This window comes from Sturnira hondurensis, unplaced genomic scaffold, assembly GCF_014824575.4.
Source record: "Sturnira hondurensis isolate 20B ecotype Veracruz unplaced genomic scaffold, ASM1482457v3 Scaffold0023817, whole genome shotgun sequence".
Taxonomy (NCBI): domain Eukaryota; kingdom Metazoa; phylum Chordata; class Mammalia; order Chiroptera; family Phyllostomidae; genus Sturnira; species Sturnira hondurensis.
Genome location: NW_028096448.1, coordinates 6,811,604 through 6,955,782, shown reverse-complemented (window position 1 = coordinate 6,955,782; position 144,179 = coordinate 6,811,604). Strand labels below are relative to the sequence as shown.

The window sequence follows — 144,179 nt, the reverse complement described above, 5'->3', positions numbered from 1 at the left end:
GTAAGCTTTTACATTTGTACAAACCTCAAAAATTGTGAAATAAGGCCCCAAGTTACTGAACATGACCAGAGTGGGAGATCATGTCAGGTTATAAATCACTTCAGAAATATATTGATGTAAAATAAACTTAGTGGGTTTAATTTTTTTAATTTTATTTATTTACTTTTAGAGAGAGGGGAAGGGAAGGAAAAAGAGAGGGTGAGAAAAATGAATGTGCAAGAGAAACATGGATCTGTTGCCTCTCACTCTCCCCCAATGGGGGACCTGGCCCTCAACCCAGACATATGCCCCTGACTGGGAATCGAACCTGCAGTCTCTCAGTTTTCAGGCCAGCACTCAGTCTACTGAGCCATACCAGCCAGGGCCTTAGCAGGTTTCAAAAAGTTATTTTCCAACCTAGAGCTAAGTCTCAGTCCCACAGACACTGTACAAACTTCAATTCAGTATGGCTTCAGCACTGAACCAAGCAGCTCTGTCTGCTCAGAGCTGTTTGCAACTAACTTGAATTATTATCATTAAAGAGCTCCTCACAATTTCTGAACCCAAAACACAGTGCAGAGCATTGTTCATTCATCTACATTATATTTTTTAAAAAACAGATTTATTTTGAAAATAAAGAGCTACTTAAAGCCCCAAGTCATTAAATCAGAAACTAAATGGCAAGTTATGGTGGTGAAATATGAGCTCAGAAAGAACTGAAGAGACAGAATCATTAAGGTTTAATTTTCTAACTACCCAAGTTAACCAAGGCAATCTTTAATTGGAGGCATTTTTCTTTCTTTCAAGAAAACTCTTTCATCTGTACAATTTTAAGGAGTTAGGCTAGAGAAATGATTCTTAACCAGAAAACCACACCAGGTCACCTAGGAAACTTTTCCAAACACACCTACCCACCACACCCCAAACCTACTAAATCAGAAGGCATTATGTATATTTTTAAAATGTTCCACACAAGCATTCTGTTATATACCTTTACTTTTTAAATTCTAATCTCTGAAGGCCCTTCTGGTTCTAAGTGCTATGTTAATAAATGGAGCCCATGAGAAGAGAGTTCCACAAGCGGGAACGACTTATTGATTGCATGGTGGCATCGTAGGGGAAGAACCGCACGTGCTCTCCATCTGTAGTGCAGCTGTCCAGACGGCTTTACTATCAGACTTGCACTTTACACATAGTCTCGTGTAGAGAAGGAAGGTGACTATGCACGGGCTCAAGTTCAACTTACTGCTTCTTCATTAGTAGCTGAGTAACTAAACCTGCTACTAGTTACTAGACTTACATCTTTTGAGCCTCCATTTCATTATGGATAAAACAGAATAAAAGTCCCTCTGTCACCTGCTCACAGTGCCTCCTTCGAACCCTGACATAAAGTAGGAATGCATTTACATCGGGGTAAATGTTACTTTCAAACTTACCCTACTGGCCCCTCATTTCTCTAAAGATAAGCCTTTTCCTGTGTTTTAAAAGGCTGTTCTCATTTTAGAACCAATAAAACATTCTGATTTAAAAAGAGAACTGTGAAGTCTTAATTATTTATGCCAGTGATGTCACAGATAGAGGAAACAGTATACTCAATAATCCATTTATTTAGTACTATTTCCTAAGCCACACACCTCACTTCAGTCATTTCTTATCTCCAGGATAAATCCTCCGCTTTTCTAAATACAGCAGGTCCTGGAATAACACCTTTCAACACTATTTCATTGTAATGTTGATGAATTGCCATAGGAACTTAACTCTTGTTTATACCAACCACCTATAGTAAAATTGGTTTCTTCTTTTCAAAAGATTTACTTCATTTATTTTTAAAGAAAGGGGAAGGGAGGGAGAAAGGGAAAGAAACATCAATCAATGTGTGGTTGCCTCTCGCACACCCCCAAATGGGTGCCTGGCGCACAACCCAAGCAGGCATGTGCCCTGACTGGGAATCAAACCAGTGACCCTTTTGTTCATAGGCTGCCACTCAATCCACTGAGCTACACCAGCCAGGGTAAAACTGGTTTCTTTAAGTTGCAGAACCTCTGGAGACTGTTAAGTGAGGACTGACTTGTATAAGGCCCCGAGCAAGTCTCTTGACCTTGTGAGCCTTTGTTGTATAAAGTAGGAATGCTACTGTCTTCAGCACTTCACCACCTGCTTCATGGGTTGTTGTGAGATCCAAATGAGAATGTACATCAAATTTATTTAATGCATGTTTAATATTATGCAAATATAAAGTGGGGTGACTATATAGAAACTCTTGGCCTTTCACCATGCTTCTCAGATGTGACAAATTTGACTCCCTTTACTCTCATTTTTTTCTTCATTCCCATATTATGAGATAGTAAAAACAAAAACATAAACAACCAAATGTGAAGAACGTATATTTACCTGATAAATAAGTTGAACTGTAATGACAACATCAGTAATGATTCCAGCCTCAATAACAGATGTCCTATTTGCGTGTCATCTATGCATTTCACTTTAGTAAATCATATATTCAGGTTTTTCTCCTACAACCTCCAGTTATAATTAAATACATGTATTTAGGACTTTATATTTTAAATTTTTTCCAATAATTAGAAAACAATAAGAAAAATAAATAGCAAAGGTGAAATATTCTGAAATCAGTAAATTTTAATATAGGGGGCTATTTAACATAGGGGGCTGGGGCTAAGCATAACAGAATAACTAGAGATAACAGAGAATACTGTGGCCCCAAAACCCCTAATATATTTTAAGATTTGCCGATTCAGGCTTGGTTGGTTTGGGGATACCTCCTTAGATGCTGTATCACCTGACACTTCATGCCATACATCTATTTTTTCATTAAATAATATATTTTCACAATAATCTTGCAAAATCCTTTAAAACGGAAGGTGCATAAAACCACATTAGACAGATAATACATTGCCAACAGAGGGTGCGGTGCCACAGTCTCGAATGAAGCCTCTACAAAACCTCTTCAGGAACTTATCACTTCTGTTGAATCGGAGTTGACTTTCGCCATATACCAGCAATGACGGTCATTCAGCTCAATTAATGTTTGTGCCTAAAGCTGAGCTCCCCAGTCTAGCAACAGACCCAGGCTCCACAACTCCTCCTTTCAACCAATGATTTTACAAATTCTGATTCTGGCATTCACCAACGAATATAATCACACATTTAACTTAATTTACTGCTGTTAGTAATTTCTATTTTCACTTATGCTTCACAAAATTTTACTTATGTGCATGTTGAGTAATTTTGATAAATGCATATTTTATATTTTGGAAGTATAACATATTATGACTAAGCTTATATGAAAATGTTAAAAACTGAATTATGTTTTCCGGTAAATTTGTCACTTTATAGTCACTAAGTAATTGAATTAAAAAATAATAATTAAACACATCAACCAAATTAAAACTATGATGGTTAATTTGCTTACAGTTATTCAACAAGCCAGGAATAATATCTAGGAATAAAGTACAAAACCTACAACTAAATTTAACAATAAGTATACAGTATCTATTTTTTTAGTGTTCAATTTCAGTACAACAGCGATTTGCAAGTTTTTCATCTCATGGCACACAAACTAATTACTAAAATTTCGTGCACACCAAAATTATATATATATTTTTGCCAATCTAACAAAAAAGTAGGAATAATTTTAATTCATTCATACCAGGCAGCTATTGTTGTGTTGACAACTGTCATTTTTTTATTTGACAATCTAAGGAAAAAGAGGTCAGTGCCCCTGACTAAACAATCAGGTATTGCATGTTTTAAAAATTCGGTGGCACAACAGTTGAAAATCATTGTAGTAGGACATTAAGAAGAAGTCTCAAATAAATTATGAGTATGATCCATAGAAAGATTCCCTATCATGAGTATGTAAATTCCCTCCAAATTAATCTATACATCCACTGTACTTCCAATAAAAAATAAAATTGGGGGGTGGAAAAGTTACAAAATGAATTTATGGACTTCTAGTCAGTCAATAAAGAACGCTGAGCTGACGTGGGAAGCCCACTCCATTCCCACCCCTTGCTACCCTGTCCTACACCCTGCTCTGCTAACAATTAAGCTCTATGCAAACTATAAGAAATTATTTTTTTAAGTACATCTGGGATGAAAGCAAGAAAGGGAAATCTCCCAGAAACACAAAAGAAACTCTAACCCCACAATGGTGATTAGGAATTGAAGACCTAGTAGGAACCTAAGAATAGGATATTCACCTCGGAGGGTGGGTGGAGTTTGTCCACCAGGTGGAGCTGGAAATAAGCACCTTACAAAGTCAGGAGAGGGGGTGGACAAGAAAACGCCACCCTCTCAGAAGGGATGTAGCACAAAAGCGTGCCACTGGCTCTGGGCTAGAGATGCAAAAGGAGACACCGTGAGAAATTAGAGACTGAAGTCTGTTCAAGGCACAGGAAGGAGTTCAAATGTACTCTAACTACACAGGACTGGAAACCAGATCCCAAACTGTAGAAACATGCAGACCTCAACAAATGAAATTGAAAACTGCCTCACAGGAACTCCGCCACTGCCTAGGATATGTGAAACTCAAATGATAGGCCCATGAGCAAGCAAATTGCCATGAGAAAGATGAAATTAGCGGGTGAATCAAAAAAGACAATTTACTCCACCAAAAGCACAGCAAATAGAGCATTCTAAGAATTTTAATGTTTGTTTGACAAAAAAGATGAAATAGAACATATATATCAAGACTAAGACACTATAAAAGAACAAGGAGATTTCAGAAAGAACCCCTTTTGCTTCATGATATTGCCTGAGTATAGCATTAGGCACACATATAAATAGCTTCCGGTGGAGAATTTCTTCGAACCAAGTAAAATAAAGGACAACCATATTAAATGTTTTTAAGGAAAACTGCACACATATATACATACGGGTATATTCATCCTTCTTTTCCAATTTGTTTTCTAAACCTTTGCTTATAGAACTTCATGTATTTGTATATAGCAGTGGTGGGAGATGGGTTTATTTCCAATTAGTCTAGTTGCAGGCTCCTCAAAGGTATAATATGTCAAGTTTTCTGTCATTGTAATATTTTTAAGAACAATAGAATTAAAATATTGTTAATGAAAAACAGAACAATTTAATATATTGTATTTTGTTGTTTAAAATTTTCTTCTCATCTTCCGTGGGCGAAGAGTCTAGTTCGCCGTGTCACTGATGTCGGGCTTGGCTGCTGGCTGCCAGTTACAAGCAGAGGCTTTAGGAAGCATTCCAAGTCTCAGGCAGCCCTCTTGCACACCACCCAAACCTCAGGTCCCAGACAGGGGCTGCTCTCTTCCTGTTCAATAAACTTGACCCATCGCCTGGAGCAGAGACACTGCACCCAATCTGCAGCCACTGATATGCAATGTGAGGAAGAGATACCCAAGCCACTGAGGTCTCATGTTGTTTGTTACACTCTATTATCAGAGCAAAAGCTCATCAATGAAACCAGCTGAAGAAAGAATTAGTGAAACTACAGATAAATCTGAAGGAAGCCCAAGACACAGTATGAAGAAACCAATTTATTGGGAAATACATGCAGTTAAGAGACATGAGGATAGAATAAAACTTCCAGCATATGCTTTAATAACTCTGAGAATACAGAATCACAAAAATGGGTAATGTATTAGTTTTCTGTAGTCCTGATAACTTACCACTAATTTAGCAGCTTCTTTAGGGTCCTTCTAAAGGGTCCGAGTCACATGGCTCTCCCACAACATGGCAGCTTGCTTCTTCAACACCTGCAGCTGAATGTCTCTCCAGTCTTATGTAATGTAACATCATCATGGGAATAACTTATCCCATCATCTTCACAGGATCCAGCCAACTCAAGGGGAGGGAATTTACAGGGGTGTACACCAGGGGGCAGAATCTTGGGGACATCCCATAATTTAGCCTACCAGAAGGAAAAAGCACTGTGGGGGCAACTTTGCCCACAAAGTCCGCCATCCACCATGGATGAAAGTGAAACTACCAAGACATGATCTGCTTGGGGAGGAAAGGTGGCTGATCCCTCAAAGGGGAAGGGCCCAGAGCCCCTTCCTCAAAGGGCTTTTATTGGGTTCATTTGCACAAGAATACAGGTAAGGATAAAACAATAGGTAGCATTCAAAGAAGTATGAGGGCTTATTCTCAGTCAGGGTCAGATAGCTAAAGAGCCATAAAAGTTTGAGGAACAAACTTCTTGCTTGGACCCTTATCATTTAAATGAGAGAATTCTAAACAAAGCAGGTTTCACAGGATTTTACACATTCTTTCTTAAACTTGATCACCTGGACCCCCACCCCCTTCCTGCTCTAGCCAGCAAAGGGCTGCACTGCCTTCCCCATCATAGGTTTTCAGGCTTAAGTGGATTAGAGCCAGAAACTGCTCCTCCCAGAGGACATGGGGACTCGGGCTATGTCAGAATAGCAGGGGGAAGAGGGTCCATCACTCCCTCTTTGTTGCAGCACCCCCCCCAAGTCCTTCCAAGATGGCCTCCCAAAAGATCATGCCTGGCTTAGGCTGCCCCACCTCTGAGGGGTCATACCCATCTCTGACTAACCATCCATGCATTGGGGGCAGGGGAGGAAGCAGAGACAAGCTTTGTCTCCTTGTGGCTCGCATTCTGGAGGCCGCTGATTCGGTCTTAGCCATGGGGGTCAGTTACAACTCCTGCAACCAGGCAGAGCGGTTCCCAACCAAGCACAGTTGGGAGGTATGCCCCAGGTCACACCACTTCTGTCACTTTGGCTCTCACCACTACTCTAACGGAAGTCCACACGGTATTTTTAGCAGGGCACTAGAGCAACACAGCATCGTCCTCAGCATCCTAAGGGCACAGCAGGGTTTCCTCTAGGGCCACAGAAGACTGACTGGAGAGCTCATGTCAGGTCATCCCCTTTAGTCCATCTTTCAGGTCAATCTAATATCCTACCCCTGGATCCAAAATTCCACTTCTATGGAATTAACTGCACTTGTTCTCTGTCAATGTACATCCCTTATGGGTGTCTCACATGTATTTTTCAAGTTGTCTTTTCAACTTCCAGGAACACTTTAATGGAGACATTATTTAGATAGTCCCCTTGTCACTACTTTACTATTAAAAGACTTTGATTGAATGAACATTGAAAATTCAAGGAAGATAATATGGAAGCTAATAATTTAAAGCCCTTTTAAAATTCCCCAAAGCTGAAAAGAGAAATCATTAGCATTCTGTTTATTCTAGAGTTTATGGGCTTATAGGCATCATCTTTATTGTTTACAGGAACACACATACTTTTTTTTAATTGATCAGTGACAGAATACAAATGGTAAACAATTAATCTTAACTGTTTTCACTTCTGTGATTCTCTGGAAACAGAAGGGGAAAAATGTCCTCTGTGCTTATTATACAAAGGCAATATCTCAGCTCATTTCTCCAGCTGTGGAGCAGATTGCAAACCTCGTTTTAAAATTACCTAATGTATATCTTCATTGATTAATTAAATTCTGCTAGCATCATTTTAAGATATGAAAATAGTTATCATGACATTTCTGTGAATAGAATAAATTTAATTCCTGTAATAACCAGCTCTGCCCTTCCCTCCTACCCTCTGGTCAATTACATGTGAAAATGATGTATCACTGAACTACATACATATGATTATATCACTGAAAAACTACAGATGGTTTTACAGGTATGGCCCATATAATGGACAAGCAGGACCTATGGGCTCTAATCAGAAATATACTTTATATGTTTCCTCCATTGCCTCTTTATGTTCATTGTATGGGGCTGGTTCTTCCCTATCCTTGAATAAAATTCAGAGCAGTTGTCATGACCTTTCCAGTCACTCTTAAATAATACAAACACTTGCAAGTCACTCTAAGTCTAGAACTCAGTCACAGTTCTGTAATTAATGTGTTCAATCTCACATAGCCCTCAAACTTTTTCAACTTCATGTAAAGTTAAACTTCTCCCCTCCTGCAGCTATGGCCTGCTGAGCACTGGCCACTGATACTGGGGAGGGTGGACAGGGACAGATTCTTCTCTGTAGCCAAACTGCTAAGGTAGGTTACCCCACTTCCTGATACAAAAACAGGGATGAGGTGGGAGGAAGAAAAGGCAGCAGCAATATTCTTGCATGGCTAATACATATATAATGACCTAATGCTGGTGATCTATGAACTTCATGGGCATTTAAATGTTACATTTTCTCTTGAGCCAAGGGTGGGGTGGCAATAAGGAGAACAGGGGGTAGAGAGGTGGAGAGCCTCCACTCCACCCTCATCACTGGGGTTCTTTCCCCTACAGATCCCTTTTCACAGATGGTTACTTAAGGCTCTTTCCTCAGTTTACCCTGCTGGGGTCCAGGTCACCCTTCACATGTGACCTGAGATGACCTCTGGCTAGTTCATTTTCCAGTGTGGTCTGTTTGGTCCTTGGGGAATGAACCTGCATTCTGTGCTATCCAACGCTGGAACAATATAGCTATATCTTTTTTGATCTGCCACTAGAGGATCTAGCCAGCCAGTCTCTTATCCTTTGGAATTCTCAAGCATGAATCTCTGATCCATTGTGCCTCTGAATTTGTAGGGCATACACATCTGACACTCCAAAAGGTCTGCATGACACCCCTTCCTCCAGACTTGAGATGAGGGACAAGTACCTCATACCCCTCTCTCACGGTGGCCAGGAGGGGGCACTCAAATCCACCACAAACTCTAACTAAACACTGTCTTCTAATCATTATTTTCTTGGTCTCTGCAACCTGTTTTATCAGCTGGGGGTGGCAGATGAGCTAACTGCAAACAATGCTAAACTGGTTCTCCTTTCTCTTATACTTCTTTTCCAGTCCGCACTGTGCAATTACACCTGACTCTGGAACATGGCTTCTGTTATGTCCAGACGCACCTAAAACTGAAAACCAAGAGGGTTCCATTTTAATGTCCTGTTACATATGTACTCATAGTTCTACCAATTGGTTCATTTTTATTTTTTCTAGTAGAAAATATACAGATTCGGTTGGTTCACAAACTCCTCCAAGGGTTTGAACTCCTAAGGGTTAAATAACTGCAGAAACTGGGGTTTAAACAACAACCAAGAGGGATGAAATGGCAATGGCTGAGGTGGGGTGTTGACCTCCGATGGGGGCCTAGTTAGAGACATACAGGAGCAAGGGTCAAAGACACAGTCAAAACTCCCAACCCATAAAACCTACTGCACACTGAAGAGTCCATGAGTGTTAATTCTTCCAGCCCGGCTCCTCCTCTGTGACAGCACCACCTAGCACAGTCACCCTGGGAATTATCTCAGATTCCTTCCCTTCTCTCACCTGCCAGATCCAATCAGTCCTACGAATGCTATTTGTAAAATGTCCTTCTTATCTAGCCCCTCCTCCTATCTCCTCTGCCATTGTTTTCACTTAGGTCACTATTTCTTACCTATGTATTTAAGATGGGAGAGGAAAACATACATGCTAATGGGAAAGCGTCCATAGAGAAGGAGATTGGAAATATTTGGGAGAGAAGACATCCAGTGAAACCGGACCATTAAAGGAGGAGAGATGGAAACTTAAACCCAGGAAGAAAGATAAAGCTTTGACAGGAAAACAAAAGCTTTACTATCTGACACTGACTTTCTCATAAAGCTAAATTTATTCAGTTTTTTAATGCCAATACTTTCTTCCTTTTCTGAAACAAGTTAAAATGAGATGGTAGTATTTTTATTTTATTATTTTTAATATTTTATTTATTTATTTTTAGAGGAATAGGGGTAAGAAAGGGAGAGAAACATCAATGTGTGATTACCTCTCACATGCCCCTCAGTGGGGACCTTGCCTACAACCCAGGCATGTGCCCCAACGGGGAATCGAACCTGCGATCCTTTGGTTTGCAGGCCCCTGCCCAACCCACTGAGCCACACCAGCCAAGGTAGATAGTAGTATTTTTAATGTCCTTATTTGAAAAAAAATTAAACTTGGCAAATTTTCAGTCCCTGATTTTTTCTGAAGTGTTGCTATTTCTTCCAGTCCAAATGCATTTCTGCAATCTTGAATATCTATCTACCTACTGACTTATCTCTCTCCTCTCCTATCTTTTCCCTTTTTCCTAAGGGAAAAACTTTTTTATTGGCCGTTTACACTTTCCAATCTTCCTTACTCTCATTAATCATTCCACTGCAACCTTCCTTCTTGCTGTATATTTCTTCTGAAACCACCTGTGGCTGATGTCACACCAGTCTAACTGCCAAACACAATGATAATGTCTCTGTCCTCATGACAAAAATAAGAATTCCCTTCATCTTAAATTTCTAAATTCCCTTTGATTGTCTATGTCACTCTCTCCTGATCTTTGTCTCCACTCTGGCCACTCCTTCTCAGTCTCCTTGTATTGGCTTTTCCTGTGTCTTGAGGGTTTCATTGTTGAAGGCCTGGCTCCACATTCTCCAAAGACCATCTCATCTATGCCTTCTACCAGCTGTGTTCTGACAATTCCTACAGAATTATATTATGAAATCGTGTCATTCTATGTGGTCAATATGACCTTTTCCAAGTGAAGGAAGGGAGGGTAAGAAAACTAAAGTAATTTGCAAAGTTTCCATTATTGGTAGTAAGGAACTCATTTAACCCCAAACTTGCTGAATCCAAAGGCCACGGCCCTCTGACTCTAAAGCAACAGTGTTAGGGACAAAATAAGGTAATGTATAAAAGTATGTGAAAACTGAGATAAAGGTTTCTGGGATAAACTGAGATAAATTTAATTAATTTCTGGCATTGTATAATAAAGAACATTTTGTAAAGAGCCAAAGTTCTCCTCTTTAGTACCATCTGCTACTCGCACTCCTCCTTCTCTCTGAAGTAGTTAAGTAAACCACAGCACATTTTAACTTCTTCCTTCTCCATTCACTGACCACGGATTCAGCCAAGGGTCCATGCCTCCGTATGTCTTAACTCCTGCTTTTGTACTAATAGGGATTACTTCTCCAAGGTAGAGCAGACAAACAAAGAATACAATGTATATGAAGACACTATATTTCAAAAGGAGACACTTCTAATGAATTACCATAGGTGGTAATTATTTCTACCAAACTAAAGTTGCTGCACAGTAGCAACTTTTATATATTTTCTATTTAGTGGACTCAACAAAAAGCAAAAGAACTTCATCACTATGAAGTTAAAGTAGGTAATCATAAAACAGGAAGAATCTGAGATTAGGAAGAGCAACTTAGATACTAAAAAAAATAGCATTTCCAGACTTCTGCCAAGATGGAGGCATAGGTGGAAACACTGTGCCTTCTCCCACAACCAAGTTTGAGTACAACAAAGGTTTGGAGAACAAAGACACAGCCAAAGAACAGAAAATTGAATTATACGGAAGTCTGACAACAACGAACCGGTTCAACCGGAATGGTAAGAGGGGCGGAGCCAGCAGCGAAGCAGGGTTGGGCAGGAAAGATCCCCAGACCTAGGCGGGCAAGAAGCCCAGACCCAGTGGGGGGGGGGGGGCGAGGGGGGGCCAGACTGACCGCGGTTGCACCTTTGAGCACAGTGAGACGGACCACGCAGGCCCCAGGGGGCGAACCCAGTGGTGGAGGGCTGACGGCGGTGGCACACTCACGTGCAGTGGGATGAAACACGCGGCCCCAGTGACGGTGGCAGCTGCGGCACCTGTGGGGGCTGCGGCGGGAGGCAGCAGACAAGACCGCCATTGTTCCTCTTTGGTCCCGCCCCCACGTACAGCGTCACAACCCAGCGACTGAGTTGCCCTGCTCTGGTGAACACCTAGGGCTCCGATCCTGCTATGTAACAGGCACAAACAGCCCAAAAGATGGCTCAAGAAGAACTCAGAGTCCCAGAGCCAATAACTCTAAGTGACCAAGAGATTGCCAGCCTCTCAGAAGCACAGTTCAAGACACTGTTCATCAGGATGCTCACAGAACTGGTTGATTATAGTCACAAATTAGAGGAACATATGAAAGCTAAACTAATTGAAATGAAGGGAGATGTCCAGGAATCCAATAGCGATGGAAAGGAAACTGGGACTCAAATCAGTGGAATGGACCAGAAGGAAGAACAAAACATCCCACCAAAAAGGAATGAAGAAATGAGAATTCAAAAAAATGAGGAGAGGCTTAGGAACCTCAAGGACATCTTTAAATGATCCAACATCCGAATTATAGGAGTACTGGAAGGGGGAAAGAAACAGCCACGAGTGGAAAACGTATTTGAACAAATAATAAAGGAGAACTTCCCCAGTCTGGCAAAGGAAATAGACTTCTAGGAAATCCAGGAAGCTCAGAGAGTCCCAAAGAAGTTGGACCCAAGAGGAACACACCAAGGCACATCATAATTACATTAGCCAAGATGAAAATGAAGGAGAGAATCCTAGAAGCAGCAAGAGATAAGGGGACAGTCACCTACAAAGGAGTACCCATCAGACTGCCAGAGGATTTCTCAAAAGAGACCTTACAGGCAAGAAGGGGCTGGAAAGAAGTATTCCAAGTCATGAAATCCAAAGACCTACAGCCAAGATTGCTTTATCCAGCAAAACTTTCATTTAGAATGGAAGGACAGATAAAGTGCTTCTCAGATAAGGTCAAGTTCAAGGAGTTCATCATCACCAAGGCCTTATTATATGAAATGCTAAAGGGACTTATATAAGAGAAAGAAGATGAAAAATATGAACAGTGAAAGGACAGCAAACTCACAGTTATTAACAACCACACCTAAAACAAAAGCAAACCAAGAGGACAGCTAGATCAGGAGTAGAACCATAGAAATGAAGAACACATGGAGGGTTAGCAACAGGGGAGTAGGAGGAGGAGAAGGGGGGGAGAAGGTACAGAAAATAGCATAGACAGTAGGTAGAAAATAGATAGGGGGGAGGGCAAGAATAGTGGGGGAAATATAGAATCTAAAGAACTTGAGACACGTGGTTATAAACTAAGGGGGGAAGAATGGTGGGGGAGGGAGTGTTCGGGTGGAGGGGAATGAAGGGGGGGAATAGAACAACTGTAATGGTATAATCAATAAAATATGTTAAAAAAATAGCATTTCCAAATAAAAAGTTGCAGTGGAGGTAGTAATATGTTAGAAATGACTAAAAATCTGATCAAAGTAGATGATAAGCTTGAGAAATTCTGCTAATATTCACAGAAAAGGCAAAAAGATTAAATTTATTAAATAAAAGATGGTATGGGAGATGAACACACAAATGTATGCATAATTGCAAAACAAAAAGTATCAATGAAAAATATTCAGAAAAAATAATTGAATATTAAGATATAAAAAGATTTGTCTTCATATCACAACTGCTCAAAGTGCCAGGAAAAATTAATAAAACAGATTATCACCATGATATAGTCTGGTTTAAAAAAATGGAGAAAAGAAAACAATGTTTTAATCATCAAGACAGAAAAACAGATTGCCTACAAAACTAACTTTGTTTCTGCAACCCTAATGCTAGAATCCAGTCAAGCAGTATCTAGAGTATTGAGGTAAAGACTGTGACCCAAGCATTTTCTATAAAGCAAGAAAAGCAGAAAAGTATTCTCATCTCTACTGGCTTCCTGAAAACAGTTTCTTAAAAACATTCTCAGAGCTGGCGGCACTCTGCTCACTGGCCACACATTCCAGCCCACCGAGGATGTGGAGCACCTGAGGTTGGGGGGGCAAGTCCTCACCAAAATGCCTTCTCAGATGGAACGCATAAACAGTGATGCTCACCATTCACAAATTTGCTAGGGATAAGAGGTACTGAACAAAGGAAGACCTAATGGTACTCATGGAAAAAGAGTTCCCTGGATCTTTGGAAAATCAAAAAGACCCTCTGGCCTTACACAAAATAATGAAGGACCTGGACCAGTGCCAAGAGGGCAGAGCAGGCTCCCCAGAGCTTCTTTCCGCTAATTGCTGGGCTTCCCGTGGCGTGCAATGGCTGTTTTGTAGTACACTGAAGCAAAGGGAAGGAGCAGGCCGCTGAGCAGCTACTTCCCCCTGGATCAAGAGTTGGTTCTCCCAATGAGTCACTTAAGAAATCTCTGCCCCACAGCTTCCCCCTGCACAAGGACTTCATGAGCAGATTGGGACCCTTAGAAAATGGACAAATAAAATCCCAACCCCCCTTCGACAAGAGAAGGAAAGCCAATTAAAGCCAAATAAGCTCCTGATTTTTATATTGCTTGCATCCTCTTGCCCTCAATACACAAATTTCTTTAAAAAACACTCTCAGCTACACAAAACCTCTGAAAAAAGTTACTTGAATATATATTTAAAAGTGTTGTGATATGAACTTAAGGACAGAGGAACTGCAAGATAATATACTGCAATAATATTAAGTTGTTTTGCTGGTATAAGCAAAACAACTTGAACAGAGTTAAGTATAAATAAACTGGGTCAATATGGGCATAAACCTTACATACAATGTCAAAAGTAATTCTTTAAATAGAATATAAATTATTTCATCATTTATTATTAATAATAAATTTGACTTTAATAATCCTAGATTAAACCAAGAAACTAGAAAATAAAGGAGCTAGAGAGAGAGAGAGGTAGTAAAAGCGTTAAATTTCTCATCTTACAGTAGGAAAGGTAGTAAATACCATTGCTTCCTGGTATTCGTTACGGAAATCAAGCATATCTACACAGACACACACACAACCCTTAAGGGAGCAATAGCTGGATTTTCAAGATATAATCCACACCTTTCAATCTATCAGAAGAAACAGGAGCAAATAAAATATAGTCCAGATAGCTAAGAAAAATGTTCAGTAGCATAGACAATTCTTATGACATTGTTAAGGGGTTTTTTGTTTTTAAAGATTTTATTTATTTATGTATTTTAGAGAGGGGAAGGACAGGAGAAAGAGAAGGAGAGAAACATCAATGTGTGTTTGCCTCTCACACTCCCCCTACCGGGAAGGCCTTCATAACCCAGGCAAGTGCCCTGACTGGGAATTGAACTGGCTACCCTTTGACTCTCAGGTTGCCACTCAATCCACTGAGCCACACCAGCTAGGGCAGTTTTTTAAAAACAAAAAGAATGCACAGAAAAAAATCTTCATTCTATAACAACATTCATACATGTAAATGCCCAAATGCATAGTTAAAAACTGGAAAAGTTATGCTAAAATGCCAGATGTTGTTGGATGGTAAGATTAGAGGTGATTCTGATACTTTTCTTTATACACCTCTGTATTTTCCAAAACCAAAATATAAAATTATTCAATTGTCACACATGCTCTTTAATCTTTTTCATAAACCTACTTATAAACTTAAATATATTTAAGTACAAATTAAAATATGATAGTCCAAATAGTGTTACCTCTTTCTAGTCACATGGTTTCTCAGAAAACATTTAAATAGTGATAAAGTCCTGAAGTATACCGATAGCAAGTATGATTCTTTTAATATTTTTTAAAATGCCTGTTGATTTTAGAGGGAGGGAGGGAAACAGACTGAGAGAGAGAGGGAAACACTGATGTGAGAGAGAAACATCATTTGTTTAGCTCCCATATGCATCCCGACCAAGGATGGAACCCACAACCTAGGTACTGTGTGCCTGACTGTGAATGGAACTCCCAAGGTTCCAACCAACTGAGCCACACCAGCCAGGGCAAGTTGAGAATATGATATTTTTTAAACACAGACTAATTGAATATTATGGAAAAAATATTAAGTTATGATCATTGGAAATGTTTTTCTTAAATTTGTTTTCAATTACAGTTTTCATTCAATGTTGTTTTGTATTAGTTTCAGGTGTACCACATAGTGATTAGACAATCATATACTTTACCAAGTGTTCCCCGTGATATTTCCAGTACCCAACTGTCATTCCAATATTATGGAGTGTATTTCCTGTGCTACACTTTACATCCCCGTGACTATTTTGTAACTTCTCAGTCCCTTCACCTTTTTTATCCAGTCCCCAATCCCTCCCCCGCCCCTGCCCCCAGCAACCATCAGCCTATCTCTGTATCTATGAGTCTGCTTTGTTCATTTACAAAGCAGAATTTCACAGGGCACTACTACCCTCTCCAGGGGCAGACGGGTGTGAGGAAGCGTGTGGCAAACACTCTCTGAGCTGCTCACAACAGCATTCCCAACCTGCAGACTGGGAAGGTGGACTTTGCCAATGTGTGGCCAATTGTCCAATTGTTGTACACACTAGACCTGGCAGTGGAGCCTTTCAAAGAGTTTATGACAATTTTCTATGAACCAACTAATTCAGAGAATAACCTCTGCCTTCAGGGATGGGGAAGGAACTGCAACGGAAGAATGGCAGTGAAAGAGGAAGAAAGCCCTCTGCAGGTAGAAGGACTGTTTCTTGGGGTAGAAGCTTCAAGATTAGACTTTAAGGAAACAATTCTTCACTTTTTGATGTAAGGCTCAATGTTAATCCCAAGCCAAAAGAAGCTGATTAAAATGTATAAATTCATGACACGAAAGGGAAAACATTCACCGCCACAGAGTTATATTTGTGACAGATTCAGTAATATTTTTCATAGGGCAATGATTCTCTACCCTATCTCTACCCATGATTCTCTACCCATTTTTAGTGAATATTTTGAAGTTATCCCTTTACTATCTTGAAATGAAATTCATAGCAAATATAGCCTAATTACACACATACTTTCTAAACCAAACAAATATAACATCCTAACTATAATATAAAGGAAACATAAAAGAAACTAAATTTAATAAAGTAACACACATTTTAACTTGCACTTGCTCTGGCAGGGTGACGCTACAATACAGTTTCTAAAAAGTCTTGAATGAATCGGTACCATACATCGGAGAAGCACTTATAGAGACCAATGGAGAATGTGTCAAATTAGTCATAATAGAGATGTCTTGTGGATCATCAAAATGTCATGGCATTATACAGAAAAAATATTTTTAAAGACATCCCTGTTATGGTTTAAATATATTTAATCATTAAATCAATGTCAGAATGTTGAGCTCCACACACTGAATGCACTTAAACTGAAATATAAACACTTATGAAGACTTTATAAAGTCCTTTCAGAATCAGGCAATTTGTCAGATACCCCAAAATAAGTATACTGTCATCTATAGATTCAATCAACAGCTTGCGCTAGTTAGGGAAGCAGTGTGAGGTGCTGAAAGTGATATGAGTCCTTGGTCACGATGCTCAACTTCTCTGAATCATAGATCTATGTGAAGGGGATAATAATGGCTACCTATCGGGGCTTTAAGGAGTTTATGGTTTCCTTTTTTTTTGTTCTCACCAGAGGACACGTCCATCGATTTCAGAGAGGGGGTAAGGGAAGGAGAGAGAGAGAAAAACATTGATGTAGGAGAAAAACTTAAATCAGTTGCCTCTTGTACGTGCCCCTGAACCCACAACCTATGCATGTGCCCTAACCAGGAATCAAACCGGCAACCTTTTGGTTTACAGGGCAACACTCCAACCAACTGAGCCACACTGGCCAGGCCTCTGTGTACTTCCTTAAGATTAGATGCAATTTTTTTGGTGCCTACATATCAGAATAAATTCTTTTACAACTGGTACCAAAAGAAAACTGTCTCAACACTGGGATCATGAGCAAAAAGATCTTTTACTGCAGAGGATCTTGAAAGACAGAAGCATCGGGTGGGACTTCGGAAATCAAGCCTTAACTCAGTTGGGTGTTGAGGAATAGAAACTCCAGTGATTGTTGGCATTATTTCAGATTAAAATCTCTGGGAAGGGGTCTAAAGGCCAACCATTCCTGAAGGATTTGCTGGTCTAGTAGACTATGCTTTTCACAAGCCTCACCACCTTCCTCTTCTGTTGATACTCATCCAGTGCACTCCTTTTCTTCTGTCAGCTACTTGAAGAAGTCCCCCCACCCCTGCCTACTGTAATGAAAAACCCAGGATGCTAGTTTAGAATAGTTCACCACCTTCATGAATGGCCCGTACTGCCTTTAACACCACACTTCAAGTTTCACTGGAAATCTAGCTGAGATTTGCAACATATTTTGCTGCCATTTCCACATTATTGAACTTGTACACAAATCCATTTAAAGTGAGCAAAATCTGCATTACTCCAAGAACTGGAAAGAGTATATAACTCCATTTAAAATGAGCAAAATCCACATTACTACAAGAACTGGAAAGAATATAAAATTTAATGGGTATTGTCAAAGTATGGATTGTGACTATGAGTGCTTCCATATTGATCTATAGAAACAAAGGATTAGAATCTAGATGACCTCTAAAGTGCCTTTTGATTTTTTTTAAATATTTTATTTATTTATCTTTAGAGGGGAAGGGAAGGAGAGAGGAAGGAAACATCAATGTATGATTGCTTCTCGTGCATCCCCTGCAGGGAACTGGCCTGCAACCCAAGCATGTGCCCTGACTGGGAAGCGAATCTCGATCGTCTGGTTCGCAGGCCCGTGCTCAATCCACTGAGCTACACCAGCCAGGGCTAAGTGCCTTTTGATTTTAATGCTCTATGACTATTATTCCTACATAGTTGAATCATTGGGAAATTAACATAGCAATTAAATAAAGCAATTTGTGATCTAGGCCACACTACAACTATTTTCTTCATAACCAAAGGTTATTTCTTAGAATGCTGAGCTAAAAATGTAACTACATTCTGCAACCAATGCAAACATGTTCTAATTGATGGGAAGGAAAAAATTCAATCCAGAGACCCAGCAACTCCTCTGTGAGCTGGCGTGGCAGGGAGAATGTGGGGTCAGTGAAGCATCAAGTTACAGACCAAATTAAAGGTCTGGAGGAGAGTGGCAGCGTCTAATCATCCACTGTCTGAAGCTGCCAGCATTGGATCTACCACCCTTACCCAATCACAAAGGACTGCTCTACATATCCTAAGCCCACAGACTACGGGCTTCAAACGTGTTTTATTAAAAAGACCTTCAGTTCCAAATAGATCTTTATGGGATTATTTCCTTGAAGTTTTTAGTTCTGTCATATTAAAATTTCCATTAAAAAGTAATCAAAATTTCTAACGCTGATAGTGTTCTGCCATGAAGAAAAATATTGTGGGGTTTTATGCCTATTAAAAACATGTGTTACATATATGTACATAATTATGTAAGTCTCAGTCCCAGTACACACACACACACACACACAAACCTTAGAAAAAAGTAATAATAGTTTTGCCTAAGCCAACAAAATTCATGCTATAATTTGTATTCTGTGCATAACTCCCCTCATTAAGCCAATGATTTGAAAAGGTCAGCAACCAATGAACATTTCTGCATATTTTGTGGCACATGTGACAAACATCAGATCTATACAGATGAATTAAGGTCACTTTTAAAGTTCAAACCACATTTTCTGGACCTGGTTAGCTGAATTGTGTGCATCTGCACTACTTTTCCTAAGGGAAAGTTAATTTCATAAAGAAGAAAAAGTTTGCCAGGAAAACAACCACATTGGCTCAATATCCAGACAGTGACTCTTAAACTTAAAGTTCAAAATGCTTTACAGAAAGTCTCCTACTTGTACTTAAAATCCCTGAAAGCAGGTACCAAATGCCACCCCCATTTCATAACAAGCATCTCATTTTATGTATGGCTTAATATTTTACCCACTATATGGTATTTTTCAAAGTTAGTCCTTCACTTCAATTTTCCAAAAGACAAATAAAAATCTTTATTTTCTCAGAGGTAGTTACACTCTGAGAGTGTACTTAGAATGGTTCAGGTACATATACAGATATACATAAAAAGCAAATGTACAGATGTACGTCTATGACAAAGTGCAAGATGGAGAAACAGTTATTTGTGTAAATTCAAATGCAATATAATTTACAGACAGCCAATTCATGCTAGAAGAGCTTGATTTAAAAAATTAGGAATGTAAGTGAACAGGATCCAAATTAATTTGGATCATTCCTCCTTCTACTCCTAGAGATAATAGTCCATTTGGTCTCTAGCCTTAAAGTAACCAATATGCCAGTGGTCACTGACATAAAGTCAACCAACCAATAGAAGCATGTGAAAGAAGATTCCCGTCAGCATAGGCCTCACTCTTTCTAATAGCCAAAGTACTTGTGAAGGAATTCTTACATGTTTAAGATTGATGTTTAAAAGCTAACTAATGAGGGCTCTTAGAAGTGGTATTTCTCTCCGCCCTATATCTGAGTTTCAAATGAACTTGAACACCCCCTTCCTGAAACTCTCATCTCTGATCTAATGGCTCCCCACCAAATTCACCAACGTAAAGGGAAGCAGCTTTCACTCCGTTTTTCCCCCCTCTATACACACTACTATTTCCAGGTGAGGTTTACACACAGTCGGGGGTCCCCTCCTATGCGGATCCTACGGATGTTTTCAAGTGATTGTAAAGAGAGAGCGCATCTCAATCACGTAGAGTGCTTTCAAATACACCGAAACCCACGCACACACACACATTTCAGCGCTGGACTAAGAGCTATTGCTCTAAGCTAAAGTTGTAGCACCACAGTCAACGAGAAAACCTTAGAAACATCACACTATTTGATTTTCAGTAAATTAATTGCCAAAGACCTTCAACTTATTGTTTGGTGCAGATACAAAAGATAAGACGTTACACCTACCTTGACCAAAGGTGAATCTCCCCCCAAAGTTAGGATGGTAACAGAAGGCGGGGACAGGTATGTTTTGGAAGGGGAGGAGCGGTGATAGTTGAACCTGGAAATCGTTGAAGACTGGGGAGAGGGGGGCGGAAGCGGGTGCTGGTGTTTACGCCCCACACCTGGTGTAAGACCGTCCGCCCGCTCCCCGCCAGCCCTGGGGTTTGGGGAGCTGCCCAGGAGAAGAGGAGCGAGAGCAGGGAGGAGACGGGGGTCCTAAGCGCTGCTAAGTAAAAGCGGGGATGGCGAGGGTCGCGAGTTTCTGCGGGAAACCGCCCTGGACTCCTGGGCGCCGAGGAGACCCGGGAGGGGCGAAGGAGGCCGAACCCCACCTGGTACCCTAGCCGGCCGCGCTGGGAGAAGGCTGCACCCCGCGCCCCTCCTTACCTTGAGCGTGAGGTCGGTGTGAGGACCTGGGGACCCGGGAGCGCAGGGCTCCGGCGCTCGGGGTCTGCTGTCAGCTCGGCCCGGCAGCCGCTCCGGCTCTCCAAGGCTTTCGGGTCTCTTGCAGCCAGCCTCTGAACGTGTCTGGGCCCCCTGCTCCGGCCCTGCCCCTGCAGCCGGACTCCTATCTCCTCCCGCGGCCTTTCGCCGCGCTCCCTTCTCCCCCTGCTGGAGAGCCGTGGCCTCTCTCCGAGCCTGCCCTCCGCCTGCGCGTACACGCACACACCTCCCCCCGAGAGGCACTCTCTAAGCAAGGAAGCAGAGACTCAGGTCTTTGAAATTCTGGGGCCGGGCAATTTCAGAAAATCCTTTTAAAAATCTTGATACGCCCAATGAGGTTCAAGGTAGGCACCACTTCCATTTATCCCCGCCTCCGTCAGCATTCGTCTTAACCACAGCATCACTTAACACTTGACATTCATGTAGATTGTGCTCTGAGAATCTCCTGCCAGTCATTTTAATTTTTCACAATAACTCCCTCTGTTTTGTTGTCTTTAAAACGAACACGTCCCCAGTGTTTACACTAGGTTGCCAGGACGTTAGACTGGCCTCAGGGGGGAAACATGTTCAGCTGTACAAGATAGGACAAGTCTCTTTCGCCAGCATTGTCGATACCTGCCACCTGTCAGAGCTCGCAGTGGGGGCCAGAACAGTTCATGACACCGGGCTTTGGTTACTGAGCATGCTCTGAGTCTCCGTTCTCAGGAAAGACGCAGCTCCGAAGCCGAATTTCTGGAAAGGGACAGGTGGACGTACTCAGAGTTCTAATGACGAGCGAACTGCCAATGGGCAAAGCATACTGAGTAACTTAAACATAATGATGCAAGAGGATCCGTGAAAACGTTGCTGTTATCACTAATATGCAGGAGTTGGGGTGGCATAAGCCCTACTGGGAATGTGAAAGATGGCCAGTTAAATGGCATTCCATTCATTCATTCACCTGTCCATATACTATATACTTATGGAGTAGGTTAGAGACATAAAGGATGTTAGGGATTAACATGGGAAGCAACCGATTTACTACACAGCCCTGGTTATGCAAATACCTGTTAAAGATTAATCAGACAACCCCTAATCTTAAGGTTGGGGAGCGGGAAGAATACTTACTAGAATTGTCAGGTTTCTCTATTGGGCAGGAAGTGGGTATTAGAAGATAAACTCATCAAACAAGTTATTGCAAGAACCAGCTTAGATGACATAGAAAGAGGAGTAAAGGGAGGTTAGCACAAAGACTCCAGCCTTCTTATTCATTCTGCCAATAGTTATTGAATGTTTGTTAGTTCGAGACACCACTAGGTGTTAATCAGAAAGTCAACATCCTCAACCTCACCAAGCTGAGTAGGGGGATAGACAAGCAAGCAGGCTGCTAAAACTAGATGCTCAGAGGGAGGGCAGCACGCATGGAAGGCAGTGTACACAAAGCCCAGAGGAAGTGACCCTTACACTGAGACCTGGAGAATGAGTGTAACTTGGCCTGGAACAGGAGGCTAGGAGGAGAAGGAGTTTTCCAGCAGGGGATATAGCATAGAGACAAAGCTAAAAGTAAGAAGGAACATGTCAATTCAAAAAATTCAAAGAAGCTCATTATGGCTGGAAGATTTTTTCTTGGGGATGGCAGTGGGAGTGGCTGGAAGGAAGAATAGAGAGACAAGGCTACAGAGGTAAGCAGAAGCCAAATCACGGAGAGCTTTCTAGGACATGTTTTCAAAATTGCACTTTATTCCAAAGACACTGGGAAAACATTGAAATATTATAGGCAAGGTAATGGTGAGATCAGGCTTTCGCCTGAGAAGGATTACTGGTTCCAGGAGCAGTCCTTCTCAAAGGAGGATGGGGTTAGGGATGCAAGGGAATCAGGGAAAAGAGCTCTAGAAGCTGCATAATATCAGTGAATGCCAGAGTATAGACCCTACCACCTCTGTGAAATCGTTCAATCCTATGACAAGTCCCTAGAGAGATAAACTTTTACTGAAGGAAGGTGGATGGAGGAGAGTCAATGGTGGTAACCAACTGGAAAATAATAGAAGCAAATGGAAATAAGAGATAGAAAATTGTTTGTTTGGGGTTTTTTAATGAAATATTTTATTTACACAGTAACTCTATGTCATACAGTTCAAGGATAAAGAGAATGTCGATTTGTAACTTAGTGGACTAAGTTAATAGAAAAGTTGACACATAGGAATTAATCTGATATATATCTCTCTCAACTTCCTACTATGTAACAGCATGCTCCTACCACAGCTCCCCCCTCCTTTTGAGAGTTATTTTATTCTTACCATCTTTCACTTCTCCCACCTAATTTTTAATGACCTTCTTCAGTCTGAATCCATCTGTTCATGCTACTTCTTTGAGGCCATGTTTTCTAGATTCACTTAGTTCTAGACATCTATGACTGCCCCTGGGAGCTGAATTACTTTGTTGTAACTATGTGGGCTGTATTCAGAAGAGCTCATGAGAACAGTGAGCGCCTAGGCAAGTGTACTCTGAGGTACCAGGGGCTCCCTGCTGGACCCTCGCACCTGGCTCTGAGACAAATGCACAAAAGTGAAAGCAAGGGGGAAGGGCTGGACAAGCTTAGGAAAGCAGAGCCAAAGGAAGACAGCCCCACATTTTACCCCTAGATCATGCTCTTCACTATTCTTTTGTTGCTGTTTTAAGATCATTTGCTGCCTCTGTCTCACTCAGTTCAGTTCTATTTGCCTCAATTTCTTTAAATTTATTTCTATTTCTCTTCTCTTATTTTAAATCTCTCATCACTTTTTCCTACTTTCCTTTCTTCCTTTATTCATTGATTCATTCCACAAATATTTCTGTATCTAGTATCAGATACAGAAATAAATATAAATACTTCATATCTATACAGTACTGTTATGTCACTAGGATAAGTGCTGTATATACAAAGATCGCCAAGGCAAGGTCCTTACCCTTGAATTCATAGTGGATGCATGAACTCTACAGTTGCATGTGAAGAAATGCAATCAAGATAACTTAGGGGGAGGATTATTTAATAGGTAACAGGGCTGCCACCTGGAAGCCCAAGAAAAGGATACAGACACTCTTCCTCAACAATCTGGAACTGGAAATTAAATTCAATCCTGAATCTCTGTTCTTCCCTAATTCTAATTCACTTTCATCTTCAATCTATCTCAATCTCAAGTTCACAGGGAGGAGACTAACTTGCCTTATCTGATTCAGATGCCTAGTCAAGGACAGAGTGTCCCGGTCATGACATAAAAACAAGAGCTCTCCATGTCATTCCACAGATGGTGGCTCACATTGGATTGGGGATGGGGATGGACGGTATTTCAGGAAGTTGGGAGGAAGGCAGCTCTTCAGGAAGAGTATTCTAGACAGACATGTTTTCTTAAAAAGTAGACATGTCAATGAGTAATTATAATTTTGTAAATACTATAATAAAGATATGAACAAAGTAAGTAAAGGAACACAGTGCAAGGGGCAGGAGTCTCAACTTCAGAGTCACAAGGAATGCTTCATGGAGAAGGCAATGGTTGGAGTTCTTTAAAAATTAATCCACATTTGCCAGGCAAACATACTAGCTAGGCTATATGATTTGCAAGACTATTCCCTGTATGATGGCCTAGTTTTTCAGTAATGACAAAGCTTCAGGGAGAGACCAATAAGAAGGCTATTACAACAGTTAAGGAGAGAGGTGATATGGCCTGAAAGATAGGAGATATTTATGAGAGACACAGGTTTAGAATTGAGAAGATTTGGTGTGGGGTTGTGAAGAAGGAGACACCAAAGATGACTTCAAATATTCAAGCTTGAACAACAAGGAGGACAAAGTAATTACATAAATCAGTAAAAAGAGGAAAGATTTGCTAAAGAAGAGCATGAGCTTAGTTTTTTATGTTGAATTTCAGATATTGGTGGGATACTGAGTGAAGAAACCTAATAGGCATTTGACAAGAATACGATATGCAAGGAGGAAGTAAATTGTTAAATATACTGATTTAGATTTTTTAAAATCTAGAGGTCATTGATCCCATGGGTGTGCATGAGATCACCCAGGGAAGGCATGTGTAAGGAAAGAACCAAAGGCATAGGTGGATCTCTGAAAAACAGCAACATTTGCAAGGCCGAAAGACAGAGACAGGATAGCCGATGGAGAGGATGATGGACCAAGAGAAAGGAATGTCATGCAAGTCAAGAAAAAACTTTTTGAAAGAAGGGGATGGTAAATCTTGCCAAATGCTGCAAAGAAACTAAGTAATATTATAGGAATATGCAAAAGAAGCCTTTAAATTTCATAGGAGATCATTGCTGGACTTTATGGGACCAATTTTAGTGGAACACTATAAAAAGAGAGTGATTGCTTTCTATCAGTGTTTACAAATCTCAGCACTAATAATATTTGGAACCAGATAATTCTTTGTTGTGGGAGATGTCCTGTGAATTACAGTGTTTATCAGCATCCTCTACCCACTAGATTCCAGTAGCACCTTGCCCAAGTCGGAACAAATGAAAATTTCTCCAGATAGTATTAAATGTCCCTGGGGGGCAAAATGCACCCCCGCACTTGAAAACCACTGCATTAGAGAAGTACATGGGAGACACACACACACACACACACACATATTTAGGATGTAGCACCACCTTTTACATTTTTTCTTTCTTTTCCTAATTTGCAAGCATCTGTTTCTTCCAAATTTAATTTTTTAAACCCAAGTTGCCTATGGAACAAATATCTAACCAAACCTTCCCTAGTTTACTTAAAGGATAAATTATAAGAATAAATATTTTATTTCTAAAAATCTAGATTCAAAGTAATATTTATTAAAATATTTTAGAGTTAGACATATTTTTTTCCTAGAGTGGCAGAAAGAATATTACTAGTCATTATCCAGGGCGTGGTATTGGGACAGGTGAGAGGATAGGAGAACAAAGGGCACGCAAGAAGGAAACCTCTGGAGGTGATGGGTATGTTCCTTATCTAGATTGTGGCCATGGTTCCATGCTGTATACATATGTCAGACTTATCAGATAGTATGTTTTCATTGCATGCATTTTATGTCATGCTAATCACACCTCAATGAACTATAAAACAAAACAAAAAAAAAAGGAAAAAAGGGTTGACTGTATGAATAGAAAATTCTATCCAATGTTAGTGGAGAGTTAACTGAGACTGCTAAACGTGGGTATGATCTAGACACTCTATTTTCTAAGATAATATCCCATTCTGATAATCTTGTAAATATGTTGAGGACTTCTAGCCAAATAGTAGTAGAAAACAGTTACTGCCTTAGATGTTCTGATTCAGCCAACAGTGATGGCAATAAATATAATCTAAGCACTGACAGTCCATAAGCAGAAAAGCCCCCTTCTACAGAGATTATCTTATTATATTTTACAAACGACACCTGGCTGGTGTGGCTCAGTGGATTGAGTGTCAGTCAGCAAACCAAAAGGTTGCCCACTAGATCCTTGGTAAGGGCACATGCCTGGATTGCAGTCCAGGTCCCCAGTTGGGGCCATGTGAGAGGCAACTGATGTTTCTTTCTCATACTGATGCTTCTCTCCCTCTCTTTCCCCCTCCCTTTCCTTCTCTCTAACATAAAAATAAAATAAGAAGCAATACCAGATCTCTATCCCTCTCTAATTGGTAATATTTTATCCTTTGTTATTCAACTTTTATAAGTTTTACCACCATTTCCCTTTCTCCTATTGCTCAACTTAAATAGTCCTCCCTGGCCATTGTCAGATAGAATAAATATCCAGTTTACCAACCAACTGGATAGTTCTGTATTCACATAGTTTCAAACCTAATCTCAAATTACTAAATTGTGTACTTTGGCTAATTCTTTCTACCAAAATAGAGTATGATATCTTGTTTTTACAAGAACCAAATGTGTCACTATATTTATATTTATGACCAGGTTTAAAGAAGAATCTGCCCTCAGCTTATTCAAGCCATATACATTTACTGAGTTGGTATTGCTGGAAGGTCTTTAAATAGCAGTCAGACAACAGACTCAAGCCACTGTCTAAGAACCAAAAGGAGATGCATTTCAATTAAACCAATATGTTTAAGGCATGTACGGTTAGGCACTGTGCCGAGTACTGGGAGAAAATAGCATGCACTTTGCCTCTATCCATGAAGCTTATATAATCTGGGAGGGATAGATATGTCTGTGAAAGGGTTAGATATGTGTAAAAGAAAGGCAGATATAGGTGTTCATATAAAAACTCAAGGGAAATGAGAAAAACATTAAGAATCCGGTTTTAGCATAGGGTGGGGCAAAAGTAGATTTACAATTGTGAGTGTGGGAAATAAAGTTTGTTTATTATTTATTTTTGTATTATTTATGAACTACTATAAACCTACTTTTGCCCCATCCTGTATTTCAAAAATAAAACTAACATATTTCTAGGTACATTCCCTGTTCACCCCAGTTGTACCTCATCTGGTTGCAATTAATAGCCCTTTCTGTGCAGAGACAGAAATGCTCACCAACTACTCCACATGTGCCCCCTATTGCTTGGAGTCTTTGCAGTTAGAGAACTGATGTGACCACTGGGGAATGAGCAGAATCACAGAAGAGCAGGAATGAGTTCTTCTGCAGACTTGCCCTACCACCATGAACACCAAGGACTTGTGTTGAGATACTGGATCTATCAGAACAAAGTAGCCTAGAGATATAAACCACGTGGATGGAAGTCCTGGGGAGTTGCCAACAGGCAACTTTACAGCGTAAAAAATAAACTTTGGCTGTTTAAAAAACAAAACAAAAAATTGTTGAATTGCTGTTAAAAAATCTTTTGCTGAAATAACCTGTCCTACCCTAATATACCATCTCAATAAAAAATGTTCTGAATCATAATAAGAGTTTAATACGAGTTGGTTTGCATTCATTTGGCAAATACCACTGACCACTTACTATGTGTCTGGCACTGCTTCAGGTGCTGAGAATATCGTGATGCATAGGAGAGTTCCCTGCAGCTCTAAGGAACTCACTGTTTTACTGGGGAAGACAATGACATTTTCAGGTAGTGATAAATGTAACAAAGAAATAATGATCTTACCTCATGATAATGCCCCACTTTCACAAAGTCTCACCTCTCTCATGTCCCTATTTCCCTCCCTACTCAACTCAGATTCTATGTACCATCATGTTTATTGCTCTGCCCATATCCTTACCTCACTTACCCTTCTCTCCTGTCTTCATATTTGCCTGGCAAAATCCTAATCTGATTAAACCCAAATCTTTGCCATCTTCACATCTACTCCTGAGTAGCTGAATTTGGCTGGAGAAAAACAATAACCCTGACTGATCTCACTTTGACTTCATGGCCACTATTCTCACTTGGCCCTCCTTACGGCTTCCTGGCAACCATTTGATATCCCCTAACCTATCCATCTCCCTTTCTCCTAATGAACTAGCTCACATTTCCTTTCTCCTGAAACTGCCAACACTCCTCTCCCACACTCACTCATTGTCAGTGAATTTGCTCCTGATTTCACTGAGAAACTTAGTGAAGTAAGGACTTCTACAACTCCCACTACATCTGCCAGCCTCCACCCAGTGCCGGTACCCGTATCCTCCATGTTTCCTCTAGTTACTGTGTAGAAACTCAGAACAACTCCTCCACTTACGCACTATATTCTGTCCTGTCTCATCTCCTGTGGTAAACATGGAAATGTGCAACCCAGATCCCCCATCAAGGAAGAACCTGCTGCGCGGTTGCCCAGGGCTGCCTAGAGTCAGCAGCCTCCATCTGCCAGCTCTGTCAGGGTCTGCCACAGCTGTGGGGTTGCCTCACCTGAGGCCAAGCCCTTCCTAAGGCAGCTTGCATGCAGTGACTGAGCAAGACTGGAGTATAAAAGCCAGCCAGGCAGGACAGTCGGAATTGCAGTACTCACTTCAAAGCTCCCCCCAGGGCAGGCTGAGGCTTTGTCAGGTCTGATTCACAGTTGGACTTCTTCCTCTGTCCAACCCCATTTCCTATCCTCTTTCTTTCACAGGTACAAATCCCTAATAAATATCTGGCACCTCAAATTCTGCTTTGGCATCTGCTTGTTTACCGAGAACCCAACCTGACACACCTACCACCACCACCGTAGGTTGCTTGTCTGCAGCCATTTCTACCCACCATCTTTCATCAATTTTCCCCTCTCAACTGATTGATTCCCATCATCCTATAAACATACAGTAATATATTCCTTCCTCAAAGCCAAACTCCCTTTGAGCTATCTGTTCTTTTTCTGCTCCCCTGAACATCAAAATTCCTGAAAAGAGTGTCTGAATCCATTCCTTGCCTACATTTCTCTTCTTCATATTCACCACCCACAGAAATAGCTGTTGTCAGTCTCGGATAACTCATCATTGTCATGTCAATAGTCAACTCTCAGTTCTCATCTCACCTGAACTTTTAGCAGCTTCTGACCCTGTTAATCACCTTCTCCCTCTTAGACACTTGTTATTCATTTGGCTTCTAAGACCCAACTTCCACTTGATTCTCTTCCCACTTCACTGGCTACAGTTGCTCCTACTCCTCTCTTTTGCTGGTTCTTCCTCTCCTGATTCTCTAAGCATTGAAGAGCTCCAAGGTATAATTCTTATCTATACCAGTGTTCACTCTTATAGCAATCTCATCCAGTTTCAGAATTTTAGATACTATGTACATATTGACAACTGTGAAATTTATACCTTGAGCTAGAGCTTCTTCTTCTGAATGCCAGACTTTCACATCCAGCTGACTATTCTGGATCTCCATTTAAAGGCTAACAGTAATCTCACACTTTACATATCTGAAACAAAAGAGCTGGTTCCTTTCTTCATTACCCATCCCTGCATCACTCCCCCCACCCCCCTGCATCCCGCAAAGCCCTGCATCCCCTCCCCAATTCCTGAGGTCTTCCTCATCTCAGCAAATAGCTACTGGGTTCTTCTGGTTATTGAACCAAAAATCCAAAGTCATTATTAACTTCTCTCTCATGCTCCACATTCCATACTTCACAGAATTCTTCAGGATATGTCTAGTCTTCACTGGTCTACTTTACTTAATATCTCTTTTCAAATAGCATCTATTAACAAGATCTTCCTTAATTATCAAATATGTAAAATAAAATCCCATCCACCCTACTGGCACTTACTATTTTCTTTACCCTGCTTTAGTTTACAACATATTCACTTGTTTATTGGTTCATTGTCTCCACTAGAATGTAAGCTAGAAAATGGCAGGGACTTAGTCCTGCCTTCTAGCTTCCTAGTGATGAGCAGAGAGTAGGTAGGTGCTCAATACATGTTTTGAATGAATTAATGAATGAATGAAAAACAATGGGAAAGGAACAGTGATAGTACTGAGGGAGAAGCACTTAAACATAGAGCTAAATGATGTGAAGGTGGAAATCATCTGAAGATTCTGAGTGAAAAGCAGTCCCAGCAGAAAAAAGTAAGTAAAAAGTTGAGAGGTAGGAATGAGCTTGGCTTTGTGGGGGAAACTGAAGGCTTGTGTGGCTGAAACGGCTGAGTTGGAGAGATGAGATCAAGATTGTCAGCAACTGAACTACATAGGACCTTATAAACCACTGTATTCTGAATTTTATTCCAAGTATGAGGAAAGCCATTGCAGAGTTTTAAGCACAGAGTACCCAGTCTGATTAAAACACCGCCACCTTGGCTGCTGCGACTGGCTGTGTGAAAACCCAAGCACAAGGACAGGATTTGAATGACACCAGTGAAATGGGAAATGGTATAAAATTTGAGGGCAGAAGTGATAAGATTTGCTTGTTTTCAGTAGGTGCACAGAAAAGGAGAGGATTCAAAGAACATGTCCAACTTTTGCCCTCCAACCGAGTCCCTTCAGGAAAATGTTTTTATTTGGATGGTTCATACTTCTGTTAAGTTGGGCGGCTAGTGGTTTAGGAGTTTGGAAAAATGAAGGGAATCACCTATAGAAGGACAATATTGGGGGGGAGGAGCAGATATTGCTCTGGTTTTTGAAATGTTGAGTTTGAAATGTATCTGCAGAGCTGGTTTAAAACCCTGGGAGAACTCTGGACTGGGCAATACCGTATTCCCTCTATTATACCGCACATATGCACACACATTCACAACTTCCTCCTACATTTACACGTCTGAAAATCTATTTGTGTTCGATGACGTGAACTTCCGACGTGACAGGCTCCTGTTCCTGACGGTGCGCCCCACAGGCGATGGGTCCTCAGAAACACAGCAGACTCGGGAGTCATCACTAGTACCTAAAAGGGATCCACCATTTCTGTGAAATACTGTAGACAGCGACTCCGCGATTTGTAAACTTCTCCACCACCACTGACCAGCCCCGTCCCAGGCCCCGAGACTGCGCTTCCTCTTTTCCGGGTAGGAGCGGTGGACACAATCGCTCCGCAGGCCCCCTAGCTTCCTTTTCGTCCGGCTCCTCCCGGGACACCGCCAGCCCGCCAGACGCCGCCCGGTGCGGGTAGGAGCGCTCGGCCCCTCCGCCCGCCGCGGGACGACCCCTCGCAGCCCCGCCCCACTCCACCCGGCCACCCGGGTTTCCCGCGGAGGCGCCTCGCCAGCCCCCTCCTCCCCGACCCGCGCGCGCCAACTCCCAGCTCGCGGTCCTGATTGGCCACCGCATTCCCGCTTTCTTGCCCGAACCGCCATTTTGAAAATCTTGTTGATTCTGGGGAGCTGAGAGCGCGGTGCGAACGTCACGCCAGACAGCGTCCCGCGCGCCTTCTCTTCGGCGCCCGCCGCAGCATTCCGGAGCCTCTTTGTGCCCGGCGCGCCAGGCTCGGGGCGGCCAGGACCAGCGGTGAGGGGCGCTCCGGGGCCGGGAGGCCGTGGGGCGCTCGCTGCAGGGCCCGCCCGCTCCGCCGCGGCCATTTGGACCGCGGCCTGGGGCGGGGGAAGGGATACGGCGCGGCCGGGTGGTGGGAGGGGCCGCTCGGCCCTTAGCGAATTCCCGCTTCGGGGGTTCCGGGGCTTCGGAGTGAGCCGGAGGCAAGCTGCCCGGGGGAGGGAGCTTCGCTGTTCCCGCTGCGGAGGAGCAACTTTGAGGTCGGGTTTCCCGCGGTCCCTGCTTCCTGGGGCTGAGGAGGGTCGGAGTAGTGGCGGGGGCTGCCCCATCCTTCCCGCCTGGGGCGAAGAGAACGAGACGCCTGGCTTTCTCCCGTCGCAGGTGGACAGCATGTCCTCCTCGGGCCCTGCTGCGGAGGGAGAGGAGACAACTGACCATCCTGCGTCCGAGAAAGAACCCGAAATTTCCGGCCAGAGAGAGGAAAGTGAGGACGAGGACGAGGACGAGGACGAGGACGAAGAAAAGGGTGGGAAGCCCTGTCCCCTAAGTGATGGATCTTAGAGAAAACAGTTTCCTTGCTCTTTTTGCGCTTAGAGGCACTAAATGGGATTGATTTTCAGCAGGAATGCAAAGTTTGTGTTTTTGTGTTGAGCAGTAGGAGAGAATTAACTTTGGGAATTCCAATGTTTAAAAAATAATACTCGTAAGCGTTCTTACTACATTAGAGTGCAGTTGACTTCTCACCTTCAATATACTTTCATAACATTTCATCAGTTGACAGGAAGTTTGTAAGTTTCAGATCTGTTTTTAAAACTCTTACCTTTTGTAGGTAATGTTTTATGTTAATCTTTTGATTTAAGCACACATCTTTTACTTTTTGAGGTAATTGTAATGCTTTCTATAAAACGACACACTGAGTTATTGTTAGTCCTGGAAATACTTTGTCTACTAAACTTAAGCAGAGGTCCTTTTAAAAGGTGTAGGGGAGTAACCTTCATGGGGGAAACACCGGTGAAAGCTAGTGCTACTTGAGAAAGTCTGTAGTTAAATATGAAAGCAGTGAGCTATGAAATAAAGAGTTCACTGCTTTTTCGGTTTTGGTGTTGAGGGCGAGCATTTTTAACCATTTGACTGGAGACGTGAAACAGAAGCAGCTTGCAAAATTAAGGGATGGTACTGTATCCTTTTCTCCGAAGCAGAGGAGGCAGTGCCATTTTGAAATGGGCCAGCTTCCTAGGATGTTTCTGACCACTTAAAGATCCGTATCAGAGGTGCATTCTTTGATGATACTAGCCCAGTCTAGGTTTGCTTACAACTCAGCCAAACTTGGGAAGACGTTTGAAGTTTTTTTCCTCACAGCAGATTTAACAGTTAATTTCTTTTAAGCCAAAATCAGCCCACGGCCAGCATTTTATAAATACTATTTCGGTTGAGATTACACTGAATGGTATGCCTTTTGTTTGTTTCAAGTGGTAGGTGCTTTAAGAAGGGAGCATGACCACATGCACAAAAATGCTTAGAAAAGTTATTTTTAAATTGTCATTTATACAATAACAAGACTGGCTGCAATATCGACTAGTCTAAGACTTTCAAAACGCACTTTTTCTTCCAGGCATTTGTTGTTAATTTTTTCAGCCTTTTTAAAAGATAGGGTTTGGATACCACAGAGATGGTGAATTTCAACATGAAAATCATTAAAAAAAATTCTCAAGCAGTTTGTAGTTGTTCCAATTTATATTTTCCCTCATTCTAAAATTCTGAACCTATTTAGCCCTGAAAACTTAAGTCTACTACTTAGGCATAAAAGAAACAAGGCAGTGAATTCTTTGCCAAATAGGGGATGGAACTGATTTATCTTGGTTTTCTTGGCAGAGGTTGGGGGATGTCTAGTAAAAGATGACTCCTAGATTTCTACCTGTGGCAGCTGGGTCAATAATATTACTGTTTTCTAAAAGATAGAGTTCATGAAGGTAAGTGAATTTGGAAATGATTATAACTTCTGTTTTGGATGCATTGGGTTAGGTACCCACAGGACATGAATGGAGCTGTCCAATTGGCAGCTTTGTTGAAACTCAGATTGGGGGAAACTCTGAACTACAGATAGACCAAGAAAATTATTAGCTGATAGGTGGTAATCTAACTCAAGTAAATGGTTTAAATCACTCAGGGAAAGGAAGCCACCAGGATGCTTTTGAGTGCTTTCTCTTCTGTACACCATTGCCAAAATATACCTGCTATAATCCCTTTCTCCTAATTCTTTCTGGGCAGACCCTTACATCTCCAAATCTTAGCTGTCCTTCAAAGCCACCTCCAATGTTTTGATCCTTTTTCCCTAATCCAAAGGTAATTACCCTTACCTCAACTTTCAGAACTCTTATTTGTGTCTTTAGGAAAGGCATTTTATCTACTTTGGAGTACAATATTTGTATCTCATTACCCCCCAGGTAAAATCTAAGAGATAGTCAATGTCTTAATCACCTACTCAATCCCCCTTAGTATCTTGTGAAGCTTTGCACAAAACAAGCATTCAGTTAAATGATTGAAAGGATCTCCAATGGTACTATTCATTGTGCTGTTATTTGTCTGACTTCATCTCATAAACTGGGTAAAGTGGTTTTAGAAAATTAGGCTTAGTGTTTTAAGTATATTTTCTAGCTTTTTGAAAAAAGCAGTCTGGACTAAACAATTTAATATTTTAATGATTTATTATCATAATTGTGAATATAATTTATTATACTACAAAGCAACACAAATGCCCTCCCAGTTGATTGCAGTAAATGTAAACTTTTAGAATTTTATCCTATCCATAGTAACTCCAGGCTGCCTTTCCTCACTTAAGGTCCTTGTCCCCACCCCCGCCCCCCACCCCCCACCCCCGTCAGCCTACTAAATTACTGCTTATCTCTATATGGCTTTTGAAGCTCTTATAATCTTAATTCTTAACCATTTTTGAAGTACAGTGAATTGAATTCTAATTAATAGAATTACATCTAATCAAAGAATAAGCTAAGTGAGGGCTTTGGTGATTTTTCACAAACTGGACTTTCATAGCAATAATTGTAGTTGGATAAAAGTTTGTTTGCTTTTTGATTTTTAAAAAAACTTAGATTCCTGTGAAGTTGCCAGGTAAGTATACTGCTCTAAAAAAAAATTTGATGTTGCTATTGACTGATCAAGTATTTTCGTATCTGTTATGTTAATTTTCTTCTCAAAAATTGGCTGAGGAGAAGGGTAAGGTATTAGGTTTCTATGGTTATTTTCTACATGTTTATTCAGTAAAAATATATTTAAGCTTTTTGTCATTTAAGAAGTATTAAATTAATTTCTAGAAAAGAGTCTCATTGTGGAAGGCAAGAGGGAAAAGAAAAAAGTTGAGAGGTTGACAATGCAAGTCTCTTCTTTACAAAGAGAGCCATTTACAATTGCACAAGGTAAGTTTATTCTATGTTCTTTCATTTTATGGTGAAGATGCCTAAAATATACAAAATGATGTTCAGTAGTGCTTAGTTTTTAACTAAGTAGTTTACCATTGTATTATTGTTATTTTAATTTGCCCTATTAGAGCAAAAGTTAAGTAAATTATGCTCTAAAAGTAATTTTCATTAAATTAATTTTGTATAAACATGTAATGGTATTTAACTTCAATTATTACGATATTTTTTGCTAGGAAAGGGGCAGAAACTTTGTGAAATTGAAAGGATACATTTCTTTCTGAGTAAGAAGAAAACAGATGAACTTAGAAATCTACATAAACTGCTTTACAACAGACCAGGCACAGTAAGACCTTTTTTATAGCTTCAGTGTCTTATCAAAAGATATGTAGCTTGGTATTAACAATTAGGATTGCAATATCCAGGGATCTTTTTTACTGAAGTTATTTTTATGCCAAACTGAAATGTCAGATTGTGATGATTTTAGTGAATTTTTAATTGTTTAAGAAGTTATATTTTGGGGCTTTTTTAGTCATTCAGAATAAATGATATAGTATAATTGTATATTACTTTGAGCAAATATCTGATAAATTAAGTGATACTTCCTTGCCATTAGGTTTGTTAAAATACATCAGTGTTTTATTTACTGAATTATTTTACAGTAGTCTCCCCTGACCTGTGTGGGATACATTTTATGAACCTTATGCATACTATAACCTTTGTTATAGGTAGGTGTAGGAAAAAAACAATTTTTAAATTAGGCACAGTATGAGATTAACCATAAGCAGTATTGAAATAGAGCAATTATAACAATATACTATAATAAAAGCTATGTGAATGTAGTCGATCTCAAAACATCTTATTATACTATATGATACTCATCTTTTCACTTAAAGGAAGCACTTTATGGCTTCTCTTGGCATATCTGAATCGCCAGCATCACTTCTCTTGTGCTTTGTGGCCATTATTAAGTAGAATGAAGGTTACTTGAACAAAAGTACTGAGATACCACCACAGTTCATCCAAGCTGGCTACTAACTGACTAATGGGCAAGAAGAAGTCCAAGATATGACTCTGTCTGGTGTACCATGCTGTTTACTCTACTTGCCCGTTAGTCACTTAGTATGAGGTCTTAGTTGGTTATGAGATTGACTCTCAGTGTCGCAGTGCTTTTGTTCATGTAACATCTATTTTACTTAATAATGGTCCCAAAGCCATTCACATACTTTTATTTATTTTTATTTTTTATTTTTAAGATTTTATTTATTTATTTATCTTTAGAGGGGAAGGAGAGAGGGAGAGAAACATCAATGTATGGTTGCCTTTTGTGCGTCCCCTGCTGGGAGTTGGCCTGCAGGGAACTCGCCTGCAACCCAGGCATGTGCCCTGACTGGGAATCGAACCGCGATCCTCTGGTTCGCAGGCCTGCGCTCAATCCACTGAGCTACACCAGCCAGGGCCCATTCACATACTTTTAGTAGAGTATATTATAATTGTTCTATTTTATTTATTGGGTATTATTATTAATCACTAAGCCTAATTTATATACTAAACTTTATGATAGGTATGTATATACATAGGAAAAAAATGTAGGCATCCCAGTGAAATGCCTTGAGATTTCATCAAGCTACTTAGAATTGTCTGCAAAATTCTAAGACAGTAGGTTCTGTTCCCTTGTTAGAGCACATACCTAGGTTATGGGTTCGGTCCCCTGTTGGGGTGCGAATGAGAGGCAACCAGTTGATGTTTCTTTCTCACTTCAATGTTTTTTCCTTCTCTTTGAAATCAATAAGCATGTCTTCCAGTGAGGATAAAAAGGAAAGAAAAATAGCATACAAAACTTACAAGTTTTTATTTCCAGAATTATAATATTTTCAGACCACAGTATCCATGCATCAAGGGCTACTGTACTGCACACACAACTTCAGTATTCCACGTAATCGAAGCTTTGCTTTGGGACTGTACATGGGCAAAAGTAAATTTTGACATTGTTAAGTTAGAATATCTGAGGCATGGTATAATTTATTTGTATGCATGTTATCTCATTTGGAGGTGCTCTGTTCTTTTCAAAGAGTAGAATCATTGACTTTGCTATTACTTGTAACTTTTTATTACTGAGGGAAAGGATATGTTTTTAGGTAGTAACTTTCCACATCCCCTGGTACTGTCAGGTAACATTAAGCTGTGGTTTTATGATTACTGGTAAAATTTGCTTGATGAAAATTCATTCAAATTGTCAAAAAATAAAGTTTGTAAGCCTGTTATAATGTTAATAATTTTAGTAGTAAATACAGTTTTTAATTTTAAGAAATGTTAGATAGGAAAATAAAGATGTTAGCTTTGAATTTTTTCGTGTGTACATTACTAAGTAATAAGTAGAATTAATAAGAGAAACATTTTCAGGTGTCCTCATTAAAGAAGAATGTGGGTCAGTTCAGTGGCTTTCCATTTGAAAAAGGAAGTAGCGAATATAAAAAGAAAGAAGAAATGTTGAAAAAGTAAGCTATTTTTATAAATACCTTATTTTGATCAATATGCTTTAAATTTTAACTTTAAACATTTACCGTGACCACCCATACATTTTTAGTAGAATGCTGACTTTTTGCTTTAAATGCCAGCACTTGCCTTGTCTTCATAACTATTAACTTGGTATATTCATTACTTTCCAGTAGATAGTGGCTGTCAAGATTATTGAAAACTCAAGACATTTCTGTTCCTTAGAAGAATGATATACATAGGGAAATGGTTCACAGTGCAGTTTTCAGAAGGTCTGAAGGGAATATAATGAAAACTCTCTCACTTCTGTCCTGTCAGCCACTCTGTTCCTCTACTTAGAGGTACCATTTAAGTACCTGTGGTACTTAAGCTTTTGAAGATAATTAATTTGATAGAAATAGTATCCTTTCCCATATTGCAAGCAAGATGATATACTAGAGCTTTTGTTGATTAAATTCTCTGTGGTTTAAGGCCTCTATATAGTAAAGATTATTGTGCATTTTTTCACTGAAGCATAGTAGGAATGCTGAGGTTGGGGAGTGCAGTATTTAGTCACAATCAGCGGACAGAAGAATGATCAAGTTCATGAATGTTACAAAATTGAAAACTTTGTATTATTTTCTAGCAATTAATTTAGGTATTCTTTTAATACTTTTAGAATTTAATTGGTAAATGGTGTTTTCAATTTTTAAATAATCTTATTTGGTTGTATTTGTATACTAATCAAAGTTATTGGGGTACTTCTGAGATTCAGAGGAACATTGAGTACTCTTTTAATGTTTGTAGCCTAGATAGTTTGGTTAACTATTGCATTTATATTGGGGGAATATTTATAAACTTCAAAACATAATCACCTTTTGTTTTCTTTTTCAGATTTAGAAATGCCATGCTAAAAAGCATCTGTGAGGTTCTTGATTTGGAGAGATCAGGTGTAAATAGTGAACTGGTGAAGAGGATCTTGAATTTCTTAATGCATCCAAAGCCTTCTGGCAAAGTGAGGACCATTTTGTATTATTGTAGTAACAAATCAGTTATTTATAGCCTCTCTGTAGTTTCTCTTTTCTATGGAACAATTTAGTTAGCATTGCTGTCAACATTCAGTAAAATTTTCTACATGCAAAGACTATATATGCATTCCATTGACCTATCTTCAAGAGTGTTATGATAGAAATAACAGAAGGCATATGGATATGTTCTCCCTCATCAGGTATAAAGGATATAAGATTAAGAAAAATAGTTATTAATTAAATATCAGGTGGGCCAGAAGTACAAACTAACTATCCAGAGTTATGTATCTAGAAGGCATGGGAAGAACAGAAACAGATTGAGTTGAGGATGAGGTGTTGGGCTGGTATGCAGTCTGTAATCAGGTCTTAAAAGATAAGGTGGGGGTTTATTAGACTGAATGTTTTCTAGATGCTGGAATACAGTTATGTAAAAGTGACATACAGCTGACTCTTAATACGTTTCTTGGATTTGGTTTTGAGAATCCTCTGCAGAATCCAGGACTTGGACAGAGATGTAAAATTTCCTTATTGTTCACCCTACTCTTCTTAAAATCTAGATTAGGTTTGCCCTAATTGTTTAATAGTAACAAATAACATCATTGACTTAAAGTGTCTGTTGAAATGCTACTTACGTGATCTTGCATTTTCAGTTTTAAGTCTGTCAGCAAGTATTTTCATATTCTTCCTCATTTGGAAAGGAAAGAAATTGTGAAGTCATCTAGAGGGCCTAGGGATTCAGGGGAACACTGTCATCAGCAAGGGAAGAGGGCCTAAAGGTTGGAAGCCAGAAAATAACTCTGGGCTTTGTTTTTGTCTGTTCTTGGTCCTGTTTATCAGTATCTGGACAAGGACAGATAAGTAATATTTGCATCAGATAGCTACAGACCTAAGGGTTACAGTGATTTTTCAAGGAGGTTTCCAATTGGCTTACTTAAAAACGAGGTATTATCAAGTTATTATCTTTGTTTTTTTATTCTTTCACTATGGCTAAACCTTTGCTGCTTCAGAATTTTATTCCACAAGTTGAACACTTTCCCCTGAAGCAATTACTAAGTTTCCAAAGTCACGAAGGATATTTTTATATTCTTTTCCTGATTTTCAAATGTGTTGGTTTGAGAACTCTACTACCCTCTTAAAAATGAATGAGGACTCTAAGAACTTTTGTTTACATGGACTATTTTGTTACATTCTGTAATCTAAGTTCAAACTAAAAAACTTCTCATCAGAATGCCCATTACATGGAAACAAAAGTAATATTTTGTATGAAATCTGTTCATGTCTGACTTAAGATAGCTATATTCTCATTTGCTTCTGCATTTTAATTTGTTGTGATGCATTACTTTGCTTGAAGTATATCAAGAAAACCTAGCCTCTCAAAGTTGTGTAGCATATTTTGCCTTGTATAATATGCACTTTTTGCCCAAAATTTTTGAAAGAAATGTAAGGATGCGTATTATCCATGGGCACAATGATTATATGCCATGGGCATAATAATCCTGTGTCTAATGTACACAAAATGTGGGTATGCATTATACACAGCAAAATACGTTAGTTAGAAAAAGGAGTATTTTAAAAACATTTTAAAAAATTGTGGGTATTCTCCTTTAATATAACATCAAAACTTCTCAATGGTAGTTTCTTAAAGGTTAGTTGTAATGTGGCATGTGATATCATGTTAATGAACTTGGACCTTTTACCTGTATGTATGATTTTTTAATATGCATTCATCATTTGGGAAATGTTGGTTCCCTAAATTATGTGTATCTTCCAAATATTGGCACATTCATTTTATTAAACACTGTTGGTGAATCACATTCATTAATACAACCATCATCTCACCTGAAAAATCTTTAGGTATTGCAAGGCTGTTGGGTTCATGGTAGTAGAAATTAATTTTCAAAATTCTAATTTTCCCTTGAATTTTGAAATTTATCTTTGGTAATAAATAGGCAGTTATTTTCCTTGATCTGACAAGATTATGCCCTTCATTTTTGAGAATATGTCCGTCAAATACCTAAGTCCAAATAGGCATAGTTTTTCAATTATTATTTTTAACAGTATTCCATGAAAAAAGTAGCTGGCTTAGGTCACATCTCAGTAGCGCAAGTGTATTTCCTTGAGAAAACCAGTGAAATTCAGTTTGTACAGAAGTACTTCATGTTTGTTGTACCTCCCATTTTGTTAGGTATTCTAAGGACATGTACCCCAAAGTTTGCATTTAATATAGTTAATATTTACTGCTTCATCAAAAAAGTGAAACACCTTTTTTTCTCTGCTAGTGTGTGATGGTGAGGAATATAATGACTACTACTAGCACATTGTGCTGCCCTGCTTTGATTAGTAAGAACACTAAGGTGCCAGCAGTTTTGCCTACCTTTGCTTTTATATAATCAGTGTAAATGTCAGCACTGTGAAAGAGCAAATAAATGTCTTGGTATTATGAAAATAGTTTTGACCTGGTAGGTTTCTGAAAAGTTCTCAGGAAACCCCAGGGTCCATGAACCACACTTTGAGAATGACTGTTTTATCCTTCCTTATAGAACCTTAACTTTTCATATTATATTCTGATTACTACTTAATTGAATGGTATCTTAAGCTGTTTTCTATGCTACCATGTACTTCATCTCTTAAGGAAACACTACACTCATTAGTACTAATTTTTTCTCCTGTATAATCTTAATATTGTTGAATTGATGTTGTTTTACTGTTCTTTTGTGTTTCCACTTTGATTATTTGTTAATCAGATTTTGTTTACGAAATGGGATGGTACTGAGACCCTGGATTCATATTAATAGATTAAACTAACTTTAAAACAAATGCAGGAAAGTTCTAAAGCACTTATATGTCACTATTTTTTTAAGTAAAAACTTATTTATTTTTGGAAGCTGCATTTTCTTGATTGGCTACTTGAATGGTTTAAAAGCTTTTATTTTTCTGTGTAGAATTTATTTAGTACCCATTCCAGCCCTCATATTACTAATTTCATGTACTGATTATATTCTCACTACCTGAGCATTTGGTTTCTGAGCTGAGGAAAATGAGGGTTGTCATATTTTTCTAAAAATATTTGAACCCTGGATTTCATATGTGCAAGTGAGTAGTGCAAGTTTAGACAGTGAGAGTTACCTTTTCTCCAAACAGGGATATCAAAGACTTTAAATGCATTTGTTTTCTGATAGTGGTAATAGTTCATGTAACAAGGATATCTGTATTCATTCAAGAAAGTTTCTTTACAAAATCTCTCTGGCAAATATCTTTGGTCCACTAACTTAAAATTTCTGGAGTAAATTAGATTGGCTATTTCCCAGTCTGTTCTGAAAAGTATAGGTAGGTTGTTTGGGCAAGTTAGAAGCTATTCTGTAGATTGTAGATTGCCTGAGAATACTACGTTACATAAGTAGCCACTTTTTCTTAATTGTGCGGGTGACAGACAATAACCTCTACAACTGGAAATTCTTGAAAGAAGGGACCTTTGGTTCTTCTAGTTTCATAGAAAGTATTGCCTAAAGTTATCACTAACATTCGTACAATTGTGCATCTTAAGGTTATATCATGGGATTTTTCTTAATAGTCCTGTTGACTGCAGAAAATAATATAGGCAAAAATAAAAATACTCATAATTTTAGAAATAAGTAATTTTAACTCCTTAGTGTATATCTTTTTAGATTCTTTATGTAGGATTATTTTATGGTTTTCAGTTTTAGAAGTTAGCAAATTCTCCCCAAAGAAAGCATTTAAAAATTAAATTTATTGTTTTACATAATCGTTTTCCTCACATGATGTACTCTGCTTTTTAAATGTGTTTTAATCATCAAAGAACAATGTATTTGTTTTATGGTCCTTAGTTTCATAATTAACATACTTAGTACTTACTGCATGTTTCCAATCATCAGTAAGAATATAATGCTGGCATGGAAAGCAGAGCTCAGAGGTAATATGAATATAAAGCTATATAGCTCATAAAATTCAGAATATGTACAGTGAGATTTTATTTACTTTATGGATGGTTGTTCCCAACCCTTTGGAGGATCTCCCTAAAACAAGAACCTTTTCTGGCAGTGGCTAATGTTTATAGAAGTGAAATAAGTTATAGGTCTAATTCAGAATCTCTCAGTAACGTGTAAACAACTGTCTGAGCTTAACACAGTATATACCTGGGCTTCTAGTCCCATGTCAAAACATAGAATGTATATTTAAACATTTGCGAGGTGTCTCTTGCCTAGGTGTTTAGAATACAAGTGAAAGGGTAGTTGAGACAAAAAGATTAATGACACATTAAGTTAAAAATGAATTATTCTCGACTGGCTGGTATAGCTCAGTGGATTGAGCGCAGGCCTGCGAACCAGAGGATATCGGTTCGATTCCCAGTCAGGGCACATGCCTGAGTTGCAGGCCAGTTCCCTGCAGGCCAACTCCCAGCAGGGGACGCATGAAAGGCAACCATACATTGATGTTTCTCTCCCTCTCTCCTTCCCCTCTAAAGATAAATAAATAAATAAAATCTTTAAAAAATGAATTTATTCTCTAAAGCAGCTAAGCTTGGAAATCTCTTGAGATAAGAACAAGAAAAATTGAGTTGAAGTAGGTCTCATAAACAGTTGATTGACTTCATTGGGACTTTATTTTATGCAGCCACTGCCAAAATCTAAAAAAACTTCTAGCAAAGGCAGCAAAAAGGAACGGAACAGTTCTGGAATGTCAAGGAAAGCAAAGCGAACCAAGTGTCCTGAAATTCTGTCAGATGAGTCTAGCAGTGATGAAGATGAAAAGAAAAACAAGGAAGAGTCTTCAGAGGATGAAGATAAGGAAAGTGAAGAGGAGGTAAAACTTGTTTTTTTCTCTCATTTCTTTTCCTGGGCAGAGTTAAATATTCCTGCTATATCATAGCCAGAAAACAGATTGTAGGAACTATTAATACCATATTGGTTGTTTTTAATTCTGAAGACCTGTAAATAGTCGTATAAACCCTTTCTTTCCCCTAATAAGCTTTTAGTTTTATTGCTGTGCCAGAGTGTAAAAGTTGGAAGATTGAGGTTTGTGTGGACTGGATTTGAGCTGGGTGTTGACTAGAGTAGGTTGAATGGGATGGGAAGGGAAGGGAAGGGACTGGGAGAGGGGTCTATATCCTGAACAGGAACACAAAGGAACAGATTTTTTAAGAATTTCTTCATAGTGTATTAATATAGTATGGTGATCTTGAACCATTTTATTCTGTTTTACACAAAAAGCAAGGGGTTTAAGGACCACCATTTTCTTCCCTCAATTTGTTGGGGGTTAATTAATGGGAATAAGAGCATTCAAAATTTAATTGGTGGGCAAGTTTTGTATCACTTAGGAATGCCTGCCATTTTCCTTTATTTGCAAATCTTTGTTAAATGTTGAATATTTAATTTTTAAAGGGAAACTTCAGGAAGGGGAAGAACTGCTGAACCATTTAAAGGGTTAACTTTATACCCTTTCCTTGTTGTGAGTCTTCAGTTGAGTAGGTGGTGAATGGGTACAAGGAAATGATTTCCTGTTGTGAATAGTGGTTTGGTAGATAGACTCTATTAAATTTGCTTTATTGCCCTTCATTGGTCAGAACTTGTTGTATAAGTTGGGTAATGTACTTTTTGAACTTGATTAATGTGAGTTGACATTTTGGGCCAAAATGTCAAGACTCTTCATTGAGGGTGGCTGTCTTGTGCTGTGTATAATGTTTGCCCACTAGATGCCAGTAGCACACTTCCCCAGCCTCCATTTGTGAAAACCAAAGATGTCTCCAAACATTGCCAAATGTGTCCTGGGGGACAAAATCCCCTCCAGGTGGTAACCTCTAGAGTAGAAGGAATAAAGATGTAGTGAGCTCTGGTTTTATATGTACAAGTATGTATTTTGTGTATATTTGTCCTTAGGTATTTAAATCCATGCATGTTTTAATGTCAGATTTTTATAAAGACTTTAGTAAAGCTAAGTTTGAAATGCTTCAAAATTGAAAGACTATTACAAATCTAGAAGGTATTTCATAAATATTTTAATATATTTTTGGTGTGAAAGAAAGATGAGTACTTCAAGGACTGTGGGTTTTGTTTTGTTTTTAAATTTTAGTTATTTCTAGAGAGATGGGAAGGGAGGGAGGAAGAGAGGAAGAGAAACATCCATCAGCTGCCTCTCACATACCCGCAACCAGGGTCCTGCCAGCAATCCAGGCATGTGCCCTTACTGGGGATTGAACTGGCAACCTTTTAGTTCTCAGGCCAGTGCTCAACTCACTGAGCCACACCAATCAGGGCTGAGCACTAAGGTTTTTATGGAATAGATTTTAAGACCATATGGGAGGAAAACATGTTTGTTCATACGTGAATATGCAGTAGTAGTATTTGTGTAGTAATAGTATTATTTCTCATTCAACAAAATTTTGGTTATCTACTGTGAGTAGTCACCATACTTCCTTTAAAACCCCTTTAAAGGCAGATTTTAAAGCATGGAGAGTTGTCATAGAATATAAGCATCTGATTTTTTTCATAGAGGCAATATGCTTATGAGCATGGGCTTTGGAAACTCTGAATTCAAGTCCAGCTGTTCCTTTGTATGGCTTTGGGCAAGTTACTTAAACTCTGTAACATCAGATTTCCTGCTGTAAAATGGGGATAATAGCAGCCTCAAATAGTTGTACTAAGTGACTTTATATAAAGCACTTAGAACAGTGCTTGGTGTAAGTACTAAGTATTAACTGCTATTCTTAGTATTTGACTGACCTTTTATCATACATAGGATTTCTAAATCTAATTTTCCTATCATTACTGAAGTGCAGGAAGATTGAATTTAGAAAGATGGTTCGTTTTCTGACTTGCTTTCCAGATTATTGCTTTATTGTTAGAAGTAGAAGTAGTAGAAGTCTGTGAATATAGATATTCCCTGATTTATAACCATATTGGTTACTGGTTAATTGATCACAAGTGAAACTGTTTCACTGTATATCACAGTCTGTCTTTCTACAGTGCCATAAATGAGCTTTTGGTAGAAACCCAGATCAAATGATGAAAATACATAGAGGAAAAAAGCAAACAGAAAAATGCTTTTATGGACATTAAATATATAAAGTCACACAATATAAAGCTGTATTATGTACTCTATTTTCTGCTTCAGTTTTTCTGCTTGGGCTGTTATAGACTGACTTCATAAAATACAATGCCAGCAAAATCCGGTCTGAGGAATAACTCTACATCCCCCAAATAAATCTCCTTCCAATCAGTATAGGTATTTTTTATAGCTTTAAAGGCTTTCAAATTTAGGGCTCGCCTTCTTCAAAAACTTGATTGCTGATTCCATTTCTGTGAAAAGCTGTGATTGCCTTTGGAAGGAAAGTAAGTGCCAGCAGGAGGAACAGTATTTCTGTGATAACTGTTTTTGCTTCCATTTTTTGAGGTCTTGGTTAAGTGAAACCTTGTTAGGGACTTCATAAATGGAGGTATTTGGGTCATGACCATGGAAGGACCTCTTTTCTGAGAGACCAGAAAAAAGAATTGCAGACTGATTGGAAAAAAGGTAGATTGCCTGTAGGTGGAATTTTTTGCAGATTTTTTTTGTAGAAAATTACTAAGGTAGTATTATTTATTCTGTTTATTTCCTGGAGTAAATTTTTCTTTCATAAATAAAAACACACCTCTACTAAGATCAGTTTCATATTCTATTTCAAGTTCTTGGAGTAAATAGAAACTTTACATAAATGAAGATGAAGTTTTCCGCTTTTTTAAAAGTCTTTTATGCCCTGACTGGTGTAGCTCAGTGGATTGAGCACGGGCCTGCGAACCAGAGGATTGTGGTTCGATCCCCAGTCAGGGCACATGCCTGGGTTGCAGGTCAGTTCCCAGCAGGGGACGCATGAGAGGCAACCATGCATTGATATTTCTCTCCCTCTCTCCTTCCCTTCCCCTCTAAAGGTAAATAAATAAAAGTAAAATTAAAAAAAAGTCTTTTATAATCATATGTCACATTAACATGTCAGCCAATAATTGCTAAGATATTTTGTTCAAAGTGCTCTATACCTATACAGTGATCCCTCACTGAATATTTTAGGCAAAAATAATTAAAATCATAAATATTATATAAATACCTATATCCCGCAAAATGCTGTGATGTAGTGAAAATGCCATTATACAGAATTAGATAATATTTTTTAGAAAAATCTGCGATACAGTGAATCCACAATAAGTGAACCTAAGGGACTATACTGTATCTGTTCTGTAGTACGTAGTGAATGGTTCACAACAGTTTTTAATTCTCTTTGGAATTAAATAAGGTGCTTTTTCTGAGAATTATTTGGGTAATAATTGTTTCATAAAAGAGCTGTTTTACGGGAGGGGTGCAAAGAAAAAAAAGAGCTGTTTTAAACTTGTTTATCATCTCGGCTCTTGGACATTTGCAGGAGAGCAATTTGGAACCAGGAGGAAACTGGTAGATGAAGTTAGAAAAATGACAGGTTTAGTTATTTGCTGTAAACTTACTCTGAAAATGAACTGGTACCCATATTGGGTTAGCATCTTTAGGGGAATTGTGCTAAAATGAACTAATGAGTAGTGAGGTTAAATCATATTCAGATATGCCATTTACAGAAATTAAACTCAAGCACAGACAAATTACTGGAGAGTACAGAGGAAAGAAGGAAGAAACAGTGCTTCCTAGGTTGGAGGAAATGAGTCTAATAATTATTTTAGACCCTTAAAGCATTCTTAACTTTCTTTCATTTTATCCTGTAGTTTTGTTTTCTATTGTTTTTATAACCTCTTACCTTTAGAAAACATAAAACTGGATTTTTACTTTGTGAGTATTGAAAGTGTATCTGAATGTTGTAATAGAAATGAGGAAAGTCTTCAGTTGTAAATACTTAAAAACCTCACTAATAATAATGTCCACAACAGAAGTTCCTTGTTTCATGGCATGAAGTCCATAGACGGGCAGTATAGCATCTCAAGGAAAAAGGTATCGAGAATTTGGGTACCATTTTCCTTCCTGAGCCATCATCTTTATATATGGCATTTAACGTGTGATCACAAAATGGTTGTTTTACCTTTAGGCATTGTTTCCCCATTCCAGGTAGGAAGGAACAAAGGGCTTTCTTCTAGTAATATTTTCCCCTCCTCCTCCCCATGCACAGGACAGCATGCCTTTTACCAGAGGTCTCCATGTTTATCTCATTGGCCAGGACTTTGATTCATGGTCACCGTAGTTCAGGGGTGTAAAACTCATTTTCACCGCAGGCCACATCAGCCTCTCGGTTGCCTTCAACGGACCGAATATAATTTTAGGACTATAAATATAACTACTCCTTAACAGTTAAGTGAGAGCTTGGCGCTGCTGCCAGGTAGAAACAAGGTGGAGAGCCGGATTTGGCCCACAGGCCTTGTGTTCACCTTTGTGCCTTTGTTGAATGGAAAGCTGTGAGACCCAGGTGTTAGCTTTCCTGCTTCTATAGGATGAAGATAGATAAAAAGAGGACTGTTGAGTGAGCCATTCTACAAGGTTTGCCAAATGAAAAATACTTGCGTCTTAATTTCTGGTAAACATATATTTAGACCATTTGAAAAATTAGGTGGTGGTAGGAGGGTGAATGTGAAAAAGTTTTGTTAACCTTAATTATGTTCTAAACAAAGATAACTCCCATCTAATGATTTAATCAAAGCGATTACAAAAAATAAACTATTAAACCTTTTGTTGGAAGGCAAAGTTGAATAATCACCATAAAAAATCTACTTAGACTTGTTTTCATATTCTTTTGTGAAATATAATGAGACTTGCACACTCTTTACTCTTGGCACTCTTGGGTTCTCAGCCAAGTTGTTATAAGAATAGTGTATTTTAAGCTAATTTTTATTTTGTTCATCTGTTCACCCAGTACAACCTTTCTGCTGTGAGGACAGGATTCTGGCTCTGTGACAGGTGTCTTTTTTGGAGACCCTCCTTCAAAGAGCCCTGCTGCCTATAAAAAAGATAGGTAAGCCTTCTCTCCCAAGACTTTTTTTTTTTTGCCTTCCTTTAAAAAGTGCTTGTGTCATTCATTCCTCTGATTTTTATACCTTCATGGTTATCAGAGACATGGAAAATCCCCTTCAAATTTTTAAAAAATTATTTAAAAAAATTTAAATTATAGAACACTGTACTATCTAAAATGAATGGCAGCTGTCAATTTTTACCTGTCTTCCTTTAGCACATAAAAACTACCTACAGTACTGGTTGGTCTTGATTAAACTGCCCACAGCATATTTAAAAATAGTAAGCCAGAATCTTAAAAATAAATTCATGACAATTTGGAAACTAGCCTTTTCTTTTTGTTTTAAACTTACCTAGTTTTTTCCCCATACATTTTGTTAAAAGACAAGTTTTGGGAATATACAAAATGCTGTTGGAGTTACAGAAGATACTTTCTACCCAAAATACCATTTGAGTGATACTTAATATTATAGAATTTCAAAAAAAAGAATCTCTCTACTGATGAACTAAAGCTTGGGGAGAAATGGAAGATGTGACCTTGGGAATAGAAAGGAAAGTTGGACATGTGAACAGAGATGGGGAACAGGAAAGTACAGGGTAGCATTGACAAACTCTTGTGGTTGGTTGTGTCCAGAAGTAGAGGAATATGAGGTGAAGTTAGAGTAATGTACTTTGAAGCCAGACTGAGAACCCATGAGGTTGGACATTATTATGTGAACAGTAAAACCTTTGGGGATAGATTCATTATTCTCACTTATTCAAACAATTGTCTTATTTTGCCTGAGCACTTTGTTTTGTGGGGGAAAAAAGAGCGATACGGCCTCTGCCTTCCAGAAACTGATAGTCTACGTGTGAAAACGTACCACTTGTTCAGTAAGCATTTATTTATAGGTGTGTACAGGAGGAGAAACTGTTGAGATTCATGTACTTCCAGGTTTTGCATTTCATTTAGTTTTGACTCCATGAAAGAGTATATATCCACATTTTTGTACTTGGAGGATACAATAAAAATATAGTGGTTTTAAAAAATGTTTTCTCTGTATTACTCTTTCCAGAGCTTCTAATTCATGTACTTTTGGCTTCAGAATTCTCTATGTAGGACTACTGACTTAGACCCAAATTTGATTTTAAGGAATAGCTTTAGGAAACTTAATAATGAGTATACATCTACTTATGCTTATAAAAACTTAAAACTAAAAGCTATTGATGTAAACTTTATAATCTGAGAAATTATCCTATTGATTGCTGTAGCTGGTTCCTGTCCTTTCCTTATATATCTCCAATGATTCATACACTAGACCAGGAGTTGATAAATGGTGGCCTATATACCACATTAAGCCTAGGGACTAGTTTTTACAGCCTGCAAGCTGAGAATGGTTTTTCTACTTTTAAAATATTTGGAAAAAGCCAAAAAATTAAGCATAAGCAACAATGACCATACGTAGCCAGGAAAACCTAAAACATTCACTATCTGATAATTTATAGAAAAGATTTGATGACAGATGTAGACCATAAATCTACCTCTCACCTTATATGATTCGTAGTGAGGATAGTAAGCTCCGGGGCTCTTCAAAATACAGGTGCGAAGGCCGCACTCATGATGACTTGGTCTAATCTTTATTTCTTTATTTTTAATATATTTTATTGATTATGCTATTACAGTGTCCCATTTCCCCCCCTTCACTCCCCTCCACCCAGCACTGCTTCTGCCACCCGTATTCCTCCCCTTTAGTTCATGTCCATGTGTCATTCTTAAAGTTCTTTTGCTTCTACATTTCTCACACTATTCTTGCCCTCCCCGTTTTCTACCTATCATCTTTGCTACTTATTCTCTATACCTTTTCCCTCTCTCTCCTCCTCCCACTCCCCTGTTGCTAACCCTCCATGTGATCTCCATTTCTGTGGTTCTGGACCTGTTCTATTTTGTTTTTGTTTTAGGTGTGGTTAATAGTTGTGAGTTTGCTGTCATTTTACTATACATGTTTTTTATCTTCTTTTTCTTATATAAGTCCCTTTAGCATTTTATATATAATAAGGGCTTGGTGATGATGAACTCCTTTAACTTGACCTTATCTGAGAAGCACTTTATCTGCCCTTCCATTCTAAATGAAAGCTTTGCTAGATAGAGCAATCTTGGCTATAGGTCTTTGGATTTCATGACTTGGAATACTTCTTTCCAGCTCCTTCTTGCCTGCAAGGTCTCTTTTGAGAAATCAGTTGACAGTCTGATGGGAGCTCCTTTGTAGGTAACTGTCTCCTTATCTCTTGCTGCTTCTAGGATTCTCTTCTTCATTTTAATCTTGCCTAATGTAATTATGATGTGCCTTGGTGTGTTCTTCCTTGGGTCCACCTTCTTTGGGACTCTCTGAGCTTCCTGAACTTCCTGAACTTCCTGGAAGTCTATTTCCTTTGCCAGATTGGGGAAGTTCTCCTTTATTTTATTGTTCGTTCAGATAAGTTTTCCACTTGTTGTTCTTCCTCTTCCCCTTCTGGTACCCCTATAATTCAGATGTTGGAACATTTGAAGATGTCCTGGAGGGAGGTTCCTAAGCTTCTCCTCATTTTTTTGAATTCTTGTTTCTTCATTCTTTTCTGTTTGGTGATTTCTTTCTTCCTTCTGGTCCACTCCATTTATTTGAGTCCCAGTTTTCTTCCCACCACTATTGGTTCCCTTTGCATTTTCCTTTATTTCATTTAGTGTAGCCTTCATTTTTTCATCTACTTGGCGACCAAATTCAACCAATTCTGTGAGCATCTTGATCACCAGTGCTTTGAACTGTGTGTCTGATAGGTTGGCTATCTCTTCATCACTTAGTTGTATTATTTCTGGAGCTTAGATCTGTTGTTCCGTTTGGGCCTTTTTTTTTTGTCTTGTGTGTGTGTGTGTGTGTGTTTGTCTTGTCTTGTCGCACCTGTTGTGTAGTGAGGGTCAGAGGCAACCCAGGGCAGGGTAACCCAGCTGCTGGCTTGTGACGCTGTATGTGGGGGAGGGGTCAGAGAGGGAACAATGGCACTTGCTCTGCTCTCTGCCAGATTTCAGTCCCTTCCTCCGCTTCCCTCAAGCAAACCAGGCCTTTCTGGTGCTGATTCCCATGTGTGTGTGCTTGTGTATGTTCTAGGACCCTGTGGGTCTCTCCAACAAACTCTCCTGTGAGGCTGGGAGTCTCTCCCAGCACCTCAACCCCCACAAATATTTTCAATCAGTGTTTTGAGGCTTTATTTCCCCTTGCCTGGAGCCTTGGGTTGCTCCATCTGTCTTGCTCCCCAGTTTCACCTAGTTTATCTGAGCTTGAATGTGGGACCACTCTGTCTGACAGCTGTCTTGCCTGCCTCGCCCATCCACAATCTACCACCTCACTGAGTTTGCCCACTGCCATCCTGCGCCTGGGGTCTGCCAGCCACCACCTTTTTTGCTGCGCCTCTTTCTACCCTGCTGCCTGACTTTGCCCCTCCTACCAGTCTGGATAATGTGACTATTTTAACTCTTTGGTGTTTGGACTTCCATACAGTTCAGTTTTCTGACAGTTCTGGTTGTTATTTTGTTTCTAAATTGTTGTCTTTATTTTGATTGTGCGAGGAGGCACAATGTATCTACCTACGCCTCCATCTTGGCTGGAAGTCTTTATTTTTTTCTTGAATGTACACTCTATATAGCTAAGTTGTGCCAGAAGGCAGTGATATTAAAAATGAAGTTTGGCTAACTGCTTTTAATATTGTACAAAAACATGTTTATTTTAGTAAGCAGAGTGTTTCTAATGAAGCAGAAATTTGGGGTTGGAATAGATCGTTAAAGATTACCTAGTTTCCACAGGTCTTTTCCCATCTTAATTTTCAAAGTAATTGGGTAGGAAGTGCCAGTTTTAAGCTGGGCACTGGAGATCAAGTAACAAGACAGGGTCTCTACCCTTACACAGTTCATTTTACTTGGTAGGAGGGGAGAGGTCAAAGATTAGGAGAAAAAAGTACAGTAAAGTATAACTTAGCTAAAAAGGAGCTGTGGACAAGGTAATGTGGAAGATCAGAAGATAGAAGTATTTACCTCTTACAAGGAGAATGTGGGGAGCAAAGATTCAGATAGGGAAACTTCACAGGAGGTGACAATTTGATCTGAATCTTGAAGGATAAGCAGGAGAAATTGGCAAAGCAGAAGAAAGGTATTGGGAGAATACCATTTAAATCTAAAATTGGATCATACCAATTTTAGATTTAAAAACAGTGTTTTTTAAAGTAGGGGCCCATACAGAGTTTGGGGTTAAACTCAAAGACAGCCCTATACAGAGTTTGGTTGGCCTTTGTTGCTATTCTGTATTCTCTGTCAACATTTTTTTTTATTCTTTGTCATCATTAATAACATTTGTATGTAATGGGAAAAAAGTTTAACAATATGACATAAAAGTTACAGTATCACTGGCTTATTCCTGTAATTTAGTTCATTAGTTTCAACTCTGGCTTAAAGAAATATATAGGTAGACTAGTCATTTCTATAAGCAACTGATAAAATAGGAGGCACATTAGATTTAAGCAGAGATCTGGGATTTTAGTAGCTATAAGGCATTGGCTTACTTAATAATGAGAAACAGTTTGTCTTTGAGGTTTGTTTTTTGTTTTGTTCTCGTAGGTTATAAGATAATGGATATGAAAGCAGTGGTATACAAATTCATTTTTTTTCCTTTTAATTATATTTTTAACCACATCCTGGGTTCAGAATAAACCAGATCCTACAAATGATATAAAAGTGAACATGACAAGAAATTAAGTGGCTGCTTTATGTCAAACATTTTTGCAGTTGCTGGGGGTGCATAGGAGTAAGTAAGATAGTCGTGTGTTTTTTTCTGAAGGCAGTTGTCAGATACAGCCTTAAGAAACTTGTAATGTAGTGGGAAAACTATGTAAATAGCTACAGTCTAATAACAGTGCATATATTAAATGTGTATTTTCTCTGCTGCCTTATATGAATTTATGCATTTGATCCTCACAAATTCTTCAGCTGTAGCCATAGTTCATCAAATCTACAATGCATATAAGGTATCATTTTAATGTAAATTATAAAATGTACCCCAGTATCAGAGATACAAGGGTGGGAAAAGGGTATTAAATTTAGCCTAGTCTGGTCTAACCTTCATATTTTACAGATGAGGAAAGAGGCACAGGGAAGGATAATTTGCCTGAGAATGCAGAATTAGTCAGTGGAGGAGTTTGGACTTAAACCAGGAAGTTTGGCTCTAAAACCTGTGTTCTAATTCACTGCTTCACAATACCTGCCATAAAGTAGGTATAAATGAATTATAAGCCAAGTACTGTGGAACTATGGATTAATCAGATTGGTGGTATTATGAAAGATTTAGAGGAAGTGATTGATTGTTAAATTGGATTTAGAACCCTGAGTAAGATTTGCCTAAGGAGTGGGAAGAGAAATGAAAGTAATGAAGTTTTTTGAAAGTTCACGTAAAACTTAGGTGAGCGTGGTTTTACTTTCCTTCTCAGCTCTCCAGGGCCTCTTTCCATTACCTCTAAAATTCCAGATTATCCATGCTTGCTTTATCTGCCAAAAATTCTCCATAGTTACCTATTCCTTCTATACCTAATAACTTATTTTTAGGCTAGCTTTTGTGGTCATTTATTATTTGCAAGACCAAAGCATATGATATGAGTTAATCAGTTAGTTATCTGATTACCTCTCTGCTAGACACAAAACCTTTAGGTATAAGTATCTACCCAGTTTAGTTATTACACTTTGTAGCTTCTCATTCCCATACCAACATTTATCTAAAAAGATACTTTACTGAATTCTTACCTTTAATTTGTTACACAGTAATTTGTAACTTACTACTAAAGATAAGTGAAATTCATTAAATAACAATTTATTACAGGGGTTTGGATGTTGGGTTCAGTCTTATTTATCAGATCATAATGAAATAAGTGATGAATACTGGTTAGTTAACACAAGTGTCATTGAGTCTAGCTTCTTTTTATTCTATTTATTCTATAAATCTGCCTTGCTTTAAAAAGAACAAACTTTGTCCAGACTGGTGTAGCTCAGTGGATTGAGCACGGGCCTGTGAACCTGAGGATTGCAGTTCAATTCCCAGTCAGGGCACATGCCTGGGTTGCAGGCCAGTTCCCGGCAGGGGACCCCCGAGAGGCAACCATACATTGATATTTCTCTCCCTCTCTCCTTCTCTTCTCTTCTAAAGATAAATAAATAAAATCTTTTTTAAAAAAAGAACAAACTTTAAGTTATTGGAGGAAATTACATTTCCATAGTAAAAGAATTTCTTTACAAAAGAAAGCGCTCAAAATAGTAATAATAGCTAATAGTTACTCAGTATTTTCTATGTGCCAGGCACCATTAAAAGTACTTTTGCATATTAATGCATCTACTGCCCATAAAACCATAAGTACTTTTATTTTCCCTTTTTGTAAGTGAGGAACCTAGAGCTCAGAGATGTTCTAAGGTTAGAATTTGAAATCTGGAAGTTTACCTCCAGAGTCCACACTTATTCTGTATTTCTATAGTGCTTGTAATAGCATTTTTAGTCTTCTTGTTAATAGGTAATACACTAATGGTCTATTTAAAAACCTGTAGAACAGCCTTGGCTGGTGTGGCTCAGGGAATTGAGTGCCGGCATGTGAACCAAAGGGTCACCGGTTCTATTCCCAGTCAGGACACATGCCTGGGTTGCAGGCCAGGTCCCCAGCAGTGGGGCGTGCAAGAGGCAATCACACATAGATGTTTGTCTCCCTCCCTGGAGGGAGGGATATTTTCTCCCTCCTTCCCCCTCCCTGCTCTCTAAAATAAGTAAATAAAATCTTTTTAAAAAAGAACTAAAAATTTACTTATTTTTAGAGAGGTCAAAGGGAAGGAGAAGGAGGGAAACATCTATGTGTGGTTGCCTCTTGTGCGCCTCCCTGCTGGGGACCTGGCCTGCAGCCCAGGCATGTGCCCTGACTGGGATCGAACTGGTGACCCTTTGGTTCACAGGCCAACACATATCCATTGGGCCACATCAGCCCGGGCATGTACCTTTTAAAATTTTATGACAGACTTATACTCTGGCCTTAAGGCTGTGTAAGTATTTAGCTTATCCGATTCTAAAGATCTAATTTGAATGAGGGTAAAGTAGTAACGTTTATAAAGTTACTCCTTGCTCCACCTCTCCAACCCTTTCTGGAATGAGTTTCTTGTAAAATATTTGAATGTCTTACGGGTCCAGGTTTTATAACCTTTGAGTAATGAGTGATTTTTAATAGTGATGATTTTCTGTATATTAAGTTTATTGACAGAATGTAGAATTTTTAGTATTCCTTTTCAGACACTAGTGTGGTTCTTCATGAATTAGGTAGATGCTTAATAAACTTGAAACTTAAACTTCATCACAGAAAACTGATGAACCATTGACACCTTTCCAGCAACCATTACTATCTGGAACACTTCTGATAATTAGGAAATAAGTAAAAATGCTCTTTAAATGGAAAAACCCAGAGTAAAGTTCATATACTTTTACTTTTAGAAGTATGTCAGCCTCTTGACACCTCATAAGTGAACTTTTTAGTAGTGCTTAAGCTAAATAGGTTAGCAAGTTTCCAGCAGACATTATGTTATTGAGGTAATTCAGGGAGATACTAGGCATAGATAAGGAAGTATGTACAGTGATGGCAGTGGAGCAAGAGAAAAGACAAACACTAAAATCCAGTGAACTGTACTCAGAAATCTCCTGAGCCCATTTGATTTTGGGAACAGATTGATGTAATATACACTTCAACTTTTCTTAAGGCTAAATTCAATACAGTGTCTCTGTCCTTAAAAAAAAAAGGTTGAATTATGATGATAACCAGGACTTTGATGTAAAACATTTGGAGAAACATTCTATTAAAAGTGATTTGCAGTATTTTTGGTATATAAAGATGAGGTTTTAATTTATCTTGGGATATTTGCTTATATAGGATGCTTTTACCTTTGGAAATGTCAGTTAAATGAAGAATTAATATTTTCTAATTTCATAGACCCTAGTTGAGACAAAGTAACTATAAAACAGTTTTGTCATTTTAACCTATCCATATGTGTATTCTTTGCTTTTGTGTTATCAACTATCAGTTAATATTTAAGAACACAGGTTCTGGAGTCAGATCTATTTGAATCTCACGTTATTTCATTAATTATGTGGTTGTGCAGAAAAATAATCTCTCTGAGCTTTAGTTTTTTCATATATTCATAAATAGTAATTGAGCAACTACTGTGCACTTTGCACCATTTTAGGAGTAAAGAATACATCAGTGAACATGGTAAGTCAAAAAACAAAAAATCCCTCTCCTTTGGAACTTACATATGAGTTGGGAGAGACTGACAGTAAACAGAGCGTGTTAAATAGTACCTGTTTTAGAGTTTTTCAAGATTAAGTGGGGTGATACATATAAGTTTTCTGTCTAATAGTGTGGAAGAAATGTGGGCATCTGTTATTTTTAGTGTATTTAATCCTGACTTCACATGACTGGTCTTCTGTTGGCATAGAATTAAATTTGTTGGGTATATTAGTCATCTCAAAAATTGATAAATATCAATACTTTATTGGTGATATTGAATACATTAGTTTTCTCTAATATTGTGAAGGAGTATAGGGGACTAAAGAGATAGCAGTTAATCTCATCATGTATGTACTTTGTTTTCCTTTACAACAGCCACCAAAAAAGGCATCTAAAAGAGAAAAACCTAAACAGAAAGCCACTTCTAAAAGTAAAAAAGCTGTAAAAAATGCTAATGTGAAAAAGGCAGATAGCAGCACCACCAAGAAGAATCAAAACAGTTCCAAAAAAGGTATGTTAGAAATTACACATTTTCAGCAACTTTAAAGATATCACATATGCGGTAACATAGTCTGTAATTGTTTAGAATATAGGTAAACTGAGAAGAACATTGGGGGGGGGAGTAGTATGCCCATTTTTTATGGTTTATAATTTATCAGAATTGACAAATTTCAATGTATGTTTTATAGGTGTAATAATTTATAGTGGTGATTTATACTTTCTAAAATCTAATACAGTACCCTTTGAGAATCTGATGAATACTCATAGAATTTTTCCCAGTCTAACTTGCATGCTAGTTTACTATACAAGAAAAAAATTTTTTTCATGTGTAATTAAATATTTTACTTTTAGAAAGTGAATCTGAGGACAGTTCAGATGATGAACCTTTAATTAAAAAATTGAAGAAACCTCCTACGGATGAAGAGTTAAAGGAAACAGTAAAGAAATTATTGGCCAGTGCTAACTTGGAGGAAGTTACAATGAAGCAGATTTGCAAAAAGGTAATTGGACAGATACTTAGATCACTTTTCTTTTATTTGAAAAATTCTTTCATCCATCCTTCAGTTTGAAGCCAGATTCTTTAATGCGTTCATTCATTGAACACATATTGACTCTGAACTACCACATTCCAGGCACCCTGTTATAGGAGCTGTAATAGCTATATTAAATAAAAGTAAAAATCAAAGCCTCTGTTCTTTGGAGTCATTTCATAAATAGGCAGGAGAATGTATACTGTGAATAAAGTGCTATATTCCAAACTGCACAGGAAACTTCCTTTTCCTGATCTGGAAACCGTTTTGTTGGTGCATCCTTAGATTATGTTAGTTTTACAAAGCAAAATCTCAGGGACCACCTCATTGTCAATGTCACTGTAATAAATGAAGTGTTACAGATTAGGTTCTTAGCTCAGACTCCTGTGAAGTTCTCATGCTGCTCAGGAAATGAAATGACCTAGTCTTGAATATAATTCTATGCCCCACCTCCATATTGGGAGATTTTAGAATCTAGTTTCTTATGGTAAAATGGAATTAAAAATTGCAGTGTATCAAAGATGAACTATCTATACTTTTTAAAGGCATTTGTCTTTTTTTTTTAAAATTCATTAAGCATTTACTGAATCTGTGCTACCATTTAGGCCCTGGGACAGATGTTAGAAGTAGAGCTAGAGAAGATATTACTTCACTTTAGGGGGCTTACAGTCCCGTGGAACTGAAAGATAACCATTCTAGTAGTTAGAGGACAGGGTATGAGAGCCCTGTTGGAAGAGTGGAGGAGGTGCTACTACTGCGTGGTGAACGAAAAGGGCCTCCTTGGGGCTGGGATGGAAGGAAGGGCTCGGGGAAATCTAGAAAATCACCTTGAAAGATATCTTAGAGCATTAGCTGTTCCATTTAATTGAGAAACAGTTGACACATTTATAAAATGACACATAATGACTGTGGGAAATAGTAATTAGTTTAATTTGGCTAAAGACTAGAGTTGGAAGAAGTCGTCATAGAAGTTAGAGAAAATACTAGAGCTTTGCAGTTCTAAACTATACCATATCACAGAGTTTGGTTTTCTTCCTGAAACAGGGAATTGGGAGGTTGGGTAGGTTGTTGAGAGCTATTTGAGATGCCATCTCAATCAGGTTTTTATTTTTTAGAGTCATCCTAGACATAGCAAGGACAGGCTGATAAAGAATGAGGTGAGAGATAAGCAACTCATTCCTTCTCAGAGTCAGAGTTACAAGATTGCCATACCCAAGTCAGAAATCAAGAGAGCCATATCACAGGTGTTTTCATGTGGGTATAAGGCTTTGGTGTATTAATTATAATAGGGAACAGGACAAAAGGTGTACTTTTTGAGGAAAAGATGAGTTTCATTGTAGAAATTTTGAGATGAGGTGCTTGGAACATTTAAGTGGGAGAAATTCTGAACATTAATTCTCCAAGTTCTGAGAGAAACCAAAAAAAGAGTAAACATGGCCTTTAAACAAATGAAAACATGATTAACCTTCCCTAGTAATGAGGAAGATAGAAATTAAAAGGGAATTTTGTTGCTTATTAGCATGACAAATGATGAGGAATTAATACTTTTCATGGTTGGCCAGGATGTAGGGAAACATTCTCAAGATTTTAAGATTAACAGCTTTCAAGAACAATTAGGTAGTATCTTAAAATTTAAATTGCTAATAACCTTTAATCTACCAATTCCATTTCTAGGCAAATGCCCTTTAACCTAACAATTCCATCTCTTAAGTCTCTATCCTAAAGACATAGTCACATCTGCACAAAATGATTGTGGTAATCTTTGGCATGTCTAATATTGAAAAAATGAATACCACTTAAATGGCCTCAATAGGAAAGTGGTTAAACTGGTAACCACATCCTGGTAACCACGTATGTTTGGAATACTGTGTAGCAGTCCAAGAGAACATGCAAAATCCTTACAGCTATTGTCAAAATTTTAAAACAGAATATTACCTCATGTAAATACAGAAAACTGTATTGCTATTTCTACATTTGTATAAAATCATTTTTAAGGAAGGTCTGGAATAATACACAAGCTGATAAATGGTTTCCTTAGAGGGAAGAAATCGACGAGGGCAGAGTAGAGGGAAACTACTTCTGTCCCTTTGAATGGTCTTGTGAGTACACTGTTGTAATTTTATAAAGGGATTATCCATAATATGGAGAGGTCAGGTGAGGAGGACTTGAAGGGTTTATTTGGGCTTGGCAGTTAGGAGATTATAGTTCATCACTGAAGAGCAGTTTTAATGGATGGTAAATGAATAGTGAAGAAGGTGAATGAATTAAAGCTTCTATTTGAAGCATCATTCTTTTTTTTTAAAGATTTTATTTATTTAACTTTAGAGGAGGAGAGAGGGAGAGAAATATCGATGTATGGTTGCCTCTTATGAGTCCCCTGCTGGGAACCGGCCTGCAACCCAGGCATGTGCCCTGACTGGGAATCGAACCGCAATCATGTGGTTCGCAGGCCCGCGCTCAATCCTCTGAGCTACACCAACCAGGGCTGAAGCATCATTCTTTAGAAGTGAAATAATAGCTAGATGGGGGTGAATGTAACTTGGTAAAATATTTTTTAAGAAAGTACAAGCATGTGTTAAGCTAAGGGACAGTGCTGGGAAAGAAGCAGCTGAAGATGCAAGAGAGTTAAGGAACGGCTCTCTGCAGAGGGAAAGAAAATGAGGAGTTGATGAGTCCAGGTACCGATAAACTGGAAGGAAAGTGGTATCAGAAAGTTGAAGGAATGAAAATGCCATAGACAGCAATTGCTGGGGAGGCTTTGACGTTGAATATCACAGACTTAAAATGGGATCAGTTTTTTCAAAATTGTCAAATTTTTCCACAGCAATCAATCATAGCAAAGTTAGACCAGTTGAGGTTTGGAGTTTTGTACAGAATGAACAAGGGGCAAACAATTAGTAAAGTAAATAATTGACTATATTTGTAGGGATTGGCAAACTGCAGCTTGTGGGCCAAATCCATCATTTTATGGTTTTTGTGTTATAACACAGCCATACCCGATCATTTAAGTATTATCTATGGCAGCTTTCATGCTACAGTGGCGTAATTGATGTGACAAAATGTGTCACTTGGAAAAGCCAAAACCATGTCATATTCTGGTCCTTCACAGAAAAGTGTGCTGACTTTGAACTATGTATACCACAGGAGTGAAGTTGACAGGATGCATATGGAGTCAGGACTAGAAGTTACTGAGAAGTAAAGCAGCAAGCATCGAGTTGATACAAGAGGGAAATTTGGAGTAAGATTTTAGGAGTAGAGCACTCCTGAGTCCTCTCAAAGATTTAGCTTTGGGGAGGGGATTGAGCAATGAGTGAAGTGTGAAGTGCACCACAGTTCAAGTTGAATTGTAAGCAGTTGGCTCATACAACAGAAGAAAGTAAGAGTATCTCTAAAAAATACCTAACAGATAATCTGCCAATAGAAAGAATTCGGTCCACTTAGTTAAGATCTGTCTAGATGTTTTCCTTACCCATGTTGTTCATTCAACTGATAGTCCCAGTTTAAAACACTGAGAATGTTTGCATGCTAGTTTATTATCTGCTCTATATACAGTATTATTAAAACTACTCATTTGCAATGGAATTCTCTATGAGTACTGTTAGAATATACATGCAGCTTTTGTATATAATATTTTTTATCCAAAATAGAGCATTGTTGAGTTTTTAAATTTTTAGCATTGTTTTTTCTTTTCACTACAGGTATATGAAAATTACCCTGCTTATGATTTAACTGAAAGAAAAGGTTTCATAAAAACAACTGTGAAAGAGGTAAATGATCCATCATTTCTAAAAGTTTCTAACTTCAATAATTTTGGACATATGAGACAAAAGAAATATATATTAAATATTGCTTATTTTTCAAAATGTATGACTAGCCCTGGCTGGGTAGCTAGCTCAGTCAGTTAGAGTGTTCTGATTCGCCAAGGTTGTGGGTTCCATCCCTGGTCAGGATACATAAAAGAATCAACCAGTGAATGTACAGGAAAATGACACAACCAATCAGTCTCTTTCTTCCTCCCTCTCTCTCTCCCCCCTCACTCCTCCCCCTTCCCTCCCATCCTCCTCCCAGTCCTCTAAAATCAGTAAATTTTAAAAATCATTAAAAATACATGACTGAATATCGCATCTCATCCTCAAATTTCCTCAAAATAGATGGGGAAAGATGTTTCTTTTCATTCCCATTTTAGAGCTTAGAAATAAAGCCTGCACTACAGTGACAGAACCTGACCTCAGGAGAAAAAGAAATGTGGGCTCTGTCTACTGGGCATGTCAGAGGCATTCACACAACTACTTGGGCACATGTTTCTGTCCACAAGTCAAAAGCAGGAGAAAAATTGACACAGCTGTAGTCTATATTGATCTCAACTGATTTCCCGAGGTCACAATAGTAAAATAAAGTTTAAAAATGAAAAAAGGTTTTATAACTTGTTGTGTACCTAATACTGCATGCTAGGGTATGGGAAAATAATGTTTCTCTTTCATTACAGCTAATTTCTTGAGATAGAGGACAGAGACAGATGCCTTGTTCCATGGACTTAAAGATCTGATTTATACCATTATACCAGCAAAGAGAATGTATTTCCTTTTATAAATCCTTGCAAGCATTGTGTTGATAGAATTTTCTGATTTTTTTTTTGTCTTGAGTCTTACGTAAATTTGAGTTTGCCATTTTGAATAGCATTTCTGTGCAGTTTTTAGTTTAAAATTTTGCATGGCAGTTATTGTTCCTGCTTTTATAGTTGTATTTTGTACATTTTGGGTTTCTTTATATAAGGTTCATAGATTCTTGAACTGTTGTAGTTTTCAGTGCAGTTAATATTAGCTTGTTTAGGACATACTTTTAATTCAAGTAGAACAGAAACTATTATAACTGGCACTTATACATGCAGAGACCAGTGCAGTATTTAGTATATGAAATATTTTGAATACAACACATCTGTCAGTGTAAAAAGTCAGTGGCAGTGCATTCATCATATAAAGAATATACAACTTCAGCTGTCCAGATACTAAATTGGAAGTTCTTCCTGCATGTATATATATGTCAATTGGTCAGCATGACAAAAGCAACAGATGTTATTTTTATATTTTCAAAAACAAATTTGTTGTATATAAATTTTTTAAAATTTTCTTTTGTGCAGATCAATTTTTAAACACACATAGGTAGGTATCTGTACAGTTATAAATTGTGATAATGTCATTGTTCAGCCAGATGGTATCACGGAGCAGTAAAAGTCAGACTTCAGAGAAGAAAACACTTGAACAGATAATTCTCTGCTTTGCCTGAAAAGTGCCATCAGTTTGTAGTTTTAGTGTCGACTCTGCAACAGTGTCTGTGGATGTATTTTATATTGACAGCCCAAAATCAGAACTTCAGAAATTTGGAAGAGTGGGATTAAGTACAAGAACATGAGGCTCATTATATATGTCTGATTTTTATTAACTGCTTTTGCCTATATAAAATGCTGGTATTCACAGGAAACCTGGACCTTTCTAATTATGATAAAAAGTACCCAGTGTTAATGCCAGAAGATAATGTGTAGGCAGGAGTGGGTATCTCTGACAAAGCATTTCTCAAAAGTGATAATAGACTTGTTTTTACATCAAAGAAATTTAATGTGTTTGTGGAATTAGAGCTGTTGGTGTTTGGCTAATCAGGAATCTAGGTGATGGACATGTAGACCACACCTGAATGAAACTAATTTGTTTTTTAAATTGTCTTTCTTGGTTTATTAAGTAAATCTTTGAATTTTAAAATAAAACATGCTGCTTATGAGAGAATTAGGTCTTTGATAAACCAGTCGAGTGTTTAAAATAAAAATATGTTTGCATCATAGAACAGAAATAGTAAAAATATGTTGACTGTTAATAGGTATTTTCACAGTTTTGACTTGTTTCTTGATAAAGTTGTTAAAACATTAAAAAAAAGGTACACCTCATACAGATGAGTGGAATAAACTAAATGAGACCTAAGGATTTGCCTTTGATTTTAAATATTTAATTCTTATAAACTTTGTCAATAAAAGTAAACTTTGTCAATAAAAGTAATAAACAATGCTTTTTGTCTCTTGCATTTCATGCCTTAACTGCTGTTTTTATAGCATTTCCCCTCTACATGAGGATTTTAGAACATGGGTTTTTAAATGTATTTAGCCCCATAGCCTATACAGAGCATTTTTCAGTGATAACTGACCACTTTTACTATTCTTGAATAAATACACTACAAAGAAATCGCCTAGGAAAATTAGAAGTGATTCACAAAAGTTCAGTAAGTAAACAGTTATTTACTTTCTGAACATGTACTTGAAAGGAGATAAATAGTAATGCCTAAAAAGGTATAAAGAGGGTTTGGAGGTGAATGCATTGAGTTGGTGGGTGTGAAAGTTCATGATGAAGATATTAACTATTTACTAATACTACAATGCAGACTGTATTTGAAAAACAAGTCTAATTTTTATTAAGTAGTTTTACACAAGTAGCTGTTCACAATCTGCAGTTAAAACATTGTATATTCACAGCTGCTTAATTACAAAATCTTCAGAACAACGAAAAACATATTCAAAGAAACTCAAGAATTTAAAAGAAAAGTACCGAGGTTCCTTAAACAAAACATCAGTTGTAGACACTTGAGGTGAGAAATGAGGATTTTTTTTTAAACACACATCTACCGTACTTTATTAAGTAGGTTTTTCCTTTGTAACACAAGTTGAAGTGCCCAAAGACTAAAGTAACAATTTACTGGGAACCATTTCAAACATACAGTATTTTGCATCTATCACTTAACACATACTATTCTTTAAATGTTTTAATACGTAACACTTTAAAGCGGAATACTTCCCAAGTAGTACCAACAAGTTTGTCTCATCAGATAACTCAAATATCAACATTTCCCTGTGTTAACTCAAACTAACATACTATATTTTTCTTTCATTTGTATCATACTTTGATGGAGAGGGAAGTATGTCTTAAGTTCACCACACATTCTTTGCATATGATACTTTATAAGTTGACTTTAAATTTTAAAAATACCTAATATTTTGAAAAGTGGCTCTAACCCCCTTTTTAAAGCAGACCAATATAACTAAAAAAAAATATTCAAAGACTTCAAAACAAAAGCACTTAATTAAGTTATCTATGTTTTTACCCATAAACAAATTTCTTGGCAAGATAAGCACATCCTGAAGACCCTGAAACCAGTGTCTGTTTTAAATATTTTTTTGGTCATGAGTGAAAACATCTGCCATGTTCTCAGGCTTTTACAATATGGCTTATAAAATATAACATTTACCAAGAGATCACAGTTTTCCAGTGGACCTGCCTATGGAATATTGAAACATAATACTGTGAAAAGTTTTCGTATAGCTGAATCAGTTATTTTAGAGGTTCTTATTCTGACAAGATATTTTTGCTAGTAGTTGCCAAAATTAAGGCTATTTAAAGTGTGCCATCCGCCCAAAGTTGGCTCAAGGAAAAACAGCCCTTATAGTTTACATCTAAAGTATGAAGACCACACTCTACCCCATTTTCAATGGTACAAACCTGTACTGTTTAAGGATTGAAAATTTTTCTTTTGCCAATGAGTACATGGATCTAAAATGTTTTGTCACAAAAAAGATACCTGAATTTAAGTTTCTTTTGAATACCCAATAGAAAGTATAATATAAAATAGTCTAGAAGTTTCATTTATTTTTGCCTGAAGAGTTTGTGCTCTATCCAGAAAGGAAAGATTTCTATCTAAATTTTAACTAAAAGCTCAACATTGGAGCTATATAAAAACCTTAAGGCTCATTGGCAAAGACAGTGATTAAACTGTCAGAAGAAAAATACATGGCTGTATCTGTTTGTTTGTCTTAAGTGATTTCTGCTTAATTGGCTTGGTTTCTTAGTGTGTGAAAACTGACTAGCCAAACAAAAAGTCAATTTTAAAAAATTTCCAACCATTGAAGAATCATATCCCAGGTCTTAGTTTAAGGTTATATTCTGTCTTACTCTGAAATCCAGATTTAGCACTAGTTAGACTTGTGGAAAATGTAATTAAATATAAGTGCTTAGAAAATGATTTTTTGGGCTAATGCTTTCAGTGTGGTAACATGGGTTTACATTATTAGACCACCTTGGAAACATTTCAATGTTGTTATCTAAAGAGGGTTTTGTTGTTTGATTTTATGAACGTGAGGTTTATGTGTTTCAAACTTTCCCACTTGGAATACCAAAGAAAGCTGGGTCCAGGCAAATTCTATTTAAAATGCCGCAATCTTGCTTGCTTCTCGAACACCACTCAAATACGCCCCTGTAACAGTTTGTGGGAAATGTCTGTTCGTTGCCTGTAAAAAATAATTGCATAATATGAGATCATGTATCAGGAATTCAGGTGATATGAAAGGTAATATAAGCTTACCCTTTCTCTGATCGTCCTAATGAAGACCAGTGCCCCTTCTATGTGCTCATGTTAACAGTACTCACCCATCTTAGCCCTTGACCTTTTCTGGTTATCTTCCCTGCTTTGCCAAATGCATTCATTCTACAATTTATTCAGCACTCCTGTAAAGTACTGTTTGGCATTCGTAAGATACTTAAATATGCCAGAATTGAAGTATCTGGAATTACAGTGACTAAGTCATAGGGCTTCTCCTCAGACAAGTAATCTAGCTGTTCAATCAGCAATGAATGAAACAAGCACACAAAGTGAATCACAGTTCACCTGCAATGTGTTTTGCTAGATGGGTAGAACAAAAGGATAGAGCTGAGCCCTGGCTAGTGTAGCTCAGTGGATTGAGCGCGGGCCTGCGAACCACACGATCACGGTTTGATCCCCAGTCAGGGCACATGCCTGGGTTGCAGGCCAGTTCCCAGCCGGGGACCCACAGGAGGCAACCACACATTGATACTTCTTCCCTTTCCCTCTAAAGATAAATGATACTTCTTCCCTTTCCCTCTAAAGTAGGCTTGGGATGTGACTGGGAAAGAGTAGCTGAATGGAGTGAACAGGTCATAGAAAATGGAGGAGAAGAAACAAAGTTCATGTGAACTGCTTTACGTTCTATGTCACCTAAAATGATGGCTGGGGTGGAAGGGAGGTGATGTGGATTCTAGATACGACAAAAACTTCAATAAGCAAATCAGGTCTGCAGGAATACACAATTATAGTAGGACAAAGAGACATTGATCGAGACCACAAAGAAGTGAGTTTTATAAGAAAGTAACAACTAGCAAAGCAGAAAGGTTCTACACTCTGCTCATGACCTAGGGCACAGTAACAGCCGTCTGTTGGAAGCAGGTGACAGCGGTTGCCTGGCACGCAGCCATCATGCTCTGTTCCTACCAAGCTGGCTCTTCATAGGCCAAAGAGTAATCAAAGATTGCTGGGTTTTCATTATTTCCTTTTTAAAAGATTTTATTTAGTTATTTTTAGAAAGGGGGGGAAAGAGAGAGAGAAACATTCATGTGTGATCGGTTGTCTCTTGCATGACCCCAACCAGGGATCTGGCCTCCAACCCAGGCATGTGCCCCACCTGGGACTCAGAACGGCAACCTTTCAGTTCACAGGCCAGCACTCAAACCACTGACCCACACCAGCCAGGGTGCTGCATTTTCAATATTGTCTTTTATGGTCATTTAAAAATTAAGAGAAAAAAGTAAAAACATTAACTCTTTAAAGAAAGCTAGGAGACCCTGGTAATCCCAAACTATAATGTACAAATTATGAAATGAAAGACTGCTGAGAATTCACTTTACCCTGCTAAATCTGGGGAGTAGGACAGGAGGGGGTGATAACAAAAACAAGCCAATTCACTTCAAAGAATCCTTAAAAAATCTCCGTGACTGGGGACATCAGGAACCATGAAGGCAGAGATTGGGCATGAGTAAAAATGCAATTAAAGACTAAAGAGCTTTTGGGTCCCTCACTTGGTTCTCCACTGCCACCCACTCCACCCCTCCAGGGAATCTGAAGGAGAGAGTATGGGTAAGGTGCCAAACAAAATGGGGATTAATTAACATCTTCATAAATACGAAAGGCTTCTGGCTTCCACAAGGCCAGGAACTGAGCTTTTCGCCACACAAATGGCAGCAACTACATGTTCCCACAGAAAAGAGCTATAGACACTGATTGGAGGATTCAACCACTGGGTGGTGAGCTTACCAGAGCTTTCAGTTGGCTTTTTTAAAATGACTCACTCAGAAAAATTAAAAATAAAAACACGTAACTCAAATCTGAGCAGTCAAGGGCTGGTTATTTGGACATGTAAGACATACAGGCTAAAGGAGATAAAAATAGGAACTCTGAGGAGTCATGCAAGAAACAATTACAAAGCAAGAAGAGGAAGCTGCCAAAAAGAGATAGAATGAAGTGCTCATAAAGTAACAGCCAAAATTGTAAGTCATTGTAAAGTTTGGAAAATCTTCCCACCACAAAACTAGAGTAAAAAGGTGAATAATAGCAAAGAAAATAAAGTTAGACAATGTAAGAATTCCAATATATGTAATAGGTGATCAGAAATTTTAAAAAAGTAAAATCTAGGGCTGAAGGACACAAGTTTCTAGAGGTAGGAAATAAAAAAATGGTATAGAAAGGATTGGAAATCAGCAGATCAATTCTCAACAAAAGCAAACTAAGAAGAAAGGCCACTTTGCACCCATTAGGATGGCTGTTATCAAAAACAGTGTTGCTGAGAATGTGCAGAAATTTGAATCTTGTGCCCTGTTGGTGGGAATGGAAAACAGTTGCTATGGAAAACAGTGTTGTAGCTCCTTGAAAATTTAAAAATAGTATCAGTATATGATCCGGCAAGGTCTCTGCTGGGTAAATGCCCAAAAGAAGTAAAAGGTTCTTGAAGAGAGAACTGCACACCCATGTTCACAGCAGCATTGTTCACCATAGCCAAAAGGTGGAAGCAACTCAAAATGTGATGCATACATATAATGGAATATTATTTAGTCTTAAAAAGGAAGGGCATTCTGACACATGCTACAATACAGATGAAACTTGAGGACATTATACTAAGTGAAAGAAGCCAGTCACAAAAGGACAAACACTGAATGATTCTACTTACACGGAGATGTACCTAGACAAATCCATAGTGACGGAAAGTGGTGGCTGCCAGTGGCTGGGGGCAGAGGAGGGTTGTTTAATGGGGATAGAGTTTCAGTTTTGCAGGTTAAAAAAGTCCTGGAGAAGGATGGTGGTGGCTGTACAACAATGTGAATGTATTTCATGTCACTTAACTGTATTAGTTAAGATGTTAAGTTTTGTTATGTGTAGTTTATCACAATTAAAAAAAGAGGAATCTAAAAAATAAAACTCCCAACCCCGGAAAGGTAAGGAGATGTTCCCAGGAAGAGCACTCCACAGTGTCCGAGATGCACCAGTGCGGACAGGAGCAGAGGGACAGGACCCCAGAAAGCTGTGTGACAGCGGACGGACACCTTGGCCAAGGTGAGCAACCTCTACCTAGCTGCATCACAGAAACAAGGACACCAGCCTCACTGTGAAAAAACTGTCACCAAGAGACTAAATGGGCTCCATCTTTAACCTAAAAGGAAGTCAGTAGATAATGTTTAACTTGTTAAATCAGAAAACAATATAAATATTTTAAAAATGCAGATGGAAGATGGCATCCGCTACTCAATTCATCCACTGGCTATGGAACTGGGCCTCTGGGCGAGACTCAGGTGAAGCTGCAGCTGCGTTACCAGGAGATCGCCAAGTGAACTCAGCCTCTTCCCGGACTTCCTGTGGGCTCCAGCCACAAGCCCTCCAACAATTAATAATGCACTCGTGATGGCCACTGGGAAGCCACGCCACCCTCTGTCATCATGTCCTCACAGAAGGCCCTGGAGTCAGGCAAGCCAGCAGAGAGCTCAGCTGTGGCAGCCACTGGGAAGAAGGCAGTGACACCAGCTCCTGCCCTACAGAGGTGGGAGCTTTCCCAGACCAGCCTTACCTGTGACACTGCTCTGGACCCCTCCCAGGAGAATGTGACCTAACTTATGACAAATATATCCTGCTCTCCAAGTAAAAAAAAAAGTAAATTCCAGAAGAAACATCAAAAAGAGTTAAAAATGGTTATGGGAGCTTGAGGAAGATGTTGAGAGAACATCTGCTGTGTGTTGTCAAAAGATTTGAAAGTATTTGATACTGTTTTAAAACTCAAGACATACCACTTTAATTAAAAGAAAGCAATCAAAACAAAATACTTGGGTTCAGGATACACACCTCACCAGCAAAGAAGATGGTTCCTTGTATCTCCTCAGCAATGATGTCATAGGCTTCACCACTCCCACCTGTCTTCACAAAACTGTATGCCATCTGGATCCAGGGGTCTGTGCTCCACCGAGTGACAAAATACTTTGTGGGATCTGGGACTTCCTGTGTCAAGTTGAAGGAATCAAAACAGGATCAAGAAGGGACTTAGATATCCTGCAATCCCAAGTACAAATATGCAGGCCTCCCTTCCACTAGAAATTAAGTTCATTCTCGTAGCATTCTGAAATACCCATTCTTGGCATGTTCCGCTGAACCCCTCATGACTCCACCCTGTATCTGTGCATCTTTCTCTGCTCTGCAACCTCCCTTGAGGCGAGACGCCTCTCCTCACTGTACTGGCACACATTCCCGCCACCTACATGGGGCCATCTCCACCAGCTAAGAGTTGGAGCTTTCCACCTCCCAGAGCCCAGCCTGTGCCAAGAGATGGAGGGAAAGGATCTCTGGGCCACAGGAGGGAAGGGAAGGCTGGAGTTCTTGGACCTCAAGGTGAAATTCTCCACAGGCTCCTCCAGAAAATAGATATCTAAAGATATGTTTCACACTCCCTAAATTTCAAATCCTTCTGTGGCCTAGTCTCTGACAACCACACCATGAAAATTATTTCTGAAGAAGGAAATTATTTCTATAGAAAGGAAAGAACTATGTCCTCCGTTCTAAATAACTAATTTGAAAACAAATTTTAGGACAAAACCCCAAAACTGGGGACCACAGTGAGATATGATTACATCACACAAAATAAGCAATGCCCCTGGATGCCTTTCTCCATGTAACTTTTGAGTTATTTCACTTCTTTCAACTTCTGTTCCTTTATTTGAAAAAGATATAAGCCATGCCATTTATAATTTTGCAGAGACTGTGACATTTAGTAAATTGGCAAATAAAAAGTACCTTGAGCTCCTTGGAGAAAATACAGAAAAGCGACTAGCTGCTGTGTGAAATACAAGAAAATTCTGGACAATGTCTCTTTAAAAGGAAATTTGTCACCAAAGCCTGCCAGGCTTTAGATAAATACAGAGTCTGTAGGAATTGTGTACATCTTTAGAAAAGAAAAGGGGGTATGCGTGATCTGAGGAAAAAGGGAAGGACAACAGCAGTGTAAAAGGAGGGGTGGGGTACTGGTATGGGCTACATTAGTGTCCCCCCTAAAATCCATATGTTGAAGCCCTAATCCTCACTACTTTATAATGTGAATGTTTGAGAAAGAGCCTTCAATGAGGTTAAAATGGGGTTGTTAGGGTGGGCCTTAATCCAGTATGACTAGTATCTTTATAAGAAAAGGAGATAAGGCCCTGGCTGGTGTGGCTCACCAGCTGGACTGAGTGCCAGCCTGTGAACCAAAGGGTCACCAGTTTGATTCTCAGTCAGGGCACATGCCTGGGTTGTAGGTCAGGCCCCAGGTAGGGGGTATGTGAGAGGCAACCACACATTGACAACCCTCCCCTTCCCTCTCTCCCTCCCTTTCCTCTCTCTCTAAAAATAAATCTTTAAAAAAAAAGAAAGAAAGAAAAGGAGATGAGGACACAGACAACACAGAGGGGCGACCATGTTAGGACACAGCCATCTGTAAGGCAAGGAGAGAGGCCTCAAAGAACTTAAAACTGCCAACACCTTGATCTTGGACTTCTAGCTTCCAGAATGGTCAGAAAATAAATTTCCATCATTTAAACCAGCCAGGCTATGGTATTTTTGTTATGGCAGCCCTAGCAAACTAATTCAGGAACTTAGTTGGACAGTTAGATATTGAAAGAAAGGATAATGTGGCCTACTGCCTCGATTCTTTTCACTCCTGGTAATGACGGCCTGCTTTGGGCCCCACCCCACTCTGAAGAGCACACCCAGGTCGGCACGTCCTCCGTTCACCTGCTCCTTGAACAGCTCCCGGAGTGCAGTCATGCACTGCTGCAGCACCTGCTTGTCCTCCAGGTTCTTCAGGGAGGCCACCGCCTCCCCAGCGATCACCGACATCAACACACTGTGTTGTTTCTGGACACACAAAGGGAAAAGCCGTTTACACTTTTTGCTTCGGTACAAAAGTCTCTAAATGCATGGTTCCAAAGAGATGGAATTGTGACCTCAATCTCACAAATTAAATTTCATTATTTCCTATTGTCCCCTACCCTTTCAATCACCAATCCATTTTCCTCATACTCATTATTCATCTGTACATTTTTTATTGTTCCATGTTGAAAGAACTCAGGAAGCAGTGCAAATAGTAAATGCAGAGTTTCCTTGGCTTTTCCCTTTTATAAGAACTTCTTTCAGAAGAAACGTAACAAGACTGAGAAGGGAAGTCTATGGATGAAATAATGGAAAGAACTTTCTCAAATGGTAAAGAAATTTTGCTCTAGGTTCCCATGCGAAACTTTTAAAGATGTTTCTTGGAAAGGAGACAAAAAAAGAAACAACTGGGATTCTTTTGCATGACGTCAGCACTGCCATAGCTTTCAAGTCGCACATTTGCCCACCACTCTTCATTCTCCACCAATCACATCTACCAACACTGAGATGTGCCTTCCCCGGGCCAATCATATCCCACCCTTCATAGCTTCGCTGAGGACCCTTGGAGAGCACTCTTCAGAAATCCCTGATTGCTGTGTTGTGCATCCATCCTAAGAGGAATTCCCTATCAGCTGAAAGTTCTCATAAGTGACAAATCTATTTCTCAGGAAGCAATATTAGTACTTCAAGAAAGTATGGCAGATAATGGAGCTCCCATGCTATAGGAAAATATCCCAGTCCCAGTATCCTCCTAGAATACAAACATATATCTAGATTGTCCACAATGTCCCTTAGTTTCTGAGCTTGACATGTAAAAAATTACCACATCAAATTTTAAACTGCAGTTAAGGAAGTTCAAACCATATTTCACCAATGACTTTACCTGGGGATCCATGTCGTAGAATACAGCAAAAAGCCCTCGCTTGCTGGCAGTAGGAGGAACGTGCCCAAAAAAGTCTGCCCCTTGAACTTTATTGTCCCAAAATCTATAAGGAAATTGCAAGGCAATCTGAAAAGTAAGGGAGAGAAAGATGGTTAAGAATTTCCTGAATCAAAAGTACAGCAATCTCCAAGTAGCAATCTACAGTTCTTAACTAAAACTGTTTTTAAAAAGCAAAAACCAAAAAACCCCACCAAACCCCTCACTACAACCCTGTTCCATTTTCCCATCTCCTTTCTTCTCTCCAGGAGCATCTGAACTTTTATGTCCCTCAGTCCCACACTCCCACCAACAACCTCTAGGCTAACCTGAAAACGCAAAGCTTTCCTGAGATACAGTATCTGAAGCTTATGTCCATAAGATAAGCTCTAACTCCTCAGAGGCCCGCCAGCACCTACTGCAGCGTCTGCTGAAAGGGGCATTAAACACAGAGGAAATAGACATTCTCTCCACTGGGGCCAACTAATAGAGGCAGAGATGGAAAGCAGGAAAGAATTGTTTAATATACCAAGTTCAAATTCTGAATAAGATTTATCTTCCTAAAGTTAAAATTCATAGACCTCAGCCAGCTCTCTTCCTTATATTTTCAGAACATCATTTTGTTTTCTTCAGGAACAATTATTCAAATGAAAAGGAAATCTTCAAATTTTATTTGGGTTCAAGAGTTGCCCACTACTTCTCAGTATTGGGAGCAAAGGAACTCCTGTCATCTGACATCAATCTCTGTAGTTCTGGGGCTTAAGTAATCTCGTCACCTTTTCAATGATGCCTGCACCTAAGCTGTTGATGGCCTTCATCTTCTTGTCTGGCAGTGGTGGGTTAAACTGAATGGCCCCCTTCTGCAGTAAGGCCAGTGGTATAGTGACTAACACCTGTGGGAAATAATTAACAGTTAACACACAAGTAGCAACTGAACCTAATACCACAACAACTCAGTGCGTGCATTTCCAGGACAATCTCAGTGAAGAACATCGCCCCCTACTGCCACTTAGGACACAGCCAACATCCTGTGCTGTTCTGTTCCTCAGAATAAGGGCGGCCGTGGACAGCTGTGCAGACCGTTCACTGCACGAGGTGCCTGGCAGGGCAGAAGCAGCTTCCACGGGAGGGATTTACAAAAAGGTCTCCATGATTTACAATAATCCCAGATTAAGAAGAGTCAACAGGTCCCAATCCTGAAAAACAGTGCTATAAGAAGAATGTTCCTACATATAGAGTCTGGAGAACTTGTTTGTTCCTGGTACCTTATAATGTGTGACCAAGGTAATACCTGCCCTAATAACCTCAAAGGACTGGGGTAACACTTAAAACAAAAACCCTTACAATATACATCAATCTGCTTCATAAATGGTAAAGCACATCACAAGCACTAGGAACTATTACAATTGCTTTAAAGGAGGAAGTAATTTACTGCAGGGTCCAAACGGCTTACAAATTCACTCAGTTAACAGATGAAGTCACAGATGCTAACAAAGCCTTCAAGGATAACTCTTGAAAGTCACATCCAAAAACCAGGCCATCAAAGAAACTTGCCATCTCTCGACACAGTCAGGAAATTCCTGCCTCCAGAACCATGTTACCATTGTCACAATCAGGAGCCAATACTGCTACCAGAATGCCACTTTACAAAACAACCTTCACCAGCAAAACGGGTTCCTCATGCCCTGAGTCTTGACTCCCTTGCAGTTAACGGATCTCTCCTGTCCCTGCTGAAGAACCCGACACCTTGACCATTATGCTTATCAGCAGATGCAGCAGAAATGAAGTAAAAGGCAGACTACACCTTCCAAATCATGCCAGTGCATCTGAGTGACTAACCCATTTCTCACTGAGAGCCTCAGCTGCAAAGGAGTCTGGGCAGGGGTGTGCATGTGACTCTCTGCCATCTACAGTACTGTAACAGGAAGATGGGAGTGGAATGAAGTTGAATGCCAAGCACCAAATCTACCATGGCCTTCATCAAAGATTTAAGTGTATTTGGCTTGAACCCCAAACTCCATGATCACAGGAAGTTCAGAGTTCCTTCCTGGGATTTTGTCATTGTTTACTGCCACAAGAAAATTAGAAAATTTAAAAATAAAAACATGTACTCTATCCTCAATCTCATTATAGAAAACTACCATGCAGGGCTTCCAGCCAAGATGGAGGGGTAGGTAGATACTCTATTCCTCACAAAACCAAAAGGAGGACAACAACTAATTTAAAAACAAAAAACCACCAGAAAATCAAACTGTGTGGGAAGTCCGACAACCAAGGAGTTAAAGAAATATTCATCCAGACTGGTAGGAGGGGCAGAGATGGGCAGCCAAGGCAGAGAGAAGGCATGGCAAGGCAGCAGCTGGTGGACCAGGTAGTCCCACATTCATGTGCAGATAAATTGGGAGGATAACTGGGGAGGGAGACAGACCAGGCAATCCAGGGTTTCAGTGCAGGCCAATAAAGCCCCCAAACCTCTGGCTGTAAAATTCTGTGGGGGTTGTGGAAGCAGGAGAAACTTGCAGTCTCATAGGAGAATCCACTGGAGATACCCACAGGGTCCTAGAATGTACACAAACCCACCCAACCAGGAATCAGCTCTAGGGCAGCATCTGAAAACGCATAATACACTTGTAGGTAGCGGGGGAAGGGACTAAAAGCAGGTCAGAAGCCCAGTAAGTGGCACTGTTCCCTCTCTGACCCTCTCCCCACATACAGCATCACAACATAGCAACATGGGTTGCCCTGGCCTGGGGAATACCTAAGGCTCCACCCCTTACTATGTAACAGGCTCATGGAGACAAAAAAAAAATGGCTCAAATGAAAGAACAGATCAAAGCTCCAGAATCAGATGCAGAGTTGAGAACACTGGTAATCAGGATGCTCACAGAAATGACTGAGTACAGATGCAAAATAAAGATAAAAATGAAGGCTATACAAAGTAAATAAAGAAAAATACAACAGTGAAGGGAAGGGAATGGACTCAAATCAACAATTTGGAACGAAAGGGAGAAATAAACATTCAACCAGAACAGAATGAAGAAAGAATTCAAAATGAGGAGAGGGTTAGGAACCTCTGGGACAACTCTAAATGTTCCAAAACCTGAATCATAGGAATGACAGAAAAAGACAATCAGCAAGAAACTGAACACTTATTTGAAAAAATAATGAAGGAAAACTTCCTCCATCTGGCAAAGGAAATAGACATGCGAGTCCAGGAAGCTCAGAGTGGTAGACCCAAGGAGGAACACACCAAGGTACAGCATAATTACATTACCCAAGATTAAAGAAAAGGAGAGAATCTTAAAAGCAGCAAGAGAAAAGGAGACAGTTACCTACACAGGAGTTCCCATTAGACCCTCAGCTGATTTCTCAAAAGAAACCTTTCAGGCAAGAAGGGGCTGGAAAGAAGTATTCAAAAGTCATGAAAGGCAAGGAACTGTATCCAGCCAAGCTGGATACAAGCCGGAAAGCCAAGATTACTCTATCCAGCCAAGCTACCATTTAGAATGGAAGGGCAGATATACTGCTTCCCAGATAAGGTCCAGTTTAAGCAGTTCATCATCACTGAGCCCTTATTATATGAAATGTTAAAGGGACTTAGCTAAGAAAAAGAAGACCAAAACTATGAACAGTAAAATGACAATTAAATTTACAACTACCAACAACTGAACCTAAAAAACAAAAACAAAAACAAAAACTAAGCAAACAACTAGAACAGGAACAGAACCACAGAAATGGAGATCACATGGAGGGTTATCAGTGGGGAGGGGGAAGGAGGAGAGTGGGGGAAAAGGTACAGGGAATAAGCAGTGTAATTGGTAGGTACAACATAGAAGGGAATCTTCAGAACAGAATAGGAAATGGAGAAGCTGAGGAACTTATATGCATGACCCATGGACATGAACTAAGTGGGGAGATGGTGGACGGAGGGGGGTGCAGGGTGGAGGCAAATAAAGGGGAAAATGGGTCAACTGTAATCGCATAATTAATAAAACATACTTAAAAAGACAACAGCTACCATGTAACAAAAAAATTACTCTTGGATATATAGATAAAAACTACAATATAAGATCTAGAGATTTTTCTTAACAAAAACAGTTTTCAAAACCAACAGCCACAAGATATAAACACTCTGGTAAAGAACTAAAGGTAGATCTCTGTGGAAGCAATGTAAATTGAATTACATTTTGTCAAATGTTTCTCTTTCACCTATAAACCAGGGAAACTTCCAATTCAAACTGTGTGATGTGTGCTGACAACCATAAAAATAAAAATATCTGCTTTCACCATTCAGAGCTGGCTTTGAAACGCAGAGCTGTGCCCCGAAATCTCTGGAGAGCCAGAATACAAAGAAAGGAGTAAACATGGATGGAGGCTCAGGGTCAGCAGAGGGTGACCCAGCAGGGTGAGTCTAATGAGCATGTTATTCCGGATGCCAAAGGCCAAGTTATAAAATATCAGAGAGTGAGCCATTTGCTGACTTGCAATTTTAAAAAGAGGGACTAAAAAATGTTTTCCAGTAGGAAGATCTTTCGAGCTTAGTCTCATTCTCATCTCGGGGCTCACGGCCAAGGACACTGTTGCCCAATGGTTCTCCACTCTGGCTGCATGCTGTAATCTCTTGGAGAGCATTTCAAACACAACCAGACCAATTCAGAAAAAAATCCCTGTGGGGTTTTGCAGCCTTTCTTTTAAAGCACCTTCTGGGTGATTCTAATGTGCAACCAGAACTGAGAACCACTATTAGCCCCCAGTCTATAGGACCACTACCACTACCCAGCTAGTTAAACCCAATACGAGGACCCATCCTCTGGACTCATACACTAGACCGTGTCTTTCCATTTGACATGCAATCCTTTATTTCTGTTTGAATATCAAGGGCTGTGAAATACTTTAAGATCAATGAAAAGTATAAAACATGGCTAGTCTAGGAACTAGTGATAGTTTGTCAGTTATACTTTTTGGTAATCATTTTAGACATTACAACTAAATTTAAATAAACTATGGGGTTTACTAATCCCCTCCTCCCCAAGTAAGCACCTTTATTGTACAACATGACAGAAACCTCAGTGTGATTTCACATATCATGTATATCACAGCACCTTTCACTGTCCAGCTACTAAAGTGGCTTACCAAAAATTCAAATAACATAAAAGTACTTCTGCAGCTTCAAAATGAAAACATAGAGCTTTCTTGATATGAAAATTGGTTCCATGGAAAAGCAAACAACAAAAACAAAAATACCAGTTTGGAACACTCAGTTAAAGTAAAATGGCTCTTTCTTTAATGCAGGACTTCTCAGAGCCTTAGTATGCTCCTATTTAACCCAAAAAGTAGACTGCAGTATACAATACTTTTCAAACTTATGTAGCCAAAGAATTTATTTTCTTGTTCAATTCTCATGACTAATGTAGCATAGAACTCACTCTAAGAAACCCATTCAGATTTCCATCTGCCATGAATCTATATAGTGTTACACTAGTTAAATCGGATTTGCACATCCACCACACATACTAAGTGAACATACATAACTCTCCCAAAACCAAACAAGGTGTTCCACAAAAATACCAAAGGCCAACTTCCTGGTGGAAAAGGCTCTTTTCCCTTATTTCCGGGCCCCTGAAGCACCCAGTGGAAGTCTAGGACTCACCTTTTGTGCTGCGTACCCTGTCCCATCTGCTGTGGCAACTTGTACTTCATCTCCAGTATAATCAATACTCTGTACCTGCTCAAGAAAACAAACTATAAAAAACATGATGGGACCCCATGATCTGGGACCCTCTGCAATTCTGTATGTCAGTTTACATCCCCAAGGCTACAGAAAATCATTTCCTGGCATTCAGAGTTCAAAGCAACAGTTACAGCCTATCTCAAGGAACTATTACTCAGCCATTAAAATTTATAAATACTATGTCAAAATATGGAAAACGTTTATAACATAGTGTAAAGTGTAATATACAGATATTGCCTCTATGGTTACAACAATGTACAATACAAAAGCACAGGGACAAAAATATGAAGGGAAAATTTTGAAGTGAAAATAACTGCTCTGGGTTAGGGATGTTGTGAGCAAATTCAACATTTTAATATTAATGAAAATGCATCTGTGCCATGACTGTTTCCAAACATCAGCAGCTACATAAGTGACATGGGAGATGCTACAACCACATCATAAAAATACTTGGAGACATTGGCTGACCATCACTGTCTCTTTTGTAAACCATATGGCCCAAACTGCACATCCTCTAAAAACAAGGCCAAACCAGAGCCTGCTACAGCTGTCATACTCACTGGAGATTTGAGCCGAATGTCTAGTCCTTCAGCCAGCTTTTCAATGATGACAGAATAGCCGGGAGTGAGGAGAGTGTGGTCACCAGCAAATTGAGCAAAGAACTCATTGTGGTCCCAGGAGCGAGCAGACACCTGGGAAACAACAGGAGAAGTTGGGGACAGACAAGGTGTTCCCACCTCTTGAGTCTGCACCTAAGGGATACGAAAGGACCCCAATGTGGGAAAAAGCCACCTGAGGCCAGAGGGCAGGGCTTCTGTGAACAGGACAAAACATAATGGAAGGAGGAGACACAAAGAGCAACCCAGGTGGATTCCACTGCTGAGGAAGGAAACTGGTTGACAACACACAAGAAAGCTTATTTTAGAACAAAAGGTAGGTATGATTTGGTTGTGAATACCACTCCTTAATATAAATAAAAGGCAAGTTACGTATCAACAACCCTAGAGGAAGAGAATTCCATGAAGTAAAACTGCACTTGATGAACTCCATATAAAAACATGCCAGCTACAGGTCTTCAGCATGGAAAGTCTACGCAGGCTGAAATGCAGCACGATTCTGGAAAGCACTGCCATTCCGACTGCCGTGAAGAATCCAAGGAACACGGAGAGGTCCAAAAGGGGACAATTCAGTCAGGGGCCTCTATTCAAAATATAGAGTATTTAAGGATCAAAATCATAGTTGGTTAAATAGGTTAAGGAAGTGTAAATGTATCATAGCAAGATAAGCAGACCGTAACTGCAAGGATACCCTGCAGGGTTCTAGAGAACAGCCTCCAGGCCCTCCCTGAAGTGCAGGAAGGCTCAGGGCTCTGGACCCCTCCCCAGTTCAGCTCAACAGCCCTCCTGGATTAGGAGCGCACATGGAGCTTCTTCACAGGCATCACTGGAAAAGAGGTTTCTCTTGTTTTTTTAACAAAAAAAAATAATTTTTTTCAAAACCGCCGTGGGGTTAATATGTTCTGAAATCGTGGTTTTCAAACTTTTCAGCAGCAGAACCATTGTTTCCTGTTTATCCAAACCAGCCCAAGTTCAGTGTTGAGATGATATAAAACACACAGAGACACACAAAAACACAAGCATTTTGAAGCACATTTCCCAAAACCTAATCACACCTGATGGAGGTTGCTGCCGCAGGCATACTCCAGGTTGCTGAGGTGGAACTGAAGCACCTGTTCTTCCAGTTCACTGAAGTGGATACCAGATTCCTTAATGAAAGCTTTGTAGATCTCCTCTATCTTTTCTGTAATGGGAATGGGTCAAAGCAGAAAAAAACAGCCTTAGCAGTATTCTTTAATTCCTTATCTTTTGCTTTCAACCTCATTCAACCTGCAAAACCCCAAACTCATGGACTTTCCTAAGCCAACGAAGGGGAAAAAAATCTTAATCATGTTGGCTTCTCTCAGGAAGTAAAAACTTATCTTAACTGAAAACCAAGCTATGTCGCTTCTGTATCTTCACCCGTTTCATTTCTGTGTGGTTGAGAAGTGCTTTCTTCTTTTGCTCAAAACACAGGGAAGCACCCCCTGCCCATGTAAAGACAGACACACCGAGAGAGGACTCCCATTCCTTTCTGGCCATGCCCTTAAAGTCAAGTTTTCATAGCATTTCACTTCAACAGGGAGATCTGTGATACACTGGCTACTGGGTTTATTCCATCCCCCACGAGAATATTCAATTATGGACTACCATCACGTCAGCCCTCTGCCTCAGTACCTTTAATTACTGGTTCTCCGTTGCCTGTGTAATAAATCCCACACCCACAGCCAGATCGTGCCAGCACATTTTTAGCCTTTCCAAACACAGCAACACCACCTGCCGACTCCCAGGCTCTGCTGGTAATCGCCAGCCCCACCGGGCCTGCAACTGCCCCCTGCACTGAAGGCCCACTCCACCCTGCTCCCAGCACAGCAGCGCCCGGACTCCACACGCCTCAGTAATCACACCTTGTTATCAACCCCAGCACTCATCTCCCGCCTCAGCGCTGTGATGCCATTCTGATTACTCGTAGACTCCGTCTGAGGGCATGGGGGGTGCTCACAACTGACACATTATAGGAACCTTAGTCTGGGTCACTTCTTTATAAAATTCTCGGGGAAGACAACCATCCAATGCATACACTGCAGACACAAAGCTTCTACAAAGTACTGTGAACTCGCTCCACTAGCAACAGAACTGCATGTCAGCTAACTTTTGTTTTTTAGACAACTCAAGATTCTCATTAAAAATGTCCACTCTTCTACTAGACTGTAACATGGGGATGTCACAGCACCTCTGGATTTGCACCAGGCTGTTGGCCCTAGACCACTGGGCTTTTTTCTCTTTTTACCACTTTCAGAGCCTTCTTGTAGCAATCCCATTCCTGCCTCCTGTCATTTCTATTTTCCTTTAGGTTTGTTGAAGTTCATGAAGAATCAACATTTCTGGAACAGTATATAAAATTAAGTATAAACAGGTAAGAAAAGTCTAAATGTGGTTTCTATGCAAATACTATTTAAAAGTTTTAGTACATATGCTTTGTGAAATTAATTCTAGCTCCTTAGTATTTACATTTTGTTTTTTTCAGCTAAGTGGTAATAAAATGAGATCAAAGACAGCTGAGATCCTACCAGGATGGATATAACCAACCTCATACAGATGTGTACGCATTATTATTAAAGCTTTTCAAACAACATTAATATGATGAAACTACTTACACAGTAAGTGCTCCTGAACCTCCCTTATTTTTAGGTTAAGGCCAAGACAAAGCAGTATTATTACATTTTTATTTGGTGACAATGGGAGAAGTATAAAGAAAATGCTATCCAGTGATTCCCACACATGTGAGAAACACTAACTAAATTCTGAGAACACCTTGAAAGTCAGCCTCATAACTATCTTCAATTCCAGAAAATTCAACAACTCACTACTTGGTCTGGAACTTTGGAATATAATGAAATAATCCCCGTTGACACCAGTGACTTTCTGAAAATGTTCTGTTAAGGTTTGTCTGTCAACACTCAGGGGATTACAGTGTGGATCAGTCTCAGGTGGTAGAGGGTGGGGAGGGCAGATATAAAACAAGAGACGGATGATCCCTGCTCCTGAGTTGTTTATCCCAAAGAGAGATGGAGTGTCTATGGATATATAGACATAGATGAGGAACATAGGATGAGGGACTAGAATCCCTCACAAAGCAACATGCAGTTGAAGCAAATTAGTATCTTGAAAACTGAGTTCAAATGTTTGTACTTTAAGAGACTCTGACATGCTTCCAAGAACTGTAAGTAAATAAATACATTCAGGTAACAGAATTGTAGGTTAAATGAGTGTCAGCTTAAAAAGCAGTAGTAAAGTAAAGCCTCAGCTGGCCCCATCCTGGAAACGAGTCATGACACACGGCCAAGTTTCCTAAAGGGCTCTGGCTACTACTGTCCATTTAGAACCAAAGCCTAAAGAATCTGACGTAAAATTATTACATTATAATATCAATTATTGCATTCTTAAACAAAATATACTGGAAAAAATCTTAGCCTACTGCTCCAAAAATGGAAAACAAAAGAAATCCTGGCATATAGAAACTCTTATCTAGAAAAGAAATTATGTGGTTCCTATTTATTCACATAGGGCTTGTCATATTTTAGTTAATAGGAAGCTCTCCTGGGATATGGACAATTAAACATTCACCTAGTTTTTGAAACACCCAGTATTGTGTAAAGATTTGTGTGTGTGCATGCACACAGGCACCTAAAGGTCGCTGCAGAAGTCCCGCCCCCTTCGCAAATCATCTGGAGAACTCATCAGTCCACAATGGATGCTCTGAGGGACTATTCTTATTGCACACGCTAACCTCACAGATGAATGATGCCACTGCTGACCAAGCTTAGGTTAGAATGAGACTTGAATGGCACAATCAGAACATCTCCCCATACCTCCTAAAGGAACATCTTGGAGCTGAGACTTATCCTTCCTCCACTCAGAGACAACATCCAAGAGAGCATTAAAATGAAAATCCATGCGCTTGTCAATAGTGGGATCAGTAATTCTTCCACCTTCCTGAATTAAGTCACATCTTTCTCCAAATTTATGCATGCTGATGCCAAGCTTCAAAATAACAAGAATAAGAAGGTGAAAATTTTCCCTGGAAAAAATATGTACAGGTTCTAAGCTGAAATTAAACAGAGCTCTCATGGAGAAAATGGTCTAGTACCTCTCAAAAATGAAGCTAAATCTTCTCCACAGAAAATGGCAGCAAAGAAAGGCAGTGAAAGAATAGCGTGAAATCTGTAAGGCCTTCTTTTATGAGGATGTGAGGGTGCCAGCGGCAGCTTCTATGCTTGCCAAGGCGCCCTCAGCCTCCCACAGCCGGCATTGGCTAACGCCGCGGATGCCGTGCTATGCACTGCCTCTCCGTACTCTTATTCTCTCGTAAAGGAGCACACAAACACACAAACGCTCACAGAAGTTAAACAGAATTTACTGTCATAAAAGATGTACGGAAAAACCTTGGGCCTACCAGGTCTTCAAAGAAACGACACAGGGCTGCCCAATAAAAGACAGGATGCCCAGTTATCTCTGACTCTCTGATAAACGGCAACAAACTGTTTTGAAGTATAAGCATGCATGCGACATTGCATGCAAACCATCCTGTGTAATATCTGGAACATACTTATACTAAAAAAATTACTTGTTATTTATCTGAATTTAACTGGGCATTCTGTATTGTTATTTACTTAATCTGGCAACCCTAAAACTATGAGCTAATCCAGAGGCTTGCAAATAACACGCCAATAAAATTTTTTTTTCTTTTTCCAAGATATTTAAAGTCCTCCAGTACCACCTTCTTGGAAAAGAACTATAATTGTCTTTATTTACTTTTCAGAGGAGAAGAGGCAAGAAATCATTCTGGAGTTGCTCATTATTACTTAGGGGCACATTAATACTACACAGAAGCAAACTGAGAATTTTTTCTTCTCCTTGTCTACAATACACATCCTAAAGACAGAAACGCACTTGTTCACACATGAGTGCTATTGGGTTGTTAATGCAGCCATTGACGATCTGGGCTCCTCTTCCCACCGTGACACCTGTGAAGGACTTATCATCCCACACTCGGCCTCCAATTCTATCTTTGGCTTCCAGCACAGTCACCTAAAAAGACAGACAATTGGGGAGGCTAAATAAAATAGAATAGTCATATCAAACGCACTACTATAAATGTAGAACAATACAGTTCAATAAGCTCCATAGCTGGTTGCTGTTTTTTATTATATTACTAGAGAGACGACTTTGAAAAGAAAGCTGAAGCAGCTGTGAAACCCCGATTCTAACAAGGAGAAAGTAAATAGTCTGCTGCTAAAATCCTCAAATTGTTCCCTGTCAAATGCTATACTGATAACATTTGATGAACTAGCACATGAAATGCACTTGGAAGGCTTTTACTAAATAATATTCCATTATTAAAAAGCACTCACTATTAAAAAATAGGTAAAAGAGGAGGTTTTGTTCTATCAAATATCTATGTATGTAGCAAAATTCCTTTAATACTGCACATATGCCTTAACTTCCCCAAAATATGACTATCACTTAAAAAAATCCTGTTGCCACATGGGCATCATGATGTAAGCAGACTGGTCCCACACGCAGGCTATGTTAGCTCCTTCCTATTTTTCATTCTGGTGGCACAAGAAGCCGCTCTCATGCGGCCGCCCCTGTGACTCAAAGCGCTACTCTGTACCTTCTGGGATTGCAGTAACTGAACATGTGAGTCCTATTCAGTGCAAGACCAGCCATTTCAGTGTCAGCCTATTCAGTGCTTCTAGGGACCCAGAGCCCTTCGAACTGCTCAAGAAAGATCCCTGAGTTACCCATCTCTCAGGCAACTCATTTTCTAGTCATGAGAGGGATGGATGGTCTCTGTGGGGTCTCCCTCATCTCTTGGCAAAAGAAAGGGGAGAGAAATAGAGGTCCTCTGAATACTGTCCTTTCTCAGACCTCTATTCCTATTTTCTTTCACTAGGAAGGCTATAACTCGTGGTTCTGCCCTCCCCACCCGCCACACTTCAGATCAACACAGAACCATCCATTTCTAGTTTCCTTTTAGTGAGAGGAAGGCTCAACATTTAAGACTCTGGATAGTGACAACTTCCCCTGTAACATAATCTGTGGGTTTCACAAGTAGAAAACAAACAAGAAGCTTTGGCCCTAGTATCTACGGCTGAAATAAACAACCAATAAATTAAAACACCTCAAAGCTTAATGTCACTAAGAAAAATGTACAAATGCAAACACACTTCCTATAAATCCAACTCAGATTCATCTGCTTTGTCAGCAACAGAACGTGATTCAAGACTCAGATTCTCCGTTCAATTGAGAAGAAAGCACCTCCCAGGCACAGCTATTGAAAACTTTTCTTCTCCCCGAAACCCCTCCAGCAGAGAAGATACTATGAAAAAAGAAACTATTTTCTTTTAGCCAGATAGAGAAGAGCAAAAGGACTAATTCAATTTTGCCAAATTAATTTTCACATTTGGTTTAAGGGAAAACCAAAGTCCTTGCAAAATAACTTTTTAAAGAGGAGAAATACATCAGATTCAGAAGTCACAGAAATCTAGGGGATGATTAATTTGAATGAGTGTAACACAAATTAGATACTGAACTGCACAAATTTTTTTTAATAGTCTCTATTTTGGCTAATTTTGAACCACTGGAATAAGGCAACATACCAGATAAAAAGAAAAAAAACATCCCACCTTGGAAAAGCAGGCAACCTCAAATATGTACAATACTTTAAAAGGCATGTGATTCTGTCCCAACCATGGATTAACTAGTTCAATCTTGCTTCTAAAACCAAAGATTTTTGTTTCTCCGAGTAAGATTCAAAGGGCTCCTTTATTTTGCATAAGAAAATGTAGCTGGGTATTTCAGAAACTTTTATAAAAGATAGTAAATTTCCAAGTTGCTATCTGTTGTCTCAAACTATTGCAGAAATAACGGATTTCTCTCAGTGTTCCCTCTATTATGCCAACAACACACTGTCAGGAATTTCTGCTTTGATACCAACTTCAAATCTCTTCTGAGTTGCTCATGGAGTGTAAACTCTCCAAAGCTGTAGGAATTTCTCTACTCCTCTACCTTTCTTTTATTAAACCAGTTTCAATTTTTGGACCTTTTCTGGGATTGTAAAGATACAAAGATACCACCATGTATTCAGAATCCTTTGCTAAAATCATGAACTGAATTCTAAGCCTTCGAAAATTAGGACCTGAGGAGCAGTTAACCATCTGTTTTTGCCTCCAGGAGCCAAAAATCTTACCTTAATTCCAAAGTTATGCAGTTGCCTAGCAGCTGCTAATCCTGCTGGACCAGCCCCGACAATGATGACTGATTTCTTAAAAAAAAAAAGATGAAGAAAGCAGTGAAAACAATGTGCTAGTTTAGTTGTCCTGGAAGGTACTAAAAACCAAGCTATGTTGGTTCATCTACATTTCTTTGATGTCCACAGTAGAAAGTTATTTTCCTAAAGTATACTGTAGCACTTTTCTTCCATAATCCCTTCCTCTTTTCTACAGTCCAGGGAAACAATGCCTAATAGTATCCTCTGCAGAGAAACACAGTCTAAAAAGTGTTGCATTACAACTTGTTGGCGATAATGTAACTTCTGATGGTATTAACAACAATGTATTAGCTTTTATCATGACGGACAACTGGCGGTGCTATTTCTAGAGCTAGTCACCTACACTGTGGTAATCTTTAGGAAGAAGGTGCTGGTCGGTGCCGATGCTGAGGACGCCTGTGTTGATGAGGCCTTTTCTCGTCATAAAATGAAGTATCCTCTCCACTTCCTGAACACATCGAATGCGCACGAGACCCCGGACAATGATATGAGGAATACATTTACGAGGAGTAAGAGCTTCCTGTGTTTGGAAGTAAAACCAAACTGTTAAGGCAAATAAACAAAAAGCGACTCTTGGTTCCTCAAAAGGTTAAACACAGAATTACCACATGACCCAGCAATTCCACTACTAGGTACATACCCAAAGGAATTGAAAGCAGATGTTCAAACAAAATGTTCAAAGCAGCACTGTTCGAATAGCCAAAAAAAATGTTCATCAATGACTGAATGGATAAACAAATGTGGTCTATCCATATTTTATTTAGCCATAAAAAGCAGTGAAGTACTGACCCATATGTTTCAACATGCACGAACCTTAAAAACATTATGCTAAGTGAAGAAGCTTGTTACAGAAGGCCACATATTGTCTGATTCCATTTACATGAAATGTCTAGAACAGGCAAGTCTGTAGAGACAGAAAGTAGATCAGTGGCTGCTTGGGAAAGGGAGGAATAGGGAGTCATTGCTTAAGAACTGTGGGGTTTCCTCTTGGGGTAATAAAAAGTTTTTGGAACTAGATACTGGTGATGGTTAAACAGCATTGTATATGTACTCAATGCCACTGGACGATACATTTTAGAATACAATGGTAAATTTTATGTTGCATTTTTACCACAATAAAAAGAAACTCTCAGGGTCATTTAAATCCACCATCCATTGCTATGCTATAACAAGATCAAAGGGAAGCTTCCCTGGTGAAGGGACAGAAGGCAGATACAGCAATTTGTATCTTACCATACACACTTCCCCTTGCTGAGAACGACTGCTACAGGAAGTATGGGGGCAGACCACATCACAAATACAATCCTGGCTCAATAAACCATACAACAAAGGCCATTGTAGAAGCCCAGGCTATTCTGTGTACTGGCAGCAGGAAAAATTGGATTCTTCTCACTGATAAGGGGAGGGAGGACCACTTAGGAACTTGGAGTGTGGGGAAAGACAACACCACCTTTCTCTGCTTGACCCAGCTTTGGCAAGGTAATGGTCCATTTCAAAGACTCCCAAGTAATGGTGGCCTTGGCCTGGGGTGAAGTTAGAAGAGGCACTGGATGTGGGAGCGAGGGGTCCCTACCCCTGGCCTCTCCTTTACTTGACACCAAACCCCAGCCCCACCAGAACCTGAACAAACCCAGGAAGATGACAGCCCCAGAAGAAATTAATAAATCAGAAAAATACTAGGATCAGAAAAGACTGTTTTAAAAACAAACAAACCAAACCTGTATTCCTACCCCCCATGTCCACATTTATTTTCGCCCCTTTCAAGGCTGGTTCTGTATGTTTAAGGCCCCTAACGTTTCGCCAGTCCCAACGGAGAACGAAGATTGTTGGAGGATAACGAGGGGGATAAGAATTCTGCCCTTGGTGGGTTTAATGCAGCCCTCGGTGTTTCGCTTTTTCTCCCGGGGTTGCCACTGGAACTGTTCAAACCAAACCTTGTACCTTACAGTCACGCACTGAAGAGTCCAGAATTCTGAGGACACATGGTCCAAAGTGGTGGTTCTCTGGAAGGACAGACATTGCCCTCATTGGGCAATAGCTGGAATCACTTTTGGTTGTCACACCTGGGGGGGTGTTCTGACATCCAGTGGGTAGAGGCCCAGGATGCAGCCAAACACACTACAAAGCACAGGACAGTCCCTCACACAGACTATTGCCCCTGGAATGTCAGCACTGCTGAGGGGGAGAAAGCCTGGTTGAAAGGTTCCATCCAGAGGTAAAGCAGCTCCTGTCCTTCAAGGGGAGTGTCTGTCTGTGAGCTGATAGCTAATACGCCCCCACTTACTTTGCAGTTAGTGTACCACAGGGCCAGGATGAGGTTCCTCAAGGCGAGGTACATGGTGGGGTCTCGAGAATACTCTGGGAACTCATAGAGCTCATCCAGCTCCATCACGTCTGGCCGCACGCACAGGGCTTTGCCGCACTCGTTGGGCTGGTAGAAAGGCTGGAAGTACCGGTTCATGCCTGGAACTGAGAGAAGCACAAACAGGCAATCTTCCAGCTGTCACTTCCAAATTTGAGTGAATTGAGTAAGATCAACCGGCAAGGACGGCCAAGACAAGCTCCAGGCTGTCCCATTACATTTCTGCGTCCTCCATCCAGTTAGACAACATACGCACATGTGCAAATTAAACAAATAGTTTTCCCATTCTTTTTTCACAAATTTAATTTCCATGGTATGGTCAATTTTTTTAAAGTTGTCATTGTGGTTAAAAAAAAAAACCCACATACCATAAAATTTACCATCTTAACCCTGTTTAAGTATATATATATAGTTCAGTAGTGTTTTAAGTATATTCATATTTTTGTGTAGCATATCTCCAGAAATTTTACAACCCGCAGGACTCAAACTCCATATGGACTGAACACTGACTCTGCATGGAAATATATTTTAAAAGTAACTATTACTGGAATTTGTTTGATTACAGAGTGAACAGGCTCACAGAACTAAACAGCACTCACTAACTCCTGTTAATTCGTGAGGGGTGTGGCTCACAGACTATCAGCGCTGTTTCTTTGAATAGAAATTTCAATATAATAGATACTTGTTTTTACAAAGCCAGAAAATTACTATTTTCTAATATTTTCTAACCTGGTTTTTAGAATTTATGACATCAAGAGCATTTTTCTATGCCATTAAATAGGACGTCAATGGACATATAACATTTTATCATTTAATTATTCCATTAATGCTGGGCACTTAAACTTCATCCAGTTACTCACTATTATAAGCAATGCCACACAAATTTCTTTGCATATAAATCTTTGGACTTCCTTTTATAATTTACTTGGATAATTCAGTTAGGATAAGTTCATAGGGCCAACAGGCATTAACTTAAAGGTTTCTGAGTCACACTGCCAAACTATCTTACATAAATGAACAAACCCACTAATTTGAGTGTCTTAAACACTGGGATTTTTCACCTCTGCTTTGATTTCTACCACAGCTCGATTTTTAGAGGGCCCATGTTATGAGTTATAAGCCTTTAGATAGGGACACAATGTCAAAAATAAAGTGTGTATTTGAACAATAACATTTAAAAATGAAGTTTGTTATTGTTCAGGCACAAGATCTAGATTTCTTGCTTGTACACAAAGAATTCTGATGTGGAATTTAAAAGATAGGATCAACAGCATGCCCGCCCTGCCCTAAAGTTTTGAATTTTTTCAAGAGTGGATAATTTTGCTGAGATTCTCAGTGACATAATTAGAAGAGAAAGAAGACTCAGAGAAAACAAAAAGGCTGCTCATATAGTCCCACGTTCTTCCAGTGTATTAAGAGGTTGCATTATTGTCAACTTATCCAGCTTTCAAATAAATACTCATTAAACTCTGTAGTCACAAATCCTGGACAAATGGTACAGGCTCTCCAATTGCCGAGGGAAGCATTAACTGCGCAATATACACAAATGGTATGACATCCACAGTATCACCAAATCCGTGATATAATGAAGTGCTTGAAACCATACGTTGCACACATTAAAAGTCTTTTCCATTCTCCTCACCCACACATTTCCAGGGAGTCCAGGGACTGAGGGGGAGGGGCAAGCGGGGAGTGCCAGGGCCAGCTCTCACCCAGCACAGAGGGGACTGCCTTGGGGTGCTCCAGCTTCCCCGGGCTGGCTTCGCCGGCTGCGCGGTTCGTGCTGGTGCAGGAGGGGCTCATGCCAACGCAGTCGGGGTAGTAGGCAGAGAGCAGGGGTGCTGCCACGCTGTCTTTCAGCAAAGGAGGTAGAATGAGCATGGAGTACCACCAATGGTTGGAAACTTCCGACACTCTCTGAAACAGGCAGAGCAAGACTGAGAGGGACAATGGCAGACAAGAAACGTACATGCAGATTTAGCCAAGCTCAGACGATTCTTTCCTTGGTATTCATCCTTAACCCTTCCAGTCTCTCTGCCTTCTCCCACTCAACAATCCTATATGCCAGAGTTGCTGGCAATACCTAGAGAGCATGTTTCCAAGGCAGAGTTATTTCAAATGTACAGCAACAGCTTCCTCCTCTCTCCCGCCCCCTCCTCAGCAAGGCTACCAACTCCAGGCCAGTCTTAACGCGGCACCCACTGGCTACATTGCACGCCGAGGTTTAAGTGTGACGTGACATTTTTCTTTCTTTTCAGTATTTATCATCCATCCCCTAACCTTCCTTTTTACTCAGGATCTAAAGATGTGCACTACAACCATCCCAACAGATGCAAAAAAAAAAAAAAAAAAACCTGAACAAGAACAGTTCTTTTCAGTCTTAAATTACGTGATCATATTTCAGAGTAGATTTAACATATGGAATCACTAAATCAAAGCATCCCCAGGATGCTAACTCTTGCAATAAAAATAAAATTTGGCCATCTTCTAAAGCAACACTCCACAAATCAATCCTATTGTTAGAAAGCCTTTTCTAAAAGTGATCTTGAATGTATGCTCTGAGCATTCTAAGAATCTTATGCAGAAGAATCTTGAACTCAGGGCCCCTCTGGTGTTTGTTCTCCAGGCTCCCAGTAATTGCCACTTGCCACCAAGCAGGGGCCAGTATGCAGCCCAGGATGGCTATGAATATGGTCCAACACAAAATACTCACTTAAAACATTGAGGTTTTTTGTGTGATAACATGTTGCAACACATTTAACGTGTGGGCCAAGACAACCCTTCTTTCAGTGTGGCCCAGAGACACCAAAAGGTTGGACACACCTGGATCTAGTTTGGAGACGTGTTTTGTCTGTCCTTCAAATTTCAGAGTCCAATTCTGAGACAAGCAATTTTCCGTCTACTACAAGTCTCAACACTCCCAATAAATCACTCCCAGCTGCTTTCCACATTCATTGTTACATGCCTTGCCCCCTGGGCATTTCAGTGTGCAATTTATTCTCAAGGCTTGTTTTAGGTTTGTCTATCCTTGACCACCTTTATGCTGTACCAAAAAGAAAGGAAGCTTCAGTCCCTTCCCCAGCACACCAGGACTAACGCTAACCCCCCTCTGAACTCAGCCCCAAGGAGAGAGCAAACTGAGTGCTCAGACCCCGACACTCCAAATAGACCACAGAGAGGGCAGAGCGTAGGTGCCTTAAAAAACATGAACCCGAGCTCTTCCACTCTCTTCTGCTTCCCGGGTCTTGCAGCTGTGTTGGTTAACTGCAGCAGGACCCGGGAAGGAGCCCCTGCCATCCTGGTACCTCCCACTAGTCTTTCCTTTCTGTAGAAGTCCACTTGAGGGTGCTCCAACCAGCCCCTGCACTGAAACACCAGGAACTTAAACAGTGGCTAATAAACCAGCATTTGATCTTGCTATTCCAAGTTTGTTCTCTCAACATGCTCACCACTCCGGAACACTGGGCTATAGTTTTGCCCTTTTGCCATCAAAAATTCCACTCTCACCTTGAATACACATACCAAGAAAGAAACTGTACTTGATGTCAGTTTATCAATTTAACAAATACCCACTATACTTGGTTAAATAGTATTCCCCCAGAACCTCAGGATGTGACCTTTCCTGGAAATCTCGTCATACTGAAGTAGAGTGAGCCCTAAATTCAATAGACTATTATCCTTGTAAGAGGCAGAAAGACAGAGACAGGGGTGACACACAGGGAGAGGGTCATGTGATGACAGAGGCAGAGACTGGAGTGATGCGTCTACAAGCCAAGGAATGCCGAGAATCGCAACAGCCCTGACTGGAGTGGCTCAGGGGGTTGGTGTTGTCCTGCAAACTGGAAGTTTGCTGGTTTGATTCCTGGTCAGAGCACATGTCCAGGTTGTGAGCCAGGTTCCTGGTTGGAGGTGGGCGAAAGGCAACCAATTGGTGTTTCTCTTGCACATCAATGTTTCTCTCCCTCTCTCCCTCCTTTCCCCTCTCTCTAAAAGTAAACAGAGTATTTTAAAAAATTATTTGGGGGAAAAATAAGAATTGCTGGTAATACCAGAAGCTGGAAGAAGGATCCTCCTCCCCTAGAGCCTTCAGTGGGAGGATGGCCCTGCTGACCCCTTGATTTTGGACATAGAGCCTCTGGAATGATGAGACAATAAACTCTTGTTGCTTTGAGCCACCCGGTCCTAGTGCTGTGCTACGGCAGCCCTAGGAAACTGACAATCACTCACAATTTAGAAATTTCTTTAAAAGTGACCCTAGAATCCATAGGAACAGAAAAAGGGTGGGTGGGTAATATGGCTGTAAACCTGCTCCTGATCCTTCCTTAATGAAATGCAAAAATAAATAACTGCCACATGAACACTCAGGGACTCCTCCAAACTTTTAAAAATTCATATATCCCAGGAATACAACCTCTGTCCTAAGTTCAAATTCTTCTGCCTGCAAAACGGTCTAAATGTTAGCGGACATATCCATAAGGTACTATGATTATATTCAGGTTATTTTTCCCTTAATTTCTATACTCTCATCCTGTCTACCCTAATCCAGATATTATCTGGGATACTAGTTTACCATGGAAATGCTTTAGGGTACAACTAATTATTAGAAAAGTGTACCTATGTGTCTCACACACCGCTTTTATATAACAGAGTGGTTTTACCATAGATTTGCTAGATGTCAATTCTCCCTTTGCCTAAACATCAACCCCAGTCCCTGAGTTTGACAATTAGAAAAACTGCAGGTTAACAATCTTGAATTACTAAAATGCAAAATAACTCAGAATCTCAGAATTTTAGAAACTCAAGAGCATTAAAAAGTCATTTTCTGAAACAACTATTGGATCTGGTTCTACAACCCCCGGACTTTGCCGGCTCCGGCAACAAAGCTTTGTAAGATAATGAAGCGTGCCAAGGCTTTGCCAGCTGGAGACACTGCTTTTCCTTCCACAGTGGGGACAGGACAAAGTAGTGACACTGAGGTCAGAACACATGGGAACACTCTCATAGCTGAATCTGGGCCAAGGCCATCAAATTATGCGCCTTCTGTTCTATTTTCTTGGAAGGATTCAAAGCAGAGACACGGTCATAAAGTTACCCATGAAAAACATTTAATAAGCCTGATCCCTATAGTAATGCAAGGTAGCAGTTTCTTCCTTTTTATTTCCTTTTAATGTACAGCAATATAACTTTACTTTCCTTTTTAAAGTTGGGGAGGATCACCTATAAGACCGCCATTGCTAGCCCTTTCATACCATTATCATGTTAGGGTAAAAAGCCTCTGACCAGCAAGCAAAGAGAGAGGAACTCACAAAACTGTTAATGTCATTTATGGGTAACACTGAACACTGCAGGTGCACTGAACTCCGATTGAGAACACGCGGAAATACTCACTAGATCTTCTGGGAGGGAACACTGATCTGGGGTCTCAGGCTGCAAAGGAAAACCAGGCATTAATTAGCTTTACTTATAAAATATTATCTTCAGTACCACTTTACCTTCAAGAAGATACCCCTTTTCACCTGTTAGGCTGGCAGAGAGAAAAAATGTGGTGAGGCACTGCGTGAGTGGGAGTGTTGGAAGGACAGGCACTCTCACAAGGAGGCCCTGGGCAGGAATGTGAAGGGGAGACAATTCTGGAGAGCAAACGGACAAAGTATGAAACTTCAATGATCAAAAATCTGGCATTATCTTGTTTAATTGAAGATGTATACACTGTGTGCCCAGCAAATTCTAACCTCTGCTGTATTTTTGAGAAAGGCCCTTGTACATGCCCATCAACAGAAGTAGACAACATTCAAAGGAGGATTCTTTGTGATGGGAAAGAGCTAAATACAACCCAGAAGTAAATCAAGAGTAAAAGGGATATATGAACTGCATCACACGCAGCAGCCGCTATATGGCAGTGAGAACTACCTACAACCACACACTACAACACACATGCGCCTTACAGGCATAATGATGCCAGAAAGCAGTCAGACCCAAAAGAAAACATGCCGTATGATTCCGTCACATAAAATTCAAAAGCAAGAAAAACATCTTTAGTGTTGTAAGTCAGAATAGTAAGTGAGGGAGCCAGGGATGGAGACTGCAAGTGAAAGGGGTTGCTGGGGGATTCTGAGGGGCTGGTAAGTGTTGCATTTCTTTCCTGGAAGCTAGGTAAATGGGGACTTGTGAAAATCCACTGGGCTATGCATTTTGATCTGTGCATCTTCTGTTTATATATTTCGACAAAAAAGTGACCTAAATAAACTGAAGACTGGTATACCACACAGCCTGGCAAACCTGGCCCTTGGAACATATGCTGGAGAAACGCCTGCACATGCGCACTAGAAGAGGCATGCGTGAGTGCTCACAGAAGCACAGTGTGCAACAGCCCAGAATCTAAAACAACCATGGTGAGCATGAACAGGAAAAGAGATACAGAGTGGTACATTCACACAATGTAACGCTATACAGCAGGGGACCTTCATGGCTCAGAGCTCCAAGCATCAATCTGGATACATGTGAAAACATTGAGTGAGAAGAGCAAGTTGCAGAAGAATACAAGCAATATAATTTATAACCCGTGTAAAAATACGCAAAAGTTTACATGCTGTTTAGGGTATTGTAAATATACATATATTTAACAAATAACATATTTGTTTTAACTCTGTAACAAAAAGCAGAGGAATAATAAATGAAAAATTTGGAATACTGTGGGCACACAGGGAATGACAGGGGCGTTGGTAATGCTTTGTTTTTAAAACTGAGTGCTGGACACACGAATGTTCGCTTTAACTCTTTATTCCTTACACACTGATTATAAATCCTCCTTTGTATCTAGAATTTATTTCATATTAGAGCAATGGTATGTTGTCTTTGACACAAAAATTGTATTTCTAGAAATTAATCCCACAAATATACTGAAAATGGCAAAAATATAAAGCTATTAATTGCAGCACTGTCCCTAATGGCAAACATTTAAAAGTCACCTAAATGCTCTCAATCACACTAAATTCATCCTAACACATCCATTCAGTACACTGTTTATTATACAATCTTTAAAGAGAGAGATCTTTAAAGGACCTTTAAGATAGAAGGCAGGTCCTTTGAGATAGATTAAATGACAAAAGCAAGCTCCAAAACAGTATGCTAGTACACCACCATTCTTTTTAATGTTGTTACACAAATAAACCCTTCCAGGCTTTGTCCTTAACAGAATACCAAGCTGGAAACCAAAGGGACTCTAAATCAATGAAACCATTTAAATAAATATTTCGAAACCTCAGATTATTGATGGTAACAGACAGGAGCAGTGGCTAATCAAAGAAGGATTTCGGGGGCGGGGGAGGCGGGCAGAGGTATAAAACGTGTGACACGCTACTTAGAAGCTGGAACTTAAGACGACTGTGAAGACGTCAACTTTAACACGGCTGGAAGGAGAGAAAGGCAATTAACTTTTCAAAAGCTTAAGGAACCTGATACTTCTCAGTCCACCTGGAAAAATGTTCTTGATGGTAAAATACATTCAACCACATGGTGAATCAAATATGAAAGAACTTGGGATAGAAGAAACTGTGGTAAGAGAAATTGTGGGGAGCAGTAAACCCATATAAATACAGAAGCAAGAATAAGCAAGGGAGGGACTGTGGTTATAGGAAATAAATGAGACAGTTACTCTGTCAAGTACGCTAAACTAAAAAACAGAACAACAAAACACTAACAAAAATTGGGAGAGAGGAAAAGGGGACAAGGGATAAAGTGTGACATAATTTACTTTTTCCACTTTCATAGCAGTGTGTCAATTAATATCAAATTAAAACATGCAACTAAAAAAAGGGATTCCAATCTTGCACCATTCTCATCTCCTATCTTCATATCCTTTTATGGAGATTTTAAAAACTACTATTACTGAAGATGAAGAAATAATTATCCAATGTTCAACAATTTCTTATTTCACTTTGGCTTCTTTTTCTGGTTTTAAATTTTGTTGTATTTAACTCAGTCATTTTATATAAAACCAGCCTGTACAATACTAATTCTTAATAGGAAGTTATCAGTCAGGTCTTCTACTTGAAATGCATTCAGAAATATTCTTGAATAAATCTCATTTAATGATGGTTATTTCATGCCGATGACCGCATGAATACTTTTTTGTTAACAACTTTGTTCTTTTCTATATTGCTTGAACTTTTTGGTAATGATATACGTCATTTGTCTAAAACTAAACCCATTCTAAAGAAAACCTTAGACATTCCAAAAACTACTTAACACTGAAAAAAATGAAATTGAAATTTTCTTTGGTGGACAATTACAAGCAGAAAAAAATCAAATAAAAAAACAAACAAAAAAACGGACATGGATAATTTGAACAATTAGCAGAAATGAATTCAAAGCTGCACATTCCATTATTAGCAGGTAAAAAAGAGGAGGGGTTATGTATAACTTCAAATGATAGTTAAACTAAAGCTAGTCAAAGCACAGTATCAAATGATTTTAATATAAACTTTTTCATGTAAAATCACACCTAGTATTTAGTAATATACATCAATAAGAAAATCACCCAAAATATTTTTTATTTCTTTAGAGCAACTGTTCAGAAACTCCACACAGACTTCTGGTCAAGATGGCAGCGAGGTAAACACGGTACTCGCCTCCTTGCACAACCACATCCAAATTACAGTTAAGCTACAGAAAAACCATCACTCAGGATTGACAGAGATCGAGCTGAATGGAAGTCCTACAATTCTGAAATTAAAGAAGAAATCATATCGAGACTGGTAGGAGGGATGGAGACACAGAATGGGCAGGCCACACACCAACGTGTGGCAGATAAAAACTGGGAGGGGTATCTCAGGAACAGAGTGGTGTCAGCTTCACACGTGACTCCCTAGCCCAGGGTTCCGGTGCTGTAAAAACCAGGGGGATTGAGGCTGTGGGAGACATTAACTTCTGGAGTCCCATGCAGTTCCTTCTAAAGGGTCTACACACAGACTTAGACTCACTCCTTCTGAGCTCCAGTGCAAGGAGGGCAGCTTGACAGGCATTAGAGACATATGCAGAGGAACTGAGGTGTCTGGCATCAGGGTAAGAGCTGGAGAGCAGCTTTCTCCCAGACAGAAGTGCTGGCAGAGGCCACTGTTCCATTTCTGAGTGATCCCCCTACATAGCCGCCGGCAGGTGCCAAAGCTGAGACTCCAACAACCTGGCTCCCACTGTGTGCCCCACACTGATGATTTCCCTGAAGCGCCACCCCCACTCACCTTTTGGGCCCACCAAAGCTGTTTCCAGGGGCTTTTCAATAGGAATGGCTTATCTTGGCTCATGCTTCAAATTTTCCTAAGTTCTCTCAAACAAGCAGCCTCTGGCCTCAGTGAGCCCCATATCCCTTACTAAGTAGACCAAGGACTGGCACTAGCAGCAGCTGATCTTGGTTCACAGGTTGGCCTCACCTGGATGTCCCCAAGCCCAGCACAAGTAGCAGCCATCTGCAAATTACTTTGTAGCTTATGCCGGGTGGCGCTAGACAGAACACAGGCAATGGATGACCTTGGCCTGTACCTACTGGGAGGCTTCAGAGCCAGTACGTCAGTGCACAGTTTCAGACTACATTGGAGTACCACCACCTAACCACCTCCACAAGCAATACACTCAAGGGGTGGACTCAGCAGACACCAGAGCCCTGCTGAAGTAAGTCCTGCTCTATGGAGTGGACTCCTCGCACAGCTCCGCCTTGGTTGTAGGTCGGTGGTCAGTGGTCACAGTCAGTCCTTGCAGCTGATCTACCTGAGTAAATGTCTCCCCTTGACATGCAAACAGCAATCAAGGCTCAACTACAGAAAAAGTTTACACAACCCACATGGTGCATGCACCTTGCGTACCTCGCTTAGGTGTTAGGATAGGTTGTAACCACTGGACCCTACAACACCTACTACATTAGGCCACTCTACCAAGCCTGGAAGATATAGCAGCTCTACCTAATGCAAAAAAAAACAAGCACAAGTAGGCAGCCAAAATGAGGAGACAAAGAAACATGTCCAAGTGAAAGAACAGAAGAAAACTCCAGAAAAAAGCTTAACAAAATGGAGACAAGTGATCTACTAGATGCTGAGTTCAAAACACTGGTCATAAGGATGCTCAAGAACTTACCATAAAAAAGATCCATTCAGAAATGGAGGATACACTAACTGATATAAAGAACAATTTATAAGGAATCAACAGTAGAGTGGATGAAGCCAAGAATAAAATCAGCAATTTCCATTATAAAGAAGGAAAAAACAATCAGAGCAGCAAGAAGTAAAAAGAATCCAAAAATGTGAGGATAGTGTAAGGACAACTTCAAGCATGCCAGCATTCACATCACAGGGGTGCTGGAAGGAAAGAGCGAGCCAGAAACTGGACACCTGTTTGAAAAAACTGATGATGGAAAACTTCCCTAACTTGGTGAAAGGAATAAACATGCAAGAAGAAGATCAAAAATATGAACAATAAAATGGCAATAAATGCACATCTACCAACAATTGAATCTAAAAAACAAAGTAAATGAACAAAGCACAACAGAAAAACAGACTCATAGATACAGAGAATGCTTTGAAGCTTGCCAGATGGAAGAGGGGTGGGGAAATGGGCAAGAAGGGTGAAGGGAGTAAGAAGTACAAGTCAGTTGTAACAGAAGCGCCACAGGGATGTAAAGTACAGCACAGTGAACACAGTAGCCAAAGACCATGTGTGCACAACCCATGAACATGGACAACGGTGTGGGAATTGCCTGAGGGAGAGGGAGGGTGCTGGGTAGAAGGGGGCAATGGGCAAAAAACTAGGACAATTGTAACAGCATGTACAATATAATTTTAAAATAAAAAATAGAGTAACAAAAAAAAAGAAATTTCACTGAAATAGGTTGAATGAAAATGGCCTAAAGGCTAATATCTATTAAAATAGTCTGCTATTTCTGACTGCTCTTGGCTGAACTCTCCTTTTAAATATTACAATGAAATGCCACTGAGTCTAGTTTTGACTTGAAAAGTAATCTGGGGCACAGGTGCTAGGTAGGTTCAGTGCAGCCACGACATGGTTTCCACCAGCTTCCCCTCTGCCACACAAGCCCCAGTTCACATCAGTGTGCTCGACCTGGAAAATGAATTACCCACCCCCTCAATGTCATCCCTTCCTATTGTTTTCTATCCCTCGGGGAGGCTTTCTGCTCCCAAGATTGAGCTCAATCTTCAATTAAGGGCTAAACTGAGAGGGTTCAGAACAACACGTTAATGGCCTAGACCTGTGCTTTCCATCCTACACTCCCAAATTACCAACATTAAAAATGAAAACAAAAATATCACCACTGAGCTGACATCAAAAGGAGAATAAGGGAACTACAAAAACAACTTTAAGTTAACAAATTTGACAATGTAGATGAAACAGGCAAATTTCTTGGAAAAAAAAGAATTCTCTAAAACTTGTAGACTAAACCAACTAAATTTTCATGTATCTGTTAAAGAAACTGAATTTGTAATTTTAAAACTTTCTACAAAGAAAACACCCAGATGACTCCCCCAGTGAATTATACCAAAATGAAGAAGAAATAATATCAACATTACTTACACTCTTTAACAAAATAGAGAAGGATATCCTTCCGAATTTGTTTTGTGAGGCCAGCATAACTCAGACAGCAGAACCGATTAAGAACATTACAAGAAAAGAAAATGACAGATAGTATCCATCATGAACACAGATGCAAAAATCCTTAACAAAGTATTAGCAAACTGAATTCAACAATTCATTAAAAGGATGATACATTAAAGACAAATGATATCTTTTTTCCAGAAATGCAACATTATTTCAACATCCCAGAATTGCCACATTCATAGATGAAAGAAGAAATAAAACCACATGACCATCAAAAAAGATGTAAGGAAAGTATGTGACAAAATCCAACATTCATTCATAATGAAAAGTTCCCAGCAGGCTACCAATTGAAAGGAACTTCTCCCATCTGGTAAAAGGCATCTGTGAAAAACTACAGCCAGCATTATATGTGATGATAAAGACATTAAACACACTCCTCCTATATCAGGAGCAAGGCAAGAAGTCTGCTCTCCCACTTCTACTCAACATGGTACTGGTGGTCCTGACCAATGTAATCAGGCACAAGAAAGAAAGAGCAAAAAGACTGAGCTTTTTTTTTTTAAAGAAAAGTCTTTATTCACAGCTGATACAACTATAGAAAACCCAAAGAAATCTACAAAAAAATGTATGAAATTTAGTAAGTTTAATAATTTAACAAAGTCTCTGGGTATAAAAATCAACATATACAAAAAAAAAAGAATTTTTGTACCATTGCAACAAACAATCTGAAAATGAAGTTAAAAATAAATTCTATTTACAATCACAGAAAAAACCCCAAATACCTAAAAATATACTTAACAAAAGCCATTTTCAGTGAAAATTAGAAAACACTGTTGAGAGAAATTAAAGACCCTGAAAAGATGGAGAGAGACACCACGCTCACGGATCAGAACAGGCGCTGGGAAACATTTTCTATAAGGAGCAGGAGAGTAAGTATGAAGTTCCGTGAGTGGTGCGGCCTCCGTCGAAACCACCCCTCCACTGTAGCATGAAAGCAGCCCTAGGTAACACACAATAAATGAGCATGGCTGTGTACCAGTAAACCATTATTTTAAAAAACAGGCTGGGAGCCAGATTTGACCCAGTTTTTTGACCCATGGATTAAAAGACAAAAATGTAAGGATATCAGTTCTTCTTAAAATTATCTATAGATTCAATGCATTACAAAAAAAAGCTCCAGTGGCTTTTTTGTAGATTTTGACAGGCTGTTGTTTTATATGGTAGTATTAAAGACCTAGAATAGCCAAGATAATCTTGAAAAACAAGAACACAGAGGCATTTGTACCACCTGATTTTAAGACTTATTATAATGATACAATAATTAAGCCAGCAGAGAACCGGGTAAGAATAAATAAAGAGATCAGTGGAACAGAGTCCAGAAGTAGACCAACACGTATGGCCAACTGACTTTTGATAACGCAGATAAGATAATATAATGGGGAAAGAAGTTTTTTCAACAAATGGTACTAGACAACTAAATATGTATATTAAAAAAATGGAATCTGGGCCCATACCTCACATCCAAACCAAACATCAACATGAGATAGATTAGTGACCTCAATGTAAAAGCTAAAACTATGAAGCTCCTCAAAGAAAACATTTGAGACTGTATAAACTGAGAAGCAGTCAGAGATTTCTCAGAAAATTCTAAGGATAAAAAAATTAATAAACTAGTCTTCAAATTAAAAAACTTCTCATCAAAAGATATTAGGAAAATGAAAGGGTAAGACAAAAACTGGGAAAAATTTCAAGATCATATCTCATATCCACATCACACAGAAACGCCTACAACACAAACTCAATTTTAAGAAAAGATTTGTACAGATACTATTCCAAAGACAAGGTAGAAATAGCCAATGAGCATATGAAATGACATTAAACATCACTAGTCTTCAGGGAAATAAAAATTAAAACCACAATGACATACCAGTACATGCCCACTAGAATAGCTAACATTTAAAAAAAATAGAAAAAGAATACCATGACCAAATGTTGCAATGTGCTACAACTTTGTAAAACCATTTTGCAGTTTATGAAATGTAACTGTACCACATGACTTATCAATTCCATGTATATACCCTTAAGAAATGAAACCACAGATTCACAAAAAAAAACTTTCACAGAATATTCACTACAGTTTTATTCATAATAGTAAAAAATTTAAAACATCACGAAAGCCCTTCAAAAGGAAAATGGTTAAACAAATCATGGTATATCCATACAATGGAATACTACTCAGCAATAAAAAGCAAACACTACTGACCCATGCAATAACATGGACAAATCTCAAAAACCATTATACTCAGTGAAAGAAACTAAACACAAAAGAGTATATGTTGGCTAATTCAATTTTTATGAAGTTTGAAAGCAAGCAAACCTTTGTTTAGGGCACAGAAATCAGAAAGTAGTAGGGAAGGAAATCACTAGAATTTTTTAGGGTGGTAGAAATATGTATTGAGACTTGGGGTCAAGATGGAGGCATAGGTGAACACAGATCACCTCCTTATACAACCACATCTAAATTATAACTAAAATATAGAACCACCATTACTCAGAACCATCAGAAATCAAGTTGAATGCAACTCTGACAACTATGAAATTAAAGAAATGACATCCATCCAGACTGGTAGGAGGAGTGGAGATGCATAACAGTCTGGTCCCACAGCCATGTGTGGTGGATAAAAATTGGGGAGGGATATCTTAGGAGTTAGGAGTCCCAGCCCCACACCAGGCCCCTCAGCCCAGGGTTCCAGTGCCAGGAAGGTAAGTCCCCATAACTTTCAGCAGCAAAAACCAGCAAGGATTGAGTCAGTAGAAGAAACTTTTGGAGTCCCAAGAAGTCCCCTTAAAGAACCCACATACAGACTTAATCAGATTCATTCAGTCTGAGCTCCAGCACCAGGGTAGCAGCTTAAAAGGCACCAGTGGCATACAGGGAGGAAATGAAGTGTCTGACATCAAGGTGAGAGCTGGGGGACAACTTTCTGCAAGACAGAAAGGCAGGCAGAGGCCATTGTCCCTTTACTGAACCCACCCCCACAGAGCCACGGAGCTGGCAGATGGGTATCATATCTATGATTCCATCAACCTTGGTAACACTGTTTACCACAGGCTGAAGTTCCCATAAGACTATCCCAACTCATGACTCAACTCACTGGCTCACTCAGCTGTTAAAAAGAGATTTTTCCATATGAATGGCTGGTCTTGGCTCACACTTCACAACATCCTAAATCCCATCAAACAAGCAATAGCAAGCCTCAGTAAGCTCCCATCCCCCCTACCTCTAGCTAAGTGGCCCCAGGCCAGGTGCTAGCCAAAGCCAGCTTAAACTCATAGCTTGGCTTTGCCTGGGAATCCCAAGCCCAGCACAAGTAGCAGCCATCTCAGATTGCTTTATAGCTCAGGCAGAGTGGCCCCAGGCAGAACACAGGTGGGAGCTGACCTTGGCCTGAAACATCCAGGAAACCCCACAGCCTGTGTACCCACTGTACAGAGACAGACCATGTCAGAGCACCACCACCCTACCTCCACAGAGGGTAGAGGTTAGTGGTCAGTGGTACTGCTAGTCCTTAGAGCTGAATGGATTGGCTAAATCCCTCCCACTGACTGACTAACAGCAATGAAGGCTCAACTATAACAGGAAGGTATACTCAGCCCACATGAAGGGCTCACCTTGAGTACCCAGCTTGGGTGGTAGGGGAGGCTGTGCCACTGGACCCTACAGGAAACCTACTACATTAGGCTTGGGTACCAAGACAGGGAGTCACAGAAGCTCGACCTAATACACAGAAACAAACACAGTGAGGTTGACCAAATGAAGAGACAAAGAAACATGGCCCAAATGAAAGAACAGATCAAAACTGAAGAAAAAGAACTAAATAAAATGGAGATAGCCATCTATTGGATGCAGAGTTCAAAACACTAGTTATAAGTATGCTCAAGGAACTTAGTGAGGAACTCAAAAGCACAAAAAAGATCCAGTCAGAAATGAAGGATATATTAATTAAAATAAAGAACAATCTACAGGGAAACAATAGCAGAATGGATTAAGCTGGGAATTAAATCTGATTTGGAACATAAGGAAACAGAAAACAACCAATCAGAACAAGGAGGAGGGAAAAAAAGAATGCAAAAAAAAAAAACCAAGGACAGTGTAAGCAGCTTTGGGACATCTTCAAGTGTTCCAATATTTGCATCATAGGAGTGCCAAGAGGAGGAGAAAGAAAGCAAGAAACTGAAACTCTACTTGAAAAATAATGAAAGATAACATTCCTAGTTTGGTGGAGGAAACAGACATACCAGTCCAGGAAGCACAAAGAGTCCCAAACGAGATGCAAAGAGGCCCACTACAAGACACATCATAATTAAAATGCCAAATGTGAAAGATAAAGAGAAAATCTCAAAAGCAGCAAGAGAAAAGCAGTTAGTTATCTACAGGGGAGTCCCTATCATACTGCCAGCTGATTTCTCAAAAGAAACTTTGCAGGCTTGAAGGGACGAGTAAGAAATATTCAAAGTCATGAAAAGCAGGGACCTGGAGCCAAGATTTCTTTACCCAGCAAAGCTATCATTTAAAATTGAAGGGCAGATAGAGTTTCCCAGGCAAGAGAAAACTAAAGGAGCTCATCATCACCAAATCATTATTATATACAATATTAAAGGGATTATTTAAGAAAAAAATCAAAAGTGTGAACAATAAAATGGCAATCAGTACATATCTTTCAACAACTGAATCTAAAAAACAGACTATGAAAATAAGAACAGAGACAGAATCACAGATATGGAGAGCATTTAGAGATAGTTGCCAGATGGGAGGGGGTTGTGGTGGAATGAGTGAAGAGGTGAGGGGATTAAGAAGTACAAATAGGTAGTTACAGAATAGCCACAGAGATGTAAATCACAGTACAGTAAATGGAGTAGCCAAAGAACATATATCCGTGACCCATGGACATGAACAATGGTATAGGGATTTTCTGAGAGATTGAAGGGTTCTGGGTGAAAGGACTAAGGGGGAAAAATTGGGACAACTGTAATAGCATAATCAATAAGTTATTATTTAAGAAAAAAGAAATGTGTATCTTTATTGGGTATTGGTTATACAATGTAGTCTTTTTCCAAAACACAATGAAATACATTTCACATCTGTGCATATAGTGTACTTCAGTTTTAAAAAAAGACACAATTTTCCATCTATTAAAAATACTACCATTCAATAAATGAGAAACACACACCATTATTATTTACTGACAACTAAATTAACCTATCTTTTAATTCAAAAGGAGAACCAACAGAGATCATACCTTAGCAGCAGTATTTGGTTTCATACCACAGCGGTAGGTCTTTGCTATCTGTGGAGTAAGCTGGATTTCCTTGGTGAGTTGCCTCCATTTTCTACACTCAGGTTTTGTACATTGAACCTACATGGAAAGTAACATGTCAAAATCAATCAGTTGACTATTCTTGAGCCTGTGTTTCTCTCTTTCACTACTTACTGCATCATCTTTGCCACACGATTTGACCATCCTTTCAGCACTTCTAAGTACTTACTTTTTCTATCCCTTGCATGACCACCACCCATATAATCCACTTTGACCCAGTCAGCATAATTTCTGATTTAATAATAGCTCAGGCACCAGGAAGTACAAACAAGATCCGACCACTGTTGTTAGAAAGGTTTTTTAGCTCTAACCTAAGGACATAGTTAAATTTAGTTACAATTAGTAATAAACTACGCACACTAAATGTAGTTACACAATGTAGTCTTTTTACAAAGCACAGGTCCTGGAGAGAATCCTGGGACAGCAAAAAGACACTATTAAAAAAAACTGATGATATCCGAATAAAATCTGTACTGTAGTTATTAGTACTGTACTAATGTTAATCTCTTAGTTTGACAAATTATCAGGTGTTTTAGGTAACATTAGGATAACCTGGGTGAAGGATATGTGGGAACTTTCTGTGTTACTCTTGCAACTGTTCTGTAAATTTACAATTATTCCAAAAAAGTTTATTTTTTAAGACAGCATGCTGATACCCATATGCAAAAGAATGAAGTTGGTCCTTTTTTACATATATCCAAAAATCAACTCAAAATGGACCAAACACTATAACATAAAAACTAAAATGATACACTTTAGAAAAAAATAGTCAATCTTCATGACCTCATATTTCACAATGGACTGTTAGATATGATACCAAAAATACATGTGACAAAAGACAAAAATAGATAAACTGAACTGCAAAATTAAAAACTTTTGTGCAGCAAAGGACACTGTCAATAAAGTGAAAAGACAACCTATAGGAGAAAATACTTATCTGATAAGGGTTTAGTATCTAGAATATGTGTACCTACAACACAACTCAAAAACAAAAGACAAACAATCCAACTTAAAAATGGGGAGAGACTTTGAACAGGTATTTCTTCAAAGAAGATACATAAATGGCCAACGGGCACAAAGATGCATCAGTCATTAGGGAAATGTAAATCAAATCCACAATGATATACCCTTTCAGGCCCACTAGGACAGCTAGATAAAAAAAGAGGAGGGAGAAAATAAACTGGTGAGGACATAGAGAAATTCAAGCCTTTATACATTGCTGGTGGGAATGAAAGATGCCACAGCTGTTGCTAAGGAAAACAGTTTGGTAGTCTCTCAAAAAGTTAAACACAGACTGTGACCCAACAATTTTATTTCTAGATGCATACTGAAAAGAATTGAAAACAGGTGCTCAAATAAATATCGGTACATGAATATTCATAGAAGCACTATTTGCAATAACTAAAAGGTGGAAGCAACCCAACTGTCCACGAACAGATGACTGGACACATTAAATTTGGCAAATCCACATACTAGAAAAGTATTCAAAATGGGAATGAAGAATTAATATATGCTATGTCACAGATGAACCTCAGAAACCTTATGCTAAGAAGACAATCATGAAAAGTCACATACACAACTGACTGGGATTTCCAGCTAAAGATGGAGGCATAGGTATACACACTGTGTCTCCTGCACAACCAAAAGAAAAACAACAACAAATTTAAAAACAAAGAACAACCAGAACTGACACAAAATCGAACTGTATGGAAGTCCGACAACCAAGGAATTAAAGAAACATCCATTCAGACCGGTAGGAGGGGCTGAGACCAGCAGCTGGGGTGGAGAGGACTTGCCACAAGGCAGTGGCTGGAGGACCCCTCGAAGTGGTGGATTGTGGAGTGGGACAGGCAAGGCTGCAGCTGGCCTGCAAGGCGGCAGCTAGAAGACTGGCAAGGCGCAGCTGGTGGAGCAGGTAGTCCCACATTCATGTGCAGATAAACTGGGAGGAACACTCCGGGAGTGAAACAGGCCAAATAACCCGGGCCTCCAGCGTGGGGAAATAAAACCTGAAACCACCGATTGAAAACACCTGTGGAGGTTGAGGCTGCGGCGGGAGACACTCCCAGCCTCACAGGAGAGTTCGTGGGAGAGACCCACAGGGGCCTAGAATGTACACAAACTCACCTACCTGGGAATCAGTACCAGAAGGGTCCAATTTGCTTGTGGGAAGTGGGGGAAGTGATAAAATCCAGCAGAGAATAGAGAAAGTGCCATTGTTTCCTCTTGACCCCTCCCCCACATACAGCACCATGCAGAGACGTGGGTTGCCCCGCCCTGCTGAACACTTAAGGCTCTTTCCCTTATGCGTACATAGCAGGTGTGCTGAGACAAAAATAAATGGATCAAATGAAAGATCAAAGGTCCAGAAATAATACAACTAAGTGACAAAGAGGTAGCTAACCTATCAGATGCACAGTTCAAAACACTGGAAATAAAGATGCTCATAGGATTGGTTGAATTTGGTTGCAAATTAGATGAAAAAATGAAAGCAATGCTAAGTGAAATAAAGGGAAATGTACAGGGAACCAACAGTGATGGGAAGGAAACTGGAACCCAAATCAATGGAGTGGACCAGAAGGAAGAAAGAAACATTCAACCACAATAGAAAAACAAAACAAAAATTTTTTTAAATGAGGAGAGGCTTAGGAACCTCCAGGAAATCTTTAAATGTTCCAACATCCAGATTATAGGGGTACCAGAAGGAGAAGAGGAAGACCAAGAAATTGAAAACTTATTTGAAAAAACAATGGAGAACTTCCCAATTTAGCAAAGGAAATAGACTTCCAGGAAGTCCAGGAAGCTCAAAGAGCCCCAAAGAAGGTGGACCCAAGGAGGTACACACCAAGGCACATCATAATTACATTACCCAAGATTAAAATGAAGGAATCTTAGAAGCAGCAAGAGAAAAGACAACAGTTACCTACAAAGAAGTTCCCATAAGATTCTCAGCTGATTTCTCAAAAAAGACCTTGCAGGCAAGAAGGGACTGGAAAGAAGTATTCCAAGTCATGGAAGGCAAGGACCTACATCCACGATTACTCTATCTAACAAAGCTTTCATTTAGAATGGAAGGGCAAATAAAGTGTTTCTCAGATAAGGTCAAGTTCAAGGAGTTCATCATCACCCATACCTTATTATATGAAATGTTAAAGGGATTTATCTAAGAAAGACAAAAATATGAACAGTAAAATGACAGCAAACTCAGTTATTAACAACCACACCTAAAACAAAAACAAAAGCAAACTAAGCAAACAACTAGAACAGGAATAGAACCACAGAAATGGAGAGCACATGAGGGTTATCAACAGGGGAGTTGGAGGGGGAGAAAGGGGGAAAAGGTAGAGAGAATTAGTAGAATAAATGGTAGGTAGAAAATAGACAGGGGGAGGTTAAGAGTAGTATAGGAAAAGGAGAAGCCAAAGAACTTATATGTATGACTCATGGACATGAACTAAAGTGGGAGAATGTGGGTGGAGGAGAAAAGGGGAGGAGACAGGACAACTGTAATAGCATAATCAATAAAATATATTTAAAAAATAAAATAAAAACTACAACTGGCCAATAAAAAAAGAAGTCACATACTTCATGATTCCTTTACATAAAACATCTGAAATACATAAATTCATGAAGACAGAAATCAGATTAATGGTTGCCAGGAACTAGGGGGAGAGAAAAATGAGAGGTAACTGCATAATGGGCACAGGTTTACTCTGTGTGATGACAATGCTTTGGAATTAGATAGAGGTGGTGGTCACACAACACTGTCGTTGTACTAAGTGCCACTGAATTGCATATTTTAAAATGATAATTTTATATCAGGTAAGTTTCACTTCAATAAAAATTTTTAAGTATGCAAGAGAAGCTCAAATTTAGCAAATCATTTATTAAATGCAAGGATATTTACCTAATATATGCAACACTACAATTTATTTTCAAAGAATGGCTAAATAAAAAATAATATAAAGTTAAATTAAAAAGCTAAAAGTTTAACAATAATTACAAAGTATGGTGCTAAACCTTATTAGGATTTGTGTATGAAGCAAAAAATTGTGTTTACAGATACACTTAAATTAACAGAAGAATGATATGGAAGCTTAGCAACGGTTATCATTGGCTGGCAATAAGTCTTCAGTTTCTTCTTTAACTGTCTCTGAATTTCCTACAGAAATAAAAAATGTGATTTGTTTTAATAGACCTAGAACTATACATGTAATAAAGGAAAAATTTCCCCCAAATTGGTATTCTCATCCATTCTTCTTGCCTTACAGAAAATAAAGCATCATCCTCTTTACCCAGTAGGGGAGCTGCTGATCTGCCATGAAAGCTTTGGGACTAGGCTCGGTTTTTCCATTGCTAGTCCATATTTTTTTCCAAGTAGTATATTTGTCATATCCATCTTTATGGCTGAAAAAGAATAAAATAAATATATTTTATTTATTTAATTGGGTTTTGAAAAAGGTGGCAGGTTAGAAAATTTTACATAAAAGGATTTAACTAGCCATATCATAAGGAGGAGGAAGTTATTATGATACCCATAGACGAGGCTGTCAGGAAGGGTGCATCCCTACCAGTTCTTTTTTCAATCCTCACCTGAGGATATAAGTTTTACTGATTTTAGATAGGTAGGGGGAGAGGGAACTGGGGGGAGAGAGAAACATCGATCGGTTGCCTCCTGTGCATGCCCCAGTCAGTGATCAAACCCACAACCTAGGTATGGGTCCTGACCAGGAATCAAATATGCAACCTTTTGGCGTAGCTCCAACCAATGGAGCCACCTGGCCAGGGCTCATATCAGTTTTAATATCCAAAACTGTTAGGGAGAGCTGCTATCAGCTCAAGCTCCTTCCAGTTGTCAGCATCTTCCCCCAAATCTTGGCATTCATCCCCCTACGTACTGTCACGGAATAGTAAAGCAGCTCCTAGAGTTTTCAGATCTTGCAACTAAAGAGAATAACTGACTCATAGCAGATGTTTTTGAACCTGGAGTACACACATTAAGCATGCACACACACAAAATATAGCATGAAGGTCTGGCACAGTTGTAGCTGACACAGGTACAGCTGCAACAGTGGCATAATTCAGTAAGTCTGTGGGCTCAGCCTTAACCATCTGACCCCATTCACTGCCCCCACCCCGACACCCTCCAGTTAGAAAACTTCCAACAATTAGAGAACAGACCTTCTGTAGTAATGGTCAAAGCACTCGTTACAGAAATGCTCCCCACAGGATAGGTGATACCAACGGGAGGTGTAGCCATTCTTGGCACATCTGAAAATAGCAAAAACATGCACCTTTGGTAATGAATAACATGTCTTCTCACTTTTTTTCTCAGTTTGACTCTTTTATTTTACCAAAAATAACAACAATAAAGTCTTCCCTCAGTTTCACAAAGATAAATTTCCCCCTCCCCTCCCTATGCCCTTCATTAAAAAAACAAACAAACAAACAAAAAAAACATGTGTTGAGACCTCCTACGAGCCCATGTGGCATTCTCTCCATTTAGAATCCTAACCCATCAGAAGCTAACAACAGACAGGGGAAGTGAGATGGATAACAGGTGACAGCACATGGTAAGGACCCGGGGACTTAGACCAGAGGACCTAACCTAGCTGGCTGCACATCAGAGGCTGTGAGGCGTAGGAGTTTTATCAAGATTCCCTCGAGCCATGATAGGGTATCTAACAACATAAGGGGTGTCCCCGTGCTTGCTGCAGGATGCACATGGGCGAAGGAGAGAAGTGTGGTCCTCGTAAGAACATCGGGCCCAACACTGAACAGTAAATGAATCTGGCCAGCTGGAATCTGACCCTTTAGCAGGCAATCTGGCAAATACAAGCTGTCCAACGGCCAATAATGTAGGAAAACAATGAACTCTAGTGCCACAATGAACACTAACACCACTACTCTTCATGATTTAAAAAAAAAATAGGATTCGTGTTCCAGGTTTTACTGAATCTTAACCCTTCACTGAAGATTTTTCTCTGGAAGTAAAAGGTCCCACTTGTGTCATCCCAATAAAAATAGCAAGTGCACTTAGCTTCTTAGTGTCAGTGAGACCTGGTTATGTCCACTGAGGGAGAAAAACCTAGGGAAAGTCACCATCTGTTGGCCCACAGGGACCTCCATGGTCCCCTCTACTGTGTCCCCATACTATCTCATGCTCAACCCCCAAGGGAAGTGGGATCTAGGGATGCTGACTGGGCACTGTGCAGAGCTGATACGACTATGTCTACCAAGAGCAGCATATAGGAGGGTGTGGTGTGTACAGAATGCACAGGCGATCTCTCTATTATTAGATGACTTACAGTATCTCCAGCTATCTTTAGTAAAACTATCTTTGAGGATGATGTTCCCACAAAGAACACTCTCACAGGTAGGAATGTGAGGCCAAGACATGTCATCTAAACAGACCTTTCAGAAGTACTTGCAAAGCACACGGGACACGTTGCTGTACAGCCTGCCTTTTCACATTTCCTGTACTTCTTCTCTGACCCGTCTTCATCCTCATCTGTCATCTCCGTTGCTTTTTTCTTGGCCTGAGGAAGAACCAGCTGACGTTAAGATTTCACCAGAATGGCCAAGGGTAATATGGGAGGTTTACTACTAAAATGACTTCAATGTTGGGACAACTTCTAAACATGAAAATCAACAACACCCTGACAGTAGGTTAGGGGCTGATAATACAGCAATTTCTTTGAAACTGTACTGTGCAAATATCAGCACTTTAAAGAGAACTAAAATGCATGCAAGACATTATCCTCTCAGCATTGCATATTTTTAAAAACCTAGAAAAATTCTAGAAAAAGAATTACATCATTTAAAATGTTTCTTTAGGAGGAAAAAACCCTACAGAAGAGATGGCAGTAAGTAACCCATCAACAACACTCAGGCAGCAACAAGCTGACATCAAATTCCTATGAATGACAGCAAGCCAAGCATGATCTGGCCTCAGCTCACATCCTGGAGGCAACCACACAGCTGCAATTCTCTGAACACCCCATGTTGATTCACACCCTATGTCTTCATCTTTGCAATTCCCCCTGCCAGCATGCTTTTGTCTACATTCTATCTCTTTATCACCCTGGACTGTAACTGTTCCAAGGTTACTTTCTCTACTAGACTACAAGTTCCTTGAGGACCAGAATGATATATATATATTTTTTTACTTCTAATTCCTTCAGTCCCAATCAGAACAATTCTATGTGCTCAAAAATAGGTGCACAGAATGAACAAAAGAGTAATACCTGCCTACCGGAACTCCTCAAAGGAAGGCTATCTGGAGAATGATCAAAAGATGCTTTTTTCTTTGTTCTCCCCCGTGGGGTTGCCATTGTATCGGATAACCTGCAAATAAATAAATAAATAAATAAATAATCAAACCATTAAGTATTAACACTTGCTGATACTGTCAACATGCTGAAGCAAAGTATCCACATACTGGCATATCTCAGAGATATTCTGGGTTAGGTATCTCCTAACCCGCGGTAATGGAGTGAATGTGACCACGTTAATGGAGTGAAAATGGCAATGAAGTGAGTTGTAATCTTTTTCTGGTGAGGGTCTTGACTTCAATTGGCAAAAAAAGTTGCAACACCTGTGAAGGCGAGGCATGCCTGTATACAATCTTAATCTTGAAGAAAAGCTTTGAGAGGTTTGTTATCCTATTGTTTCCTATCTGTGAGTTCTAGTAACACCCCTAAGAGCACTTTTAATGGATTAACATGTGTGAAAACTTCCAGGTTTTTAGCTACACTGACTTTGAGAAATCTAGACACCCAGTATGTGGATGATGTTCCTTTAGCGCACTCTTCAATTTCTTAAAACCATTATGTTAGTTGTGAACACATAAACTTTCTATATGTTTTGAAATGTATTATAGTTCTTTAAGGATTAAATACTTTGTCATTTAGTTCTATGGCACTCCAAATACAGATGCATAAAACACTATTAATGTAAAAAGTACTACTGCTTAACAGTAATTGTTAAACACAAAGAAGGCTTTCTGGATCATCTTTATATTTTCAAAAAGACTGTCCAATCTAACAAATCTCTTTATACAAAACATATCCAACATAATTCACAAGTGAACCACAAATAAGACATATAAAACAGATCTGTAAATATATAGTATATATCAATATTGCAGCAAAAATATTTGAATCTAAAGTGGGGTTTAGGAACATAAATATAATCAGCCTAGGTTCATGCAACATTTCACCCTAAAAATGCAAGCATTCTATAAAAAAAGGCATAATTTCTAGAAATTTCATAAAAAATTTGAGTCTAACTGCATACTGGAAAATATGTGTTTAATTGCAATAAAGAATGATGTAAATCAAGAAGTGGTTAAGAGAAAATGAATATATTAGCTATAAAAGCCATTATTAATCTGTGTTGTCAGGGAAAAATATGATTGAGGATTTTTAGGGTAGTACATTTTCACTTTTAATATGATTAACAGTTAGGTACCCTCATCCTTTTTTGAGACTTGCTGTAATTTCTGTATTTTCATGGTTGCTGAATTCTTGGGGCTTAAAATGGGGGAACATTTTTAAGTTAAAGGACAATACTTTTTGTACTTTTAAATATAATTTCAGAAATAATGATCAAAAGTGTCTTTAAAACAAATGAATATACTGAAAATACTTTCCTGGTTCTTCAAATTAATAAGCACACTTCATTTAAATATAATCAATTTGCTTCACGTTCAATATTCCCAGGATTTTTCTGAAGTAGCTTATTCAATAAGATTTTTTAAAAACAAAGTTCAGAAACATATGACACAAAATGACTCCAAGTTGGAATAAAAATTTATAGTGGCACCAAAATTTATAAGGCAAACTACTAGAAGTTTCTTCAGACAACAGAAACAGGAATTTCCCTTTGGGCCACTTAAAATAAGGAAGGACTAGCACCTTACTGCACCCACACTAATAAAATTTTCCAAAATATGGACCCAGTTCAACTGCCTGAATGCTTTGTCGATTACTTTCCCTATCTGAAAGACTATTAATTATTGATGGTCATTTTCTCATGTACGTCCTTAAAAAAACCTTCTCTCCCACTCGCCTTTCTTCTACTAAAATACATTAAAACCAGACAAACAAAACGCAAAAACCTGGGGTTGTGCGTGAGTATCAAGTGATTGCTCTCCCACAAGGACCGGTCTGCGGACTCATGCGCACTCACCCAAGAGAAAGCTGGGCCCTGATCTGGCTAGGTTCCGTATCACCGAACCCCAACTTTCTACAGCTGGGCCTTCCTCTTCCTTCCTGTTTCACCTGCCAGCTGCCAGGCTGTTTTCGACTAACAGCTACCGTAATCCGGCCGCCCGCTCCGGGTTCCCAGTCCCGGAGGAGTTACCCCAGCAACCTGGCCATGCCTATCGTGCTTCAAAGCATTACTACACCTGCAAGGCTGTACGAGCTCCTCACCGCCACACTCCCTGCAGAGCAGAAGAAGCGAGGGAGTTCCTACTCCGGACTGTGGGTTTTCCCCCACGCAGCACACATTCCCCAGGTGACTGGGTTCTAACAGTACCCAGAAGGGAGCCCCAACGTTCCCTGTGCCAGCTGCAGCCGCCTCGCTTTCCGAAAAGCTTTCCTGTCTGCTCCGAAGCCAGAAGAAGCAACAGCCTCTGGTGCTCACCTGAGCGCTGAAAAGGTGCGAGCAGTCGCGGGGAGAAGGCAGCACTGTACAGAAAGGAAATATTGTAGGGGGTTAGGAGAGACCCGCAATACGAAGACGAATCGGGGAATCCCGTCGCCGCAACACCCCAGCCCGGGAATTTCTCTTTCTTAGACAGGGATCCCACCCAGCAGCTCGCTTCCAAACCGGAGACAGAGGTATCAGTCCCTAAGGCATTCGCTCACCTCCCAAACAGGCGAGGGGCACAGCACACGGCAAGAAGGAGGGTCTGCACCCCTGCCAAGCTGCTTTGTGCGAAGCTGTCACCCGAAATCAGCCGCAGCCCCTACAGTAACCCCCGGAGCCGCGTGCGCCTCACCTCTGAGCGCGTGAGAGACTGTGCGCGCCGCCCCCGGCCGCGGGCACCTCTCCGGAGCCGCGCGCCGCGCGCACAAGACTGCAGGATCCGCGCAGCGAACCGCAGCCTTTTCTCGGCCGCCACCGCCGCCACCGCTTCCGCCCCTGTGACGGCGTGACCCGGAGTGGGAGGAGCCGGCGGGAGCGGGGTGGAGTAGGGTCCCCGCCTTCTCCTTCGCCGCTGCACTCGCCCCGCCTTGGCCATTTCCGCCGCTGAGCTAGCACGAGCTCCTAAGGAGGGGGCGGGGTCTGGACGCGCGTGGAGGGTGGAACCAGGGGCAGGAACTGAGGCGGGGCATCCAAGGAGGGGGCTGGTGAGGGGCGAGGACTAAGGCGGGCCACCTGGGGAGGGGCGGGGTCTGGCCCTCGGTGAAGGGGTGGGCCACGGGGGCGGAGCGCGGATGGAGGCGGGGGAAGCGGCCCATTACCTACCCGTCCCCGGTTCGAACTGGGCAGCAAAGCAGCGGGAGGCACGGGAGATACTTTTCCCCGGCCGTAGAGACCGCGCAGGTGATTGGAATGATTTGCGAGGTGTGATCTTGTGATGGGATTCCGGAATCGGGCAGCCTAACAACGGTGAACAGCCGAGTAATTCGCGTCCTGAAATAGAGTTCAGGGAGCAGAGTGCCATCTGGGAATAACCAGGTCGGGCACCGAATGACCTTTGAGACTCCATGGTTAAATGAAACAAAAACATTTATATGTATTAGTGATTGTTAAGAGAAGTGCGTGACAGCGTAGTGCACTAGTCGCCGCGTAGGGGCAGAGAAGGGGGCCACCTGGAGTGCTTTAAATATTGTCTTCCTCCATACTGGTTACAAAGGTGTATGTCTGTGTAAAAATTCACTGAGCCGTACTCTTAAAAAATTTGTGCTCTTCAGGGAAGTTATTCTTAAATTTAGCAAAATTTAAAAATAAATATAAAGCAGAAGCTTTTTTTGAAAAGAAAAGGTGGGGGTTCCACCCGCGGAGGACTTCAGCGACCAAACTGCCGTGTCTTCTATTCCGTGTATGGGTACCAATGCTAGTGAAACTTTCCTTTCTGGTGCTTATAGTTTAACACTTTTATCTTGGTTTAGAATGAAGCTTTTATTTTTCCAGAAGAGGTCATGGGTGAATTAAGAAATTGTTAGAACATCTCAGAAGTGACTAAGTTATATTCGTGGTAAGTTAATTTCAAGTTTGCATGAGACAGATAGAATTGTAGAATACAGGTTGCCCTGCCTCTGTGGTAAAATTATGCTTCCCCTTTGTTTTAAGTAGAGAGGTGCTTAATGAAGTCTTAAGCCCACCATTCCCCAAATTTCAGTTAGATATAAAGATGGGGAGAAGCAACTCTCTTTTGCTTTTCTGTACCCAGTATCATCTGGTACTTCCCCCTAACCTCTTAAGAAAACTGAGTCACCTCCTGACATTATCAAGGCCTTGCAAAAGTAATTTATGAATAAATGTTTGCTGAGACGTGAATTTATATTTACAAATCCTTAAATCTTAAGCACACCAAAGCCAAAGTTTGCAATAAAGGTAATTTTTCCTGGAATACCTGCTTTTTATGCATTGTTTGCTATTCTCGTGGATAAATCATTAAATTAGAAGCACTAGTAACATACTGGTATAATCCAAACTACCATATGGAAAGTTTATGAATAAAAAAGCAAGACAGTGATTAACTTCAGACTGAAAAAGTTGTACGACAAAGGAACATTAATTATAGAACGCTATGTGGCTTGTGAATAGTATTTACCAAGTCACAACAGTGTACTCCACATATTTAATAAAAAATCCACTATGTCTCTATTAAAAGGATAGGAAAAATGAGAAGAGGGTGTGAGTGTGTTTGTGTGTATGTGTGTTGGGAAGTTGAAAGATGGCTAAATGCTTATTTTCTCTACAAGTTACTTAGAAATGAAAAATCAAGAAGATACAAAAATAAGCTTGTTCTTTTGAGATAGAGTTAGATTTGAAGACAAGCTAAAAAAGTTAAAGATGGTTGCCTCTGTTACACAAATGGGAATTGCTATTTTTGTGACTGTGGAAGTCTTTGTATTGTGTGCATTATAACAGTGATTACAAAAATAAGAAGTAAACATTGAAAGAAAACTTTAAAATTAAGAGTAACTGAGATGCTAGAAAAAAATTCTAAGTTTATGGAAGTTATAAAGTGTGAAATTCCTGTTTGCTTTTTCTCCTTTATTTTAGCTTAAATCCTTTTACTCTAATGTTAAGATATAACTCAATTTATTTAAAGATCTTTCCTTACAGGAACTAGTATAAAGGACACATGGACAACAACTAAGGGGGGTGGAAATGGGAGGGAGATGGGGAGCACTGGGGGTGGGGGCTGGGATGGGAGTAAAAGACAGAAAACTGTACTTGAACAACATTTAAATTTAAAAAAAAGATCTTTCCTAATGTGTAATAAGAGGGTGCCCCTACTGTCAAACTCACTGAAAAGTAATTTTTGTATGACTTTTCTGGGATGTTGAAATATATTCTTAAAAGCCATATTGCTGAGGATAATGGTTTTTATTTCATTCCTCGATGGAATTGCAGTGCCCTTAAATGTCAACTTTGCAAGTATTTTCTGCCCAAGTATTGGAGACATCTGCTTGTGAGGCAAAGACATTTACAAAACAATGGATGATACAAAAACTTCACTTACTGTTAAAGAGTATCCCGATGCTGAGGTGCAGAAAAACCGAGTACTAACTCTGGAGGAATGGCAAGAAAAGTGGGTGGACCACAAAATTGCGTTTCATCAAGAACAAGGACACCAGTAAGAAACATTTGATCTATAACAGAGAAATGCTTTATCAGAAACTGACTTTGGAGATAGAAATAACAGTAACATTTGACACATTTTAAGATGCACATTTTTGTTTTTTTCTTATTTCAGCATTTCTGACATCATATTGCATCTGTGGCATGTTCCCTCTTTCTGTGGAGTATAAATAATTGTGTGACTTACAATTGAAAGCACCTTAGATTCATGAATTGGGAAATCCCCTATAGCATCTGTGTATTGGCCACACATGTTTATACGTAGAACAGGTGTTCAAGTGACATTAATGCTTATATATCTTTACACTGAAAAGTGGTGTTGTTTTGACTTTGTTTTCAAACAGTAAGTGTTGTTAAACATTCAAATGTTGAAGTGTTATCTGTATGGTGAAAGAAGGGAAGGTGAAAGAAATTAGCAAATGAGCCAAGCTATTGAGCCACATACTAGTAGCAGTAGTAGGCTTCGAAGCAGCAATAATAAATCATGGGCCAGTACTAAGTAAAGTGATCATGTCAGATGTTCCCTGTTCCAGGCAGCCACCCTCCTTCCCAGGGTACATTATTATTATTATTATTATTATTATTATTATTATTGCACGTGCACACTGAGTGGTAGTTGGGGCATCATCCCAGAATTGTTGTATGGGTTATCCCTGTTATGTGGATGGCCTGAGGAGAGCCACATCCCTACAAAGGAATTAACTACCAAGAATTAACAACTTTTCAGAGCTCCTTCTGAGCCCTGAGTACACATTTAGAGAGCTTACTATAAAATGAGTGTGGAAAAACTCAGTACATCCAAAGACTCTCCTTAGATATACATCTCTCTCACACACACACATACATACATGTATATATTTGGGAGATTAACAAAGAATTTTTAAAACATATCAACCAAGGAACAATTTTTTTATTTTTAATTACCAATCAGGAAAGACCTAGATTTGAGTCAGATTAACCATTCACTAGCTATGTTACTGAGCAAGTTACTTAACCTTTTGTTTCTTCCTATGTCAAGTGGAGATTATAATAAATAATGTTATCTACTGTATAAAGTTGTTGGGAATAGTAAGTGAGATAATGCATGAAAAGTACTTAGCATTATGCAATTGTTGTCCTTTCCTCTGTGCATTGGCTAATTAAAACAAAAACCTTTTTTTGTTTGTTTGTTTCCAGGCTATTAAAGAAGCATTTGGATAATTTCCTTAAAGGAGAGAGTGGACTGAGAGTATTTTTTCCTCTTTGTGGAAAAGCAGTTGAGATGACATGGTATGAGCAGATAAGCATTCATACATTTTCTTGCCTTTTGTGTCTTTCTTTTTGATGTATTTTATTGATTATGCTATTACAGTTGTCCCAATTTTCCCCTTTTACCTCCCTCCACCCAGTATCCCTATTCTCTCCAGGAGTCCCCCCCTTAGTTCATGTCCAAGTTGTTGGTTTAATTCCTGGCTTCATCCTCTCCATTTTTGGTTCCCTGTGGATTTTTCTTTAGTTCACTTAGTATAAACTTTATTTCTTCCCTTATGTTTTTGCTACGATCAGTGAGTTCTTTGAGCATCCTGATAACCAGTATTTTTAACTCTGTATCTGATAGGTTGGTTATCTCCATTTTGTTTAGTTTCTTTTCTGAGGTTTTGTTCTGTTTTTTCATTTGGGCCGTATTTCTTTGTCTCCTCATTTTGGCAGCCTCCTTGTGTTTGTTTCTGTGTATTAGGTAGAGCTGCTTTGACTCCCTGTCTTAGAAAAGACTCCTGTAAATTGTGTGGGGCCGAACCTTAGGTAATTGCTATGGTGGGACCACCCACTTCACTGCTTTGTGGCCCTGGGTTGGGGGAAGGCTTGGAGAGAGGACAATGCCACTGCCTGGCTTCTGGAGGTTTGTCTGGCGTGCATCCCATTTCTAGTCACTTCACCCACTTTCCATATGCGACTGGTGCCCTTATAGCTGTTGCTTTGGTGGTGAATCCCAGAGTGGGTAGCTTTGTATACGTTTTAAGTCCGTGTAGGTCCTTTAAATGGCCCTTCTGAAAATCTGTCATTTTCTTCCACCACCCAACTCCCACTGATTTTTACACTCAGAAGTTATAGGGATTTATCTTCCCAGGGCTAGGACCCTGGGCTCTGGGGTCTGGTCTGGGGCAAAGATCGCTGGCTCCCAAAGTATCCCTCCCAATTTTTATCCACCATGCGTGAGTGTGGGAACTCAGGTTCTGCCACTGCCACCTCTCCGTGCCATACCATGTCTCTGCACCTCTCTGCCCGTCTCCGTGACTCCACTCCCCCACCTGTCTGGATGAATGTGACTTCTTTAAATCCTTCATTGTCGGATTTCCATACAGCTCGATTTTCTGGCAGTTCTGGTTATTTGTTTTGAGATATAGTTGTAATTCTCTCAGTGGTTGCATGAAGAGGCACAGCTTGTCCTCCTACACCTCCATCTTGACCAGAAGTCCACTTTCTTGTCTTGATGGAAGGTGCTTATAGCTGAGATCACGTGTGAAATGGCTTACGTTTTAGTGTGGCCATGAAATTGAGAACATTTAAACCATTTAATTAGACTTTACCCTAACCAACTGACTGAAGTAGAAGAAAGGATTACTTTGAAAACTACCTGTAAGAAAAACACTAATTCATTAAATAGATTGTCTCATTGCCATGCCATGAGTGCTAATAACAATCTAACTGTAGCGGAGATGTTGAGACAAGATTAAGAAATAGAATGATGAGACAACCAATTAAATGTGATTGTTAAATATTTTGGGTTGAAAGTCATTAATAATAAAAAATACCAGAGCTGAACTATTATATATATGCAATTATATATAATACATGTAAGTTATTGTTTTTTAAGTTATTTGAAAATTTTTCATTTATGTAACTAATTTGTATATTGAGGTCTATACAGATATCACATGTGAATAAACTGTGAGTTGAGGCCCAACAGCATTAAAATGAAATGTTTAAGACATTTCCTTAGGTTCTTTTTTAAGGGCAATATATTCCAGTATTATCCAGCTTATACCACTTTATAGTAGGCCATTTCATTTTTCCATGTGTTGAATGGAAATAAAAATTCATGCATCTGGCTTAGACTCTTTTGTTTATATTTTGTAACTTTATTAAGTGTATGAAGAATATAAAAATATTCCATGTATGGTAACTTACAAGCTTCCTAGGGAATATGAAAGATAGGTTATTCATATGCATATTCAAGAACTATGAACAGTTCATGCTCTGACCACATGGAAGTGTGTAGCCCTGAGTGGGTGATAGGTGTAGTTGCATTAGCTCTACCTCTTGTTTTAAAAATGCAAATTTCATTCCAAGTTTATTGATATCATAGGGAATAATTTGAGCATGATGTGAATTTTACGTTTGCTTAGTCTGTAAGAAACATGAGAGGAAAGCAAATGATTTTGCCTGTGGGACTAAGCTGTGTATGAATAGACAAAACAAACACAGGCACACACCTCCAGCCTCTCCCGGGTGCCTCAGTTCACCCCGTGTGCTGTAAGTCACTCCCATCCACAGCCAGAGTTAGGACTTAGATTTGATTTCCAATAATCTTCTGTCCATCACTTCACACTAACTTGAAAGCTGCAGCCCTTCCAACACCCAGCTCTATAAGCAGACATCTGGTGCCATGTTGTAGTACTTATATATCATATAACCATTTAACGTGTAAAAACTTTGACACCATCTTTTAGGTTCCTCTCTTTTTCCTTTTAATGTGCCACTGACAATTTTTTTCTTAAATAATTTTTACCCAATTTATTTCTAAATTTTATTCAATTGTATATTATTGGGAAAATCCTGATTCACAGAGATAAGGTGTGGCAAATGTGTAACAGCTTGTTTAAAACATTATTTTTAAATTAAAGTATAATTCTGGGGGGAAGAGGGGGAAGCAACTGTCTATCAACACTTGTTTTCAGAATGAGACGGGAGCATCCTTCCTTTGCTATGTGCTTTGTGTTTGATGCCATCTTCCTGGGTTAGAACCAGGCAACTCAGCACAAAGCCTTGAGTGTGAATTGCTGGAATCAAAACATCTCTGATCACTTTGTTTCATTTTCTTCTTCTTTTTAAAAATAGGGATGGGAGGGAGGTGGCTGTGCCCCAAAAGGGAGGGTGTCTGCACTAAGGATTTAGAAATGCTTGGAAAGCTGGTAACGTCATCATCAGAAACTGCTTTTAGCTGTACTCCTGACATTATAGATGAGTAACAAAAGGAGGAAACAGATTCCTGAAATTAAGCCATCCTATTTTAATTTGTTACTTTTTCAGTTTCCTATGTGTCTTAAAATTGTTATTGTGGAATCATTTTCTAGCAAAGTATCTTTGTCAAACAGAATATTGGCCTTCTGGGAGCTGAAGTCAGTCAACTTTTTGATGTATTTAAGTGGACTTTGGTGAACGTGTAGTTCTACTGTATATCCTTGCAGATCGTTTTTTTTTTTTTTTTCAAAACACCCAAAGGAGCCTGACTGGTGTGGCTCAGTTGGTTGGGCATCATCCCACAGAGTAAAAGGTCACCTGTTCGATTCCCGGTCAGGGCACATGCCTGGGTTTTAGGGTTCAGTCCTCAGTCAGGGTGTGTGCAAGAGGCAACCAATTGATGTTTCTGTCTCACATTGATGTTTCTCTCTCACATCAGTGTTTTGCTCTGTCTCTTTCTTCCTCCCTTCCACTCTCAAAAAATAAATAAAATCTTTTTTGAAAATAAAATAAATGAATAACAATAAAACACCCAAAGAAAATCCACTCTCCAGATTTTAAAACTCACTTTTGGGGTAAAGAGTTAAGGGTCCAAAGGTTATAACAGTTCTTGAGGTCAGAGGGAGCTAGCCTGGCACCTGGACTCTGCCCCTCCTCAGCTGAGAGATTCCAGCAGGGAACGTACAATACTGCGCAGGGGAGGGGGTCGGGTTGGGTTATTAAGATACAGACCTCTGTACTTTAACAAATGGTGGTGGGGGAGGGGTGCCTGCAGAAAACAAAGTCACTGTTACCTGTTTTGAAGTAAATCTAAAACTTGAAAAAATTGCTCATTCAGTAAAAATGGGGTAGAATTTGATTATCCCTAGCTGCAAGGGGCTGGTTCCACTGAGAAGTGAACAGGGGGAACTCAAAACTTTGAAAACACTGGGGAAAGGGAAAACTGGCTTTAATTGGCAAATGTTCCCGTGGAGCTTTGTTTTTGCTGGGATGTGTTACATTGTGTGTACACATGTGAACCAGAGTCTTCGTGAGTTTATAAAGTTCAGAAAAGATGGCTGATAAAATCTTTGTTTCTGCAATCTTAATAAAAGCCCACTGGAACTCTTAATTAATTAAGGTGTAATCAACATGTATTATGTTAGTTGCAGGTGTACAACATAATGATTTGATGTTTGTAGGTACTGCAAAATAATCACAATAAGTCTTGTTAAGATCCATCATAATGCATAGTTACAAAATTTTTTCTCATGATGAGAATTTTTTAATTCAGTAATTTTTAAATACAGGATAAGGAAAAGTAGGCTTACAGTTGTAAATATGTGAGACACAATTTATTTTTGTCTTATTATGAACAATATTATTTTCCAAACTGCAAACCCACTCTTGCCCCGCCCTGTATGTGTTACAGATTACTGCCCGTAGCCCCCATGCTGTACATCACACCCCCACGACTGCCTTATTTTGTAACTGCCAGCTTGTACTTTTTGCCCCTCTTCACCCATTTTGCCCACCCCCAGTTCCAGCCTCTGGCAGCCATCAATATGTTCTCTGTATCTTCGAGTTTATTTGTTTGGTTGGTTTTTTTTAGATTCCACATATAAATGAGATCAAAAGGTCTTTGTCTTTCTTTTCTAAGTTATTTTGATTAGAATAATACCCTCAAGGTTCATCCTGGTCATCATTAACGGCAACATTCTGTTCTTTTACGGCTGAATGATATCCTGTTACGACAAAGTTTTTAATGTTGTGCCCCAACCCTTATTTTCTCCGGAGCCTCATTTGTTGCATGATTTTTCACAGTGCAGTGATTTTTAGGTTGGCAGACGTTGCATTACAGCAGAACCAACTGTATGTGTTCATTAAATTTTCCATAAAGTCAACACTGGGCCAAGGTATTCTGTGCCACTGGTAGTGTTTTCTCTGGAGTCCAAGAAAATGTGTGAATTCTGTGATTGTAGAGCTTACCTGGAAAGTACTAGTTATTTGTGTATAGTAATTAAATAAATTTCTGCATAGTGTGTACTGTAAGTAGATGAAAATTATAAGATTTTTATAAAAATCGATGCCAGTGTTCTAGAGCCGCATGCTCCAATACCGTGGCTACTGTCCACATGTGTCTATTTGAATTGAAACTAAATCACATTTGCCACATCTCAGATACCCAACAGCCAGTGTGGTTGGTGGCTGCTGGTGTGGACGGCGTGGGTGTAGACACTCCGTCATTGCCGAAGGCTGTAATGGACAGAGCTGATTTAGGGAACTCAAAAAGCATTTCTAATCCATGGGATGCTTTTAAATTAAAAACTCTTCTAATCAAACTCATTTGTAATAAATGAACATTTTAAGGCATCATTTTCCAAACTTTAAAATTTTGGCTAAAGTCATATAAATCAACTTTTTAGAATTCCACATAACATAAAGTTTGAAAATATAGAGATTCACTTTCTGCGGATCTACATATTCTATGAAACCAAAGAACCTGAATTCATATAAATCCTTTAAAGTTAAGAAAAATATATGCTTATTGGGGCATGTCCTTTTATTTGGCACTGTATTTGAAATAAAAATTTAACTATAAATATATGGTTATGCAGGTTCGCCGATCGAGGACACAGTGTAATTGGAGTAGAAATCAGTGAACTTGGGATCCGGGAATTTTTTACAGAGCAGAATCTTTCTTACACAGAAGAGCTAATCGTGGCAATTCCTGGAGCCAAAGTATTCAAGGTTTGTTTTGTTTGGGGTAAATAATTATTTCCATACCCCCACCAAAAGTATTTTTTAGCATGGGTGAGGATACTGGGCAAGTGTATATAAGATTCATCTAGACATTAAATGATGTAAGGAACTAGGACTTAAAAAGATACATGGATAGCTAGGTATAGAAACATACAGGGTCTGACGCAAATAGCACCACATTGTTTATCACAAAATCTTTATTACAGAACCATAAGCGTGTAATTCTGTAACGTAACAATATCACACTTAAGCACACCATATGCCATTGTAGGTGAAATGCTCAAATTAAAACTATAAATTACTACAGCCATATTTTTACTCCTCCAACCACACTGAAGCAGGTGTCACTTCTGCCAGACCCTGTATATAAAACCTGAGGTCAAGGCCTTTCTGGGCTCATGTTTTTGGTTTGGGTTTGTGTAATTTTTTTAAATTTATAAATCAGCATTTCTGAAAACCTGTCTTGCGCCACACCCTGTGGGAAACACTGAAGAAGTAACACAGTTCCTGCCCTAAAGAATCCCTTAGCTTATGAGAGAAAAGAGAAATGCAGAGGAAGCTGTTTGTCATACACAGAGCTAAGTATAATGGCACAGGGTATTAAGGGAACAGACAGGAAAATGAGCTAACCCAGCCTGGGGGAGCTTCCTGAAGCATGGTGACTGGTTGGGCTGGGCCAGGCAGGAGTTCAGGTTCACAGTTTCAGATGCCCTGGGAGGCTGGTACTTCAGTCTGTGCAGCAAGGTTTCAAGTGGTAACATGACACTGCCAGATTTTCTTTTGAGCCAAAAGACCCTTGTGGCCTCCAGGGCTGTAAATTTGAAGGGAAGGAACTTCCTGGCGCAGAGACCAGATGGGAGGCTGTGAGCAGTGGTCTAGGAAAGAGATCTTGAAGGGATATAGGTGCTTAGGGGAGCAGAGGTAGGTTAAAGTAATGTTTAGAATGCCAAGCTGGGAGAATTTAGTGATTAACTGAGAGATCAAGGCGATACTGAGTTCACCTTTCTATCTTAGGTTGAATGGCAGAGATTAAAGCAAGTTGAAAACAAGCAGAGAAAATTAGTTTTGTTCTAGAGATGAGTTTAAGAGACTACAGAACGACAAAGGTGTAGCCGGCAAAAGGTTTTATGTCTCCGAAGCATGGGGCAGCACTTGGGCCAGAAACACTAGATTTGGGAGTCGTCGTCCTATGACCAGAATGATCCAGTGGAACTGCCTCACCAGCTTGGGGTAATAGTGTAGGGATGGTAAAGACCACCCAAACATGGATAAGCAGAGGGGGTCAGCCACTTGTATTTGGCAGGGGCTCAAAGACAGGAGGGAGAGTAGGAAAGCTTTATAGTGAAGAACACAAAGGCTTCAATTATGCCCTGATTGGAGGCTGTTGGCCTGGGAAAAACAGAATGGGGCTAACTAAAGGAGGGCATGCTCTGTGATGGGTTTGGGGTTTATATTTGACTTTCTCTGGTTGGTGTTGAGTAGGAGGAATGAAATTAGGGAGGCTGGCATGCATTTCCCAGAAAGGAAAATGCATGATTGGCTTTCCTGGCTCATTGCCACAGAGCCATTGGGTCCAAGTTCTCTTGTCTTACATGGTCTGGCCGTTGTGTGTTTGTATACTCAGTCCTTTGCAAAATACTGTCTTTTCTAAGTATTGAAATTAATTGATCAAGTCATTACAAAGCTTAATAGTACTTTATTTTACAGCTTTCTCCTACCCTGTTCACAGTCATCTAAGAATCCCAGGAGATTACTCAGCCCAAAGAAGCTAGTCCTGTTTCCAGTCTCCTTGGAGCAATGGTTCTCAGCCCTAGCGGCACATTTGAAATCACCTGTGGATCCTTTTTTCTTTTTTAATTTTTAATTGATTTTTATTTTTCAACTACATTTGACATAGATTATTATATTAGTTTCAGGGGTAAAACCCAGTGATTAGATATTATGTAACTTACTAAGTGATCATCCTAATAAGTCTTGCCATCTGAAACCAAAATAGTTGTTAAAATATCATCGACTGTATTCCCTGTGTTGTACTTTATAATCCCATGACTATTCTGTACTTCTTAACCAATTTTTACTTCTTAATCCCTTCACTATTTTCATCCATCCCCCCCAACCCTCCTCTTGTTTGGCAACTATCAAAATGTTCTCTGTATCTGTGAGTCTGTTTCTGTTCTACTTGTTCATGTACTTTGTTTCTTAGATTCAATTTGTGGTAGATGTGTATTTATTGCCATTTTATTGCTCATATATTTTTTCCTTCTTATTTTGAACATATTCTCACAATTTTATTGTCACATAATAAAACAAAAAATTAAGCTAGAACTGGATCACTTGTCCCTTTCTCTTCTTATCTCCTCCCGGTTCAAAATGCTTGCATCTCTTAATAGCCAGGATTCTCTTAGACCTGCTGTTGCGCTCAACGCATTCAAGCCTCAGCAAAATCTTCTTTGTAATTTTAGCCTTTTTCTGGAAAATCAGCTTAATCTGCCTCTGTAACCACTTTGCTTCCTGTCATAATGCTGCTTCCCCTGTACATACAGAGAATCCTTGCCCTTCTTGTACTGTGTTGCTTTGTAGGGTTGATGCCAGCCATACTTCTTACAGAAAGTCCAGCAGGTTTCGGGAACATTCACCATGTTTTCGAGAGCACTAACAGCATGGAAAGTTTCCCTTCTTCTTAAAGAGCTATTTTTTTTTTAATCTAGGAAACTCTTTATCTATCTTTGAATTCTAAATGATGGCTTTGCTGGGTAGAGTAATCTCAGTTGTAAGTCTTTTCATCAGTTAGGATATTTCTTGCCAATCTCTTCTGGCCTTCAAAGTTTCTTTGAGAAATCAGCTGACATTCTTATGGCAGCTCCCTTGTAGGTAACCAGTTGCTTTTCTAGTGCTGCTTTTAGGATTCTCTCTTTGTCTTTAGCCCTTGGCATTTTAATTATGATGTGCCTTGGTGTGGGCCTCTTTGGGTTCAACTTATCTGAAACTCTCTGTGCTTCCTGTACTTGTGTGTCTGTTTCCTTCACCAGCTTAGGAAAGTTTCCCATTATTATTTTTTTCAAATAGGTTTTCAATTTCTTGCTCTCTCTCTTCCAGCACCCACATTATGCAAATGTTGGAATGTTTTAAGTTGTCCCAAAGGCTTCTTATACTATGCTCACTTTTTGGATTTGTGGTTTTTTTTTTTTTTGCTTCCTTATATTCTAAATTGCTGACTTGATTCTCTGCTTCATCTATTCTACTGTTGATTCCCTGTAAATTATTCTTCATTTCAGTTAGTGTAGCCTTCATTTCTGACTGGTCCTTTTTAATGCTGTTGAGGTTCTCACTAATTTCTTTGAGCATCTTTATAACCAGTGTTTTTAACTTTGCATCTGATAGATTACTTGTCTCCATTTTGTTTAGTTCTTTTTCTGGAGTTTTGTACTGTTTCATTTGGGATATGTTTCTTTGTTTTCTAATTTTGGCTGCCTCCCTGTGTTTTTTTCTATGTATTAGCTAGAGTCACTATGTCTCCCAGGCTTGGTAGCATGGCCTAATGTAATAGGTGTTCTGTAGAGTCCAGTAGTGCAGCCTTCTTGAGCACTCAAGCTGGGCACTTGAGGTGCCCCCCAATGGAGCTGTGTATGCCTTCCTGTTGTAGTTGAGACTTGATAGCTATTGGTTATATCAGTGGGAGAGCTTTACCTCCAGGTTGATCAGCTGCAAAGACTGCCTGTGACCACCGATCTCTGACCAACATGGAGGATCAACCATGACCTCTGACCAACATGGGGAAGGTGCCCACCCCACAGAGCAGGACTTACTTTCACAGGGCTCTGGTGTCTGCTTAGATTACCCTTTAAGCGTGCTGCTTGTGGAGGTGGTTAGGTGGTAGTGTTTCGATGTGGTCTGAAGCTATCCCTGGGTGTGTTGACTATAGGACCTCCAGTGAGGTGCAGGCCAAATTCAGCAGCCACCTGTGTTCTTTCCAGGGTCACTGGGCACGAGCTGCAGAGCAATCTGCTGACAGCTGCTACTTGTGCTGGACTTGAAGGTACACAGACAAGGCCAAGCTATGTACCAAGGCTGGCGGCTGGTAGTGCCTGGCCTGGGGCCACATGGTGAGAGATAGGTGCATGCTGAAAATCAGATGCTACTCATTTGTGACATTTTAGGAAAATTTGAAGCATGAGCCAAGACAGGCCATTCAGATGGAAAAGCCAGTGGAAATAGCTTGGGTGGGCCTGAAAATAGACTGGGGAAGGGTGTCAGGGAATCACCAGGGCAGGGCAAACCCTGAGCCAGGTTGGTGGAGACTCAGCTATGGTGCCTTCCTGCCAGCTCTGTGGGGAAGGGCTCAGAAAAGGAACAATGGCCTCTGCCAGCATTTCTGTCTGGGAGAAAGCTGCCCATACCCAGCTCTCACCCTGATGCTAGACAATTCAGTTTCTTTGTGCATATCTCTGTTATCTTTCAAGCTGCTGCTCCAGCACTGGAGCTCAGAAGGATTGAGTCAGAGTAAGTCCATGTGTAGGCCCTTTAAAGAAGAACTGTCTGGGAATCCAGAAAGCTTCTGTCTCTCTCAGTCTCAATGCCCCCTGGTTCTCACAACCAGATGTTATGGGGACTTCACTTCCTGGCTCTGGAATCCTGGGCTGGGGGACCTGGTATGAAGCTGGGACCTCTCACTTCTCAGGTGAGACCTCTGCCACCGATATATCCCTCCTAGTTTTTATCCATCACACATGGGTATGGAAACAGCCCATTCTTCATCTCTGCCCCTCCCACCAATTTCAGTGTGGCTTCATCTTTAATTCTCTAGTTTTAGGACTTCTGTTCAGCTAGATTTAAGGCATCCTGAATGATGATTATTCTGTAGTTTAATTGTAATTTTGATGTGGTGTAGAAGGAGGTGAGTACCATATTAACCTATGTTGCCATCTTGCCCAGAAGTTCCTCACCTATAGATCTCGCAAAGTTCCCTGAGTCTCTATATCAGAGTCTCTAGGGGGTGGGGCTGGCATCGGTATTATTTAAAGTTCCTCAGTGATTCCAGTCTGCAACCAAAGTTAAAATTCACTATCTGTTCTCCCTGCCTCTAAGCCCAGCCCTCTCTGGGCTGCTCCCAGAGTACCTCCAAACCAGTTGTCAAAGACCTCCCTTCTTCTGTTTGTAAACCTCTGTTGGTGTCTCATTTCAGAATGAAATCTAACAGTTTACGTCCTGATGTGCCTTTGCTAACTTGCCCTTCACCCCACCCCCACCCCACCCCACCCCACCTCTCAGACTTCTCGTATCCCTGGACGTGGTAGAGTCCATGTCTTGGTACTCCTCCAGCCCAACCCCTGTAATCTCAGCAGATGCTTCAACACTCTTTCAAAGGTCGCCTCTTCTTCAGCCTGTCCCCAGGCAGTTCCCTATTTTGTCCTCTGGCGCACAACCAGAACAGTACAGGCCGTTCTGCAGTGCAGTGTTTCTTTGTACCCATGTGCCTCTCCGTTCTACCAGGCCGTCCCCACTGTGGTCAGAGACCATGTCAAATTCACACCCACTCTCTAGAACCAGGGCAATCCTGTCTACGAGGTGCTCAGAATATAAATGCTCATTAGATGAATGAATGAAGAGAGCGGGGATGTCAACCCAACTGCACTTTTCATGAATAACTTCTAACACCTGTGACCTTTCTCTGTCAGCCTGCCTGGTATTGATTGACCTGTGTACTTATCTTTAGCAGAGTCTAAATCAGGACTTTATGAGTTAAATAAGTTAAACATTTTAGTAAGATAATGAAGTTAACCTCTCTATTATTTTGCTCTTTAAGTTGATCAAAAAGAACAGGTTTAAAAAACTGCAGTGCCATTTAAATATTTTTCAGTAAAAAAATTATTTTCAGTAAAATTATACTCTTGATATTTCATTATGCATTCTTTCTTCATCACCTTTGCCCCTCTTTTCTTTCCTTGACTACTCAAGTATCTTCTAATTAAGTAGAATTTTTTTTCTTGAATTTTTTCCTTACAGAGTTCTTCAGGGAACATCTCGTTGTACTGTTGCAACCTTTTTGATCTTCCCAGGTAGGACTGAAGACTACCTGTGCACTTGTAAAAACTTGAGTGCTTGCTAGCAGTGTTGGGGTGAGGGGCATGCCTTTCCTCCCTCCCATCAACTTGTAGTAGCGTCCAAAAAGCCTTGATTCGAGTCTGTTCTGCAGTTATTTTTACTGCAGGTTACATGTCTGACAAAAAATTCAGAGGCCTGCAGTAATTGAACATGTTCTCCCTCCCAATATCTTTGTCCTTGATAACTTCCAAGCTATGGAAAACATTATTATGACCCTAGGCAGGTAAGGAAAAGGAAGCAAGAGCAAAACAAATGTCACCTTCACCTGGTGAAGTACCAGCATGCACCATGGGGAACACTGTGTGTCTTGTTAAGAATTTGATTATTCTGCCCTGACTGTTATGGCTTGGTTGGTTGGGCGCCAGACCACAGCAAAAGGTCACTGGTTTGATTCCCCATTACGGCACATGCCTGGGTTGTGGGCTTGGTCCCCAGTTGGGGCCCATGCGAGAGGCAACCAATCAGTGTTTCTCACATCAATGGTTCTCACCCTCTCTTCCTCCCTCCCTTACCCTCCCTTTAAAAATAAATAAAATCTTTTTTAAATTTTTATTTTTCTTATGTAAAATGTATTTTTTTCTTTTTCTTTCTCATAGAGCAAATATTGGCAAATTTGACAGGATTTGGGATCGAGGATCCTTAGTTGCTGTTAACCCCGGGGATCGTAAACGGTTAGTAATCTGGTTTCTTTATGTTGGCTCACTCTTTCTTTCTTTCTCTCTCTGTTTGTCTTTCTATCTCCCCCCTTTCTCACTCTCTCTCTCTCTTTCCATCTTAATTTAACGCATTGTGCTTGTTCTGGATTCTGGAAAATTAGTTAGAATTTTACTGGTTTGAAGTAGCTTTTTCTATTTGGAATTAGAGGGCCTAGATCCAATATCATATTTTCTAAAAAGTATAGCATTCGGCCATAGGAACCTGGGTACAAGGCTTGTAACACCACAGTTTGGACATCACTTCCAAACTGTGTTGCCTTGGTCAAAGTACTCACCTTCCCTAAGTCTCCTTTACTACTCTGAAAATTGTAACATTTCTTCTAATACCTCCATCACCACACCCACTAATATTACCAGGTGACGCCTATTAGCTGTTTGCCATGTGTTGGGCATTGTTTGAAAACTTTATGTGGATCAACACATTTCACCCACAAAACCCTGTGAGATATATGTTCTCATGATCTCATTGTTCAAATGAGAAAACCAAGGTCAAAGACATGAAGGTACTTGTTCAAAGTTAGACAGCTAATACATGACAGAAAGATTCAGACCAGGAAGTTTGGCTTCGAAGTCCATGGTCATGATCCCCATGTTATACTATCTTACAGGGTTGTAATGGGAAGTAAAAGAAATGATATGTGTAGGAAGGGCCTTGTCAACTCAAAATCACTGTATAAAATTAGCCACTATTAAATTAGAGCTTTTGTAATGATGCTTTTTGGTGACTGTGCTTATTATATCTAGCCTTATTTGGAAATAAAATTGTAATATAAGAGAAAACATACTGAGTAAAATGGGACCACACCTATGTACTTTCCGATTCTAATATTATTCATATACTTACTTGGATTTGGCACATAAATATTGAATTATTTAGTGGTATGGAGACAGGCTCTTAACACATGGCTAAAAATGTTAGAATTCACATTAGAGAAGTTACATTTATATTTTTAAGAATGGTTTCCTAAGTAAGGTTTATTGCCAGATCTAATCTTTTAAAATGACGCCATGCTACATCTTCTTCACGTGCGTATTTCTTTGGTGATAACTTGTGCTCCCGTCTTCCCTTTTCTTTCTCTCATCAATCCTTTATCTCCGTTCTGGAATCCTCACCTTCCTCCTATGCCCAAGGCATCACTCCCAAAGGGAGCCCCCAGCCTTTTGCTTTTCTCTCTTATACTTGCTTCTGTAATGACATGTTAGTTCTCCTGTTACTTTTATTCAGTTATTCAACAAATACATATTAAGCTCCTACAATGCTCTAAATATATCCTATGCCAGATATTGGGGAAATAACTGGACACATCATACATGGTATTTGTTTGTATCATTTTTATATTGCCAACTCTGTTTTTGGCCCAGCCATGCACATCACCTTTCCAGGGTCTGATTGGCAGTTTCTGCGTGACATCGGTGTTCTTCATCCACTCAAAGATTTACCTGAGACCTCTTTGTATCCATAAAACACCATGTCTGTGTACTAAACTCAGTTCTGCTAAATGTTTGACTTTGTAGGTGTCTCCCACTCCCTGAGGAGGCTTACTGTTTTGAGGTTAGTCCCTCCCAGGGCCCTTGGGCTAAAGTCCACAAGGCAGTAGGGAGCAAACTAGAAGTCACAAAGCTTGCTATAGGGCAGAGCATGATCCTGGTGTGCCAAGGGCTAAAGCTCCTCTCTCAGAGCTGAGCAGTCCTCCCATCTCTGTCTCCCTCGCGTCCTCTCTACCTCCCTGTGTGGGTATCCTCTGTCCTCCCAGCCTGACCACTCAGCTTCCTTTGCTTGCTCCATTCTCCCACATATCTGACTTGATCACCACCCTCAGCCTCCTTTGCTCCGCCCACCACACAGCCAATAGCTCCAGCTTTCAGTGCAATGACCACAGCTAACTAGGGGCTCATGGGGTCTCTTGACTCAGTTTCCCAGTGGAGCAATCTGGTCTAACTCATTGTTCTCGACTGGGGCCAGCCCTGGCTCTTGGTCAGTCTACTGGTGGGCCCCATCCAGGCCAGGTCCCCACTCTGAACATTCAGTCAGACATGGCTAAGAAGTGGTGTCACCTGTTCCCCAAGCCACCCACTACAAAGAACTCTTCCAGCAATACTCAGTCTATGCCAAACTAGCAGAACTTAAATTTCATACTACCTTGGATTTTTACTTGTTAGTCTTGTTTCTCTCCAGCTTAATGGAGGGAAAGTGTTGTGTTTTACCCCCTTACACTTGCCCCCACCGTGAGGGCCCACTCACCCACGATGTCTGTTACACTGCAGCATCCATCCCAGGCTCCACAGTAAACCTGCTCAATCCATCTGTGAGAATGGAGTTCAAGCATCTTTCCTGAAGCAGGTGCCCGAGTCATTCTGATGCCAGCCTGGGAAGACATGTCACTGCCCCAGAGCAGGGGGAGGTGTGGTGGCCCTTTGGGAAAAACATGTTCAAAACAGAAGGCTGCTGAGTACCTAGGAGGAAGGAGCCTCTGCCCATATTACTGAGAAGTCTTCTGGTCTGAGTGGCTCATTTTGACTCCCATTTTTATTATTTCCCAGTCGAGGTAGGTGACATAATTTGTTGAACCCACTGCTGACCTTCAGAATGAGAATCGGCCTCACAGGGTTGTTAGGAGAAATAAATGCAGTAGTGCAGATGAAAGTAAATGCTGCCTTTCACCCCCCAGGCTTTGCCTTTGTAGAAAAATCTAACACATACTTTGTTGTGTGTGTTTTTTCAGTTATGCAGATATAATGCTGTCCCTAATGAGAAAAGGGTTTCAGTACCTCTTGAGTGTTGTTTCTTATGATCCAACTAAACATGCAGGTAAAGCCTTTTTGTTTTCCTAGTTGCCTTGTTTTCTGATTTAATTCTATGACATGAATAGCATTGATTTTCTCCTAATTTATCCCATAGGAAGTATACTGCTAGTACATGTACGTGAACATAAATCTAGTTTGGCTAATGGAAATGATAAACATTTTTCTATCTTCCCACTCAACGTATATTTTTCTCATATTCCAATCCCATCTTGTTCATACATAGCTCAAAACAGACAGGAGAGCGGGGGTTGGATGAGGAGGGAGAGACTTGTGCTCTGCTGCAGACCACGCGTGTCGGTGTCGCCGGTGGTGTTGCGGACGGCTGTGCGATGCCCACGGACGCACACACACACATCCTTGCAGGAGGACGGGGGACAGTGGCGTGGGGGGTCAGGGGTGTGCAGGAAAATCCAACTATTGCTGCTTTTTAATTTCTGAAATCTTATAATTTATTGATTCTATGTTTTTTAAACAATCTGTGTCTTGAATTTGTAAAAGTGATATTTTCTTCTGGACACATTTTGATGTGTTTGAACATTAAAGTGTAACATTTGTCACGGCTGAACTTTCATTTTCAGGAAAATTTGAAAACCAAGTATGTAGACTTTTAACTTGTAAAAAGTCCCTTTTTGATTTTTAATTGAGTTTTTTAAAAAGTACTGTGTTTTATGAATCAGCAGAAGCAAAAATCAAGAAAAAAATCCCATTCGATATAGCAAAAACAAAAATAAAATATCTGGGAATAAATCTAACCAAGCAGGTAAAAGACCTGTATGCAGAAAACTATACAACACTGAAGACAGAAATCAAGGAAGACACGAACAAATGGAAACATATACCGTGTTCATGGATTGGAAGAATTAACATCATCAAAATGTCCATACTACCCAAAACAATTTATAGACTCAATGCAATACCTATTAAAACACCAATGACATATTTCACAGACATAGAACAAACATGTCAAAAATTTATATGGAACCATAAATGACCCTGAATAGAAGCCACAATTTTGAGAAAGAAGAACAAAGTAGGAGGGATCACAATACCTGATATCAAACTGTATTACAAGGCCACTGTAATCAAAACAGCCTGGTACTGGCATAAAAACAGGCACATAGACCAATGGAACAGAATAGAGAACCCAGAAATAAACCCAACTCTCTACAGTCAATTAATATTCGACAAAGGGGGCAGTAACATAAAATGGGGTAAAGATAGCCTCTTCAACAAATGGTGCTGGGAGAACTGGACAGCTACATGCAAAAAAATGAAACTCGAGCACCAACTTACACCATACACCAAAATTAATTCAAGGTGGATAAAAGACTTAAATATAAGTTGTGACACCATTAAAGCCTAGAGGAGAACATTGGCAGGAAAATCTCAGATATTTGATGCAGCAACATTTTTACTGATATGTCCCCTAGAGCAAGGAATATAAAGGAAAGAATAAACAAATGGGATCTCATCAAAATAAAAAGCTTCTGCGTAGCTAAAGAAAACAGCATTAAAATAAAAAGTCAACCAACTGTATGGGAAAACATATTTGCCAATGATACCTCAGACAAAGGTTTAATCTCCAAAATGTACAAAGAACTCACACGACTTCACTCTAAGAAGACAACTAACCCAATTAAAAAATGGGGAAAGGACTTGAACAGACACTTCTGCAAGGAGGACATACAGAGGATCCAGAGACACATGAAAAGATGCTCAATATCACTAGCTATCAGAGAGATGCAAATTAAAACTACAATGAGATACCACTTTACACCGGTGAGAATGGCTATCATAAACAAAGCAATAAACAACAAATGTTGGAGAGGGTGTGGGGAAAAGGGGACTCTGGTCCACTGTTGGTGGGATTGCAGACTGGTACAACCATTATGGAAAACAGTATGGAATTTTCTCAGAAAACTAAAATTGGACTTGCCTTTTGACCCAGCAATTCCACTGCTGGGATTGTATCCTAAGAACCCTAAAACACCAATCCCAAAGAACCTATGCACCCCAATGTTCATAGCAGCACAATTTACAATAGCCAAGAGTTGGAAGCAACCTAGGTGCCCGTCAGTAAATGAATGGATCAAAAAACTATGGTACATATACACAATGGAATTTTATGCTGCAGAAAGAAAGGAGGAGTTCCTACCTTTTGCAACAGCATGGATGGAACTGGAAAGCATTATGCTGAGTGAAATAAGCCAGGTGTTGAAGGACAAACACCATATGATCTCACCTTTAGCAGGAAGCTAAACAACAAAACAAACAAGCAAGCAAAATATAACCAAAGACACTGAAATAGAGAACAGGCTGACAGTGACCAGAGGGGAGAGGGGAAGGAATTTCAGGGGAAATAGGGGAGGGATTTAGAGGAACATATATAAAGGATACATGGACAACAACTGAGAAGGGTAGAAATGGGAGGGAGGGGGGAGCAAGGGGGTGTGATGGGATGGGAGTAAAAGACAGAAAACTGTACTTGAAAAATAATTCAATAAAAAAATTGAAAAAAAGTACTGTGTTTTATAAACATTTACATATCTTAATATTTTTTGTTTTAATGAATCTTCTTAAAAATTCATTAAAATATGAGACCTAGTGTTCCCACTGGGACACTCAGATGGAAATAGAAATTGATGGAGACAGACATCAGCTCTGCTAATCTGATTTCAATTTATTCCTGAACAGCAGGCCTGTGGGTAGGGAACACAGCAAGCTCTGTCTGGGGGTGGAGCCCAGAAGAGAGAGCTCTAGCAAGGGTCAGAAGTCTCCTTTGAAGTTAACACCCTCAGGAAAGTGGGAGGGTGTGCAGAATGTGGGTGTGTGCACAAGAGGTAGAAAATCAATACCGCAGAGGACGAAGGAGACCCCAAGGGAATTTGTTAATCAGCTCCATTCTGGTTTCAGTGCTGTCAGACCCCATGACTGCTCAGCCTTCTCTTCTCTGCCAGAGACAGGCACCGACCATCGCTGTCCCCTCCCTGAGTCAGCCTTTGGGCTGAGGTGGTAGAGAGAAACCCGGGGAAGAACTGGTCACATCCCCGCCCATTTGGCTAGTCAAGTTGTACGGAGAATAAGTATGCCTAGGTCACTGGAAATAAGCCAAGAAGTGGGCCCTGAGAATTTGTTTCTCTTTAGAATTAGATCTAACTGTGTTTCTCTTTTACCTAGGCCCACCGTTTTATGTTTCAGATGCTGAAATTGAAAGATTGTTTGGTAAGTTTTGGATGTATGCTGTAACTTTTAAAACAAAGTCAACAGTTAACTGCTCTGAGCTGTTATATAACTATTACTATCTAGAGGAATCAAACTTAAAGGTCAGAAACCATTTTACTGAAGATTATTTTATCTTAGAAAAGGGACGGATCTCTCCCCCACCAGTGGGACTCGGTTGGAATGCTGTGCCATGGACTGAAAGGTCACAGGTTCAGTTCCCATCAGGGCACATACCCAGCTTGTGGGTACAGTCCCTAGTTGGGGTGTGTGCAAGAAGGCAGCCAATAGATGTTTTTCTCTCTCCCTCTCCTCTTCTTCCCCTTCCTCCCTCTCCCCCAGACTCCCCCTCTCTCTTCCTGTCTCTAAAAAAGGAAGGAAAAAAATTTCCTTGGGTAAAGATTTAAAAAAAAGAACAGACCTCTGTAATTATCCTTTTTAGTTAAATGGCATGCTTACATCGAAGCCATTTGAATTCTTCTAGAGAGATGGTATATTTATTTTGGCTCTTAGCAGTTACAAATGATGATAATTCAGAACATTTGCCTCAATGTTTTCCTATCTTTCATTAAAAGAAAAGTCTCCATTTCACAGATTTGAAAATCATTTGATGTGTTTTTAGAAGCACCCCTGATTGCGTTCTTCATAAAGCTGTGCCTTGTCACCCCATCTCCCACTCCAGGCGCGGCGTGCAGCCGTCAGTGCCTGGAACAGGTGGACATGTTCGAGGAGCGGCACAGAAGTTGGGGCATTGACTCCCTTGTTGAAAAGCTGTATCTGCTTACAGAAAAGTGAATGACACACAGTCAAAGTGAGTGGCATCGAGTGTTTGAGCTTTTGAGCAAATGAAAATTACGCTAAGGCATGAAAATATAATGGATGACCTTTGAAAAAAATTGTTCACATAGTATATCACAGAAATGTACATAACTTTCTAGGAGAAAAAACATACTAAAGTATTAAAGTCGCTACCTTTGGAAAGGAGAGTATGATTGGAGTGAAAGATTATACCTGTGTGTTTTACTTACAGATTGCAATAATTTTTTACAACCAGCATATATTACTTCTGTAATTAAAAAATAAGAGAAAGCCCTGACCACTGTGGCTCAGTTGGTTGGGTGTTGTACCACCAAGGGAAGGGTTGCCGGTTCGACTTCCTGCTGGGGCACATGCCTGGGTGGTGGGCTTGGTCCCCAATTGAGGCGCATGAGAGGCAGCCAGTGGGTGATCCTCCCACACATTGGTATTTGTCTCTCTCTCTCTGTCCTTCCCTTCCCCTCTCTCTAAAAATAAAGATAATCTTTTTAAAAACGTTTAAAAAATAGAAATGCAATGTACACAACTTAAATTAATAGAAAAACTGTCATTTTTATGAAATTTAAAAGCATTGAGGAAATGTGAGGCTCTGATAGGGTTCTAGGTAAAAGAACGTAGTCTAAGGAATTGTGTGTAATATTAGCTCTTCCTATAAACCTTCATGCTCTTCTCAAGTCCTTTTCACATTTTTCTCTTTATATAACTTTGTATGTAACAAAATCAAGAAGAAAATTTTAAAATTAATCAAACCAATATATATGCAATAAAATATTGTTCCAAATTTGTAAAAAATAAATTTAAAAAAATGTCCTTTCTGAGTTTGGCAGTTTTTTTTTAAAAAAAATCTCGTTTCAATTGCAGCCTCACGAAGCGCAGCGCACCGGAGGCGGGGCTCAGGGCCGCTCCAGCCCTTCGAGTTCAGACGCGACGCTTCTGGGTGTTTTGTCAGAAACCGTGTTCTGTTAAGTCAGACATTCCTCTCAAACCGCACTAATACCTAAATGATGTAGATTGTGTGGTTTGTGTTAAAAGGATGGCATGTGCTTATTATTAAGAAATAAGTTACTTAATTGTGTGTGTGTGCTGGGTTAAAGGGGGAAGCTTATAGACCCCGTGACTGTTGATGAAAACTGTAGATACTGTTCTTAGAAACATGTCATAAGCAGGACACACTGAGCACTTCCTTAGGGTTCAGAATTGTTGACCTCTCCACCTCTTCTGTCCCCATTCAGGACCTGCTGCCCCAGATGCTGTCTGGCACTGGTCTTATTCTGTATGTTATGATGCTGTTTTTTGGAGTGTCCCCCAGCTCATCATGGTTCTTGCTTCTCTGTGACCTGTCCCCAGTCCATGGTGTGGGCTTCCAGAAGCCGTGACTGTCTGACTCCCTTTGTCACCATTTGGACCCAGAAGGGACCGCTGAACTGAGCTGGGCTGATCTGATTCTCTTCATAGATTTTTAGAATTGGAATGAGAAAAGCAAGTTAGCCACTTAGAGGGGGTGAAACTAACAGGTGAACCCATGAGCAGTGAGGCAGCCACACTATACTCTAAAGATCCAAGAAGAGGAGTATGCTGTCTGCAGAAAGAGAGGCCAAGAGGAGGGCTGGAGAGAGCCCTGGGTATTCTCGGTTTCTGTTTTCATCCTTCCTGAAGCCCTGCTGGCTTGGAGGGAGAACACCTCGTGTTCCCATGATAGAGAACTCTGTTGTCTTTTGTTGGCTGGAGTTAGTCGCTGTAGCTTAGTAGTTAGTCTTTTACATATTATATGGCCTCATTGGGGGAACACTGATCTTTTAAAAAGTCTCACGATGGAAGATATACTATATATAAATTATTTTAGACTTTAAATTATTTAAAATAATGATATTATTTTCCAAATTTCATAGAAATACCTTTTATTCAGCCTGGTAATTTAACTAACAGATCATCTGAGCCTCTGGGCCCTGACACAGTGAGTTATGAAATGCCTTACCCAGCCTGAACAGCAGGCATGCATGCATTAGCATTTGGTGCACTCGTAATGATTTCAGTGTCAGGATGAAAAGAAAGTGTGTCATTGTCTGTTGGGGTGAATGTGGAGAGAAAAACTGTGAAGGAATACAACCAAAGCTTTAATACCTACCTCTGAGGAGCTAGAGATTTGGTTCTCTAAGGGTTAATAGAATAGGGACCACGGAAAGTCCCCTGAAAGTTGTACCTTGTGAGATACACTATCAGGTAGAAGGGGATTCCTGGGAAGAGGAACAAAGCAACAAAAATAAATCTTACCCACAGAGGAGTTCGCCCAAATAATTTTCCCATTCACGACTGTAGTGCATACCTATCATTTTAGTTTAATAACAGGGTGTGAAATACATGTGTACTTATGATGTATATGAATATATGACAATTTTAAAAATATTTTTATTTATTTTTTAGAAAGGGGAAAGGAGGGAGAAAACAGAAACATGAATGTGTGAGAGAAATACCAATCAGTTGCCTATTGTGCACCGCCAGCTGGGAACCTGGCCCACAACCCAGTCATGTGCCCTGACTGGGAATCAAACAGGTGACCATTCTGTTCACAGGCCAGCGTTCAGTCCACTGAGCCATACCAGCCAGGGCGACACACACTCTTTAAAGATCTTTTTTAAAAAGAGTTCTACTAACTACTTTTTAAAATATCAAAATTGTCTTTAACCCATCACTTCTTATCTCATGTGCTTTATTTCTTGTAAAACACTGTATCACAGATTCACTGGAGTGGCTAAGTTGATGGGGTTAGGGTAGGATTCCATATTTATAAATTAAACATTGTCACACTGCTGGTCCGTAGTAATTAATCATGTCCCAGGTTTATTTTTTGTGTGTAGCAGTAACGTGTGAACTGAAAATCTGTTACCCCTGATCACTGGTTATTAATAGAAACTTGTGTCAATCTTGGTGTTCACTCTCAACAGCAAAGAGAAGGAGCATGATGAAGGGATGTAGTTAAGAATCAAATATACCCCAAAGTGTTCTTGTTAATATTTAATAATAATAAAATAACACATTCTCACTGAAAATTTTAGAAGTACAGATAAATCTAAAAAAGAAACACAAAAGCAGCCAAGTCCTATCACCAGAGAAAATTTCCACTAAACCAGCTATGTGTCCTTCTTTTCTGTCTGCTCATGCACGTGTATGTTTTTGCAAATTTGAGATCATAATACGGATACAGTGTTGTCTCTCTCTTCCCTAGTATTTCATCGGTCCTTTCTCATGTCACTATTTATTTATTTATTTATTTATTTATTTATTTATTTATTTGAGAGAGGGGAGGGAGGGGGAAAGAGAAGGAGAGAAACACTGATGGGTTGCCCTGTGCACGCACCCCGTCCAGGACGGAACCCACAACGCAGGTGTGGGCCCTGAGCAGGAGTCAAACCAGAAACCCTTAGCTTTACAGGATGGTAGCCCACCAACTCAGCCACACCGGTCAGGGCCTCACTGTTTTTTAGCAAAAAGGTTCTTTCAAGCTGTTTCATGTTCTGTCATGTGGCATTACCATAATCATTTCATCTCTCTCCTGTTACTTAGAGTCAGCCATTGGGCAAATGTAAGTGGTTCTCATAAAGTGCTGGTTGCAGACTCCTCAGAGTGAGGACAGCCCTGCTCTGAGGAATCTGCGCCCCTAGTGGCAGAGCCTGGGCATTGATCATCACTATACAATGTGGTAAGGCTGCCTTAGGGGACCACACAGGCAGCTGTCAGCTTCTAAGTGGCCACTTAACCTGTCAATAAGTGAGGACAACATTGTTCAGTGAGAACAGGTGGGAAGAGAAGAGAAAAAGACCAAGGATAGTGCCCTGAAATGTTTCAAATTCAAGAAACCTTAAAATCTCCAGGTTCCCCTTTCCAACTATACCCTCTAGCTCATTTTTCTGTAGGCGCCCCAAACATTCAGGCCTGAACCACTATCCCCCTCTCCACCAAACCCCTCACCCTGAGAAGCCAAGCATGTGGATGGGAGTTCCACGGTTAGATAGATGGTCAGAGGGAGCACTGAGGAAACAAGATGCCTTGTGGGAAGGGCAAAGCTAGAGATGTCACCAGGGCCCAGGGCAGAGTCCAAGGAACCACACGGGTACAGAGGTGTCCAACTGGTACACCTCCTGTTGAGGAGGTGTTCTCAAGCTAACCTGAAACACAAAACTGCACTGGCTGGGCAGCTCACCTGGTTAGAGTGTCGTCCCAGAACCCCAAGGTTGCAGGTTCCATCCCCAGTCAGGGCACATACAAGAATCACCCAATGAATGCATGAATGAGTAGAACAACAAATCAATGTTTTCTCTCTCTCCTTCCCTCCCTCCCTCTTTTTCTCTCTCCTTCTCTAAAAATTAATTTAAAAAAGAAAAAATAGAAAAGAAACTCAAAACTGACCAACCCAGGAAGGATTTGGTTTAGCAGAGGAAGCAGGTTTTTTACTCTTTGGACTCTAAGCCCATGCTAAATAACCTACTGTCTTTGCTCTTTCACTTTTGAGAAGCTGCACCTGTCCTCCCTAATTGAGATGACTTCATTCTGTGTGCCT

At 39.8% G+C, this 144,179-nt stretch overlaps 3 protein-coding genes and 3 pseudogenes across 9 annotated transcripts; 4 read left to right on the top strand and 2 right to left on the bottom strand.

Annotated features, from left to right (window-relative positions):
- Positions 1-13,634: 13,634 nt before the first annotated feature.
- LOC118981220 (protein S100-A10-like) lies at positions 13,635-14,098 on the top strand (annotated as a pseudogene).
- Positions 14,099-31,634: 17,536 nt separating this feature from the next.
- On the top strand, positions 31,635-64,015 carry DEK (DEK proto-oncogene). 2 transcript variants are annotated; one of them, XM_037037881.1, is made up of 11 exons: positions 31,635-31,770; positions 32,137-32,281; positions 35,085-35,186; positions 35,423-35,532; positions 37,590-37,684; positions 38,556-38,676; positions 43,322-43,510; positions 57,335-57,470; positions 57,812-57,960; positions 61,689-61,757; positions 62,477-64,015. In XM_037037881.1, the coding sequence occupies exons 2-11, from the start codon at positions 32,146-32,148 to the stop codon at positions 62,486-62,488; spliced, it is 1,119 nt and encodes a 372-aa protein (XP_036893776.1). In that variant the 5' UTR covers positions 31,635-31,770; positions 32,137-32,145; the 3' UTR covers positions 62,489-64,015. The 2 variants fall into 2 exon arrangements, with proteins under 2 accessions (XP_036893776.1, XP_036893777.1); XM_037037882.1 differs by lacking the exon at positions 31,635-31,770 and adding an exon at positions 31,906-32,015.
- A 626-nt stretch (positions 64,016-64,641) lies between these two features.
- KDM1B (lysine demethylase 1B) lies at positions 64,642-116,340 on the bottom strand. Of its 6 annotated transcripts, none has more exons than XM_037037995.1 (22): positions 116,185-116,340; positions 115,827-115,870; positions 113,423-113,522; positions 112,590-112,714; positions 111,357-111,446; positions 110,471-110,582; positions 106,098-106,214; positions 94,585-94,623; positions 90,909-91,113; positions 89,119-89,303; positions 87,178-87,354; positions 86,754-86,828; positions 84,452-84,589; positions 83,371-83,542; positions 80,575-80,702; positions 79,463-79,594; positions 78,822-78,896; positions 73,948-74,064; positions 73,136-73,261; positions 72,115-72,237; positions 70,201-70,353; positions 64,642-66,310 (listed from the first exon to the last, which is right to left on the bottom strand). In XM_037037995.1, the coding sequence occupies exons 3-22, from the start codon at positions 113,507-113,509 to the stop codon at positions 66,227-66,229; spliced, it is 2,460 nt and encodes an 819-aa protein (XP_036893890.1). In that variant the 5' UTR covers positions 113,510-113,522; positions 115,827-115,870; positions 116,185-116,340; the 3' UTR covers positions 64,642-66,226. The 6 variants fall into 6 exon arrangements, with proteins under 6 accessions (XP_036893890.1, XP_036893891.1, XP_036893893.1 ...); XM_037037996.1 differs by lacking the exon at positions 116,185-116,340 and adding an exon at positions 116,051-116,157; XM_037037998.1 differs by lacking the exon at positions 115,827-115,870.
- On the top strand, positions 69,307-69,934 carry LOC118981270 (NADH dehydrogenase [ubiquinone] 1 alpha subcomplex subunit 7-like; annotated as a pseudogene).
- A 299-nt stretch (positions 116,341-116,639) lies between the features above and the next one.
- On the top strand, positions 116,640-139,747 carry TPMT (thiopurine S-methyltransferase). The gene is made up of 10 exons (XM_037038003.1): positions 116,640-116,732; positions 117,302-117,387; positions 118,776-118,998; positions 120,180-120,272; positions 125,822-125,954; positions 131,970-132,022; positions 132,665-132,739; positions 135,508-135,593; positions 138,767-138,811; positions 139,491-139,747. Exons 3-10 carry the CDS (start codon positions 118,859-118,861, stop codon positions 139,601-139,603), a joined length of 738 nt encoding a protein of 245 aa, XP_036893898.1. The 5' UTR covers positions 116,640-116,732; positions 117,302-117,387; positions 118,776-118,858; the 3' UTR covers positions 139,604-139,747.
- Positions 128,265-128,628, bottom strand: LOC118981271 (60S ribosomal protein L36a-like; annotated as a pseudogene).
- Positions 139,748-144,179: the final 4,432 nt, after the last annotated feature.

Coding starts and splice junctions, on each gene's coding strand:
- DEK (XM_037037881.1), top strand. CDS start 32,146: ATGTCCTCCTCGGGCCCTGCTGCGGAGGGAGAGGAGACAACTGACCAT. Junction 35,187..35,422: donor GCCATTTACAATTGCACAAG/GTAAGTTTATTC, acceptor ATTTTTTGCTAG/GAAAGGGGCAGAAACTTTGT. Junction 37,685..38,555: donor AAAGAAGAAATGTTGAAAAA/GTAAGCTATTTT, acceptor TTTCTTTTTCAG/ATTTAGAAATGCCATGCTAA.
- KDM1B (XM_037037995.1), bottom strand. CDS start 113,509: ATGGCAACCCCACGGGGGAGAACAAAGAAAAAAGCATCTTTTGATCAT. Junction 94,624..106,097: donor AACCAAATACTGCTGCTAAG/GTATGATCTCTG, acceptor TTTCCTTTGCAG/CCTGAGACCCCAGATCAGTG. Junction 78,897..79,462: donor ACATTCGGCTCAAATCTCCA/GTGAGTATGACA, acceptor TTTCTTGAGCAG/GTACAGAGTATTGATTATAC.
- TPMT (XM_037038003.1), top strand. CDS start 118,859: ATGGATGATACAAAAACTTCACTTACTGTTAAAGAGTATCCCGATGCT. Junction 118,999..120,179: donor CATCAAGAACAAGGACACCA/GTAAGAAACATT, acceptor GTTTGTTTCCAG/GCTATTAAAGAAGCATTTGG. Junction 125,955..131,969: donor CTGGAGCCAAAGTATTCAAG/GTTTGTTTTGTT, acceptor TTTTCCTTACAG/AGTTCTTCAGGGAACATCTC.